We start from the raw sequence: 144,179 nt of genomic DNA, 5'->3' as shown, positions 1-144,179 counted from the left end.
TTCACTGAGAAGTTTTTTTTTTCGTTTTTAGTGATTTACTTGACTGTGCTGCTTTTTCTACAAAGATGATCACATGGTCTGCAAAAGTACAATGTTTTTTATCTTTAACTCTTACCTTTCTTCTTTCTATCATTGCATATTCATGATATGTATGGTGTGTATTGGGGGTAGCTGCATCCCAGTATGTATATGAAGATCAGGGAGAGCTCTGTGGAGTCCATTCTCCCCTGCTACCCTTGTGTTTCTGACACTGGTGGAGGATGGCTCTGCACACGATCCTCTTCTAGGTGGCATGGCTTTAGAGGCTCTGATGTGTTGCCTTCGCACATTAAGAACATTTTCTGCACTTCTTTCTCAGAATTTCTTCATCATTTGAGGGCATGATGTAACCTTCTTTTCTAATAGTGAGTTGAATTAATTGGTGTAATGATCACATATTGAACCAGCCTTGCTTTCTGAGGTAAATCTTGTTTGATCAGGATTCAGTTATTGTTTTGAAATTTTTAATCTACATCCGTGAGTAAAACTGGCCTGCAATTTTCTTTTCTTATCATGTCCTTATCTGATTTCAGCATCAAGATTACACAGGTCTCATAAAATGAACTCGGTGACTTTGTTTTTCAAGCTCTCCTACACAGCTCAAGCTGGCCTTGAATTCATAATCATTCAGCCTGATCCCTTCAGTGTTGGGATTATAGCATGACCCTCCTCTCTTCTATTATCAGGGAAAACTTGAATAAGAATTAATTATGAAAATATTCTTTTAAAATTTGGTAGACTAAATCAACCAAATTCAAGTCCTTTTAGTTAGATTTTTTATGATTATCTTTTAAATCTCTTCAGTGTTTATCAACTTATTCAAATTTTTACTTGTACTGATTTTATATTTCTTTCCTAGAAAGTTATCCATTTCATTTTGCCAATAAAATGTATTAGGGTAGAGCTACTAATGATCTTATGATTATTTTCTAATCTACTATATCTATATTTTGTTCAATTCAGTATTTCCCCTTTTTTCCTTCATCAATCTTGCAAGCAACATGCAAGTCTTTAAAGAAAATGCCCTAGTCCTGATAAAGCTGAGTGTCTCTGTCCGGCTGCCAGCAGTCAGAAACGCATGGAGATGGATGATGAGCAGGACTCTCTCTGAGAAGTGCATGGTGGCAGAAGGAGCTGCTGATGCCCTGTGAACAGTGGAAGGATTGTGTGTGAAGGCGTAAGTCACAAACAATGCCACACCAGTTTGGAATTATGATTAATAGGGTGGTATTTATTTAAAGGGGAAAAGCTTACAGATCACTGTCCCAGACAACAGCCCTCTGCGCTACCAGGAAGGGTGTATAGTCGCCGGTGGAGCAGGAAGTGAAGAGAGACCACGCCCCAATGGGCTGGTATCTCAGCGGCTATAGGCTGGAGGAGCAGAAGGACCTCCCGCAACACCTCCCCTTTTGTTTAAGTAAGAGAGTTCTAAACCTACTATGAAATTATATACAATAAGTACAAATATCCTATTCTAACTAGCTTAGGTCTTATATAATAAATAACTTGGCCAAGTCATGAGAGAAAAGTAACTATATTTATATAGTCTTAAACCCCATCAAAGATCTGAGAAGGGAAATAATGTTACCTGAGTAATTAGGAAGTTCAGTAAAACAACTTCCAAAACATGCAACAAATCACAGAGACAACTAGCTACCTGGGAAATCACCCAAAGTCACGTTAGCAGCGTTGAAGCAACCAACTTTGGCTAAGGCCTAACATAACTGACATACCATTTTCAAAGGCAAGCAACTTTTCAAAACTATCTTACCCTGTCTTGGCAGGATATGACAGTCCTGTTTTATCCATTGATGTATGCTCTGTATCTCTGTCAGTGGTTGAGGTATGGGCATTTCTTTGCCCAAAGGCCAGTTCTGCCAAAAAGAAAGGCTCCAGGTGGAGTGTCTTTGGTGCTCAACATTCTCTCGGGAATAGAGCGGTGTTGCCAGGAGCAATTGTGTCTCACTACCACAAAACTCTGAGTTAGATTAAAGGCCATTTTCTACAGCTCTTTGAAGAAGTTGAAGATTATCTATCTATACTGAGTATAATCTCTATATATCTAAAGAACCTGATTAGTCTAATTATAAATGACAAACTTAGATGACTATTAATCTATATAATTCTCAATATCTATCTAACTTAAAGACTAAGAAAATAAACGACTGTGAAACAAATGAGGACAATGACTTCCAAATATAAACAATGTACAAATATACATTGCAGTATGGTAAATATATATCAATACACAAACAATATATAAGTATCTTAATCAGAGGTAGAAATGTACACTGCAATATGGTAAATATATACAATATATATATCAATACAATATATGTCAATACATAAAAATATTTTAAACAGAGGTAGAAACATGCATGCATACAATAGTCAATATAATTTAACTTTGTATCAATATACAAGAATCAATACCAATATATTTGTCTAAAAACAGTAACTCACAATTATAAATCTATTATCCCATCATCCCTCTTTTTTTTTCAAAATGATCCCTGAACTTATAAAATTCCTCCCCAACCCTCAATCATATACTAATTATAATCAACCCCTAAATGATGTCCCTAAACCAAAGGGCAAACTTTACTGGGAGAGGGGACGTCGTCCTCTAGAATTACTTCCAGCTGTCATGGGGGCGACGTTCTTTCTGGGGTATCCTGTGAAAGTAAAATGATGGTTAAATTTCAAGATCAATGTCTTTTAAAATTGCCAATAGTCTCTGAGTATTTTGTGCAGGTCTGGCCAAAATGTTGTATAAGATGTGCACCATTTCAGCTAACCAAGTTGGAACTGTCTTGTGCAGCTGGTACCCAAAGCAGGTCTTGTAGTAGCGCTATCAGTATCATGACGTCATATCAACCAGGTGGAGTTGTTGTTATGGGGCCCCATCTTCTTCCTGGAAACTTCAAATGTCACTTCAGGAAAAACTCATTGTTCATTGTGAAAAACTTAAACATTAATCATATAGACATATATATATATATATATATTCACTGAAAGGCATGATAGATATATTCAATGAAAAGTATGATAGATATGAAGAAAAGCAAAGATGTTTTCTAAACTCATATTTCTTTCTGTCCCATATCATGGCTCTTGACATGAGACAGAAACTCCAGAAACTCTGGGTTTTTCTCTTACTAACAGGCTTGGAATTGGAGAGGGACTGAGCCAGAGTCCAACTTCAAAACCAGCTTTATAAATTTAGAAATATGGTTTAATATATTTTACTTACATAAGCCATTCAGTTTTCTTGATATTTCCTATTGGGCAGGTATTTTTCCATCTGTCAGTATCCAAACATCCAGGGTCCCTTGAATTTTTCAAAGATGAGTGTTTTCCTGTGGAGATAAGAACAGAACCCTGCTCCCATTCTATATGTTTTTCTTACCACCTGTATGAATATCATCATTGTAGATGAGTTGTCATTTCTCCTTTCCAAGAGGTTTTTCCTCTTCAAATCGAAACTTTATTAATTTTGATGGTGTCCACAATTTTTCTTCTCCTGTGGAAACAAGAGCAAAACCCTTCCCCAACGTAGCACATCTCCTGGCTTCCATTGAGAGGTCAGCACATCTTTGAAATAAATCGGTTGATTTAGTTCAGCAGACTTTTCCATTATCCAATGTCTTTCTGCTGCTGTCGTTCCTTTCTTATTAGCATTAAGAAAATTCAAGGTTAATAAAGCATTATGTAATCTATTTCTGGGGGTATTTTTGGTCCCTTTCTGTTTGTTCAGCATATCCTTTATAGTACGATTTGATCTTTCTATAACTGCCTGACCTGTAGGATTATTTGGTGTACCTGTAATGTGTTTTATATTATAATAATCAAAAAAGCGTTTCATTTTCTTAGATACATATGCTGGACCATTATCTGTCTTTATTTGTGCAGGTATACCCATGATGGCCATAACTTCCAATAAATGTGTGATTACTGAATCAGCCTTTTCTGAGCTCAGGGCAGTAGCCCATTGAAAACCTGAATACGTGTCTATGGTGTGGTGTACATATTTTAATTTACCAAATTCCATAAAGTGGAACACATCCATCTGCCAGATTTCATTTCTCTTAGTACCCTTTGGGTTACTCCCTGCAGGCAACAGTGTTTGATTATAGAAAGAACAAGTAGGACATCTCTTTATAATGTCCTTAGCTTGTTGCCAAGTAATGGAAAATTCTTTCTTTAGGCCTTTACTATTGACATGATGCTTCTTATAAAATTCTGAGGCCTGCAACACACTTCCAATCAATAATTGATCAATCTCAGCGTTGCCTTGGGCTAGAGGACAAGGCAGACCTGTATGGGACTGGATGTGTGTTATGTACATCAGACAAAGCCTGTTCCTGATTATGTCTTGTACCTGGATAAACAATGAAGTCAACTCTGTGTCATCTGGCATAAATTCAGCAGTTTCAATATGCATAACTCTTTCTGCAGATTCACATCTGTAACTATATTAAGAGGTTCTTTAAAATCCCTTAACACCATAAGAATGGCATATAATTCTGCCTTTTGGACAGAATTACAAGGGCTTTGTTCCACCTTACTCAATTCATCTGACTTGTAACCTGCTTTCCCTGATTTATTTGCATCAGTATAGAACGTACGGCCTCCAGTTATTGGAGCATCACGTACAATTCTAGGAAGAATCCAAGAAGTTCTTTTTATGAGGTTAAGTCTACCACTTTTGGGATAGTTGCTATTAATTTCTCCCAAAAAATTAGCACAAGCTCTTTGCCACGATTCATTGTCTTCCCATAACTTTTTTATTTCTTCAGTAGTAAAAGGCACTATAATTTCTGCTGGGTCTATACCTGCTAGTTGACGAAGTCTCAGCTTACCTTTTATAATTAATTCAGAGACTTTTTAAACATAAGTTTTTAATTTTTTACTTGGTTTATTAGGTATAAATATCCACTCTAAAATAATATCTTTCCTCTGCATTAGAATCCCTGTAGGAGAAATTCTGGAAGGCAATATGACTAGGATGCAGCTAAGATTTGGGTTCACCCTATCCACATGTGCCTCCTGTAATTTTTCCTCAATCATTGTCAGTTCCTTTTCTGCTTCAGCTGTCAGTTTTCTTGGACTATTCAAATCTTTATCACCATCTAAGGTTTTGTTTAAATGAACTATTAGATCAGGTGTTATCCCAACAGCTGGTCGTAGACTGGAAATGTCTCCTAACAATCTTTGGAAGTCATTAAGAATCTTTAACTGGTCTCTCCTAATTTGTGCCTTTTGCGTTTTAATTTTCTCTAACCCTATTCTGTAACCTAGGTAATTAATAGAATTTCCTCTTTGAATCTTTTCAGGGGCAATTTGTAATCCCCACCTAGGCAAGACTTTCTTTTTTTTTTCTTTCTTTTTATTTATTTATTTAATTATTAAAGATTTCTGTCTCTTCCCCGCCACCACCTCCCATTTCCCTCCCCCTCCCCCAATTAAGTCCCCCTCCTCAGCCCGAAAAGCAATCAGGGTTCCCTGTCCTGTGGGAAGTCCAAGGAACCCCCACCTCCATCCAGGTCTAGTAAGTTGAGCACCCAAACTGCCTAGGCTCCCACAAAGCCAGTGCGTGCAGTAGGATCAAAAATCCATTGCCATTGTTCTTGAGTTCTCAGTAGTCCTCATTGTCCGCTATGTTCAGAGAGTCCAGTTTTATCCCATGCTTTTTCAGACCCAGGCCAGCTGGCCTTGGTGAGTTCCCAGTAGAACATCCCCATTGTCTCAGTGTGTGGGTGCACCCCTCGCGGTCCTGAGTTCCTTGCTCATGCTATCTCTCCTTCTGCTCCTGATTTGGACCTTGAGATTTCAGTCTTGTGCTCCAATGTGGGTCTCTGTCTCTGTCTCCTTTCATCGCTTGCTGAAGGTTAATATTCAGGAGGATGCCTATATGTTTTTCTTTGGGTTCTCCTTATTTAGCTTCTCTAGGATCACTAATTATAGGCTCAATGTCCTTGGTTTATGGCTAGAAACCAAATATGAGTGAGTACATCCCATGTTCCTCTTTTTGTGTCTGGCTTACCTCGCTCAGGATAGTGTTTTCTATTTCCATCCATTTGTATGCAAAATTCAAGAAGTCCTTGTTTCTTACTGCTGAGTAGTACTCTAATATGTATATATTCCATACTTTCTTCATCCATTCTTCCATTGAAGGGCATCTAGGTTGTTTGCAGGTTCTGGCTATCACAAACAATGCTGCTATGAACATCGTAGAGCATATACTTTTGTTGTATGATAAGGCTTCACTTGGCTATATTCCCAAGAGTGGTATTGCTGGGTCCAGGGGTAAGTTGCTCCCGAATTTCCTGAGAAACCGCCATACTGCTTTGCAGAGTGGTTGCACAAGTTTGCATTCCCACCAGCAATGGATGAGTGTACCCCTTTCTCCACAACCTCTCCAACAAAGGCTATCATTGGTGTTTTTTATTTTAGCCATTCTGACAGGTGTAAGATGGTATCTTAAAGTTGTCTTGATTTGCATTTCCCTGATCGCTAAGGAAGTTGAGCATGACCTTAAGTGTCTTTTGGCCATTTGAAGTTCTTCTGTTGAGAATTCTCTGTTCAGCTCAATGCCCCATTTTATAATTGGGTTGGTTAGCCTTTTACGGTCTAGTTTCTTGAGATCTTTATATATTTTGGAGATCAGACCTTTGTCAGTTACGGAGTTGGTGAAGATCTTCTCCCAGTTAGTGGGTTGCCTTTGTGTCTTAGTGACAGTGTCCTTTGCTTTACAGAAGCTTCTCAGTCTCAGGAGGTCCCATTTATTCAATGAGGTCCTTAATGTCTGTGCTGCTGGGGTTGTACGTAAGAAGTGGTCTCCTGTGCCCATGTGTTGTAGAGTACTTCCCACTTTCTCTTCTATCAGGTTCAGTGTGTTCAGACTGATATTGAGGTCTTTAATCCATCTGGACTTGAGTTTTGTGCATGGTGATAGATATGGATCTATTTTCATTCTTCTACAGGTTGACATCCAGTTTTGTCAGCACAATTTGTTGAAGATGCTCTCTTTTTTCCATTGTATACTTTTAGCTCCTTTATCGAAAATCAGGTATTCATATGTCTGTGGGTTAAAGTCAGGGTCTTCTATTCGATTCCATTGGTCGACTTCTCTGTTTTTATGCCAATACCAAGCTGTTTTCAATACTGTAGCTCTGTAGTAGAGTTTGAAGTCAGGGATGGTAATGCCTCCAGACGCTCCTTTGTTGTATAAGATTGTTTTGGCTATCCTGGGTTTTTTGTTTTTCCATATAAAGTTGATTATTGTCTTCTCCAGATCTGTGAAGAATTTTGATGGGGTTTTGATGGGGATTGCATTGAATCTATAGATTGCTTTTGGTAGAATTGCCATTTTTACTATGTTGATCCTCCCAATCCAGGAGCAAGGAAGATCTTTCCATTTTCTGGTGTCCTCTTCACTTTCTTTCTTCAAAGACTTAAAGATCTTGTCAAATAGATCTTTCACATCCTTGGTCAGAGTTACCCCAAGATATTTTATGCTATTTGTGGCTATCGTGAAAGGTGATGCTTCTCTAATTTCCCTCTGTTTCCTTATCCTTAGTGTATAGGAAGGCAACTGATTTTTTGGAGTTGATCTTGTATCCTGCCACATTACTAAAGCTGTTTATCAGCTGTAGGAGTTCTTTGGTAGAGTTTTTGGGGTCGCTTATGTATACTATCATATCATCTGCAAATAACGAAAGCTTAACTTCTTCTTTTCCGATACGAATCCCCTTGATCCCTTTATGTTGTCTTATTGCTATTGCTAGAACTTCAAGCACTATATTGAAGAGGTATGGAGAGAGTGGACATCCTTGTCGTGTTCCTGATTTTAGTGGGATGGCTTTGAGTTTTTCTCCATTTAATTTAATGTTAGCTGTCGGCTTGCTGTAAATAGCTTTTATTATATTTAGGTATGACCCTTGTATCCCTAATCTCTCCAAGACTTTTATCATAAAGGGGTGTTGAATTTTGTCAAATGCTTTTTCAGCATCTAATGATATGATCATATGGTTTTTTTCTTTCAGTTTATTTATGCTGGATTACATTGATAGATTTGCGTATGTTGAACCAGCCCTGCATCTCTTGGATGAAGCCTACTTGATCATAATGGATAATTTTTCTAATGTGTTCTTGGATTCGGTTTGCCAGCATTTTATTGAGAATTTTTGCGTCGATGTTCATGAGTGAGATAGGTCTGTAATTCTCTTTCTTGGTTGGGTCTTTGTGTGGTTTTGGTATCAGGGTAACTGTAGCTTCATAAAAGGAATTTGGCAATGACTCTTCTGTTTCTATATTGTGAAATACATTAAGGAGTATAGGTATTAGTTCTTCTTGGAAGTTCTGGTAGAATTCTGCATTGAAACCATCTGGTCCTGGGCTTTTTTTGGAAGGTAGATTTTTGATAACGGTTTCTAGTTCTTCACGACTAACAGGTCTATTTAGATCGTTCACCTGGTTTTGGTTTAGCTTTGTTATGTGGCACTTATCTAAAAACATGTCCATTTCTTTTGCATTTTCTAGTTTTGTAGCATACAGGCTTTTGTAGTAAGATCTAATGATTCTCTGAATTTCCTCTGTGTCTGTGGTTATGTCCCCCTTTTCATTTCTGATCTTATTTATTTGCGTGTTCTCTCTCTGTCGTTTAATTAGTTTGGATAGGGGTTTGTCGATCTTGTTTGATTTTCTCCAAGAACCAACTTTTTGTTTCATTGATTCATTGGACTGTTTTCTGCGTTTCTATTTTGTTGATTTCCGCCCTCAGTTTGATTATTTCCAGTCTTCTACTCCTCCAGGGCGTGTCTGCTTCTTTTTTTTCTAAAGCTTTCAGGTGTGCTGTTAAGTCTCCGATGTATGCTTTCTCTTTTTTCTTTCAGTGGGCACTTAGTGCTATGAACTTTCCTCTTAGCACTGCTTTCATAGTGTCCCATAGGTTTGAGTATGTTGTCCCTTTATTTTCATTAAATTCTAGGAAGACTTTAATTTCTTTCTTGATTTCTTCCTTGACCCAGGTGTGGTTCAGTAGTTGACTGTTCAGTTTCCATGAGTTTGTCGGCTTTCTGAAGGTAGGACTGTTGTTGAATTCTAACTTTAATCCGTGGTGATCTGATAAGACACAGGTGGACACTGATATTTTTTTGTATCTGTGGAGGTGTCCTTTGTTTCTGAGTATGTGGTCAATTTTCAGGAAGGTTCCATGGGCTGCAGAGAAGAAGATATATTCTTTCCTATTTTGGTGGAATGTTCTGTAGATGTCTGTTAAGTCCATTTGCTTCATTACCTCCAGTAGTTCTCTTACTTCTCTATTAGGTTTCTGTCTGATTGACCTGTCCATTGCTGAGAGAGGTGTATTGAAGTCTCCTACTACTAACACTGTGTGGTTTGATGTCTGCCTTGAGTTTAGTAATATTTCTTTTACATACGTGGGTGCTTTTATATTAGGGGCGTATATATTCAGGACTGAGACGTCATCCTGACAAATTGTTCCTGTTATGAGTATAAAGTTTCCATCTCAATCTCTTCTGATTGATTTTAGTTTGAAGTCAGTTTTGTTTGAAATTAATATGGCCACACCTGCTTTTTTCTTAGGACCATTTGCTTGAAACACCTTTTCCCAACACTTTACTCTGAGTAGATGCCTGTCTTTGTGGTTGAGATGTGTTTCTTGCAAACAGCAGAATGTTGGATCCTGTTTTCGTATCCAATCTCTTAGCCTGTGCCTTTTTATAGGTGAATTGAGCCCATTAATATTAAGTGATATTAATGACCAGTGGTTGTTCATGCCGGATATTCTTGTTGTTTTTGGAAGTAGAATTTGTGTGTCTCCCTTCTTTGAGTTGTGCTAGTGAAGGGTCGCTAGATGCCTGAGTTATTGTAGGCAGTGTTGGCAATGTTGGATTCCTTGGGTTGCGCTTTTCCTTCTATTACTTTCTGTAGGGCTGGATTTGTGTCTACGTATTGTTTAAATTTGTTCTTATCCTGGAATGCCTTGATTTCTCCATTTATAGTGAACGAAAGCTTGGCTGGGTATAGTAGTCTGGGCTTGCATCCATGGTCTCTTAGCTTCTGCAGTACTTTTATCCAGGACCTTCTGGCTTTCATTGTTTCCATAGAGAAATCAGGTGTAATTCTGATTGGTTTACCTTCATAAGTTACTTGACCTTTTACTTTTGCAGCTCTTAGTATTCTTTCTTGAACCTGTTTATTTTGTGTTTTGATTATTATATGGCGAGGGGATGTTTTCCTTTGATCCAGTCTGTTTGGTGTTCTGTATGCTTCTTGAATATTCAAAGGTATATCTTTCTTTATGTTGGGAAAGTTTTCTTCCATAATTTTGTTAAAAATATTTTCTGGGCCTTTGAGCTGTGACTCTTCTCCTTCTTCTATTCCTATTATTCTTAGATTTGGTCTTTTTATTGTGTCCCATAATTCCTGAATGTGTTGTGATGAGAATTTGTTGGCTTTGCAGTTTTCTTTGATCTGTGCGTTTATTTTCTCTATGGTGTCCTCAGAATCTGAGATTCTTTCTTCTATTTCTTGTATTCTATTGATTATGCTTGTTTCTGTAGGCTGTGCTCGTTGACCTAGATTTTCCATATTCAGCTGGTCCTCAGTTTGTGTTTTCTTCCTTGCTTCCATTTCAGTTTTCAATTCTTGAACTGTTTCCATTACCTGTTTGATAGTTCTTTCTTGGTTTCCCAGGGTATTATGTACATATTTACTCATTTCTTCAAATTTTTGGTTATACTTCTCATCCATTTCTGTAAGGGCATTTTTCACATGTTGTTTAAGGGCCTCTACTGCTTTCAAAAAGTCAATTTTTTCCACTTCTTCTGTGTTAGGGTGTTGAAGACCTTCTGTTGTAAGATCATTGGTTTCTGGTGTTTTCATGCTGATTTTCAGATTATTGGGTGAATTCTTGCCTTGGCGCCTGCCCATCTCCTCCTATCGATGCTATCTACGGGGTCTGTTAAAATTGGTTCAGGTTTCCCTGCTGGGCAGGGGCTCCTCTTACAAAATGCCCTCGCTCTGTTTCCTGATTCCTGCCGGGGGCCAATCTCCCTCTCACCCCTCAGAAGGGTCTTCAGGAATAGGACCCGGCTCCTCCTTTGCCAGGGACCTCCCCAACTGAAGTCCTACCTCTTTGGTTTAATTGTAGTGGGGCGATCTGTTCTCGGTGTTTTGCGCGGTCCCTGCAGTCTGCTTCTGCTGCTGGGATGGTTCCCGCCGCCAGCAGCCTGTGTCCTCTGCTGCCGCTCCCGTCCCAGCCGGTTCCAGCCTGTCCCAGTCGGTCCCCGCTGGCTGTGCTGGGCGTCCTCCGGTGTTCCGGCCGCCTTCCGCCGCCCGGTGTTCCGGCCACCTTCCCTAGGCAAGACTTTATTTACTTCTTCAAACATCCTTTCTAAAGTATCTTTATTTGAATCAGATAACAAGATGTCATCCATGTAATGATAAATTATGGACTTGGGGAATTGTTTACGAATTATTTCCAATGGCTTACTTACAAAATATTGGCACAATGTAGGACTATTGAGCATACCCTGTGGAAGGACAGTCCATTGCTATCTCCTATTAGGCTGAGAATTATTATAAGTAGGCACTGTGAAGGCAAATTTTTCTCTATCCTTTTCTTGTAACGGTATAGTGAAAAAACAATCTTTCAAATCAATAACTATAAGAGGCCATCCTTTTGGTAACAGAGAAGGCAAAGGAATTCCAGATTGTAGTGGGCCCATAGGTTGAATTATCTTGTTGACAGCTCTAAAATCTGTCACCATTCTCCATTTACCAGATTTCTTTTTTACAACAAACAGGAGAATTCCAAGGGCTGGTTGATTCTTTAATATGATGAACATCTAGTTGCTCTTGCACCAGCTGTTCCAATGCCTGTAATTTATCTTCAGCTAGAGGCCACTGTTTGATCCATATTGGCTTCTCAGTTAGCCATTTTAAAGGTAGGGCTGTTGGTACCTCTAAAGGTTTGGTATTTGCTGTATGTTCTTGTAGAGCCTAAATGGCTGGTGACCTTTTTCCATAATACCTCATCATATCCTTCCCAGAATTATGAGTTCCTGGAACTACAGAAATGTTAATCTGATTATTCCATTGCTGTAGCAGGTCAAAGCCCCATAAATTTATGGCAATATTGGCTATATTTGGCCTTAGTCTTCCTATTTGCCCTTCGGGCCCTATGCATTCAACCCATCTTGTGCTTTGTTTTACATGAGATAGGGTTCCAATTCCCAGGAACTGAACATCTACCTCTTGAAGAGGCCAATTCGGATGCCATGATTCTGGGATAATGATACTTACATCTGCACCTGTGTCTAATAAGTCTTCAATAAAAGTGCCATTTATACAGACTCTTAGCTTTGGTCTTTGATCATTAATAGAAGTCTGCCAAAATATACGTTTACTCTGTCCTACTGGTTTTTTTGGCTCATCCTCCACACGTAATTCATCATTTAGACTAGTATTACTTTTTACAGCAGAAATTGGATCTTTTAATTTTCTTGCTGAGGCACATTCTCCACTGTGACTGGGAATGACTGGGCCACTGTTGGCTTGGGGGCCTGCAAGAGGCCCCTCAAGGAGTTTCCCGATGATATCGGATTGCCCTGTCTGTCTGTTGTTGACCTGCATTCGTTGGACCAATGCTGTGCTTTACTGAATCTCCTACATATACCTGAAGGCCGAGGTCTCCTATTTTTGTCATTCCCAGAAGAGATATTATTCCTAGAAATTCTTTGCCTGCAATCCCTTTGCAAATGTCCCAATTTACCACAATTAAAACACCTGGCAGTTTGATGTCTCCTCATTGCTTTGGAAATCGCTTCTCCTACCCAAGATTCATCATTATAGCTAAATGTCTCAACATTCATCGTATGCTGAATCCATTCATCCATAGGTGCTTTTCTAGACTTTAAAGGCCCAATTATCTTTTTGCATTCTATGTTTGCATTCTCAAAAGCTAGAGATTCAAGAAGTATTCGTCTGGCTTCTGGGTCTGTTACCCCTAAGTCCAGAGCCTTAATTAATCTTTGCAAAAAGTCAATAAAGGGTTCTCTTTGTCCCTGCCTAATTCTGGTATATGATTCAACCCTTTTTGCTGGATCTTGTATCCTATTCCAAGCATTTAAAGCTGCTTGGTGACATAGACACAGTACTTCATCCTCATAAAGAGCTTGGACCTGTGGATCAGCATATTCTCCTGCACCAAGAATTTGATCTTGGGAAACCTCAACACTTTTTGCTCTTCCTTGCTGTTCCATATGTTTGGATTCTTCTCTGAAATAAATTCCAAACATCAAGGAAGGTCTATTATCTAAAACTGCAGACACTAACTGATGGAAAACATTGGGGGGTAGCTCTAGCATTAGAAGCCCAAGTCCTTATCATTTCCTTTATATATGCATTGTGCAAGCCAAAATTAACAACAGCTTGCTTAATTTCTTTCAGATCATTCATTGCTATTGGCGTCCACCTAGCTTTTTGACTCTCTTTGAGCCTTTAGAAGTTGATGCTTTGTCATAATTAAATATAGGGTCTGTCACTAGAACCCTGGGTAAGTCAGTTCTAATAGCTGGTGGAGGCATTGTATCCTGTCCTTGTGCCTCCTTACTCTGTTCACCAGCTCTAATAATTTCTCCAATCTTTTCAAATCTTTTTATCATTGTCTCTCTTAAATCCTGAATCTCCTGACCTGTATATGTTTCCAGTGATTTCACTGAGGTATCAATTTTTTGGTCCCCATTCTGCACCTGTGATTCCAAAGCTTTAATTTTTTCCTTCAAAGATAACATGTCCTCCTTAAACTTTTCTTGTATATCATGTAGATTCCCATCTTGGAGGTACATACTGTCTGTTACCTTATCAAAACTTTGTGATAAAGTCTGAAGGTCAAATTCAACAGCCTGAACCCTTTCAAGTAACTTTCTAATACTCTTGGATATGGAGTCAATTTTGTCTGTCATAGTATCCACTTGTGAAGATAACCTCTGATTTTCAATAATTTTAATACTGTCAATTAGTTGTTCATTATTAGTTCGTAAAGATTCTATCGTTTTTAGGGGTGCCATATTCTTCCTTAATGATAGAATATGGAAAAGAAAACTGAAACCTAGTAACAAGCAAATTAAGGTATCCCCATAATCATATAAACCTTGTATGACGTAATCCATTGTATTAGTAAACATAAATTTACTAATCCATTGTATTAGTGAAAACAAAGCAGTAAAATTTGCGTTAGAAACAAAAACTGCCATATTACCTATTATCCAGCAGGTGGTGCTGTTGCCGAGTCACTATGAAAACGGGGTCCTGTTTCAGTGCCTTAGTAGATGTTAAAAACTGGAAAATGCGAGTTTCTCAACAAAGTAAATGTAATTAATTCCAGAGATGGAACCAGAAACCCAGAATCCAGGGGTAGAGAAGAGCAACCTGGAAGCTGCTTATGCCTCCACGTGACAGAGTCACCCTGAGGGGTTGCAGCTTTCAGCAACTGGCAACCGCGTGCTCCGGTTCACGCCACTTAAGAGCTGTGCTTGCAAGGGAGATTTAAAAACGACTCAGAAAAGAGCAAACCACGCGGGCAGAGACTACGCGGGCCTGTGGAATTTAAATCCACGTGGGGAGGCAGACGATAGGGTGCGTGGGGACTGGAAGTCAATCTGAGGTGTCTAAAGGGAAAGTATAAAGAACTGCAGCAAGAAAAGCCAGTGCGTGATGATTTATATTAAACTGCTGGCTCCACGCACAAGACACAGGCCACAAGGCCGCTGCAAGGCACAGACGGTGCTGAGGAAGGGAGGGCTCACGCCAAGCCGAACTTGCGGCCGGCAGCCGAGTGGGGGAAGGAGAGGTCCTAACACCAAACATTGGGCGCCAATTGAAGGTGTAAGTCACAAACAATGCCACACCAGTTTGGAATTATGATTAATAGGGTGATATTTATTTAAAGGGGAAAAAACTTACAGATCACCGTCCCAGACAACAGCCCTCTGCGCAACCAGGAAGGGAGTCTAGTCGCTGGCAGAGCAGGAAGTGAAGAGAATGAGGAGAGGGAAGTGGCCCCTTTTTTAAAGGGAGACAGACCACGCCCCAATGGGCTGGTATCTCAGCAGCTATAGGCTGGAGGAGCAGAAGGACCTCCTGCAACATGTGTGGGCTCAGTCAGTGGCAGGAATGACAAGCAGGGTTTTCCCATGGGACAAGGTGGAAGTCCTGACCCACGGCAAAGTGTGCCTGTTATTGAATCAGGGCCGTTCTTGTTGTAGACCAAGGCAGGTGGAGAGAGGAAGCAGTTTGTTGGCGGCTGCACTGGGACATAGTGAGAGAAGACTATTCTGGGCTGACAGACAGGGCTGTGCCTTGGTGCTTCTGACCCCAAAGAGCTCACACGATCTGAAAGCTTTTCAATCTTTTGAAAGAAGATGATGTCTGCCAATGTGTTCTAAGAAAGCTCTTAAAGAAGGAGAGAAGCCCATGACCAAAGTCCCCAAGATTCTGTGACTCCACTCCAGGTGTCCTGGAACACAAATGCTCTTAAAGAAACACCCTAAGAAAAATGAGGAGGAGGCTGAAGAACATGAAAAAATAAAATAAAGTAAAATAAAGGCCTAAGGAATTTGCTTGAAAATATGAATTTCCTTCTAACTTTTTTTTGTTGTTGTTTTTTTCGAGACAAGGTTTTTCTGCACAGCTCTGGCTGTCCTGTAGAACAGGCTGTCCCGGAGCTCATAGAGATCTACTTCTCTCTGCCTCCCAAGTGCTGGGATTAAAGGCGTGTGTCACCACTGCTGGGCTTAACATTTCTTAAATGATACACTAATTTGGCTTTGTAGCACTTCATTAGTAATTCATCTTAAATATCTTTCAGTTTTCTTTGTAAAACATATTCTTATAACTATTGTTATTGTTTGTGGGTGGCGCTTGTTTGAGTGTGGATGAGGGTGCAAAGGAGGTTTATGTGCAGCTAGAAATCAACTTTTGAGAGCTGGTTCTCTTTTCCGTGATTCATGTATGGAAGTCAGAAAGCAATTTCCAGGGTCCGTTCTTTTCTTCCAACCTCTGGGTCCCTCGGATTCAGACTTAGGAGCAAGTGACTTTTCCAGCTGAGCCATCTTGCCATCTCTAAATAAAATTATTTTAAAATGTTATTTACTCTTCCAATATTGTGTTACACACTTTCATATATTTTTATTTTTAGTTTTTGAATTCATTATTTTATAATTGGAGACAGACTTTGTTGAATTTAATTATTGTCTGAGACAATGATCTTTGTAAATGTCTCACATATTCTTGAAAAGACTGCATTCTTATGTTAGGTGAACATAACATAAAGTTCTGTGTAATGGCATTTCATTTGTATTTCAATAAAGAAAGCTTGCCTGAAGATGAGAAAAGTAAAACAGCCACACTGGCCAGCCTTACAGACCAGGCAGCAATGACACACACCTTTAATCCCAGCAGCCACACTCGCTTTCCATAAAAACCAGGTGGAAACGGTGCACTCCCTTAATCCCAGAACCAGATAGGATTATAAAACAGGAGGAGGCAGCTCTCAGTCTCATCCTGAGATTCCTGGAGGCAGGATCGCCATTTCAGACTGGCTGACTGCTTTGCTTTTCTGACCTTCAGGTTGAACTCAATATCTGTTCCTGGGTTTTTATTAATCGTGCTACATTTGGCACCAAACTTTTGGGGTACAAATTCACAGAAAAAGCCATTTGCCTGAGGCTTTTTAGCCACCAGCACAGGCCAGAGCTGGACCCAAACCTACCACCTGGGGAGAAAAACTAGCGCTCCCAACTCCTGTATGCCCTGGCTGACTTTGTTTTAAATACTGTATGTATTGCATTGTCTTTGAATTGTTTGAATGCTGAGGAAGGAGCAACAGCTGCTAAAAGACATTTGGTTTTAAATGCTGCTGGATTAATTCAACTTACATATTTTGAAAATGCCTTAACTTCAAAGTTTAAGTCAAAAAATACCGAGAAGTTTTGCTTTTATTTCCACAGAAAATGAGAAGCTGTGGATTCATTCTGAGCTAAGAAAAATCAGGTTAGATCAAGTAAGGCCTCCTGAAAAATCTTTTTATTAAATTGATTTTTATTGAGCCCTACATTTTTCTCTGCTCCCCTTCCTGCCTTTCCCCTCCCCTCCTCAATCCTCCACCAAGGTCCCCATGCTCCCAATTTACTCACGAGATCTTGTCTTTTTCTATTTCCCATGTAGATTATATCTATGTAAGTCTTTCTTAGTGTCCTCATTGTTGTCTAAGTTCTCTGAGATTGTGGTTTGTAGGCTGGCTTTCTTTGCTTTATGTTTAAAAACTACCTATGAGTGAGTATGTGTGATAACTGTCTTTCTGTGTCTGGGTTACCTAACTCAAAATAATGTTTCCTAGCTCTATTCATTTTCCTGCAAAACTTAAGCTATCATTATTTTTTTCTGCTGTGTAGTACTACATTGTGTAAATGTACCACATTTTCCTTATCCATTCTTCGGTCGAAGGGCATTTAGGTTGTTTCCAGGTTCTGGCTATGACAAACAAAGATGCTATGAACATAGTTGAGCATATGTCTTTGTGGCATGATTGAGCACCCTTTGGAAATATACCCAAAAGTGGAATTACTGGGTTTTGAGGAAGGAGGTTTCCTAATTTTCTGATAAATTGCCACACTGACATCCAAAGGGGCTGTACCAGCTTGTACTCCCACCAGCAATGCAGGAGTGTTCCCTTTTCCCCACAACCTCTCCAGCATAAGTTGTCATTAGTGTTTTTGATTTTGGCCATTCTTACAGATGTAAGATGGAATCTCAGATTTTTTTTTTTGGATCTGCATTTCTCTGATGACTAAGGATGTTGAACAGTTCCTTAAGTGTCTTTCAGCCATTTTAAGATTCCTCTGTTGAGAGTTCTCTGTTTAGGTCTGTACTCCATTATTTTTATTGGATTATGTATTCTTTTGGTGTCCAATTTCTTGAGTTCTTTGTATATTTTGGAGATCAGACCTCTGTCTGATGTGGGTTTAGTGAAGATCTCTTCCCATTCTGTAGGCTGCCGTTTTGTCTTGTTGACAGTGTAAAGCTTTGCTTTACAGAGCTTTTCAGTTTAAGGAGGTCCCCTTTATTAATTGTTTCTCTCAGTGTCTGTGCTACTGGGGTTCTGTTTAGGAAGTGGTTCCCTGTGCCAATGCGTTCAAGTGTACTTCTCACTTTCTCTTCTCTAAGGTTCAGTGTGGCTGGCTTTATGTTGATGTCTTTGATCCATTTGGACTTGAGTTTTGTGCATGGTGATAGATATGGGTCTATTTTCATTGTTCTACATGTTTATATCCAGTTATGCCAGCACCACTTGTTAAATATGCTTTCCTTTTTCTATTTGATATTTTTTGTTTCTTTATCAAAGATCAGGTGTTCAAAGATGTGTGGATTAATATCCAGGGCTTCTATTCAGTTTCATTGGTCCTCCTGTCTGTTTTTATGCTATACCAGTCTGTTTTCAGTACTGTAGCTCTGAAATTCTGAGTTTGAAGTCAGGGATAGTGATGCCTCCAGAAGTTCTTTTATTGTACAGAATTGTTTTGGCTATCCTGGGTTTTTTTGCTTTTCCAAATGAAGTTGAGTAGCATTCTTTCGAGGTCTTTGAAGAATTTTGCTGGGATTTTTATGGGCACTGAAAAATCTTGCTTCTTCTGTGGCTGGGTCACAACTGCAGACCAAACTTTCCTCTTCCCAGAATTCTCTTGTTCTTTGTTTTGTTTTGTTTTTTTGTTTGTTTTTTGAGACAGGGTTTTTCTACAACTTTGAAGCCTGTCCTGGAACTCACTCTGTAGACCAGGTTGGCCTCAAACTCACAGAGATCTTCCTTTCCCTGCCTCCCCAGTGCTGGGATAAAAGGCATGTGCTACCTAACCAAATACCCAGCAAACTAGTTCTTATAACTTAAATTAATCTGTATTTTTATTGATCTGCATTCTACCATGGGGCTTTTAGCTGTGTGTCCTACTCATTCTGTATCTAGCTGGCTTTTCCCTCTGACTAACAACTCTGCCCTTCTGCTCAGCATTCTATTTGCCCCCCGAAATCCTGCTGTTTAGCTTTTTATTAAACCAGTCATAGTTACACATCTTTGCATAGTGTAAAAGAATATTCCACAACAGATGCTGATCCTTATGATAAATAAGTAAATAATGACAAATTGGGAAAATGTTAAAAATTGGTAATCCACAAAGGCTATATTAGTGGCAAATTGTGTATGTTTTTAAAGCACACATGCACATACACACATACCACATGTGTGTATATATAGTTCATCCTCATTTGTTGCCAAGAAATCAAAATAAATATAAAACATTATATCTGGAGCCCTCATCTCCAGAATGACTGAGACCAACAATCAAACCTGCTGATGTCAGGACTTTGAATTTTCTTAACACTAATGAGAAAGGGACAACAGCAGCAGAGAGACATTGGATAATAGAAAATTCTTCTAAATTAAATCAACCAATTTATTTCAAGGATGTGCTCACAATAGAAACCAGGAGATATGCTACGTTGGGGAAAGGACTTTGCTCTTGTTTCCACAGGAGAAGAAAAATTATAGATACCACCAATATTAATAAAGATTCATTTTGAAAAAGTGAAACCTATTGAAACAGAGAAATGACAGTTCATCCACAACAGTGACAACCATACAGGTGGTAAGGAAACTGTTGGGGCAGGGTTCTGTTCTTGTCTTTGCAGGTAAATACTCATCTTCAAAAATTCAAGAGACCCTGGATATTTGGAAGCTGACAGAAGGAAAATTAACTAGGCACTAAGGATCATTGAGAAAAAGAAATCCAATTTATGAGATCAGGTATCTGATATAGCTATATCTATATATATCTGTTTGGCACACACACACACACTCTGTGTGTGATGTATATATGTGTGTGTGTATTTATGAATATATAGAGCTGGTTTTGGAGTTGGACAATGGCTCTGTCCTTCTCTAAATCCAAGCATGTTGTTAAAAGAAAAATTCAGAAGGAGGGAGAACATGAGCAAAGAAGTCGGGACCACAGGGGGTGCACCCACCCACGGAGACAGTGGGGCTGATCTATTGGGAGCTCACCAAGGCCAGCTGGACTGTGACTGAAAAAAACATGGGATAAAACCGGACTCTCTGAATATGGCGGACAATGAGGGCTGATGAGAAGCCAAGGACGATGGCATGGAGTTTTGATCCTACTTAATGTGCTGGTTTTGTGGGAGCCTAGCCAGTTTGGATGTTCACCTTCCTAGATATGGATGGAGGGGTGAGGACCTTGGACTTTCCACAGGGCAGGGAACCCTGACTGCTCTTTGGACTCGAGAGGGAGGGGGAGAGGAGTAGGGGGAGGGGGAGAAGGGTGGGAGGAAGGGGAGAAGGGTGGGAGGAGAGGGAGGGAAATGGGAGGCTGGGAGGAGGCGGAAACTTGTTTTTTTTTTCCTTTTCTCAATAAAAAAATGTAAAAAAAGAGAAAAAATTCAGAGTTTCTGTTTCATGTCAAGAGCCATATGATATGGGATAGAAAGAAAAAAAAGTTAAAAAATATTTTCTTCATATCTATTTTTGTCTCTATCATACCTTTCATTGACTATATACGTCTGTATATGTCTATATAAATAATGTTTAAGTTTTCTATGATGAACAATAGATTTTCCTACAGATTCTTTTCCTGTAGTAATCTTCGAAGTTTCCAGGAAGAAGATGGGGCTCCACAGCAATCACTCCACCTAACTGAGATGACATCGTGATGTAGACACCCTACTATAAGACAGCTGCTGAAACAGTGCACTTTCTCATATTCTGGCCAGTACTCCAAATGAGAACTTTGAAAAACAAACAAACAAAACAAAAACCTCTTGACTGCTCAGAAATTTTTGCAACTATACTAGATAGTATTTTTGGAACTTAAACTCCACTTAATTTTTGCAGGATCCCATTAAGAAAACCTCACTCCGATGATAGTGGAAGCAATTCTAGAAGACGACACTCCCTATTCTCAAAAAAGTTTGTCCATAGGGTTGGGAACACTGCTTAGGGGTTGTTATACTAGATAGAGGCTTTTGGTGAAAACTATGCTTGTTCAAAAAAAAGGATGAAATAGTAATAGTGGGTAATAGAGTGGATACTTGTGAGCTATTATTTATGGATAATTTACATTGGTATAGTTTTGAATATTGATACAAGTTCAAATTATATTTGTTACTTTTGTTTACATTATACATATATACAAAGTTATTTTGTCAGATTGTATATATGTATGTTTCAACCTCAGTTTAGGACATTTTGTATATTGATACAACTTTTAGGGTATATTTTATATTATTATAAGTCAGTAGTTGTTCATGTTTGTTGTACATACAGTTAGATCAATTAGGTTCATTAGATACATAGAGGTTGTATTCTGTCTAGATAGGTTTTCTTCAACCACTTCAAGGATCTGTGGAACATGGTATTTAAATAATTTAGGGTTCTGTTGACATGAGACATGATTGCTTCTGACAGCACCAATCTATTCCCGAGAGAATGTTGAGCATTCTCCACTTGGAGCTTGTTTTCTTCTTGGCAAAACTGGCCTTTGGGCAAGGAACTGACAATGCCTCAACCACTGACAAGTTACATAGTATCCGGAAATGCATAGCAGACTGTCAAATATTGCCAAGACAAGGTAAAATGGTCTTGAAAAATTTTCTGACTCTGAAAATGGTCTTTCAGTTACACTAAGCCTTAACCAAAGTTGGTTGCTTCAACGTTGCAAAATGAGACTTTGAGTGTTTGCTCAGGTAACTAATTGTCTCCATCATATATTGCTCACTTTGGAAGCTGCTTGATTGTACTTCCTGCCTGCTCATGTAATATTATCTCCCTTCTCACGACTTTGATGGAGTTGAAGATTAGATAGTCGTAGTTACTGTACTCTTATGATCTAGCCAAGCCATTTCCTATATAAGGATAGAATGTTTATTAGAACATTTAGCATATGCTCCTTGCTTAATATTGTTTATGCTAATTGTAATGCTAATTTTTTTATTTTTTATTTTATTTATTTATTTATTAAAGATTTCTGTCTCTTCCCAGCCACCAACTCCCATTTCCCTCCTCCTCCCCCAATCAAGTTCCACTCCCTCGTCAGCACAAATATCAATAAGGGTCCCTGCCCTGTGGGAAGTCCAAAGGCCACCCACCTCCATCCAGGTCTAGAAAGGTGAGCATCCAAACTGCCTAGGCTCCCACAAAGCCACTACGTGCAGTAGGATAAAAACCCATTGCCATAGTTCTTGAGTTCTCAGTAGTCCTCATTGTCCACTATGTTCAGTGAGTCTGGTTTTATCCCAGGCTTTTTCAGACCCAGGCCAACTGGCCTTGGTCAGTTCCCGATAGAACATCCCCATTGTCTCAGTGTGTGGGTGCACCCCTCGCGGTCCTGAGTTCCTTGTTGGTGCTCTCTCTCCTTCTGCTCCTGATTTGGACCTTGAGATTTCTGTCCGGTGTTCCAATGTGGGTCTCTGTCTCTGTCTCCTTTCATCGCCTGATGAAGGTTAATATTCAGGAGGATGCCTATATGTTTGTCTTTGGATTCACCTTCTTATTTAGCTTCTCTAGGATCGCGAATTATAAGCTCAATGTCCTTTATTTATGGCTAGAAACCAAATATGAGTGAGTACATCCCATGTTCCTCTTTTTGTGTCTGGCTTACCTCGCTCAGGATGGTGTTTTCTATTTCCATCCATTTGCATGCAAAATACAATATGTAATTGTTTTTTACTGCTGAGTAGTACTCTAATATGTATATATTCCATACTTTCTTCATCCATTCTTCCATTGAAGGGCATCTAGGTGGTTTCCAGGTCCTGGCTATTACAAACAATGCTGCTATGAACATAGTTGAGCATATACTTTTGCTGTATGATAAGGCCTCTCTTGGGTATATTCCCAAGAGTGATATTGCTGGGTCCAAGGGTAGGTTGATCCCGAATTTCCTGAGAAACCGCCATACTGCTTTCCAAAGTGGTTGCACAAGTTTGCATTCCCACCAGCAATGGATGAGTGTACCCCTTTCTCCACAACCTCTCGATCATTGGTGTTTTTTATTTTAGCCATTCTGACAGGTGTAAGATGGTATCTTAAAGTTGTCTTGATTTGCAATTCCCTAATCGCTAAGGAAGTTGAGCTTGACCTTAAGTGTCTTTTGGCCATTTGAAGTTCTGTTGAGAATTCTCTGTTCAGCTCAATGCCCCATTTTATAATTGGATTGGTTAGCCTTTTATGGTCTAGTTTCTTGAGAACTTTATATATGTTGGAGATCAGACCTTTGTCAGTTGCGGGGTTGGTGAAGATCTTCTCCAAGTAAGTGGGTTGCCTTTTTGTCTTAGTGACAGTGTCCTTTGCTTTACAGAAGCTTCTCAGTCTCAGGAGGTCCCATTTGTTCAATGAGGCCCTTAATGTCTGTGCTGCTGGGGTTATACGTAGGAAGTGGTCTCCTGTGCCCATGTGTTGTAGAGTACTTCCCACTTTCTCTTCTATCAGGTTCAGTGTGTTCAGACTGATATTGAGGTCTTTAATCCATTTGGACTTGAGTTTTGTGCACGGTGATGGATATGGATCTATTTTCATTCTTCTACAGGTTGACATCCAGTTTTGCCAGCACAATTTGTGGAAGAATCTCTCTTTTTTCCATTGTATACTTTTAGCTCCTTTATCGAAAATCAGGTATTCATAGGTTTGTGGGTTAAAGTCAGGGTCTTCTATTCGATTCCATTGATCGACTTCTCAGTTTTATGTCAATACCAAGCTGTTTTCAATATTGTAGCTCTGTAATAGAGTTTGAAGTCAGGGATGGTAATGCCTCCAGACGATCCTTTATTGTATAAGATTGTTTTGGCTATCCTGGGTTTTTTGTTTTTCCATATAAAGTTGATTATTGTCTTCTCCAGATCTGTGAAGAATTTTGATGGGATTTTGATGGGGATTGCATTGAATCTATAGATTGCTTTTGGTAGAATTGCCATTTTTACTATGTTGATTCTCCCAATCCAAAAGCAAGGGAGGTCCTTCCATTTTCTGGTGTCTTCTTCAATTTCTTTCTTCAAAGACTTAAAGATCTTGTCAAATAGATCTTTCACTTCCTTGGTCAGAGTTACCCCAAGATATTTTATGGTATTTGTGGCTATCGTGAAAGGTGATGCTTCTCTGATTTCCCTCTCTGCTTCCTTATCCTTAGTGTATAGGAAGGCAACTGATTTTTTTTGGAGTTGATCTTTTATCCTGCCACATTACTAAAGGAGTTTATCAGCTGTAGGAGTTCTTTGGTAGAGTTTTTGGGGTCGCTTATGTATACTATCATATCATCTGCAAATAACGAAATCTTAACTTCTTCCTTTCCAATATGAATCCCCTTAATCCCCTTATGTTGTCTTTTTGCTATTGCTAGAACTTCAAGCACTATATTGAAGAGGTATGGAGAGAGTGGACATCCTTGTCATGTTTCTGATTTTAGTGGGATGGCTTTGAGTTTTTCTCCATTTAATTTAATGTTAGCTGTCAGCTTGCTGTAAATAGCTTTTATTATATTTAGGTATGACTCTTGTATCGTTAATCTCTCCAAGACCTTTATCATAAAGGTTTCTTGTTCTTCGTGACTAACAGGTCTATTTAGATCGTTCACCTGGTCTTGGTTTAGCTTTGGTATATGGTACTTATTTAAAAAAATGTCCATTTCTTTTGTATTTTCCAGTTTTGTGGCATACAGGCTTTTGTAGTAAGATCTAATGATTCTCTGAGTTTCCTCTGTGTCTGTGGTTATGTCCCCCTTTTCATTTCTGATCTTATTTATTTGTGTGTTCTCTCTCTGTCGTTTAATTAGTTTGGATAGGGGTTTGTCGATCTTGTTGATTTTCTCTAGGAACCAACTTTTTCTTTCATTGATTCTTTGGCCTGTTTTCTGCGTTTCTATTTTGTTGATTTCCGCCCTCAGTTGGATTATTTCCAGTCTTCTACTCCTCCTGTGCATGTCTGCTTCATTTTTTTTCTAGAGCTTTCAGGTGTACTGTTAAGTCCCCAATGTATGCATTCTCTGTTTTTTTTAAGTGGACACTTAGTGCTATGAACTTTCCTCTTAGGACTGCTTTCATAGTGTCCCATAGGTTTGAGTATGTTGTCTCTTTATTTTCATTAATTTCTAGGAAGACTTTAATTTCTTTCTTGATTTCTTCCTTGACCCAGGTGTGGTCCAGTAGTTGACTGTTCAGTTTCCATGAGTTTGTCAGCTTTCTGGTAGTAGCTTTGTTGTTGCCTTCTAACTTTAATCCGTGGTGATCTGATAAGACACAGGTGGACACTGATATTTTTTTGTATCTGTGGAGGTGTCCTTTGTTTCCGAGTAGGTGGTCAATTTTTGAGAAGGTTCCATGAGCTGCAGAGAAGAAAATATATTCTTTCCTATTTGGGTGGAATGTTCTGTAGATGTCTGTTAAGTCCATTTGCTTCATTACCCCCAATAATTCTCTTAATTCTCTATTAGGTTTCTGTCTGATTGACCTGTCCCTTGGAGAGAGAGGTGTGTTGAAGTCTCCTACTACTAGTGTGTGTGGTTTGATGTCTGCCTTGAGTTCTAGTAATATTTCTTTTACATAAGTGGGTGCTTTTATATTAGGGGCATAGATATCCAGGATTGAGACGTCATCCTGACAAATTGTTCCTGTTATGAGTATAAAGTGTCCATCTCAATCTCTTCTGATTGATTTTAGTTTGAAGTCAGTTTTGTTAGAAATTAGTACGGCCACACCTGCTTTTTTCTTAGGACCATTTTCTTGAAACACCTTTTCCCAACCCTTTACTCTGAGTAGGTGCCTGTCTTTGTGGTTGAGATGTGTTTCTTGCAAACAGCAGAATGTTGGATCCTGTTTTCGTATCCAATCTCTTAGCCTGTGCCTTTTATAGGTGAATTGAGACCATTAATATTAAGTGATATTAATGACCAGTGGTTGTTTACTCTGGTTATTCTTCTTGTATTGGGTAGTAGAGTTTGTGTGTCTCCCTTCTTTGAGATGTGCTGGTGAAGGGTTGCTCGATGCCTGAGTTATTGTAGGCAGTGTTGGCAATGTTGGATTCCTTGGGTTGCAATTTTTCTTCTATTACTTTCTGTAGGGCTGGATTTGTGTCTACGTATTGTTTAAATTTGTTCTTATCCTGTAATGTCTTGTTTTCTCCATTGATAAGGAACAATAGCTTGGCTGGGTATAGTAATCTGGGCTTGCATCCATGGTCTTTTAGTTTTTGCAGTACCTCTATCCAGGACCTTCTGGCTTTCATGGTTTCCATAAAGAAGTCAGGTGTAAGTCTGATCAGTTTACTTTATAATTTACTTGGACTTTTTCCTTTGCAGCTCTTAATATTCTTTCTTTAACCTGTATATTTTTTTGTTTTGATTATTATATGGCGAGGGCATGTTTTTCTTTGATCCAGTCTGTTTGGTGTTCTGTATGCTTCTTGAATATTCAAAGGAATATCTTTTTTTATGTTGGGAAAGTTTTCTTCCAAAATTTTGTTTAAAATATTTTCTGGGCCTTTGAGCTGTGACTCTTCTCCTTCTTCTATTCCTATTATTCTTAGGTTTGGTCTTTTTATTGTTTCCCATATTTCCTGAATGTTTTGTGTTGAGAATTTGTTGGCTTTGCTGTTTTCTTTGATCAGTGCGTTTATTTTCTCTATGGTGTCCTCAGAATCTGAGATTCTTTCTTCTATTTCTTGTATTCTATTGATTATGCTTGTTTCTGCAGACTCTGCTCATTGACCTAGATTTTCCATATTCAGCTGGTCCTCAGTTTGTGTTTTCTTCCTTGCTTCCATTTCAGTTTTCAATTCTTGAACCGTTTCCATTGCCTGTTTGATTGTTTTTTCTTGGTTTCCCAGGGTATCATGTAGGTATTTACTCATTTCTTCAAACTTTTTGTTATACTTTTCATCCATTTCTATAAGGGCGTTTTTTACATCTTGTTTAAGGGACTCTATTGCTTTCACAAAGTCAATTTTCCACTTCTTCTGTATTAGGGTGTTCATGTCCTTTTGTTGTATGATCATTGGGTTCTGGTGTTTTCACATTCTTTTTCAGATTATTGGGTGTGTTCTTGCCTTGGCGCCTGCCTATCTCCTCCTATCAATGCTATCTAATGGGTCTTTTAAAACCAGATCAGGTTTCCCTGCTGTCCAGGGGCTTCTCTTACAAAATGCCCTTGCTCTGTTTCCTGGCTTCTGTCCTGGGCCAAGATCCCTCTCACCCCTCAGAAGGGTTTTCAGGAACAGCACTAGGTGCCCTGATTGCCAGGGACCTCGCCAACAAAAGGCCTACCTCTTTGCTTTAATTGTAGTGGTGTGATCTGCTCTCGGTGTTGCGTGCTGGTCCCCGCCACCTGCATTCTCCACCGTGCCGGTCCCTGCTGGTCCCCGCTGGTCCCTGCTGGTCCCCGCTGCCTGCATGTAATTCTAATAGTATACTTGACATCTGTTCCTAGTGTATATTGTTTTGTATCGGGTTTGGAACTCTCTTACTTAAACAAAAGGGGGTGGTGCTGTGGGAGCTCTTTCTGCTCCTTCAGCCAATAGCCTTGAAGAGACTAGCCCACTGGGGCATGGTCTCTTATACTTTTAAAAGGCAGCAGGAACCAGGCACTCTCTCTTTTGGCTTCTGGTTCCTGTTGGGCTGCTAGACTCTCTGTTTGCAACAACAGGACTGTTGTTTGGGATGGTGATCTGTAAATTTTCCCCTCAAATAAATAACCCTTTTTATTATCCATTCTTCTGGACTGGTGTGGGATTGTTTTATGGCTTCATAATTCTAGTCACAAAAGAACAGAATTGAGTGCTTCTTGGTAGTCACATTTTTCCCCAGATGGGCTCTGTTTGCTGGTGGCAAGCAGGGGCACCATGGCTTCTTTAAGAGAGGTCTTCCTGACTCAGCATTGGCAATGAAGACTGCATGGCTTCTTTAGGGGAGGGCTTCCTGGTTCATGCTTTTTGAAAGAACAGCTCTGGCCAAGCACTTAAATGGGGTCTTTGAGCAACGTGTTACAAATTGCTTAATGGTGTCGTGTCATAGACCCACTGTGATGGTGGAGTTGGGGCCATGTGCATGGCTCTCAGAGGTAGTGAACATGTATGCCTCTGCCATGTGGGATGGGGTGGAGCTAACAGACAGGGCAGTTGAGTTGGTCCTAGCCATGCCCACTTTGCATTTAAAAAAAATGCTCCTGGTCAGAAAATGATTACAGATACTCAACGAAGATAGATTCAGATGAAAAAGACCTCTGAATGGGTCACAATGAGTCACATCAATGGGTACATTGGATAAATGTACATAGGCTTGGGAGAGAGAGGAAAAAGAGTATAGATAGTTATAATATAAAAGAGTATAGCCAGTCATAGATTAAAGGAGTAAAATAATAAAATAAATATTAAACTTTTAGAAAAAGTAATAAAGTAAGAAATCCAAGCCACATAAGGATGGAAAATATACAGAAAGTCTGGATTACATATATTATTGTGTTTTCTTTGAAATTTTTTGACTGTGAATGAGTTAAGTACAGAAAGACATTTCATTGTACAGGCTGCTAAGCTAAATCATTATATATATATATATATATATATATATATATATATATATATATATATTTTAAAGGTATCTTGATTTCATAATTTGTGTCTAAGAATTTGATGCTTTGGAAAAGAGATTCTGCTTTTGTTTCTACAGAGGATAGAAAGCTGTGGATTCTTTACTGGCTAATATGGTTTGATCAAACAAGAGCCCCTGAAGCAGTGGCCCAGATGGTTCAACATCCATGACAGCTTCAGGACTGCTGGCTGAGATGGACCTGCCACAAGGAGACCCCATGAAAGACCTGATTAACAGCACCCCCAATCAACAGAAAGTAGTCTAAAGAACAATACCCAAATTCCCTAAATTGTTGTTTATAAATGTTTGTTTATATTTAAAGGGGGGATATTCTATAAGATGAATACTTCAGCCTACAGGCCCATAGTATCTGGCAAACTTTTCCATAAAGCAGGAAATTTGAAAGACTGTTTTGCCTGTATCGGCAGTTTGTCAGTCACTTTCTTCTGTATCCTGCAGAATGTCTGGCAGACATTTTTTATGAAGTAGGAACACTGAAGGACTGTGTCACCTTTATATAAGTTCAGTAATCATTTTTTTTTGTGGATCTTGCATGTCTAGTTCATGCAGCATACCATCAAGCAGTCCAGGCAAGAGCAGTTTCTTGCCCAAATGGCTAACAAATTCCACAAGGAACTTCTTCAATGCCCATCATCTTCTTGAAGTAAATTGGTGCTGCCAAGAGCAGATGTGTCTCATTGTTAAGAAAAGTCTAAGCTCTTAAAACATTTAAATACCATATTCTGTAAGCCTTTGAATGGTTTGAAGATGGATGCCCCAATGTTACAGAAGAACCTTAGGTGACTATCAATTCTAGAGTTTTGAAAGTTGCTTAAAATGCACTTCCTATTTACTTAGGTAATATTGTATCCTTCTGGGGTCTTTGAAGAGTTGAAGAAAGATAGTTACAGTTTTCCTTAGTTATAATAAAGGATAAATTAGATATAAAACTTTAGACTCCCGAAGATAGAATAGATGATAGAGTATTTTCCTTAATTTGTCAAATGTAAGTGGACTAAATATTGTAATTATAATTATTGCTTGATAACTGTTTTTTATTCGTAATTTTACTATATTAAAGTTAAAACCTTTTAATTAGACAGAAAAGGGGAATAGTGTGGGAAGTCCTGCTGTGTATGTTGCTTTTATTGGTTAATGAATAAAGAAGCTACTTAAGCCTATGGCATCACAGAATAGAGCAAGGTGGGAATTCTGAGCAGAAATAGAGAAGGAGAGAAGGTGGAGTCAGAGAGATGCCATGTAACTGTTGAAGGAGACAGATGCTGGAACTTTACCTGGTAAGTCACAGCCTTGTGGTGACACACAGAATAACAGAAATGGGTTAATTTAAGATGTAAGAGTTAGTTAATAAGACACCTAAGCTAATACGGCAAGCAGTGTTTTAATTAGTATATTTCTGTGTGAGTTGGCTGGGAATGAACAAGCAGCCTTTACCTACATAGGCCCATCTATGCATCAGTATATACAAAACCATCTAATTTGTTGTAACAAAATTTTGTTTCAAAGATTACATCTCTCAAAATTATACTTCTAATATCTGGAAATTTATTGGGTTCAATAAACCAATAAAGTAATTATTGGAGACTACTAGAGAAAAGAGTTGCTGAACTTATGCCGTGTGTGTGTGTGTGTGTGTGTGTGTGCGTGTGGTGTGCATGTATATATGTGATTGTGTGTGAATGTTCTCGGGTGTGTGTGTTGAAGTTCCTTTTAGTCTCCTCTAAAGGAGATTTTGGCAATGGCTTTAAGTGATGGAGGCATATGATAGATGAAGGTAATTTAAAGATACAGTTCTATTGATTGACTTTTTGATAGCAAAAAGTTTAGGTGTCATTGATATAGAAATACTTGAATATTTCTTTTTTGTTAGTGGTATATACTGTATGTGGTGTTGCTTTTCATAAAGATGATTTAAAATGGATCATATAGTCTGACCTTATCTCTAGATTGTCCCCTTCCTCCCTTCTCTCCATCCTTCACTGATCTCTTTTCTGCTTTTTTATCACAGACACAGAGACAGACAGAGAGAACTATTTTATATATCCATATAAAATTCAGAGTATATATCCAAAAGTCCAGTATACACAGGAATGTAGGAAATATACCCAGAAATGGTGTTCAATTTTTAGTCTTACTAAAATTTTAGTCTTACTGTTCAAATTTTAGTCTTACTGTTGCTGAGCATAGTGACTTATTAGATCAACACTATATTGATTTGCCCCACTGACAAGACAGAGGAACATTCTCTCTTTAGAAAAACATTTATTAATCTCTCTCTTTCTCTCTCTCTCTCTCTCTCTCTCTCTCTCTCTCTCTCTCTCTCAGTAATTAGAGCGGCTGGGCTGCGTCCCCGGCACCCGGCTGCCTGGCTAGCTTATACCCTGAAATAATTACACGGACACTGTATTCTTTTAAACACTGCTTGGCCCATTATATCGAGCCTCTTCTCGGCTAACTCTCGTACCTGGACTAGCCCATTTCCAATCATGTGTGTAGCATCCCAAGGTGCACTTACCGGGAAGATTCTAGCCTACGTCCATCCTGGGTCTGAGCTTCATGCGTCTGCTTCAGAGAGCAGAGCTATTGCCTCTGTCCGGGAGAGGGGAGCATGGCGTCTCTGAGCTCACTTCCTCTTCCTCTCAGCATTCTGTTCTGTTTACTCCTCCCACCTATGTTTTAACCTATCAGGGCCAAGCAGTTTCTTTATTGCTTAACCAATGAAATCAACAGATTGATATATGACACTCCCACCTCTCTCTCTCTCTTTCTCTCTCTCTCTCTCTCTCTCGCCCAGAGACAGGGTTTCTTTGTGTAGCAGCCCTAGCTGTCCTGGAACTCACTCTGTAGACCAGGCTGGCCTCACTGAGATGTGCCTGCCTTTGCCTCTCAAGTGCTGGGATTAAAGGTGTGCACCACCACCGACCAGCAGTCTTGCAGTTTCTTATAAAGTAACACTTGTGTTTAACAGGCAACCCAGCCGTCACTCATCTAAGTGGTCACCCAAGTGAAATAAAAGCTTATCTTCACATGATAAACTTGTATAAGAATGTTTATGATAGCTTGATTCATGATTAGCCCAAGCTGGAAATGACTCAGATGTCCCTAAATCTGGTCAATGGTTATCCAAACTGTGGTATATTCAATCTGAGGAACTCCCCGAGCAATAAAAGGGATGAGCTTCTGACACCTGCAGGAAAAAAAATGAATGAACCTCAGATGCTTTATGATAGATGAAAAAAGTCAATCTCTAGAAGCTTCATGGGGTCAGGAGACCAAGCTCAGCAGGTAAGGACACTTACCACCAAACAAGAGGACTGAATGGATCCATGAGAACCACTCCTCTGATGTCCACATGCATGTCATAGCACATGGGAGTATACACACACACACATGCATGTCATAGCACATGGGAGTACACACACGCACACATGTCATAGCTCATGGAAGTACACACACGCACACACGCACACATGTCATAGCACATGGGAGTACACACATGCACTCCTGTGTTAGCACATTCAAACTCACACGCACATGCACACACACAGCTGTGATTCCATTGAGTCAGCTGGTTTGAAACTAGACAAAAGAGTCACTTTCTCAAGATGATCCCTGGGAAATGCAAAGGGGAGGGGTTGGCTTGGAAACAGCAAGGGTCTTGACCCTAGAATATTTTGACAAGCTGAATTCAGGAAAAATAAATGAATGTGTGCTGCAGGGTCAGCTGAGAAGCTGAGGAAGTATCGCCAGCCTTGGTGGCAGGAAGGGAGAGCGCTTGCAGACAACCAAGGCCTTGAGCCTCCAGGAAACCCTGCGGCTTGGCCTCTGCCCAATCCCCTCAGTGGTGGTATTAAATTGGGGGTGATGGTGGGGTGGGGGTTGGGAGGAGGCCCTTCTGCATCTGGTCTGTGCTGGAGGGCCCAGCATAGAAACCACGGGTCTATTTCGATGCAGAAAGAATGCTACTGTAAAACTGAACTCAGACTCATTCCGGAAAACTCTAAAACTCAACGCAGACACGAAGCTCTAATATCATACTTGATTGGAGAAAGAAGATTAAAGGCCAGGTTAATAATTATCATTTGAGTATTGGCCCTCGTCTCTTTTAATCTTGATAGAGGAAGGCCCGGAGACCATGAATGAGTGTAGAGCCAGCACTTGGCTGCTTTAGTTTGCTCATTTGGTCTAGAGTTCTAACACTGCACGGATTCACACCTGTCAAGAAGGGAAAGCTGCTAGATCTAAATTTAAGTTACCCCAGGGAACTTTCTATGCCCCGGCAGGCTCAGGCAGCTGTAGGCTAATCATACTGTAACCTAATGTTGACAGTAAAGCCAGGACGAGTTCTGTCAGCAGTGAGGTCTGTGGTCTGGGTCTTCAGTTGAGACCAGGCCACAAAGGAGAAAGGAAACGCAGTGGGAGGGGGGCCTGAATTCGGTCCCTCTGAGGAATTGCCTGCTGACCTTCAGAAAAGACCTTATATTTGACAAGGAAGTGCGGTCTTCATGCTAACCTTGTGAAACTAAAAAAAAAAAATGATGCCCAACTAATTTTCAATTCCAATTTAGTCAGCGAGTCATTGGCTAACGTAACACACTCTCATGGAAGGTAGGTTCAGTGACTACAAGCTGAGTTGGTAACAGGGCTTAGTGTCTCAAGCCTGGAATCCCAGCACATAGGAGTGACAGTTGCCAAGAGTCTAGGCCAGCCTGGGCTACACATCAATAAACAAACCAGCAAATAAATATTCCTGCATATTCTCTAAGACTCAGTGGATAAACTTGGCAGGTTTTCTCTACACATCTGTGAGTCTCTCTTTCCCAGCTGCATCACCATTTGATACTGATTCAATCCTCAGCGGTACACAAACAATCTAACAAACAGACAAGCTACACATTGTGGCTCATGACTGCAATTGTAGTACTCGGGAGGCTGAGGCTGGAGAATCATGAGCTTGAGACAGCCCGGACTACAATTTAAGTTCTAGTCCACATGTCAAGAAGATATTTGACTATAAATAAAAAAGCAAAAGAAACCTAACAGAAAGAGCCCTAAGACTCAGTAACTCAGAAATCATTCCCCTAAGTAGCAGAGCTAGAATCCCAGCCCCAGGGTGCCATCATTGGTACACAAATAGCTTGTCTCACATCCTCTCAGAAAAAAAGGAGCAAAGAGATAGGGAGGGACAGAAGGGGGGAGTAGGGAGGGACAGAAGGGGGGAGTAGGGAGGGACAGAAGGTGGAGTAGGGAGGGAAAGAAGGGGGGAGTAGGGAGGGACAGAAGGTGGGGTAGGGAGGGAGAGAAGGTGGGGTAGGGAGGTACAGAAGGTGGAGCTGGAGAGGGACAGAAGGTGGGGTAGGGAGGGACAGAAGGTGGGATAGGGAGGGACAGAAGGTGGGATAGGGAGGGACAGAAGGTGGAGCTGGAGAGGGACAGAAGGTGGGGTAGGGAGGGACAGAAGGTGGGATAGGGAGGGACAGAAGGTGGAGGTAGAGAGGAACAAAAAGGGGGTTGGTGATACCCAAAGGATGCCATCCACAGCATTAACTTTTCCAAAAGTATCTGAAAAAGAAAAAGTACAGAATTTTTTTCTAGTTAGCTTTTCTATTCTTTTTCCTCTGAATCCTGACCCCTTGTGTCCCATTGTGCCTTATGAAATACCTTGCCAACATTTCTTGGAAACGTCTATCAAGTGGCTATCTGTGGCAGAACCCTCCAGGTCTTGGGAATGGCTGACTGCTTCCAGAAGGCTTTGGAAGGTAAGGCTGTCTGGTACTGGGGGAAGTTTTGGAGAGTAGAGGAGCCTTGGTGGGAAGTGTTTTCATTTTCAAGTTGCTTTTGCAACAGGCCATCAGGTTGCCTAGAGTCTGAAAAGGTAAAATGAAAAGGCAGGTTTGGTGGCACATCGCTGTGACCCCAACAGGCACTTACTCAGGAGACAGAAGAATTAAGAGTTCAAGGTTACTATGAACTACATAGTGAGTCTGAGGCTGGTCTGGGTTACATAAGACCCCGTGTGAAAAAATATATAAATAAATACAACGAAGACAGCAGGCTCACCTGGACCAGCACGTTGTGATCCAAGTAGCAGATTGCTCCAGGGGTTCAGCAGCTCCCTCTCCTTATATTTAACTTCACGCACTTTTTGTCGTCATCTACAGGCGGCACAGTAAAAACACTGCTTTGATACTCCGAGTGCCTAAGGGCTTTCATCAGAGTGGTGCTGAAGCCTGGGAAGAAGGCAGCAGCTTCAGAAGACAGGGAAGGCATTGGGTCAAAGTCAGAGACCAAGAAGAGTAACAGGGTGCGAAGAGAAACCAGAGAAAGGCTGCAGGAGTGGGCCTTGTCCTGTACAAGGACAGACCAGTCAGAAAGCCTCACTGAGCAGCCAATCTGCCACACGCAAGATATGCTCCTAGAAGGTAGATAGGTTTCGAGCCTGGGTCAAGAGGAAAAGTTTAGATTGGGGGAAGGAAGAAGCAGCATATCCTGTACCTCCTTGAGACTCCATGCTGTGAGAACAAACTCCCGGCTGAACCGCAAGACCAGTGGGTACCGCTCCACTCGTCCGAGAAGCTGTGGCGGTGTGGCTCTGTTTTCCAGCCAGCGCCCACTCACAGCCTCCTACGGCATTAGTGAGGAAGAGCATGACAAGAAGGCAGGAGATTGTGACTGAGTTTGACTTCTTTGTCGTGGTAACTGACAATGTCCCCGGTGCAGACGGATCTGATACGACTGGAATACTGCTGCCAGTGTTGGCATGAAGCCTTTCCCAAGTTTCTGAAGGACTCGAGTTCCTGTAAGCCACATGTGCTGTGTGGGGATCTCATTGTGGCTCATGAAGAAATTGGCCTTTAAGACTTTGGAAAACTGCTTCAGAATTTACCACTGGTTGGCAGCTTCCGGCATCTCTACTCCAATACTACCTATGCTTATACTTTTGTACTTACATGATGAATGTTTGTCCAAGAATGTTGATTGGTGCTATGATAATTTTTGGTTGTCACACTCTCTTTTACTTGAATTGTGTGACAGCAAGATCTGTTCCAAAACTTTGGTAGTAACCACTGTTCCGTCACCCTTTACCTGGCACTGGGACCCCCTCCTGAAGTACCTTTATGGTGTCTTCTTATCTCATTTTTAGGTATCCTTTAGGCCCAAGGCTTTTTTAAAAATTGTTTTTATTGAGCTATACATTTTTGTTTACTCCCCTCTCTTCCTCCTCTCTCCCTTTCTATCCTCTACTGTGATCCCCACACTCCCAATTTACTCAGAGATCTTGTCTTTTTCTACTTCCCGTGTAGATTAGATCCATGTTGTCTCTCTTAGGGTTCTTTTTGTTGTCTAGGTTCTCTGGGATTGTGGACTGTACATTGGTTTTTCTTTGCTTTATGTCTAAAAGCCACTTATGAGTGAGTACATATGATATTTGTCTTTCTGGGTCTTAGTTACCTCACTCAATATGTTGTTTTCTAGATTCATCCATTCGACTGCAAATTTCAAGATGTTACTATTTTTTACTCCATTGTGTAAATGTACCACATCTTCTTTATCCATTCTTCAGTTGAGGGGCTTCTCGCTGGTTTCCAGATTCTGGCTATTATGAATAATGCTGCTATGAACATAGTTGAGCACATATCCTTGTAGTATGATTGAACATCCTTTGGGTATATACCCAAAAGTGGTATTGCTGGGACTTGAGGTAGGTTGTTTCCTAATTTTCTGAGAAATCACTATACTGATATCCAAAGGGGCTGTACCAGTTTGTACTTCCACCAGCAATACAGGAGTGTTCCCTTTACCCCACAACCTCTCCAGCATAAGTTGTCATCAGTGTTTTTGATCTTGGCCATTCTGACAAGTATAAGATGGTATCTCAAAGCTGTTTTGATTTTCATTTCTCTGATGGCTAGGGATGTCAAGTATTTCCTTAAGTGTTGTCATTTTAGATTCCTCTGTTGAGAATTCTCTGTTTAAGTCTGTACCCCATTTTTTAAAAAAATTGGATTATTTGTTCTTTTGATATCTACTTTCTTGTGTTCTTTGTATATTTTGGAGATCAGTCATCTGTCCGATGTAGGGTTGGTGAAGATCTTTTTCCATTCTGTAGGCTGTCATTTTGTCTTGCTGACTGTGTCCTTTGCTTTTCAGGAGGTCACATTTATTAATTGCTGCTCTCAGTATCTGTACTACTGGGGTTCTATTTAGGAAGTGGTTTCCTGTGCCAATGGGTTCAAGTGTACTTCCCACTTTCTCTTCTATAAAGTTCATTGTGGTTGGCTTTATGTTGAGGTCTTTGACTCATTTGGACTTGAGTTTTGTGCATGGTGATAGATATGGGTCTATTTTCATTCTTCTACATGTTGATATCTAGTTATGGCAGCACCACTTGTTAAATATGCTTTCTTTTTTCCATTTGATACTTTTTGCTTCTTTGTCAAAAATCAGCTGTTTGTAGGGTGTGGATTAATATCTGGGTCTCCAATTTGATTCCATTGGTCATCCTGTCTGTTCTTATGCCAATACCAGTCTGTTTTCATTACTGTAGCTCTGTAGTAGAGTTTGAAGCCAGGGATGGTGATGCCTCCAGAAGTTCTTTTATTGTACAGGATTGTTTTGGCTATTTTGGGTTTTTTGCTTTTTCATATGAAGTTGAGTATTGTTCTTTCGAAGTCTGTGAAGAATTTTGCTGGGATTTTGATTGGCATTGCATTGAATTTGTAGATTGCTTTTGGTAAGATTGCCATTTTTACTATGTTAATTCTACCTACCCAAGAGCATGGGAGGTCTTTTCATTTTCTGGTGTCTTCTTTTATTTATTTCTTCAAAGATTTAAAGTTCTTGTCATACTTGTTTCACTTGTTTGGGTGGAGTTGCCCCCAGATATTTTATGTTATTATGAAGGGTATTGATTCTTTGATTTCTTCCCCAGCCCTTTTATCATCTGTGTACAGGAGGGCTACTGATTTTTTGAGTTAATCTTGTATCCTGTTACGTTATTGAAAGTGTTTATGAGTTGTAGGAGTTCTCTGGTAGAATTTTTTGGGGGTCACTTATGTAAACTATCATACCATCAGCAAATAGTAAGAGTTTGATTTCTTCTTTTCCAATTTGTGTCTCCTTGATCTCTTTTTGTTGTTATTGCTCTAGCTATGACCTCAATTACTATATTGAATAGATATGGAGAGAGTGGACAACCTAGTCTCATTCCTGATTTAAGTGAACTTTGAACTTCTCTCCATTTAGTTTATGTTTGATGTTGGCTGTTGGCTTGTTTTATATTGCCTTTATTATGTTTAGGTATATTCCTTGTTATCCCTGCTCTCTGCAAGACTTTTTATCATAAAGTGGTGTTGAACCATCCCTGCATCTCTGGGATGAAGCCTACTTGGTCATGATGGATGATTTTTTTGATGTGTTCTTAAATTCGGTTTGCCAGTATTTTTGAGTATTTTTACATCAACGTTCATGAGTGAGATTGGCCTGTAATTCTCTTGCTTAGTAGTGTCTTTGTGTGGTTTGGATATCAGGGTAATTGTAGCCTCATAAAAAGGGTTTGGCAATGTTACTTCTGTTTTTATCGTGAGGAACAATTTGAGGAGTATTGGTATTAATTCTTCTTTGAAAATCTTGTAGAATTCTGCACCGTAACCATCTGGTCCCCGGCTTTTTTGGTTGGGACACTTTTGATGACTGTTTCTATTTCCTTAGAGGTTATAGGTCTATTTAATTTGCTTATCTAGTTTTGATTTAATTTTGGTAAGTGATATCCAGAAAATTGTCCATTCCCTTTAAGTTTTCCAATTTTGTGGAATACAGTTTCTTGAAGTATGACCTGAAGATTCTCTGGATTTCCTCCGTGTCTGTTGTTATGTTCCCCTTTTCATTTCTGATTTTGTTAATTTTGATATTTTCTCTTTTTGCCTTTTGGTTAGTTTTGATAAAGGTTGTCTATTTTGTTGGTTTTGTCCAAAAACCAACTCTTTGTCTCATTGATTTTTTTGTATTGTTTCTCTTTGTTTCTATTTTGTTGATTTTTCTTCTCAATTTGATTATTTCCTGCCATCTAGACTTCCTGGGTGAGTTCACTTCTTTTTGTTCTAGAGTTTTTAGGTGTTCTGTTAACTCACTAGTGTGGGATTTTTTCCCCCAGCATTTCTATGTAGGCATTTAATGCTATGAACTTTCTCTTAACACACTTTCATTGTGTCCCATAAGTATGGGTATGTTGTGTGGTCATGAATTTTAGGAAGTCTTTAATTTCTTCCTTTATTTCTTCTTTGACCTATTGGCTATTCAGGTGAGCGTTGTTCAATGGACGTGTGTTTGTGCATTTTCTGAAATTAGTGTTGTTGTAGAATTCCAACTTTAAAACAAGGAGACCTGATAAGATATATGGGGTTATTCCAAATTTTTTCTATCTGTTGAGGTTTGCTTTGTTACCAAGCATTTGGACAATTTTTGAGAAGGTTACATGAGGTGCTGACAAGAAGGTATATTCTCTTATGTTTGGATGGAATGTCCTAGAGATGTCTGATAAGTCTATTCGAGATATAACATGTTAGTTCCCTTATTTCTTTATTAACTTTTTCTCTGGAAGACCTGTCCAATGATGAGAGTGGGGTGTTGAAGTCTCCCACTATTAGTGTGTGGGGTTAATGTGTGATTTAATAAGCTTTAGAAGTGTTTCTTTTACATATGAGGGTGGCCTTGTATTTGGGGCATAGACATTCAGAATTGAGATTTCCTCTTGCTGGATTTTTCCTGTGACAAATATGAAATGTCCTTCTTTGTCTATTTGGATTGATTTTAGTTTGAAGTCTATTTTGTTGGATATTGGGACAACTACACCAGCTTATTTCTTAGGTCCATTTGATTAGAAAATGTTTTCCCAACCCTTTATTCTGTGGTGATGTCTGTCTTTGAGGTTGAGGTGTGTTTCTTGTATTCAGCAGAAGAATGGATTGTGTTTTCATATACAATCTGTTGGCCTGTGTCTTTTTACAGGTGAGTTGAGTACATTTATATTAAGGGATATTTATGACCAGTGATTGCTAGTTCCTGTTATCTTAGTTTTCATTGTTGGTGATGTTATTGTGTGTGTGCTGCCCTTATTTAGGATTTCCTGCTATGAGATCATGTATTGTCTGGGTTTGTGTGTGTGTGTAGCTAACTTTTTGGGTTGGAGTTTTTCTTCTAGTACTTTGTATAGGGCTAGGTTTCTGGCTAGGTATTGTTTAAATGATTCAGTCATGGACTATCTTGCTTTGACCATCTATGGTGATTGAAAGTTTTGCTGGGTATTGTAGTCTGGGATGGCATCCATGGTCTCTTAATGTCTGCATAATCCTTGATCAAGAAATTTTGGCATTCATTGTTTCCATTGAGAAGTCAGTTGTAATTCTGATAGGTCTGCCTTTATATGTTCCTTGGTGTTTTTCCTTTGCTGCTCTTAATATTTTTTCTTTATTCTGTATGTTTAGTGTATTCATTATTATGTGGTGAGGGGACCTTTTTTTTCCAATCCAGTCTATTTGGTGTTCTGTAAGCTTCTTGTGTTTTCATAGGCATGTCCTTTTTCAGGTTGGGGAAGTTTTCTTCTATGATTTTGTTGAATATATTTTCTGTACCTTTGAGTTGGAGTTTTCCCTCTTCTATCCCTATTATTTTGAGGTTTGGTCTTTTCATGGTGTACCATATTTCCTGGATATTTTGTGTTAAGCTTTTGTTAGATTTAATATTTTCTTTGACTGATGAATCTATTTTCTCTATCATATCCTCAATGCCTGAGATTCTCTCTTTCATCTCTTGTATTCTGCTGTTTATGGTTTCATTTTTGGTTCCTGATCATTTATCCATATTTTCCATTTCCAGAGTTCCCTCTGTGTATGTTTTCTTTATTCTATTTTAGTTTTCAAGTCTTGAATCATTTCTTTTACCTGTTTGATTGCCTTGTCTTGGTTGTCTTTAAGTGATTTGTTGATTTCTTCCATTTTTTGTTTTTCTTTTCCTCTATTTCTTTTTTTTTAATTTATTTATTTATTAAGGATTTCTGCCTCGTCCCCACAACCGCTTCCCATTTCCCTCCCCCTCCCCCGATCAAGTCCCCCCCCCCATCTGCTCGAAGAGCAATCAGGGTTCCCTGACCTGTGGGAAGCCCAAGGACTGCCCACCTCTATCCAGGTCTCATAAGGTGAGCATTCAAACTGCCTAGGCTCCCACAAAGCCAGTACGTGCAGTAGGATCAAAAACCCACTGCAATTGTTCTTGAATTCTCAGTATTCCTCATTGTCCGCTATGTTCAGCTAGTCCGGATTTATCCCATGTTTTTTCAGACCTAGGCCAGCTGGCCTTGGTGAGATCCCAATAGAACATCCCCATTGTCTTAGTGTGTGGGTGCACCCCTCATGGTCCTGAGTTCCTTGCTCGTGCTCCGTCTCCTTCTGCTCCTGATTTGGACCTTGAGATTTCTGTCCGGTGCTCCCGTGTGGGTCTCTGTCTCTGTCTCCTTTCATCGCCTGATGAAGGTTAATATTCCTGAGGATGCCTATGTGTTTGTCTTTGGATTCACCTTATTTAGCTTCTCTAGGAACATGAATTATAGGCTCAATGTCCTTTATTTATGGCTAGAAACCAAATATGAGTGAGTACATCCCATGTTCCTCTTTTTGGGTCTGGCTTACCTCACTCAGGATAGTGTTTTCTATTTCCATCCATTTGTATGCAAAATTCAAGAAGTCCTTGTTTTTTACTGCTGAGTAATACTCTAATATGTATATATTCCATACTTTCTTCATCCATTCTTCCGTTGAAGGGCATCTGGGTTGTTTCCAGGTTCTGGCTATTACAAACAATGCTGCCATGAACATAGTTGAGCATATACTTTTGTTGTATGCTAGGGCCTCTCTTGGGTATATTCCCAAGAGTGGTATTGCTGGATCCAGGGGTAGGTTGATCCCGAATTTCCTGAGAAACCGAAACACTGCTTTCCAGAGTGGCTGCACAAGTTTGCATTCCCACCAGCAATGGGTGAGTGTACCCCTTTCTCCACAACCTCTCCAGCAAAGGCTATCATTGGTGTTTTTTATTTTAGCCATTCTGACAGGTGTAAGGTAGTATCTTAAAGTTGTCTTGATTTGCATTTCCCTGATCGCTAAGGAAGTTGAGCATGACCTTAAGTGTCTTTTGGCCATTTGAAGTTCTTCTGTTGAGAATTCTCTGTTCAGATCAGTTCCCCATTTTATAATTGGGTTGATTAGCCTTTTACGGTCTAGTTTCTTGAGTTCTTTATATATTTTGGAGATCAAACCTTTGTCAGTTGCAGGGTTGGTGAAGATCTTCTCCCAGTCAGTGGGTTGTCTTTTTGTCTTAGTGACAGTGTCCTTTGCTTTACAGAAGCTTCTCAGCCTCAGGAAGTCCCATTTATTCAATGATGCCCTTAGTGTCTGTGCTGCTGGGGTTATACATAGGAAGTGGTCTCCTGTGCCCATGTGCTGTAGAGTACTTCCCACTTTCTCTTCTATCAGGTTCAGTGTGTTCGGACTGATATTGAGGTCTTTAATCCATTTGGATTTGAGTTTTGTGCATGGTGATAGATATGGATCTATTTTCATTCTTCTACAGATTGACATCCAGTTTTGCCAGCACCATTTGTTGAAGATGCTCTCTTTTTTCCATTGTATACTTTTAGCTCCTTTATCGAAGATCAGGTGTTCATAGGTTTGTGGGTTAATGTCAGGGTCTTCTATTTGATTCCATTGGTCGACTTCTCTGTTTTTATGCCAATACCAAGCTGTTTTCAATACTGTAGCTCTGTAATAGAGTTTGAAGTCAGGGATGGTAATGCCTCCAGACAAACCTTTATTGTATAAGATTGTTTTGGCTATCCTGGGTTTTTTGTTTTTCCATATAAAGTTGATTATTGTCTTCTCCAGATCTGTGAAGAATTTTGATGGGATTTTGATGGGGATTGCATTGAATCTATAGATTGCTTTTGGTAGAATTGCCATTTTTACTATGTTGGTCCTCCCAATCCAAGAGCAAGGGAGGTCTTTCCATTTTCTGGTGTCTTCTTCAATTTCTTTCTTCAAAGACTTATAGTTCTTGTCAAGTAGATCTTTCACTTCCTTGGTCAGGGTTACCCCAAGGTATTTTATGCTATTTGTGGCTATCGTGAAAGGTGATGCTTCTCTGATTTCCCTCTCTGCTTCCTTATCCTTGGTGTATAGGAAGGCAACTGATTTTTTGGAGTTGATCTTGTATCCTGCCACGTTACTAAAGCTGTTTATCAGCTGTAGGAGTTCTTTGGTAGAATTTTTGGGGTCGCTTATGTACACTATCATATCATCTGCAAATAACGAAAGCTTAACTTCTTCCTTTCCAATACGAATCCCCTTGATCTCCTTATGTTGTCTTATTGCTATTGCTAGAAATTCAAGCACTATATTGAAGAGGTATGGCGAGAGTGGACATCCTTGTCGTGTTCCTGATTTTAGTGGGATGGCTTTGAGTTTTTCTCCGTTTAATTTAATGTTAGCTGTTGGCTTGCTGTAAATAGCTTTTATTATATTTAGGTAGGACCCTTGTATCCCTATTCTCTCCAAGACCTTTATCATAAAGGGGTGTTGAATTTTGTCGAATGCTTTTTCCGCATCTAGTGAAATGATCATATGGTTTTTTTCTTTCAGTTTATTTATATGCTGGATTACATTGATAGATTTGCGTATGTTGAACCAGCCCTGCATCTCTGGGATGAAGCCTACTTGATCATAATGGATAATTTTTCTTATGTGTTCTTGGATTCAGTTTGCCAGTATTTTATTGAAGATTTTTGCGTCGATGTTCATGAGTGAGATCGGTCTGTAATTCTCTTTCTTGGTTGGGTCTTTTTGTGGTTTTGGTATCAGGGTAACTGTAGCTTCATAAAAGGAATTTGGCAATGACTCTTCTGATTCTATATTGTGAAATACCTTAAGGAGAATAGGTATTAATTCTTCTTGGAAGTTCTGGTAGAATTCTGCATTGAAACCATCTGGTCCTGGGCTTTTTTTCGAAGGGAGATTTTTGATAACCATTTCTAATTCTTCGCGAGAAACCGGTCTATTTAGATCATTCACCTGGTCTTGGTTTAGCTTTGGTATATGATACTTATTTAAAAAAATGTCCATTTCTTTTGTATTTTCCAGTTTTGTGGCATACAGGCTTTTGTAGTAAGATCTAATGATTCTCTGAATTTCCTCTGTGTCTGTGGTTATGTCCCCCTTTTCATTTCTGATCTTATTTATTTGCGTGTTCTCTCTCTGTCGTTTAGTTAGTTTGGATAGGGGTTTGTCGATCTTGTTGATTTTCTCCAAGAACCAGCTTTTTGTTTCATTCATTCTTTGGACTGTTTTCTGTGTTTCTATTTTGTTGATTTCAGCCCTCAGTTTTATTATTTCCAGTCTTCTACTTCTCCTGGGCGCGTCTGCTTCTTTTTTTTCTAGAGCTTTCAGGTGTGTTTTTAAGTCCCCAATGTATGCATTCTCCGTTTTCTTTAAGTGGGCACTTAGTGCTATGAACTTTCCTCTTAGCACTGCTTTCATTGTGTCCCATAGGTTTGAGTATGTTGTCCCTTTATTTTCATTAAATTCAAGGAAGACTTTAATTTCTTTCTTGATTTCTTCCTTGACCCAGGTGTGGTTCAGTAGTTGACTGTTCAGTTTCCATGAGTTTGTCGGTTTTTTGGGGGCAGCGTGGTTGTTGCCTTCTAACTTTAATCCGTGATGATCTGATAAGACACAGGTGGACACTGATATTTTTTTGTATCTGTGGAGGTTTCCTTTGTTTCCGAGTATGTGGTCAATTTTTGAGAAGGTTCCATGAGCTGCAGAGAAGAAGGTATATTCTTTCCTATTTGGGTGGAATGTTCTATAGATGTCTGTTAAGTCCATTTGCTTCATTACCTCCAATAATTCTCTTAATTCTCTATTAGGTTTCTGTCTGATTGACCTGTCCCTTGGAGAGAGAGGTGTGTTGAAGTCTCCTACTACTAGTGTGTGTGGTTTGATGTCTGCCTTGAGTTCTAGTAATATTTCTTTTACAAAAGTAGGTGCTTTTATATTGGGGGCGTATATATTCAGGATTGAGACGTCCTCCTGATGAATTGTTCCTGTTATGAGTATAAAGTGACCGTCTCGGTCTCTTCTGATTGATTTTAGTTTGAAGTCAGTTTTGTTAGAAATTAGTATGGCCACACCTGCTTTTTTCTTAGGACCATTTGCTTGAAACACCTTTTCCCAACCCTTTACTCTGAGTAGGTGCCTGTCTTTGTGGTTGAGATGTGTTTCTTGCAAACAGCAGAATGTTGGATCCTGTTTTCGTATCCAATCTTTTAGCCTGTGCCTTTTTATAGGTGAATTAAGCCCATTAATATTAAGTGATATTAATGACCAGTGGTTGCTTACTCCGGTTATTCTTATTGCTTTTGGTAGTAGAGATTGTGTGTCTCCTTTCTTTGAGATGTGCTCGTGAAGGGTCATTAGATGCCTGGGTTATTGTAGGCAGTGTTTGCAGTGTTGGATTCCTTGGGTTGCGATTTTCCTTCTATTACTTTCTGTAGGGCTGGATTTGTGGCAACGTATTGTTTAAATTTGTTCTTATCCTGGAATGTCTTGTTTTCTCCGTTGATAGTGAACGATAGCTTGGCTGGGTATAGTAGTTTGGGTTTGCATCCATGGTCTCTTAGCTTCTGCAGAACCTCTATCCAGGACCTTCTGGCTTTCATAGTTTCCATCGAGAAGTCAGGTGTAAGTCTGATCGGTTTACCTTTATAAGTTACTTGCCCTTTTTCTTTTGCAGCTCTTAATATTCTTTCTTTAACCTGTATATTTTGTGTTTTGATTATTATATGGCGAGGAGATGTTTTTCTTTGATCCAGTCTGTTTGGTGTTCTGTATGCTTCTTGAATATTTAAATGAATATCTTTCTTTAAGTTGGGAAAGTTTTCTTCCATAATTTTGTTGAAAATATTTTCTGAGCCTTTGAGCTGTGACTCTTCTCCTTCTTCTATTCCTATTATTCTTAGGTTTGGTTTTTTTATTGTGTCCCATAGTTCCTGAATGTTTTGTGTTGAGAATTTGTTGGCTTTGCTGTTTTCTTTGATCTGTTCGTTTATTTTCTCTATGGTGTCCTCAGCATCTGAGAGTCTTTCTTCTAGCTCTTGTATTCTATTGATTATGCTTGTTTCTGTAGACTCTGCTCGTTGGCCTAGATTTTCCATATCCAGCTGGTCCTCAGTTTGTATTTTCTTCTTTGCCTTCATTTCAGTTTTCAATTCTTGAACTGTTTCCATTACCTGTTTGATGGTTTTTTCTTGGTTTCCCAGGGTATCATGTACGTATTTACTCATTTCTTCAAACTTTTTGTTATACTTCTCATCCATTTCTATAAGGGCATTTTTTACATGTTGTTTAAGGGACTCTATTATCTTCATAAAGTCGATTTTTTCCACTTCTTCTGTGTTAGGTTGTTCAAATACTTCTGTTGTAAGATCATTGGGTTCTGATGTTTTCATGTTGTTTTTCGGATTATTGGGTGAGTTCTTGCCTTGGCGCCTGCCCATCTCCTCCTATTGATCTTATCCAATGGATCCTTTAGAAACCGGATCAGGTTTCCCTGCTGGCCAAGGGCTCCGCTTACAAAATGCCTTCACTCCCTTTCGTGGTTCCTGCTGCAGGCCAAGAACCCTCTCACCCCTCCGAAGGATCTTCAGGACAGGACCAGGCTCCCCTTGTGCCAGTGACCTGGCCAACCAAAGGCCTACCTCTTTGATTCAATTGTAGTAGGGCGATCTGCTCTCCTTATTGCATGCCTGTCCCAGCCGCTTGGGTCTGGCCGCTGCTCAGCCGCGTCTGGTGCTGCCGCCGTGCTGCCGCCGCCGCTGCTGCACCTCTGTGCGTCTGGCGCCGCCGCCGCTGCGCCTCTGTGCGTCTGGCGCCGCCGCCGCTGCGCCTCTGTGCGTCTGGCGCCGCCGCCGCTGCGCCTCTGTGCGTCTGGCGCCGCCGCCGCTGCGCCTCTGTGCGTCTGGCGCCGCCGCCGCTGCGCCTCTGTGCGTCTGGCGCCGCCGCCGCTGCGCCTCTGTGCGTCTGGCGCCGCCGCCGCTGCGCCTCTGTGCATCTGGCGCCGCCTCCGCTGTGCCTCTTATTAGTTCACCAGTGTGCTGCTCCGTGGCAGTCGTTTCTCCGCGATTAGACAGTTCTACTGCTGTTAAACCCTTAGCAGGGAAAGAAGTGCCTTGTCATCAAGAATGTGACCCAATTTGGCCAACCTCTACTAAGCGCATCCCAGTAAAAAGGAAGTCTCCTCTATTTCTTTAAGGGAATTTTTTATTTCCTTTTTAACGGCCTCAATTATTTTCCTAAAGTTATTTTTAAGGTCTTTTTCTTCTGCTTCATCTATATTGGAGTGTTCAAGTCTTGATGTTGTAGAGTCACTAGTTTCTGGTGGTGTTGCGTTGCTCTTTGTGCCGTTGAGTGTGTTCTTACCTTATTGTTACCCATATTTCCCTCCAATTGGTGTAGTAGGGGCTGTGTGTCCAGTGATCATTCTCTCATGTGCCAGTGTGTTCAAGACTCATCTGGCTGCTTCTTATGAGTCAGGCCACAGTTCCAGACACTCTGTGCTCCCAGAGGTAGCTTGGCACTCCCAGGTGTCTTAGGCCTGCCTGATACTCTGGAAGGTTGGCTTTTATTTTTGTAAGTCTTCCTGCTCAGCTTTATACGTTAAAGCAAACATCTGATTTCTTTTGAACAATTCAAGTAAAAATAGAAGTCCTACTTTTTAAAAAAAGAAAGAGGAAAGAAAAAAGAAAAGATCGATCTGGTACCTTTTTTTCCTGCAGGTGGTAGGCAAGGCTAGAAAGCAATTCAGCCTCTCTAAGGAAAGAACCACAAAATACATCACAGGTGGAAGAAAACTGTGAATGTATGTGAGAACACAGAAGCTTTTATCAGGACCCCAGTTTTTGGTTCTAGTCAGTGCCCAGAGCAACCAGTGAGGCAAAACTTTACAGCTAACTGTGCAAGGAGCAGGCCTGCTTGTTTGTCCCAGCCCTCCCTACCCTGCACTACCTCAGCCCCTGAAATAACCAAACAGAAACTGTATTAATTAAAATACTACTTGGCCATTAGCTCTAACTTCTTATTGGCTAACTCTTACATATTAGTTTAACCCATCTCCATTAATCTGTGTATCACCACGTGACAGTGGCTGACTGGAGATTCTAACCCATGTCCATCTCAGGTGGAGGATCCATGGCTTCTCCCTTGCTCTGCTTTCATCCTCCCAGCATTCAGTTCTGTCTTCTCCGCCTACCTAAGTTCTGCCCTATCAACTAGGGTAAGGCAGTTTCTTTATTCATTAACAAATGAAAGCAACACACAAACAGAAGGACCTCCCACATCAGCTAACAACTAAAGGGGTTTATTTATTTATTTACTTACATATGCCAGGCTGGCCTGTCTAGCCAAGTTTGGTTGGCCTTGGTCTCTCCATCTTCTTGCTCCCAGTTCCCAAGTGCTGAGGTTACAGATGTGCCTCATAAACTCTTTTTCCTCTTTTTGAAACATCACTGTTTTCCTGACAGAGTCATTTTTTTAATCTTTTTTTTAAATTGTAGTTTTGTTCTCTACCTCTTGAGTGCTGGGATTAAAGGCAATATCACGCCCAGGTTTGACCTTGAATCAGGGTTTGTGCGTATGAGGCGAGCACTGACTGAGCTACATCTCTAGCTCTAAGACACTTTTATTTATTTATTTATTTATTTGATTTTTTTTGAGACAGGGTTTCTCTGAAGTTTTTGGTGCCTGTCCTGGAACTAGCTCTTGTAAACCAGGCTGGTCTCGAACTCACAGAGATCCGCCTGCCTCTGCCTCCCGAGTGCTGGGATAAAAGGCGTGCGCCACCACCGCCCGGCTTTCTAAGACACTTTTAATCTCAACCCTGGGGAGGTAAAGGAAGAAAGATCTCTGCGAGTTTGAAGTTAACCTGGTCTATATATCAAGTTCTAGGTCAGCCATGTCCATACAGTGAGACCCAGTCTCAAAAGACCAAACCCAAACAACCAAAGAAGCCACAATGAAAGGAAGCAGCATTCATGCCAACGTTGAGCTGCTTGGCAGACAGGTACATGTGATCTCTAACCTGAAAGCATGACTTTTGATGCTTAAGGAGCAGGGGCACTTATACCTGGACAAATAGGAGACAGCCAAAATTCCTCTCTGAATAGAAGAAAGTGAGGAGGAGAGATACAAGGAACGTAACCAGATCTGCCTGGAACTGTAGCTGATGAAGATCCACAATAACAGATCCTTGAGTGAGTTTTGGAGTTTACACTGATGCAGCCCAGATCATCTGAGCTTGTTAGTGCAAAAAAATGGCCTTGGTGATGATCATATGCTGAGGGAACCTAGTAGGAGCAAATTCTGGAGAGAGACCATGAATGCAGGCTATACAGACTTTACACAACCCCAAATCAGACAGACAGACACACGCGCACGTGCGAACGCACACATGCATCTGCCCGCACAATGATTGTGGGGGATGTCACGGCGCAGAAACATGAAGATTCCATGACTTGAGATGCTGAGGTGACTGGACCTGGCTGCAGCTGGACCAGCTGGTTTTATTGGTACAAAGATAAAGCCTGCTTAAGGGTGAGGGGTTTAAGACTAGCAGGAGGTGCGAGTTCCCTTCAGTCGTTAGTGACTGTTAAAACTGAAACACCCCCGGTGTTGAGGCACCTGGTGAAGGACTTTATGTCAGCATCAAGGGTTGTCTCAGACTGTTTTGAGAGCAGACTTTCCGGAATGTCTGGCGAGGGATAGCATATGTAAGACAGGAGACAAAAGATGAGATGTGGTATCTGCTGAGATGCCTGGAGAAGGATAGCTTACCTTAGAGCCCAAACTGGAGGAAAACGTGGGGATCTTTTTTATTTCATCCACAGTGTGTGCACTGTGTCCTGCAGAACAGGAAAGCCCTCTGTGGGGTCTTAGAGAAGCCGGTACGGCAGAACTATTTGTTTAGTACAGTTATGCGTTTTGTCTACTTGCATGTCTGTGCAACACATGTGTGCCTGGTGCCCAGTGAGACCAGAAGAGGGCATCAGATCCTCTGGAACTGCTGTGTAAGTGCTGGGAACCAAAGGTTGGTCCTCTGAAAGAGCAGGGCTTGGCCACTGTTCTGGTTCTGTGAAGTGTCTCGTCAGCTGGCTGCCAGTGCTCTGAACCACCTCTTCAGCCCCATCACTTACATTTTCAGAGTGGTTTTGGGAGCCAGATCCACATGGTGGCACACACCTGTAATCCTGGTACTTGAGAAATGGAGACGTAGAAGGATGAGGAGCCCAAGATCATTCTCAGCTACACAATGAGTCTGAGGCTTGCTGATCTCCAAGAATAACAGCATACACACTCGCATACACACCATACAACAAAAACAACAACAACAACAAACAGAACCCCAAGAGTTTGGATTGAGAAAAAGGCACCATTCTTCGTATGTTCCCCATTTCCCCGGGCCACACAACCCTCGTCCCTACCACACTGATCTGTCACAGCTGATGTGTTCGAGGATATTCATTATTTGTTTACTTTTACAACCAAGCTCATGTGTCCAGGCTGGTCTGAAGCTCACTTCAGAGATGATCTCAAGCTTCTAATCCTCCTGCCTCTACCTCCCAAATGCTAGGTTACAGCTGTGCACCAACAGACACACTTCTGGGAATTGGGTTTTAATTTCTTTTCTTTTCTCTTCTTAAAAAAAATTATTTATGTATGCAGTGTTCTGCCTGCATATATGCCTGCACGCCAGAAGAGGGCGCCAGATCTCATTGTAGATGAAGGTGAGCAACCATGTGGTTGCTGGAAATTGAACTCAGGACCTCTGGAAGAGCAGCCAGTGCTCATAACCTCTGAGCCATCTCTCCAGTCCCCTCTATTCCTTCTTTTGAGACATGGTTTCTCTGTGTAACCCTAGCTGACCTGGAATTCACACTGTAGACCAGGCTGGCCTGCCTCTGCCTCCTGAGCGTGGGGAGGCACGCACAACTGTGCCAAGCCTGGACAGTTTTTGTTCTGTTTTGAAGTACTGAAGATCAGACTGGAGGTATTGTACACATTAGGTAACCTATAACCGGTAGCCAAGATTTCTAATTTTTATATTATTTTTGTTCCATGCTAAAAGTTAAGCCCAAGGCTTTGTACCTGCTAGACAAAAACCCTACCACTGAGCCATATATAGACCCAGGTCTAATCAAGTCCTAAAGTTTCTTTTGGCCTGGCACGGTGGTAGTGAGTGCCCGTAATTCCAGCACTCATTCTCGTATACTTGAGAGTTTCAGGCTAGTCTGGGCTGTCTGAGACTCTGAATCAGGCACAAAACAAAGCAAGTGGTGCAGCCTTTAGTCCTAGCACTCGGAAGGCAGAGAGGCAGATCATGGAGTCTGAGGCTAGCTTAGTCTGTAGAGCAAGTCCGGGGACAGCCAGGGCTACATGGAGAAACCCTCTCTGGGGCAGGGGGGAAGGAGGGGACATTTTATTTATTTATTTATTTATTCATTTATTGTGTGTGTGTGTGTGTGTGTGTGTGTGTGTGTGTGTGTGTGTGGTGTACGAGTGTGCAAGTGAGAGGGCCTATGAATACACATGAGGCTTCTTGCTTGAGAGAGGGTCTCTTCCTGAGCCTGAAGTTTGCTGGTGGGTAAACTTTTGGGATCTGTCTTTGGTGGAGTTACAGGAATACATGAAGCCATGCCCAGATTTTTAGGTGGACTTGGGAGATTCAATTTCAGGTCCTTCTGCTTGCAAAGCAAGGGTGCCTACCCTGTGAACCATCTCTCCAGGCCCCACCATTTTATTTTAAAATCAAAGGTATACCAAACATTCTCAGGCAAAAATATCCCAGGTGAGAGGGCTGGGAAAGTCCAGACGCCCCTGTACAGAACCTGTGCTTAAAGGAAAGTGAGGAGCCCTGCTCAGTCCCCAGGGTCACCTTGAAGAAGTCATCTTGTGTTTCTCAGAGTCACACAACCGATGCAAAGTATAAAGGCGAGCTTCATGCTTCTGAAGACCTGGCAGCAGCCGCAGGGCAGACTGGCATCAAACGAAGACCATTTCACAAAAGCGCAGAGATTTGCGTTAGAAATCGCAGGTGAAAAATATTGCTATTCTTTGGCGGAACCGTCTTTTCTCCCTGGACAGGGCTTTTATCTCTACGCCTCGGCCAGGGAAGGGCAAAGAGTTTCAATCTGTGCAGAAGGAAAATGAGGGCGGATTTGCACGCGGTCCAGCTCCAGAAGTGCTCCGAATTTTGCTTTGTTTAGGTCCTTGGCACGGGTGGTAAAATGAACAGCGAGTGTGGGGGAAGTGGGCCCCCAGAGCTGCGTCGAAACTGCTAGAAGATGCAAATTGATAAATAAACATTAAAACAATGAGGTAATCCTTTCACAAAGGACAAATTGCTAATCTAACCTCAACGCCAGGAAGACTGCCTCCGTGGAACAAAGGCAGCTTTCAGAGCCTCCGTTTTATTTGTAAACTGGCAGCAGCCGGTCAGTTAAATGGATTTAGTCTCACCTGCCTCCAAGGGAGAAAGCGGGCGGCAGGTAAACCTCTCTTGCTTCAAACGTCTCAGGAAATCGGTCACCTGATCTGACCAGGAAAGGCCTTGGAAACTGGGCCAGATTTTAGCCACTTTAGGGAAACAGCCAACCTGTTCCTCAACAATAGGTCCAGTGTGTGAGGGGAAGGGGCTGGGAGGGGCAAGCCTTCCCCGCTTAGACTAAAGAGAGGCCTGGGGTTCGGGCTTCAGGATCTGAAAGGGCCTTCTCTTGGAAAAGGGGTTGAAGGCAACTCCTCCAGCGACTCCCCAAGGACAAGGTGTCTGTCACCCGGGTTCCTTGCTGTGGGGACGCTAGGCCTTCCCTGTATGCTCTTGTTGTTCCCTGACTCCTCACCTCCTCACCAGGGCTGTCACCCCTCTCAAGGTGTGAGAGGAAGGGACAGAGAGACTGGCAAGGAGGTGACACTCACACAGCTGGCCTTGTCAAAAAGTTAATCACCTCAGCCACCAGATAAGTCCCAGGCTCTGTGACCTTTGGCCTCCTTTACTCTGTGACTGGCCACCCATCACCCTACTTCCTCCAAGTGAAAAATCAAGGTGTTTTGGTGGGGTGAAGGGCAAGGCGGCTCCACAAGGGTTGTCCAGGGCTGTATTTCTGTGTAGTAACCAGCCCTCTTCAGTCGAACCCTGCTGGGGTTCAAATGCAGTTACAGTTTGGGTCTCTGGAAGGTGTAAGAACCCAAAGCTGGGCCCAGAGAGGTGGCTTAGCTGGCAAAGGTGCTCGCTGCTGACCTGGGTTCAAGTCTCTGGGACCCACATAGTGGAAGAAGAGAATTGACTCCTGAAAGTTGTTTGTTGTCCTCTCTTCTCTGTGCACATGTGTGTGTACACACACACACACACACACACACACACACACACACACACAGAAAGCAATGTCGTTTTCTGTACCCTTGTCTGTACCTATGCCTCAGGACACAAACTCTCAGTCCCTAACTATCTGACTGACAAGCTAGAAATCTCCAAGACAACTCCAAGGTCTCCCAGGGTGAGTAGCTGAGCTGGTGTTTGCCTTGCCTGGTTTGGTCCTGTTCCCTCTGAGAGGGGCACTCACTCTCCTTGCTCCTGACGACTTGGGGGAAGCGTCTCTGTGCTCCCTTGTGCCACCTTGGATAACTTCTCTGACAATATCAGCAGCCCTGTGTTGTCCCACGTATTCTTGAAACTGCTTCTCATCCTGGACCTCGGTGTGCGTGCAGCCACACGCTTGTCTCCATCTTAGTGACCTCCTGTCTTGGATCCAGTCTCTCCCTGGCTTGTCCAATCCTTCACTCTGTGAGCTCTTCTCAAGCCCCTTCTGCTGGGTCCTGTGTGGGAAGTTCCTCTCAGGTGGCTCCTAGGTGTCCTTCAGAACCTCCTATAACTTGCTCAGGGGTATTGCCTCTGCATCAGCCTCTGGGCCAAATACACCACCCCTCATTGTCTCCTTCATTCCACTCCTCTATACTCTCTAAAGCCTCAACTTTTATGCTTTTATCCACTCACTGCATGTGTGTACAGTTTGCATTTTCTCTGCCACTCCCTACCTTACTTTAGGGGTCACAGGTGCACATGGACATGCCCAGCTTCTACATGGGAGCAGGGGATTTGAACTCGGCTCTTTTGACTTTCACAGTTACTGAGTCATCTTCCTAGCTTCTTCTTATTGATTGATTGATTTCAGACCTATTTATTCACATAGCCCGGGGTTGGCCTTGAACTTGCTTCATAGCTGAGGATGACTCTACATGTCTGTCTCTCCTGTCTTCATCTTCAGAGTGCTGGGATTGCAGGCACACACCAATATGCCTGACTTATGGATCCCAGGGTTTCGTGCGTGTTAATGCGTGCTAACTGAGTTATAGCCCCAGCCTGAAAGTTTTGATTAACTTTTACCTGTATAGACTTACCGATCTTCCTTTCAGTTTTAACCCCATGATAGAGATCATGTCTACACTGTTTGGAAGCCGCACTTTGCCTGGCACACAGTAGATGCTGTCAATATTTTTTTAAAAAGTGAAACATAGCAGCCATTTTATAGAGGAGGAGATGGGGCTTAGTAAGGCCAAGAAAATTCCTTAAGGTCACAGTTGGTGTCCTTTGGGAGATTAGAACTCAAATCTCTCTGACCTCAAGCCTGGACCCCCGCATCCCTCCAGCATTGTTCCCACTATCAGTTTCGTACTCAAGCCTGTGGGAGCTTCCCATTGTGCGTTGTGCCTGCTCTGAAATCTTGTCTGATTTTCAGGACTAGAATCCGACGTCCCTCAGGTGTCTGTTACTCTTTACCACAGAATTTAAGATTTAGATAGGCAGTGCAGGCCAGACTGAGTCCTGAACGCTTCCATTGTCTCCGAGCTTGCTCAGCAGCAAGGGGTGCTTGCTCTGGATCCTCATCCTGGATTCGAATTCTACTCTCACCAGGCCCTGGTGCCCTCCCTCTTTTGTCTTCATTTAAACCTGAGGAGCTCCCCAAACTTTAGCCCAATTAACAGACTCATGCAAAAATGTGCCGGATTTTAGAATGTGATGCAAATGTTAGACTCAAGGCAGGGATAACAGGTAATTTCTGAATCTCTTGTCTTGACTCTGTTGCAGAGGCTAATATCACTCTTTTAATTGCCATGGGATCACTTGGAATTGAAAATCAAAACCAAAGTCAATGTCACTGTATACCTACTAGGATGCTCATGACGACAGCGGAAACATGGATAGAGAACAACGGACTGGGGAGGGTGTAGATGAATCAGAACCCTTGAAGTTGCTAGTGGGAGTATAAAGTGGGCAGTCACTGTGAAAACCAGTATGACCACTTTTCAAACAATTGAAACACAAAACTAGCATTTGTTCTAGCAGTCTGTGTATATACTCAGAATAGTTTTTTTTTTAAAGAAAGAGAAAGCATGTTTAAAAGGGGATCACTTCCAATAGCTGAAAGGTGGAAGCAACCCGAATTCATCCACAGATGAATGAACTAAGAGGTGTACGTGTGTGCTTGTGATGGAGTATTACTAAGTACTGCAAAGGAATAAAACATTGGTACATAGATAAAGCCTCTAACATGTTAACTGAAACAGCCACAAAGTAACTGCTGTTCTGAGTTGACTCCAGAGATCCCGAGACTCGGCAAATTCAGAGACAGAAAGTAAACCTAAAGCTTCCCAGGAGCTTGGGGGAAATTATTGCTTAATGGCTACTTAGTTTCAGTTTGATATGATGAAGAATTCTGGAGACGATGACAGTTGTCACCAATGATGAAGAGCATGCGCAATGCAACTGCTACTGAGGCCACTGGTTTGTATCAGAAACTGGTGAATTTCGTGTTCAACAAATACATTTCAAATGAAAAAGATTTAATTTATTATTTATTTTATAGACATGTGTCTGTGTCTGTTTGTATGTGCATCAAGTCCATGCAGGTCCCTGAGGAGGCCAGAAGAGGGCATCAAATTCCCTAGAGCTGGAATTACCCCACATGGTTGAGAATTGCCCCACATGGGTGCTGGGAACTGAATCTGGGTCCTCTGCTCTGAACCGCTGAGCAGCCCATGTTCAGTAGAGTTTACTACAATAAAAAAGGGAGCCATGTACACATGCGTGCGTGCGCGCGCGCGCGCACACACACACACACACACACACACACACACAAAGTAGGGTCTCATATAGCCGAGGCAAGCCTCAAACTCGCTATACAGCTGAGGATGACCTTGAATGTCTATTCTCCTGACTCCCAGGTTTGATAAGTCCAAGCCTGCACCACAACACCTTGTTTTAAGTGTTTCTGGGATGGCAGCCAGGGCTCTGTGTGTGCTGGCCAAGCGCTTACCAATGAGCTACATCCCAGCCCCAGACACAATATTTTGCACATTATTCCATACCTCTAATAATAGAAATGTCCGTGCAATCTGAGGACAAATACTGTTGGGATATACTTGTCTGTAGCACCCCGTGCTGCTTAGACTTGACTTGAAGACACTATGTAGCCAACTTAATCTGCAGACATTTCCTTGCCTCAGCCTCAGTGCAGGGATTACAGGGATGCACCACCACATGAGGCTTACTTACGAGTTTCCCAAGACTTTTCTTGTTGGGTGCGGTGGTGCAGGCCTTTAATCCCATCACTCAAGAAGTAGAGAGAGGCTGATCTCTGTGAGTTCCAGGCCGGCCAAAACTACATATTGAGAGACATTGTCTCCATCCTAACGTTTTTTTCTTTGCTCTCAAAAAGCATTTCCTTTCTCCTGCCTTGTAAAAAGTGTTACGAATAGGAGAATGTCATGAATCAAACATGCTGTTACCTTCTGATTAAGCTGTTTGGTCATGTGCTGTGATCTTCCAAACAACTGATTTAGGAGATGTCACACGGAATTGACTCAGTCTGCACTGGATGCCTGACCTTGAACCAATCACTACACCCAAGGGGATGAAACAATTGAATGCCTTGGATCACAAATTGATCTGAAAGTGGAAAAATCCACCCCAAATTTCGTGCCTAGAAGTGAGTGTTATTAAGATCAGCTGGGTTGTGTGGAGCATGCCTTCAATCCCAGCACTCAGTAGGAGGAGACAGGAGGATCTCTGTGAGTTCAAGGCCAGCCTAGTCTACAGATTGAGTTCCAGGACAGCCAGAGCTTCACAGGGACACCCTATCTCAAAAAACAAAATGAGAGAGAGAGAGAGGAGAAGGAGAGAGAGAGAGAGAGAGAGAGGAGAAGGGGAGAGAGAGAGAGAGAGAGAGAGGAGTGAGAGAGAGAGAGAGAGTCACCAATGTGCATCAGCAGGGACTAGATGGAAAACCATCTTCTTTTGAGGCCCAGGCTGGATTTGAACCTCCTATGTAGGAGAGGCAGCACATCATATGATGTTTCACGGTACTGGGGACCAAACCCAGGGCTTCACACATGCTAGGCAGGCACTCAACCACTGGCTATGTCCCCAGCTGTGGTTGTTTGAATGAGGAACATCCTCATCGTTTTGGGCATTTGAGTATTTGCTCCCATTGGTGGAGCTATTTGAAGAGAGTTAGGTGAAGCCTTGCTGGAGGAAGTGTGTCACTAGAGGTGACTTTAAGAGAGAAAAATCCTCCTCTGACTTCCGGTTCAAGATGTGAGCTCTCAGCTTCCTGCTCCTGCCACCGCGCCTGCCACCTGCTGCCCTGCTGTCCCCTGTAAGATCGTGGTGTTTCATCAACAGGAAAAGTAGCTAATACACCCACCTTCATTATTATTCTTGTTTCTAAAGGATTATTTATTTCACTTTATGTATATGAATATTTGCATGAACATATGTCTGTGTGCCACGTGTGTGCCTGTGCCTGTAGGGACCCCAGAACTGCAGCTACCCAGGGTTGTGAGTCACCACATGAGTGGAAGGAGTTGAACTGGGTTCTCTGTAAGAGCAGCCAGTGCTCTTAACCACTGAGCTATTCCTACCACCCCTACTATTCTTAATAATAAGAGAATCCTACTTTCTAGGGGAAAGTCTCCTACAGCCTGTGCTCTCTCATCTCTGCTGTGATCTGAATGCTGGCATTCTCCCAATTTTGTGTGTTAGAACTATTTCCCCTGAGACAGTGTGGGACAGAGTCGCCCAGAGAATCCTCAGGCAGGAACTGGACCAGGAGAATTCACCCTCATGAGGGTGTAGTTCTCTGCAAGAGAGGCCAGGTGAACTCCCTTGACCATTTCTGCCTTGTTAGAACACAAAGCAGGTCAGAGTTAAAGTTAAATTTCTAAAATTTATATTTGAGACAATGTCTCAGTATGTAGCTCAGTCTATGCTGGATCTTGATAAGTAATCCAGCCTGGCCTTCAATTCCTGGTTTTCCTGCCTCAGCTAGCATTATAAGTGTATGCCACCCCTAGGAAGGTAATTTCCATGGCAACCTAAAGGGATTAAGAAACCTCTTTTAGGAACAGGGAGCTGCCACGGTGTGGTGAAGCGTGGCTGTGCAATCACCAGGATCTGAGTTTTACTCTCCAGAACCCATGTAGAGTTGAGGACACGTCGGCTGTGATGCCAGCACCCAGGGAGATGGTAGGAGACAGACATGGGGGAATCTCCAGAAGGGAGACATCCAGCCAACCTGGCACACGCATGGTGAAGAAGAGACCCCAGCTCAAGGGAAAGGTTAAAAGCCAACACTGTCTTCTTACTACAGTGAATGCACTGTGGAGCTTGTGCACCTATGCTTGCTCACAGAAGTGCGAACACACACTCAAAGATTCATATGTGCATGCATGTGTGAGAAACCCCATTTAAAGGGCAGCTATTGCCTGAAATCGTCCCTGGTTCTGTTTAGCGCTGGCCCTAGCCATAGATCCACATTCTTCAACTGTTTGTGCAGTGAGTTATAGGTGAAGGTTTAGGTCATGGCTGGCCTGGAGCCAACGCTCTCTTCTCCATGAAGGTGGTGATGGGAACAGTGCTCCCGTTCATCTGATATCAGCTGAGCTGGAAAGCATGCACGGGCGTCAGTCGGACCCGCCACCAGGACTTCCATGGGTCTTCCACCCCTGAGCCCCAACTCCATGAAGTGATCTTGCACACATCAGCAGAGGGAAGAGGACACGTGTGAGGGACAGCCAGCAGATGAATAGGTATTGCCAGTTTCAGCTGAGCTCTGGGGACCAGATCAGGAGGGAAGCGGAAGGGGGGACCATTTTTAAACCTCCCATCCACAGGTGGTAACATGACTGGAGGGAATAAAAATGGAGACACTTGATGATTTCCCTCACTTTTACAGGGTATTCCAAGCCTGTCTGTCATGTGCAAGTACCCAAGATCCCAGGATCACATCACCTCTGAAGATGGGCATCCTACTGTTACTATTTCTTTTTATTTTATGTTTTGTAGGGAACATTGTCTCATTCTGTAGTTCAGGTTGGCTTGGAACTTACTGTGTAGACCAGTCTAGTCTCCCTCAAATTCACAGTAATTCTCCTGCCTCATCTTTGCATGTGCTGCGATGACAGCTGTGAGCCATGTTGCCTATCATCACCCCGGAAATGGGTATGAGAAAGACGTGGCATTCCTTTACCACTGAAATCTCTCACGCTCAGGACACAAGGCTGCTTTACACTCTGTGGTTCATATTCCCTGTCACACAAGACTCAGCTGTGTGTCCTGAGAGGACAGCACCAACGAGGAGGCTGGTGGATGGATTGCACCATGTTCTAGAGCACTGGTTCTCAATCTGTGGGTTGCGACCCCTTTGAGGGTCAAATAACCCTTTTACAGGGGTTGTATATCAGATATCCTACATATTAGATACTTACGTTATGATTCATAACAGTAGCAGAATTACAGTTTTGAAGTAGCAATGAAAATAATTGTATGGTTGGAGTCACAGTTTGAAGGGTCACAGAATTAGGAAGGCTGAGAGCCACTGCTCTAACAGGAGAAGTACATTTGTGTTTGTATTAGTTTCTTGTTGCTGCTGTAACAAATTGGAAGTCACAAACTCAGTTGCTGAGAACATGGCTTCCTCAGCTTCCCCACCTGTAGAAGGTACCTGCATCCCTGGGCTCCTAGTATCCGCTGAGGTCAGCATCGTCAGGCCTCTTTCTGTCTCCGTGGCTTTGTTTTGGATTTGGGATCTCTGTTCTCCATCATCATTTCTCCTTTTCTGAATGACATGGGCGTGATTTCTTTCTAATCTGTTGCTTTTATTGGTTAATTAATAAAGAAACTGCCCAGGCCCATTTGATAGGCCAACCCTTAGGTGGGTGGAGTGAACAGAACAGAATGCTGGGAGAAAGAAGCTGAGTCAGGGAGTCGCCATGATTCTCCCACTCCAGACAGATGCAGGTTAAGATCTTTCCTGGTAAGCCAGCTCGTGGAGCTACACAGAATATTAGAAATGGGTTAGAACGATATGTAAGAGCTAGCCAATAAGAAACTGGAACTAATGGGCCAGGCAGTGTTTAAAAGAATACAGTTTCCGTGTAATTATTTCGGGTAAAGCTAGCTGTGCGGGCGGCCGGGTGCCGGGGATGCAACCCACCACTCCCTATTACAACATCTGATTTTGCCCTTTGGACTCATCCTGCAGAGATCGCTTGTGAGTCCATCGGTCCCAGGTGATCTAGGATGTTTCCAGTTAGGGTCATTTGCCAAGTGCCTTTGTATTCACTGAGTTCAGAAACTAGACTGTCCAGGTCATCAGGGGGTTCTACCACAGCCATTTCCTCTTTTAACTAATCATTATTTTTGTTCCTTTAAAATTTACTTAGGAGCTGGGGAGATGGATCAGCACTTAAGGGCACCGACTGCTCTTCCAGAGGACCAGGGTCTGGTTCCCAGCACATACAGAACCTTACAACTTCAGCTCCAGGAGGCCAACATTTTCTTTTGGCGTCCACAGGCACCAGGCACACAGGGGGTACTCATACACACATGCAGACAAAACAGTCATATATACATAAAATAAGAAACAAACTTTTTTGGAAAAAAAATAAGTTGTTTAGTCAGACATAAGACTCATGCCAGTATTCCAGCCTTTGAGAGGGGCGACAGGAAGATGGCTCTAAGCACAGGAGTAGGAGGCGACCTGGGCTACAAAATGAGTTCCAGGCCAGCCTAAGTTACAATGAGACCTTGCCTCAAAAAACCCAAATCAATGAACACAGTAAATAATTAGCTTCTTATTTTACTTCTAAGAGAACATATTCAGAGGGTTGGCAAATACCAACAAAAGCTAAACTGCACAGAGGCCAAGGCAGCCCGTTAGAAGGTCTTAAACATCATTAGTTGTCAGGGAAGTGTAAATCAGGACCACAGTGAGTGTAGCAGTTTAATGGTCCCCCACAGAGTGCTCCTGGGAATCCTAACCCTGAGCACTGGTGGTAAAGGGCAAAGCCTTTATGAGTGGGCTCCCAGGGCCCTGAGATCACAGACGGATTAATGCTGTGACCACCAGGGTACGCTCATCACCTCCTAAGAGGGTTCCGTAGAAAAAGCACATGTTCAGCTGCTCTTCATCCTTCTCCCCAACCTTGACTGTGTGTGTGTCCGTCTCTGTCACCTTCCCTGATTCCCATCTTTAATGGTTGATACATCAAAATGACCCTTGATAAATGAAAACACCTTGATCCTGGGCTTCTTCTGCCTCTAGAACTATGAACATTACATTTTTTCTCATTATAAATTACATAGTCTCAGGTGCTCTGCACACAGAAGATTAAATACAGACAGTAATGAATTTAGATTACAATATGCTTACTTTTGCCATAGAATCACTATGTATCCATTTACACAGAAGTATGTTTCATAAGTTAAGTATTTGGATATGTTTCTGTTATCATTTTTTAGTCCGACTTTATGATAATCAGAGAAAATACTTTGTATGGATTTAATTATTCTCTCTTTTCTTTCTTCCTTGTGTTTAGAAATCTTTTTAAAAATTAATCTTGAGATAGTTATAGATTTGCATGCAGTTGTATGAAATAGCTCATAAAGATTCTATGTGCCTATTCTTAGTGTGAATTATGTCCCTCCCAAACACATATTTAAATCTTAATGCCCATTATCTTTGGATGGAAAGATGGCCTTTAGAGCCTAAACCTTCCTTGATTAAAGTTACATGTGTCCTTAAAAAATGGGAAACTTGGGGCTGCTGAAAGGCTCAGCAGGTAAAGGAACTTGCCACAAAAATGATGATCTGAGTTCAGTCTCTGAACCCACAGGTGGCAGGAGAAAACCAACTCCCAAGGGTTGTCCCTTGGTGGCCACACATGTGTGCCAAGGCACAAGCATGCCTTCACTCACATTCACACACAATACAACAAATAAATCAATATTAAGAATGGGCAGCTTGGCCACAGAGGCAGGAATAGGGCAGCAGTGATGAGAACAGATGCAGAATGATGGTCAAGGAGTGAGCTTTCCTCATGGCCCGAAGAATTAGTCAGCTCCAGACTGTGAGAGCCAACTGCTGTTATCTACGTCACTTGGTGGCTGTGTAATTTGTTATGGTAGCCCTGGAAACCTTGCACAAAAGCCTTCAAGCAGCTCCTCTTGATGGAGACACCCTGCATCATTAGAGTGCAATGGCAGTCAGGGAGCTGACATGGTCTCAGTCTATTGACCTTACTAGTATCTCATTAACTTCACTTGCATTGTGTGTGTTTCTGTCTTCATGGTGAGATCTTCCTAATGTGTGCCCATGAACGTTACTATAGGAAAGATCGCTATACTCCTTTACAGATGCAGCCTCTGCCTTTCTCTCCCGATCCTTTAACCCTGACTACTAGTCATCTAAGTGAATAGAGTCTGATGGTATGGCTGGCTCTATTCACTCAGCAGGACTTCCTTTTCGTGTTCTAAGGTACAGTTGGCTAAGGACATTTGGGCTGTTTCCATTCGGAGCTGTCATGAATACTGCGCTCTAAACATTCATGCCCAGGTTTTACATCTATTATGGTTTTCTTTTGCTTATTTATTTAATTATTATTGATTGATTGGTGTAGCATTGTGTTGTGCTGTAGATGTGTGGTATATGTGTGCCATCATGTGTGCATGCCTATATGGGTATGCCTGTATGTGTGTGTTCTTCCCTGTATTAGGTGTCTTCCCTGATGGGTCTCCAGAATTTTGTTTTTCTTTTTGAGACAGGCTCTCTCTCTACGCCTGAAGCTCCTCCACTGGGTGAGCTTGGCTGTCATTGAGCTCTCAGGGGCTTCTGTCTCCTCCCACTTTGTGTTGGAATTACATGCCTAGTTAAAAAATTACTTTAGATTTATTTGTTTATTTTGTGCATATGTACGTATGTGAACTAGATGGGTGTCTGGTGCTCAAGGGGATAAGAGAGGGCATTAGAACTCCCATGACTGAAGTTGTGAGCCCCATGTTGGGGCTGGGAACCACACCCAAGTTCTTGGTAAAAGCAGCAAGTACTCTTAACTACTGAGTCATCTTTCCAGTCCCATGCCTGGCTCTTATGTGGGCTCTGGGGATCTGAACTCACATTCTCATGCTTTTGCCAACTGAAACATCTCCCTAGCCCACTGTTGTGGTTTTAAAAACTTTATTTCCTTGCAGACTATTATTAGAGATTGTCTTAAACATTACAAAACACATCTTTCTGTCCCATAAGAATTTATGAAGCCTGGAGGATGTAGAAACCTCACTGTGGTTCAGGGCCCTCCCTGTCCTGTTCACTGTGTTCTTGTCTTGTATTGATACCTCAGACATGGTACTAGACAAGCTTACTAGTTTCCAGCCATCCGATTTGTCTTCCTTCCAGTCCCTATGGCTTCTGATAAGATATTTAGTCATGTGAGCTGCTGTGCCTCCTTCACGTTGTTTTAAGGAAGGTGTCATGTCTTTTTTTAATAAAGATTTACTTATTTAGTATGTATACAACATTCCTTCCATGTATGTTTGCATGCCAGAAGAGGGCACCAGATCTCATTATAGATGGCTGTGAGCCACCATGTGGTTGCTGGGAATTGAACTCATGACCTCTGGAAGAGCAGTCAGTGCTCTCAACCTCTGAGCCATCTCTCCAGTCCAGGTGTCATGTCTTTAGTCTTAAGTATTTTGGTTATAATTTCTAATTGTTTTCTCTAAAATAATTTAATGTTGTTTGGGGCTTGCTGAATTTCTAGTGTGTTTCACTAGAACCAGAGAGTTTTCTGTCATTGTTTTCTGTTTGTTGGTTTTCCCTTGACCTTTCACAATGCTGCCATCTGTGAACCCCTTCTCAGAGACTCACAGGCAACCCTATCAGTCACTTTTCCAAATCCTCCTCGTAATGTCCCAATTGCTTTCTGGCTCCTGGGTCCCAGTGCTCCAGCCAGAAGAGTTGTAAAGAAAGCGAGAGATTTCTCCCATCTCCCTGAGCCTCAGGAGACCTCTTTCTTAGAGCCCTGTCTTTTCCTGCAACCTCATACCTTCACCAAGAAACCTGGAAGCTGAAAAATGTAATCAACCCACCAGAGGGTTTGGGTGACTTTGATTCAATGTCTCCTTCCCAAATCACAAGCTACTGTATACTTAAAAGTGTGCACACAGCATGCCATGAAGTGTGGATGGAAGCCAGAGGCTAGAGTGCGGGAGTTGGTTCTCATCTTCCACAGTACCTCCCTCCTCTTACACAGACACACACAGACACAGACACACACACAGAGACACACACACACACACAGACACACACACTTTTGTGATGGGGATTGAATCCCTGGGTCTTTCTAAGCACTTGCTCTACCAGTGAACCATTCCTCCAGCCCGTTATACATACCAGCAGCTCTCACATCTCTGCCCCCTGCATTCTGTCCATTTAATGCAATGGCACTGTGAGGCAGTGACTCCTACCTCCCCTACACTTTGGACAGAGTTCTGAGTCACATACTTAATCTAATACAAATGCTATTTATCTACACTTGGGCAATTCTTCGAGTCTTTTAAAGCTGCTGTTTCCAGTGCTGCCCCATCCCCTGAGAGCAGTGGCTCTCAACTTGACTTCTCATGCTGTTTTTATGTGAAGCCAGTGTCATATTTAGTGGTCTCATCTATGTAGTGGGCAGCTACCACGGAGGAGTGTTCTGAGGTCTGAGCAAGTGATTTCATAGGCTAGCATTAGGGCCCATATTTAAGAGCCTCTTAAATAGTATCCTGCTATTTTCCGGTGTCTTAGGGAGTCAGTGGACAGAGTACATGGAGAGAAGGTTTAGACACTTAAGTGTCTTTATGGTCTCCTGTTCCTTAGAGGACAATGTCTTTGGCTCTAAGTCCTGAGGTCCAGTGATGGCTGCCAGGCCAGCGTCCTCCCTGTGCTCTAAGCTGAGGAGGCATCTGCACCCTCACTCTGTAGGAGGTTTCTCACTTTCCACCTCAGTGTCCTTGACTCCTAAAAGAAGAGGGGAAGGTTTCAGTATGTTGTATGGGGACAGACCTAGTCACCAAGGACATCCTAAAAGTCAAATTTAGGGTATTAAAAAAGAAGAAATTTGGAGATTGACACCTGCCTTTAGCCCGAGCACTTGGGAGGCAGATGTAAGTGGATTTCTGTGAGTGTGGAGGCAGCAAGGGCTACGCAGTGAGGCCCTGTCTACTACCTTCAAACAAAATGAAACAACAACAAAAACTAAGAAAAATGCCCACAGATTCTAGAGATACATCTTCTGGGTTATGTTGGCAGAAATCCCCTGGCCTTGAGATGGCCACTCAACCACAAAGATGACCAGCTTATATTTTTGGTATACATCAGTGACAATATTACGTACATCATTCTCTCTGTTACTTTTCATAAATAAATCTTTAGTCACTAGCTGTAAGCATGTCCCCTGAACTGATCAGGACTCCACAGAAAGCCCGGGATGAAGTCCCTGAGAGGGTCACAAGTCCTGCTCTCAGTGGACGCTCTGCCCTGAGTCTCACACAGAAAGTGTCTCTGCAGTCCCGTGGGATGGCTCATGGGTAAAGGGGTTTGCAACACACACCTGACCACTTGAGTTCCATCTCTAGAACTCACATGACAAGCTGGACGCAGCTGCACACACCTGTAATCCCAACACTCTTGAAACATTGAGATGGAAGAATCACCTAGGAGCTCACAGACCAGCTAACCTGGGTCGTGTCACAAAGGGCAGGAACAAGAGAAACGCTTCTAAAGTAGAAGGCTGAACCAACTCTCAAAATCTGTCCTCTGACCTCCACATGTATGCATGGCATGCCCAGGTCCACAATCACATGCTCCCCAAGCACACTTAAAATACTAAATTTTGGAAATCAAAATAAATAAAAATCTATTTGCCTCAATAGGAGAGAAAGAAAAGAGAAGAAAATCAGAATTAATTGATCTTATCTGTAATAAGGAGGTCATTTTCTATATATTCTTATTCAGTCCTTGGCAAAAGCTCATCAAGGAAGCCTCACCGTTTTCACTCTCACAGGCAAGCAAGTGTAACTCATGAAGAATGACTTGCCAGGATCTCAGCCTAATGGGAGGTAAAATTGATTGACATCTAACCCAGCCAATTTGAAGAGCAGCCCTGACGTAGCAAGAGCTTGCTGCAGAAACATTCAGTCTTTCATTTTCACACTCTTTCGCTTGTCTGTCTCCATCTCTTCCTCATTCCCACCTTCTCCACCCCTTTCCTTCCTACACACTTCTCTTCTTCCCTTTCCGGCTTGGTAATTCCCTAACTACCAGCCAGCAGTGTGACCTCAGGGATTCAAGAGGCACAAAGTGCACCATCATGGTGCACACCTAGTCCCTGAACGCAGGACACAGAAGCAAAAGGGCTGTGGATTTAAGGCCAGCCTGGACCGCACACTGAGACCCTGGCTAGTGTCTGTCAGCTCCACTTTAATGCATATCTGAATGCGTGCTCATGGAGGGGACTTGGGGGGAGGCACACAGCTGTATTTCAAGTTAGCAGATCAGTCACGAGTTCCATCTCCCTCCGTGCCAGGGACATTATGACACATAGATAAAGAAGGCACGGATGAATTGGATATGGCCTTGCTATAATGCAAAGCTGGCCTGTGTCATGGGTGAGACATTCCTGTAGCATATGGTAACGTGGAGAGAGAAAGGCGCAGCAGGGCATGTGGGTTGCCTTCAGCTATGCCAAGAACGCGATGCTAGAAACACATGCCACTCCCCAGCTGGTCTCTGCCTTTTCTGTCTGTTCTCCAGGACCATTTTAGGATTGGCTTCAACGCTTTGCGGGGAGGGAGTGTTCTATCCACAGGGGCACTGAGAATTACAATGATGTGTTTGGAGGTCTTATTCTAAACTGAACAGCGGTGTACCAGAGACCTGTATCATCTTCCCAAGAAGCCTGTCTGAGAGGGGAAGAGCTGGATGTAAATGGCTCACATCTGAAACCCCACCATTTGGGGGGCTGAGGCAGATGGCTTGCCATGAGTTCTAGGTCAGCCTGGGCTTCATAGTGAGTTTCAGGCCAGACTGAACTATTGAGAGGGATTCTGTCTCAATCAAACCAAACCAACCAACCAATCAACCAACAAAAAAACCCACAAAAATTTCCACTAGTCAAATTGTAAAAATAAAAAGTAATGAGCAAAATCAATTTTTTGTTTTATTTTATTTTGTTTTGTTTTTAAGACAGTGTTTCTCTGTGTAGCCCTGGCTGTCCTAGAACTCACTCTGTAGACCAGGATGGTCTTGAACTCACAGAGATCTGCCTGCCTCTGCCTCCTGAGTGCTGGAATGAAAGGTGTGCACTACCACTGCCCAGCAAAGAAAACCAACTTTAATAATGTAAACTATTTTATCTTCCCCACTGTATCGAGGGTATTATTTTGACATGTAGGTAATATAAAAATTATCAAGGCATGTTGCACTCTGTTTTTAATATTTTTTGCTTTTTTACAAACTTAAAATGTTTCTGAAATCCAACAAGAATTTTGTTTTAAGTATATTTCTCTCTATTGAACTATTATGTTTTAAGTACATTTAATCGCCCTTGGAGCTGACAATGACCTCTCTGGGCGGTACAGGTCTGTTTATTTGGGTGGGGCGTAGGGGTAGGTGTCCATGCCTAAGGCACCTTCTAAGGAAGGATGTTTGATGAGAGCAGAACCCTTACCTCAGTTGCACGCAGTGTTGGCAGATCTCACTGTTGGTCACCGCTCGGCTGTAGCATGCCCTATCCAGCCCTCACTGAACAGTTCCTTTGGGGTCTCAGACGTGGCTGTTTTTGCCAGGAAGAATGATCTCCCTACAGAGCATGACATCACTGCTGAGTGATTTGACAGTCTCTTTGGAAAAGTCCTTATTCATCTTGCCGGCCTCTGGACCTTGTTGAATCAAAGGCATTTTAAGCTGGGCATGGTGGTACACACTTGTAATCTCAGCACTCAAGAGGTTGAGGTGTGGGAATTGTGAGAGTAAGGCCAGCCTGGGCTACATGGGGAGCTCAAGGTCAGCCCGTCTGGAAGAAAGTAGGGAGGAAGGGGATATATTTGGGACTAGAGGGATGGCTCAGCAGTAAAGAGCACCCCCTGCTCTTTCAGGGAACCTGAGATCAGGTCCCAGCATTCATGTTGGGTGAGTCATAGCCACTTGTAAATCCAGCTCCAAGGAATCCAATGCTGTCTTCTAGCCTCTGGGGCCCCCATACACAAAAGACACCCCTTGACACTCACACAGTACCAACTTATATGTGAGACAGACTCACACTCATATACATAAATATAAATAAATAAATACATCTTTTTAAAAAATGGTTAAAGCAGGAGACGTGACCTAGTGGCTAAGAGCACTTGAGACTTCGATCACAACCACCTATAACTTAAGTTCTAGGGGATCCATTGCCCTCTTCTGGCTCCTCAGCACCAGACAGGCATGTGGTGCACAATAATGCAGCAAGACACTCATATGCACACAAAAGGGTTAGTAAAGGGCTAATTGATTAATGTTAAAATATGAAAAGTGAATATATTGAATGTAGTTATTAAAATCTGGTTACCTAGCCTATAAGCCAGAAGCTACAGATTCCCAGTCATTGGGTTCCATTTCAGACGGTAACACAAGAAGATCTCATAACTTGTGTAAATGCCCTTTCTGGCCCTTGCTTACTGTCTGGTGCCCCATGCCTTAGATCACAGATGTGTAGCTAGAATTCCTGAGAAAACTCATTGTATGATGTGGAAACAGTATGGCCAGACAAAGGAAACATACAGTGTAAATATACCTTGTGCTGGTAAACTAATTCTTAAGTTTGTTCTGGAATGTTCTACATGCACAAAGCACATGTAGTATAAAGTTCCAATAACGGCTTTTATATGATAAAATGCTCTCCAACAAACCACATCTCAGTTTCTATGCAAAACACACTTGTTTTAGAAAATGAAATTAGGTCAAGTCTGGAATCTCAGATGCTAGGTCAGCCTGGACAGGCTGCAGAAATGGAAGTTCAGGGTGGATTTGAAAACCCTTGATGGTGTTGTTGAACATGGGGGATAAAAGAAGGCAGTGAGGCAGTTGCTCCGTGGTTATCTAACTAAACTCATAATCTTGTGACCAGCTGTGATGGGATACACTCTTTCTCCAGGGCTGCAAGGTCTCAGCTGGGGGAGACAGAAGGTGGGAAGCTTGTGTGTGTGCGTGTGTGTGTGTGTGGTGTGCGCATGCGTGCGTGTGCATGCGCACAAGGTATCACTATGTAGCTCTGGCTAGTGTTCACTCCCATTCTTCTGTCCCTGACTCCTGAGCACTGGAATTTCAGGCATGAGTCACCATGTGGGAGAGAATAAGACCATTACCACAATTTTTAAGCCAAATTTGAAGCAAACTTTATTAACTATTGTCTAGGGCGAAGGACACTGGCCAGGTCCACACTCAGGATTCCCAGAGAATGGCTGTGAATTACGTTAGCCAGAGCCTATGAAGACAAAACCCACGAGGCTACACTAGCTCTCATCTTCATGCAAACAGGGACAGGCACACATCCTGACACACTTCCTGCCTGCTTCCCTTGCACGTATGAGCATTTCAGTTTCAGGAGATCCCATTTATTAATTGTTTCTCTTAGTGTCTGTGCTGTTGGGGTTATATTTAGGGAGTGGTCTCTTGTGCCACTGCATTTAAGTGTACTTCCCACTTTCACTCTGTGAGGTTCAGTGTGGCTGGCTTTATGTTGAGGTCTTTGATTCATTTGGACTTGAGTTTTGTGCATGGTGATAGATATGGATCTATTTTCATTCTTCTACATGCTGATATCCAGTTATGCCAGCATCATTTGTTGAAGATGCTTTCTTTTTTACATTTGATATTTTTTGCTTCTTTGTCAAAAATCAGGTGTTTGTAGGTGTGTAGATTAATATCCGGGTCTTTGATTTGGTTCCATTGGTCCTCCTGTCTGTTTTTATGCCAATACCAGTCTGTTTTCATTACTGTAGCTCTGTAGTAGAGTTTGAAGTCAGGAATTGTGATTCCTCCAGAAGTCCCTTTATTGTACAGGATTGTTTTGGCTCTCTTGGGTGTTTTGCTTTTCCATATGAAATTGAGTATCATTCTTTTGAAGTCTGTGAAGAATTTTGCTGGGAGTTTAATGGGCATTGCATTGACTCTGTAGATTGCTTTTGGTAAGATTGCCATTTTTACTATGTTAATTCTACCTTACCCAAGAGCATGAGGGATCTTTCCACTTTCTGGTGTCTTCTTTAATTTCTTTCTTCAGAGACTTAAAGTTCTTGTCATACAAGTCTTCCACTTGTTTGGTTATAATTACTCAAAGATATTTTATGCTACTTGTGGCTATTGTGAAGGCTGATGCTTTTCTGACTGATCTCCTTAATGGGATGCTTCTGCTCTGTTGTGTTTTGATTGTTTATTTTTGGTGTTGGGGAGCAGGGGATTTGGAAGCTTGTGCACTTAGGCAAGTGCTTGGACCCTGAGCTATATGTTCCTCTTGCTTTGCCAGCTTCCAGAGACGCACGAGGCAATTTGTATGTGCACTGTGGAAATTGAAATGTTGAAAAATATTACTGACCTGGAGAGACAGCTTAATGGGTAAAAGTGCTTGCCACCTAAGTCTGATGACACCTGAGTTCAATCCTTAGAGACCATGTCGAAGGGGAGAGCCTCCAGAGCTCAGGAGGCAGAGACAGGTGTATCTCTGTGAGTTCAAGGCCAACCTACTCTTCATAGCAAATACCTAGCCAGCCAAGGATACATAGTGCTACCCTGTCTCAAGCTCCTCCCCATAAAATGAGAGGACTGACTTGCCAATGCTGTTCTCCTAATCTTCATGTGCATGCACGAGTGCACGTGTGTGCGCACCCCCCCACCTGCGCACACCCCCCCCCCGCACACCCACCCGCGCACACCCACCCGCGCACACCCACCCACACCCCCCCCCCCGAAGAGACGATACTTGAGATGGTTGAGATGGGCAATCCCAGAGCTTGGGAGGTGTAGGATGGGGACTTCCAGGTTGGCCTTGGCTCAGAACACAGTTGAAGGTCATCCTGGACAGTGTAAGATCTTAAAAAACCAAAAATACCACCACCACTATCACAACACAATCCCTTACACAAACAAAATCCAGATTCATATATTTTCATACCCATAAAATAAATTTTAAGATAACCAAAAGGAGAAAACAATGTAAATATATGTCCCCAGGCAGATGGACAGATCTGAAAGTTTATACACTCGGTAGACTACTATTTAACCTTAAGAGGGGATACGATTTCCATATAACATGAGTGATTCTGAAAACATCTTTTTGCTAAGCAAAACAACTAGATGCAGATGGTAGCTGCTGTGCAGTCTTCTGTAAAACAGACTGCACATCCAGCTGAGACAGAAAGCAGGGCAGTACTTGACAGGAGTGGAAGGAAACAGGGGTGGGGTTGTTTAAGAGGTCAGAGTTTCAGTTGAGGAGGATGAGAATGTTCCAGATTAGTGTAGTGGAGATGGCTGCACCACACTGTGATGCACAAGGAGCCACTGAAAGAAAGCACAGTCAATGTGACGAAAAAGGCATGTCATCTGCTGCATGCTTGACCTCTGTAGCAAATGCACACGTGTTCATGATGGTACCGCACTAGACAAAGCATATTCTCTGTAGGAAACACACACCTGCTCATGACCGTACTGCACTAGACAAATCATGTTCTTTGCAGAAAACACACACATGCTCATGACCATACTGCACTAGACAAAGCATTTTGTTATGGTTTCCATTTCAAATTTGGAAAGCACCAAGACTGCCTCATTAAAATGAACTTCATTCTCCCTTCTCTAGATGGCTACTGGCCTTCTGGGCTTTGCCCAGGGACGGAGTCAACACAGATTCATTGGCTTGTAGGATAGGCTGCTGAACAGGGCAGGCTAGGCACGGGGTCCTCAAGATTGGCATGAGAAAGACCTATAAGGTCAAAAGAAGAAAGAAATTAATACAATTGAGCAGTTTTTGTTTTGTTTTAACAGGGTCTCATGTGGCCCAAGATGACCTCAAACTTGGCACATAGCTGAGGATGACCTTGACCTGATCCTCCTGCCTCCACCTCCCAAGGTTAGGGACTGCAGGCATGTGCTGCTGTGTCCACTGTGACAGGCCCTCTAGGGAAAGGAAAGTTGCCATTCATTCACATTTGGGTAGACCACTCTTCATGGGCAGTCCTGGGTGTCCCCGCAGAAACGTTCAGCGTGGTTAAAGTGCCACAAAGATTGGTTTTGGAGCAGAGCGGGTAGGAGGCATTTGAATTTAAATGTATTTTTTAAGCCCCCATGTATGAATAGGAAAATTTGCACCTGTGTTTGTTATTTTTCCCTCATGACTCAGAATCCTCTAGAAAGTCAGTGTTTCCCAATGGCTGGGGCCAGAGTTCTCCCGCTGGCAGCCAAATCACTTGGGTAGTAATCTGGACCTGTTGTTGTCTCATCAGAAGCAACACCACACAGATCTGGGAGCTGAAGGCTGCTGGCAATGTCTATGGAACGCTCAGGGAAGTACCTGGCACAGGTCCCAGGATGGGGGACAGGAGTGGGGAAGACCGCGGCAGAGCTGGGCCTCCTCCAGCCAGCAGCCCCACTTGGTGGCTGACAGGACTAAGCAGGAGAGCTGTTTGTTGGGCTCCTGCCATCCAAGCCGACCTTGTCTGAAGACTGAATACCCCTGGTCCTGATTCCTGGCCCTCGGAAATGAATTCATCTAAAAACGTTCCCTGAGCAGCCAATGTGGTGGCTCAGACCTGTGGCTTCAGCGCTTGGGAGGCTGAAGCATGGAAACTGCTGTACGTTCTAGACTAGCTTGGGAGTCACAGCTGGTTCAGGCCTGCTGGAGCTACGGCAAGACTTCCAAGAATGAATGAACAAATGAATAATTAAAAATCAAAAGAAAGGTGATTGGTATTATTTCCTGAAAGAGAAATCTATAGACCTTATGGCTGAGCAAGTCAACCCAGAGAGGCCGATCCACAAATATGGACAAGTAGATATCCACACATACTTACATATGTACAAGGCTTCCTGACATTTCCAGTGGCACCTACTTTTATATATTGGTGGCAGGTCTACAAACAGGTGTAACCATTTTGTAAGCAATTTGGTAGTATGTGTACTTTTAGAATGGGCTGAACTTTCTTCCCGTGACTCTTCCCATAGATTTATTCTACTCCCTTTGATGTCTGTACAGAGGTATCTGTGATATTATTTATTTGACAACTCTTTTAGTGGTGAACATTTAGCTTGCTTTGTGTTTTTCTTTTATAAAAAAAAAGTTGTTACCATACATTAAAATGCTCCCAGGAATATTTTCTATGGGAAAAAAATTATATTGTTATAGTACACATTGGAAAGATTGTTAAGTCACAGGAACCACATGTTTGCAGTCAAGCATGGTGGTTCACACCTCTAATCCTAATACTCAGAAGATGGAAGAGATGGTTGTAAGTTCAAGACCAGCCTACAATGTATAATAACGTGACATGGATTTTTAAAAAAGTGATGTATTTACACAATGGAGTAAAAAACAATAATATCTTGAAATTTGCTAGCAAATGGATGAAACTAGAAAAAAAAACTCATATTGAGTGAGGTAACCCAGACCCAGAAAGACAAATACAATATGTACTCACTCATAAGTGACTTTTGGATAGAAAGCAAAGAAAAGCCAGCCTCTACACAACAATCCCAGAGAAACTAAACAAAGAGGCCCTAAGAGAAACGTACATGAATCTATATGGGAGGGAGAAAAAGACAAAATCTCCTGAATAAATTAGGAGTGTGGGACCACAGGAGAGGGTAGAAGAGGAGAAAGGAGGAAGGGAGGGGAGTGAGAAAAATATATAGCTCAATAAAAACAATTAAAAAATAAAACCCTTACTCAGAACAGAAAGAAAGATAAACCAGAAATGTATTTATAATTTGTAAGTTGCTACCGGATTGCCTAAAAAAAAGCCTATTTGTAGGCTCCCATCATCATTTCCGTGTGTCCCACAGGCAATACCAGGAAACCATCTTTATGTTCTTTTGCTTTCCCCAGGTTGTTTGAGCATGGGGAATGGCTCCTGAACCAAGGACCAACAGAGAGGCAATAGTCACCTTCTGACCTTTGACCTTCCTTCTTGAGTTCTATTCACTAAGGGGTAGAGGTCAGGTGCTTTGGCTTGGGTACTAGCAGGGCCCTTTGTCTTGTTTCTGCTTGTCCCAGAATGCAACAATTGCTGGGACATGTGTGAGACTTCTTACCCACTTTCAGGGACATGACTTAGGGCTCAGGAAAATGGTACAAACTGCTGTAAGAAAGCACGACTCTGAACAACGCACTGGGTCCATGCCAAAATAATGCCAGTGTCTGTCAACAAGAGCCTTGCCATCACTCGTTCAGAACATAGACATTTCTCCTTTTGGATTCTTATCTCCCAAAGTTTGGCTCCCAGCTGTCCATGTTGTACTCACATGCGTGTGTTCATCCAGACAGCAGGCCAAGAAGGGAAGGTTCTACTTCCCTGTCTGGGGCAAGGACACCAAGGGGCGTTGATGTGTTCAGTCCAGGTAGGCCTGTACCTGGGGTAATGCTGAATGAGATGTGGAGCCCAAGAGGGCTCAACAGGAAACGGTGCTTGAGGCCAATCAGGAGGCAGATCTCAGGCATGGTCGAGGGAGAAAACTGACTCCCACAAGCTGACCTTTGATCTCCACACACAGTGACAAGGCATGAGTGCCCCATCCTGAAAATAAATAAATATAATTAAAGTGCTTCAAACAAAAGGAGACACGGCATTTGTTCAGTAAGGGAGCACTGATCCGTATCCCTACCACGATAACTTGAGTGACTCTGAGAGCCAAGGTGATGTGGCCAGGGGCCAGGTCGGAGGACTGCTAGAAGCTTAAGGCCAGCCTGAGCCACAAGAGGCTGTCTCAACAAAACAAAAGGCAAAGGAAAAATAATGAGATGGTTTCTGTTTTTAAGCAATACCACACAAAAAGATGTTGAACCAAGTTGTTTTATTGTAGCAAACTCTTTCCTGATTCCTGTCCTGGATGATGTTCCACACTGCGTGTGAATGGTGTTTAGAGCTCTCCAGAACTGCCCTTCTAGAACTTAGCTGCCATGTGCAGCAGTTCACTTCCCAGCTCAGAAAATGGAGATCTAACACATTTACGGTTATTGAGAAGATTAAAGAGAATCTGGTTCTAAAAAGACAAAAACCAGACTGAAGAGATGGCTCAGTGGTTAGAACACCTGCTGCTCTTGCAAAGGATCAGGATTTGGTTCCCAGCACCCACAAAGTCACTTGTGACTCCAACTTCAGGGTACCCAATGCCCCCTCTGTCCATCATTGGTACTACATGAACACACACACACACACACAAAGTCATTGAGAGAGAGAGAGAGAGAAACAACCAGAGTCAAACTTGTAACTTCTTAGTAGAAGCTGAATGAGAAGAGCATCAGGTCTCTCTTAATTTGTGCCTTTTGTGTTATAATTTTCTGTAAGCCTATTTTATAACCTAGGCAATTGACAGAATCTCATCTTGGTATTATTTCAGAAGCGATTCATAATCCCCATTTAGGCAAAAGTTTCTTTACTTCTTCAAACATTCTTTCAAAAGTATCTACATTTGAATCAGATAGCAAAATGCCATCCATGTAGTGGCTAATTATAGACTTGGGAAACTGCCTATGTATCATTTCCAATGGCTGACTTACAAAGTATTGGCACAGGATGAGACTATTGAGCATTCCCTGTGGGAGGATAGTCCACTGATGTCTCCTAGTAGGCTAAGAATTATTATAAGTAGGCACTGTGAAGGCACATTTTTCTCTGTTCTTGTAAGGGTATAGTGAAGAAACAATCTTTTAAACCAATAAGTGTAAGAGGCCATCCTTAGGCAATAAGGAAGGCAGAGGAATTCCAGACTGTAGAGAGCTCATAGGTTGGATAACTTTGTTGACAGCTCATACATCTGTCACCATTCTCCATTTACCAAATTTCTTTTTAACAACAAATATAGGAGAATTACAGGGCTGGTAGATTCTTTAATATAGTGAGCATCTAGTTGCTCCTGTACCAGCTATTCTAAAGCCTGCAGCTTCTCTTCTATTAAAGACCATTGTTTAACCCATATTGGGTTCTCAGTTAACCATTTTAAAGGTAGGGCCATTGGCACCTTTGAAGGTTTGCTAGTTGCTTTGTGTTCTTGTACAGCCTGAATGACTGACTGGTGACCTTTGTGTATAATACCTTATAATATTCTTCCCAGAAACAGGAGTTTCTGGGACTGCAGGAATGTTAATCTGGGTATTCAATTGCTGCAGCAGGTAATTACTCCATAAATTCACTGTAATATTAGCCACATATGGCCTCAGCCTTCCTCTTTGTCCTTCCGGCTCTATGCATTCAAGGCATCTCATGCTTGGTTTCACTTGAGATATGGTTCCAATTCCTAGGAATTAAACATCTGTGTCTTGAAGAGACCAATTTGGATACCAAGATTCTGGAGTAATGATAGTCACATTCACACCTGTATCCAGTAATTTTTCAATTACAGTGTTATTTATACATGCTCTTAGCTTTGGTCTTTGATCATTTATAGAAATCTGCCAAATATGCACTTCCTATTTCCTATTGGAATTTTTTATTCATCCTCCATATCTAATCTTTCATCATCTAGAACAGTATGGTTTTTTTTTTTTTACAGCAGGCAATGTATTTTTTAATTTTCCTGGTAAGACATGTCCTCCACAGTGACTGGGAATGACTGGACCACATTTGACTTGGGGGCCTGCAAGAGGTCCCTCAAGGAGTTTCCTGATGGTATCAGGTTGCCTTGTCTATCTTTTGTTGACCTACATTTGTTGGTTCAATGTCAGCCTTTGCCACATTTTCTACATAATCCAGAAGATTGAGACCTCCTATTTTTGCCATTCCCCAGAAGAAACATTATTTCTAGAAATGCCTTCTCTACAATCTCTTCTCATGTCCTATTCTACCATAATTAAAAAATTTGGCGTTTTGGTGTCTCCTCATACCTTTGGAAATTACTTCTTCTTTCCAAGCCTTAGTATTATAGTCAAATGTCTCAATGTCATTGTACGCAGGATCCATTCATTCTTTGGTGCTGATCTAACCTTTAAAGGCCCAAGTATCTTTTTGCATTCTAAGCTGGCATTTTCAAAGCCAGAGATCCCATAAGTACTCATCCAGCTTTTGGGTTTGTTACATCTATTTGTATAGCCTTAGTTAATCTTTGTAAAAAGTCACTAAAGGGTTCTTTTTGGCCCTGTTTTACCCTAATATGTAATTCAATGCTTTTTCTTAGTTCTTGAATCCTGTCCCAAGCATTTAAGGCTGCTGTGTGGCATAGGGACAACATATGTTCACCGTAAAGAGCTTGATCCTGTGGGTCAACATAAGTGCCCTCACCAAGAATTTTATCTGGGAAGCCTCAAATCCTTTTTCTTTTCCCTGTTATTCTAAAATGTTTTGCCTCTTCTCACTAATAGCATTTCCAGAGTAGTTGAGACCCATCTTTGAGGACTGCTGAAACTAATGGATGCCAATCATGTGGGGTAACCTTCCTGCTTCCTGCTGGAAGCCCATCCCATGTCTTTACCATCTCCCTAACAAAAGGTGAATGCAGTCCATAGGATACTGCTGCTTGTGTGGGGACCTTGGGAGAGAGTTGAAGGGGAGAGAAGAGGTGGGGAGGGGAGAGAAAAATGTAGAGCTCAAAAAAATCAGTAAAATAAAAAAAGACAAAAAAAAGATGTCACCACTTGCTTGCTTTCTTTTAGATCACTTCCATTTACATTTTTTTGGATCCTTTGGGACATTTAGAACTCGATGCTTTTTCAGAGGTGAGTACAGGGTAGGAAGCTAAAACCCCGGGTAAGTCATCTCTGACTCTGACATGTACTGGTGATGTTAAATCCTGTCTTTGTTATTATCCTTTTTTTATCCTTGCTCATCAGCTCTGATAATTTCCTCACTCACTTCAAATTTTTTTACTACTGTCCTTTTTAAAACCTGAATCTCCTGGCCTATACATATTTCTAGTGATCTCATTGATGCACCTAGCCTCTGGTCCTCATTCTGCACATGTGATTCCAAAGTATGAAGTTTTTTCCTTAAAGGTAACAACTCATCCTCGGACATTATTAGGATAGCATACAGATTGCCTTCCCAGGGAGATACTCTATCTGCTAACCTATCATAACTTTTTAAACAGATTTTGATTGTCAAATTCAACAGTATTAGTTCTTTCAGATAATTTCTCAGTACCCTTTGACATGGATTGAATTTTGTCTGTCAAATTAATGTTATCCTTTTCAATGGCATTAATTTTTTCAGCTAACTTGATTTTTGATGGTATAAATCCTGTCAGCTAGCTGTTCATTATTAGTCTGCAAAGACTGTATCGTTTCTAAAAGTGCCTCATTCTTGGCTCTGTTATCAAACCATTTTCTTAAGGATACAATATAAAAAAATAAAGCTAAGTCCTAATATCCAATAAATTGATCTATCAGAAAAATCATATATGCCTTGAAGAATACCATCCATACTATAAACAAAAAGGTTATTAAATTCCTGGATGATAATATTGTCTGCCATTGCATAACTTTCAAATTTATTGATTTACTTACCTCTGTTAGATTTCAATAAATTGTTGTTGTTACAGCTGCTGCCGCATGGCAGAGAGACACAACCAGCAACTGCGCGAACGGTTCCTTACTACTTTGGTTCTTGCCTCATTAAATACTGAGAAATATACTTTGCTTGACAAATTTAGAGCAACTAATCAATTATGTATATGGAGAGAGATTTTTGATGGTCAGAATATAGAGGAGCTTGCAAGCAGGGAAGCTGTGCAAGTCATGTGGCAGGGAAAGTGTTGGGAGTGGGAGTAGTGTAGGCAAGCTGGGGAAATTGCCATGTTGTCACGTGGTAGCAAAAAACTGCTTAGTAGGTGAAATCAAGCCAGGTGGGTGGGAGTGGGAAACCTTCTGAGCCGTGGACCTTTTGGGCCTATCCCAGTAGGTGTGGAGTTGGGATTTTCATGGGTGTCAGATGAAGATGGATGCTGTAACATGATCCCACACTAGCTCAGAATTGAGTATAACAAAGGGTTATTTATTTAGGGGTAAACTCACAGATCACTGTCCTCTATACAAACAGGGAACAGGATCTGAATCCAGCAGCCAGGAGAGAGAGTGTGCACAAGGTTTATGGCTGCATTTATTGTATAAGAGACCACTCCCAAGTGGGCTGGTATCTTAAAGGCTATTCCTGAAGGTGTTCCCATGGCACTCAGGATGTAGCACATACCTGTGCTAGCGGCTCAGTTTTATCCTTTTGCATGAACTGTTACCCTACTCCTAGCTCAGCTCCTAATTTGGGGACAATTGGTCCCTTGCCTAGTGAAGCCTCCTTGGCTCTCACCACCTTTCTTTGCATCCCCAAGGTCTATGGTTAATGTAGGTATTTCATGCATCCTTCCTAAAGGGTTACAATCCAATTTTGGTTCCTCAAAACCTTGGGGCACCACTCAATTGCTATTATCTGAAGGAAAGAGGGACAGAATTGCATGCATGCTAATTCTTTTGATGACAAGGGCAGAGAGGAACAAAGTTTCTTCTTTTTATTGTTGTTATTTAATGGATAGATAGTGACAGGAAGCACAAGTGCCCCCTCCCTCTTTGGGCAGCCTCTCAAGGTCATTTCCCTAATCTGGGCCAGTCTACAAAGGAGCCATGATAAGGAAAGCACAGTCCTTATTAAACCTTGGGCCTTGGGAGAAATCTGAAGTGTAAACATGAGCACCCAGGCACATGAATTTTCTTGCTCTAATACCTTATGCTTTCTTTTTGTTTTTTTAAATTTTTAAAATTATATTTTTCAAATTTTTTGAAATTATAATATAGTGGCATAATTTCTTCCCTTTACTTTCCTTCCTCTAAACCTTCCATGCAACCTCAACCCTTTGCTCTCTCTCAATTCATGGCCTCTTTTTCTTTGTTGTTTCACATAAACTTTGAAGAGGTGGAAAGAGAAATTGCCCATCCTCTAGTGCTTTGAGGGCTTTGAGGTGTCTGAGCTCATCTGGGAAGTATGGTATCTGTTAGCAGAGCAGAAAGAGAGATGGCTGACTAAGTCCCAGCCAGTCTGTGGAAGCAGCCTTTCTGGGAGATGTTGGGGTGGAGCATACCAGCACTGGAGAAGCCACTTTAGGGGAGCAGTTTGAGGTGGTGGAAACAAGTCCTATTCTTGGATCTTTTGGTGCTCATTTTTAGCTCAAATTCCCATAGTGTTCCCATTCTTCCCACTTTCTGCCTCTGAGAATGGAGTGGAATTGAGCGGGGGAGGGATACTAAGACCCTAGCTTATCCTTGCCAGAGTTCACTTTTCAACTTTTGTCAAAGCTGTGTGAGTTTGGCCGGCCTCACCCTAGTGCATCCTATCCCCCGTAACTTCAAGGCACCACAGCGTCGCTGTGTTTGATGTGTCTTAACTTTAACATAAAGCACGCCAGGGCTGGTTAATGATCATGAACTGTCATGGCAGCCACTCCGCAAAGGTGACATTGATGGATGGACCTGCCGCTTGTAGGGAGGCAGTGGGTACATCAGCAGAAGGTTTATTTAAGTCAAAGCTGATAATGGGGGGCCTTGGGAGTCACTGACAAGCAGAACCTTAATAGGATAGAGGAGGAGAGCCTCTCTCGTGCCTGTTTCAGCAAGGCCCTCTCCAGGAGTGCCTCTCCTGCTCCTCTTGTCTATCTAAGGCACATCAAATCTGTTTGGAAGCAGAAAAGGGCCTGTACTCATAACCAACTCTCATCTTAATTTGGCCTGGTTTGTAAGTTCATATTTGTCTTCCTCAGCCATTTGAAAAAAAAAGCATCTTTAAAGCAATTGCTGGGCCTGGAGAATAAACTCAAGTTTTTGAATAGTCCTGATCTCTTTAGAACAGCCTCTGAAACAGACTAGAAGTACAAGTTGGTTACTTAAGAGATGACATCTGAAAAAGTAAAATCAACTTTAAAAAATAAAGTCCTTGTCACTCTGCTCTAGGCTCATTTCATTTAACGCACTCTCAGAAGTCCCCCCCCCCATGTGCCCTATAACAACCATGTATATTTCACAATACCTAGACCATAGAACTTCCAGTATTCTCATCACAAGAAAATAGATATTTGAGTTGATGGATATGCTAACTATACAGACTAAACATTGTTGGTGCCGGGGATTGAACCCATGGCCTCACACATACAGGGATGTGCTCTGCCACTGAGCCACCATAGCATCAGTAAACTCCTGAATCTTATTTCATTTTGAGAATATGCTCCATCCAGCAAATGTCTTTCTTCCCTGTCACTATACACAACACCGTTGTCATTTGTAAACTTTTGCCTGTGGTGTGTTGGACAACCCACTTTGCAAAGTGACTTACCCTTTAGTTAGAAGCTAACACTTCCTTTCTGCCTCAATTGTAGTTGTGTTGTTTGCATTAAAATGAGCTCTTGAGAAGTGACCAGGCAGACTCCTCTTTTGTATGGAGATGGAGATGTCAAATTCAAATTGACAGGGAGCCTTTAATCTCTGAGGACCCAGGCAGAGAGGTGCTCTATGGGGTCCACTGATAATCCTGTGGGGTGACAGCTAGTGCCTGCTGGAGACGGCTGGTTGGCTCCTCGCTTACTAAATTCAGCACCGATGGGCCCAGCTCACTGCTGGACAGCATAAACATCAGGTTTTGGTAAATAAACCCTGGCTGTCATGTAGCCGTCCACCATGCACTTAGGGGAGACTGACAGCTCACTCTGAAGGACTTAGGGTCCGGGGCTGGAGCTCTTGGGTACAGAGGCTCCGAGGTTCCAAGATAAACAAACCTGTTGGTGAGAGTGACCAGAGGGTTAGGTCAGCCCAGGGGTCACTTGCAGGTCACCCTGCTGGGAGCACAGTCTCTGCTCTGTGTTTATTCTGGAGAGGAAGGCAGCAGGGCTCATAAAGAGGGTTGGATCCTGGTGGGAAAGCCACAGTGGCCTGCTCACCAGAGCCTTTGCATCGGATGGACACCAACTGTGCTCTCAGCTCCAGTCAAGGGTATGGGTGCAGTTCCTGCTCTTTGGAGGAGTATTTCCAATTACTTTGGAGATACAGAGTATGGGATGTATGGACCAAGAGCACGTGTCGGCTGCACAACCTGGGAGGGAACCTCCAAGGCTTAGAGCGGTTTACTAGATGAGCGGTGGGGACTTGTACTCAGCACTGGCAACGACAATGAACAGAACGGGAAGTCCTTACCTTTCTTCTTTAACCATTGGTTTCTAGAATTTTCTCTTCATTATGTTCCTTACTAACGAGACTTTTGGAGACTGACACTAATGCCCCCTCTGCCTGGCTTAAGATGACAGAGAGGCAAGTGTGGGTTCTGTGTTATGGCCCTCCTTTGTGACACAGTAAAGACTGTCACCTCTCAGGACGCCTCTCCATCATCTCCCACTTCTTTCTCCTTTGGAAGTCTGGGGCTAGAAGATGGCCTGCCATTAGAGACAGAGCTGTGGAGGGTGGTGACGCTCACCTTTAATCCCAGCACTCGGAAGGCAGAGGCAGGTATCCCTGGGAGTTGGAGGCCAGCCTGGGCTACATGAATGAGAACTCGCCCATCCTTCCCTCTGGGAAAGGAAGAGTCAATGGCATTCGTTGCTGTTCTTTCAAGTTTGTGAATGAAAAGAGACTTTTCACCCAGTATTCAGCAGCTATCTCTGAAAATACAGGGTCCAAAGGGATAGATTACCTTTCTAAAAATATTTTTAAAAAAATTTATTTGTAAATGGGGGGTGGGGTGTATGTGTGATGCCTATGGATGGCCGTGAGCGCCAGAAGGTGGCACTGGCTCTGGAGCTGGAGTTACAAGCTGTCCAACAGGGGCGCTGGGAACCAAACTCAGGCCCTCTGGGAGAGCAGAATGTGATCTTAACTGCTAAACCATCTCTCCTGCCCCATTGTGTAGATCGCTTTTAAAGTAAACTCAGTTTACAAAATAAATGCTACATTAATGATGCATTTAAAAATGTTTGCAAAATCGTATTTAATGAGATGGTGTAGTGACAAATCCCTGTGGTATCAGAGCTCACAGGCTGAGGGGAGAGTTTGGAGTTGGTACAAGACTCTGTCTTAAAGACTATCCGTCTAACAACATTAGTAGAGATACGCTTGAAAATATGATTAAAAGAACTGAAGCCATACCAGTGTGTGTAGCCACGATGGAAACAAAGTAGGAGCCCATATGAGAAGGGTGATAGTGACTTTCCGACCATTTAGAAACTAGATATAATGCTGAAGACTGGGACCAGCGAGATGGTTCAGTAAAGTGCTTGCAAAGAGACTTTGATCCCCCAGATCCACGTAAAGGCAGAGGGAGGAGGCTGAAGAGATGGCTTAGCAGCTAAGGCATGGCTACTATCGCAAGGGACCCAAGTTCAGTTCCCAGCACTTACATCAAGTGGCTCACAACCGCCTGTACTTCTAGGGGGGCCTGATACTTCCGTCTTCCTTGGGTACCTGCAATTATGTGTATAAACACACACACACATGCACACATGCACACACGTTAGAAATAATAAAAATAAATCTTTTTTAAAAAGATGGAATGTGGAGTATAAACTCTACAAAGTTATTCTCTGACCGCTACATGTATACTGTAGAACACAATCTTCCATCGCACTGTACACACACACAGACACACAGAGAAACACACAGACACAGACACACACAGAGACATGCAGACACACATAGACACACACAAAGACAGACACACAGATACACATAGAGACACACACAGACACAGACACTCACACATACAGACACACACAGAGACACAGATACACAGAGACACACAGGCACACATAGACACATGCACAGAGACACACACATAGACACACACAAAGATACACACAAAGACACACAGATACACATAGAGACACACACAGACACATACACTCACACATACAGACACACACAGAGACACATATACACAGAAACACACAGGCACACAGACATATGCACAGACACACACACACACATACAGACACACAAAGACACACAGACACATAGGCACACACAGACACAGACACACACAGACATATGCAAACACACACAGAGACACACAGACACACATATACACAAATAAACACAAAAATTTTAAAAAAGATGAGAAAAGCAGAAAAGTCCAACACAAATTTTGTTATTAAAAACTTTATAAAGTTGAGGGACTAAAACGGTTAAAACCATTTTGAAAACCAAGACTAGAGTGTGAAGACTCCTTTGCTTGTGGTACTGGAAAGGATGTAGGATGGAGGTCCATGGCAGAGGGCATCAGGAATAGTCTCCAATGAACCCAATGATGTTCAAAATATGCACAGAAGCATTCAGTGGAGGAGATATCTTTTATAATGGGTGCTTGAGCAGTTGGGTACCCATAGACGAACAGTCAACAAACACTTGAATTAGACCTCATATCTTGCCTAAAAATTAACTCAAATTTTAGCATAAACTCAAAATATAAATATTTTAGGGAAAAACATAATAGAAAAACCTTTGAGACCTTGAGGTAGAGAAGGATTTCATAATTTTGATACCAAAAGCAGCATCTATTGAAGAAAAACTCGCAAGTTTGAAAGCAGACATGATGATGTGTCCATAATCCTAGCATTGAGGAGGAAGCTGAAGAAAGAAAAAGACTTGAGCATGGTGGTGCATGCCGGGCACAGCGGTGCATGCTGGACATGGCAGCGCATGCAAGGCATGGTGGTGGTGCATGCCTGGAGTCCTGGCACTTGGGAGGAGGTAGACTGTTTAGAAATTCAAGACCAGGTTTGGCTGCATAGAGAATTCAAGGGTGGCCTAGGCAACGTGAATCCTTGTCTTGTTTTTTGTTAATGAAGTCAGCATTTTATTTACACCTAATGGTGTAATCTGAGCATTTGGGAGGCAGAGGCAGGCATTCTCAGTAGGTTTGAGGCCAGTGTGGTCAAAGAGTGAGTTCCAGGACAGCCAGAGCTACATAGTGAGATCCAGTCTCTAAATAAAACAAAACAAATAAAAAAAATAATAACTGCATTAAATTAAATAAAAATCTTTTACTTTATGAAAGACTAGTAAAGAAGATATAAAGCAAGCTGTATACTGAGATAACATATTTGTAAACTGTATATAAAAAAGGAGTAGCATCCACAATATATAGAGAATCTTCAAGGGACTGGAGAGATGTCACAGGGACTGGAGAGATGTCACAGGGACTGGAGAGATGTCACAGGGGCTGGAGAGATGTCACAGGGACTGGAGAGATGGCACAGGGATGGAGAGATGTCACAGGGACTGGAGAGATGTCACAGGGACTGGAGAGATGGCACAGGGACTGGAGAGATGGCACAGGGGCTGGAGAGATGGCACAGGGGCTGGAGAGATGTCACAGGGACTGGAGAGATGTCACAGGGACTGGAGAGATGTCACAGGGCTGGAGAGATGTCACAGGGCAGAAGAGATAGCACAGGGCAGGAGAGATGGCACAGGGCAGGAGAGATGGCACAGGGCAGGAGAGATGGCACAGGGCAAGAGAGATGTCACAGGGGCTGGAGAGATGTCACAGTGCTGGAGAGATGTCACAGGGCAGAAGAGATAGCACAGGGCAGGAGAGATGGCACAGGGCAGGAGAGATGTCACAGGGACTGGAGAGATGGCACAGGGGCTAGAGAGATGTCACAGGGGCTAGAGAGATGTCACAGGGACTGGAGAGATGTCACAGGGCTGGAGAGATGGCACAGGGGCTGGAGAGATGTCACAGGGACTGGAGAGATGTCACAGGGCAGGAGAGATGTCACAGGGGCTGGAGAGATGTCACAGGGCAGGAGAGATGTCACAGGGCTGGAGAGATGGCACAGGGGCTGGAGAGATGTCACAGGGGCTAGAGAGATGTCACAGGGACTGGAGAGATGTCACAGGGCTGGAGAGATGGCACAGGGGCTGGAGAGATGTCACAGGGCAGGAGAGATGTCACAGGGACTGGAGAGATGTCACAGGGCTGGAGAGATGGCACAGGGCAGGAGAGATGTCACAGGGGCTGGAGAGATGGCACAGGGCAGGAGAGATGTCACAGGGCAGGAGAGATGTCACAGGGGCTGGAGAGATGTCACAGGGCAGGAGAGATGGCACAGGGCAGGAGAGATGTCACAGGGGCTGGAGAGATGGCACAGGGCAGGAGAGATGTCACAGGGCAGGAGAGATGGCACAGGGGCTGGAAAGATGTCACAGGGGCTGGAGAGATGGCACAGGGATGGAGAGATGTCACAGGGGCTGGAGAGATGTCACAGGGGCTAGAGAGATGTCACAGGGGCTGGAGAGATGTCACAGGGGCTGGAGAGATGTCACAGGGCTGGAGAGATGGCACAGGGCAGGAGAGATGGCACAGGACAGGAGAGATGGCACAGGGCAGGAGAGATGTCACAGGGCAGGAGAGATGTCACAGGGGCTGGAGAGATGGCACAGTGATTAAGAGCATTAGCTGTTCTTGCAGAGGACCCAGGTTCAGTCCCCAGAACCTCCGGGACAGTTCACAGCCATCTTCATCTTCAGTTCCAAGGAGTCTGACACCCTCATCTGGTCTCTGAGGGCAATAGACATGGATGTGATACACACACATACATGCAGGCAAATATTCATATGTGCATAATAAAAAGAAATAAAACTTTTTTTAAAAAAGATAGGAATGAGGCCTGGTGTGATGGTATAAAATCCCGGGAGACTGAAGCAGGACAATAGTGAATTTGTGGCTAGCCAGGGCTACAAAGAATCTTTTTAAGTCTCTGATCCATAGCTTGTGAGAATGTCTATTTAAGTGTTATAGGATCCGGAGGTAGGGATATAGCTCAGTTAGCAGGATGCTTGCCTAACACACATGAAGCCTTGGCTTAGATCTCCAACACTGCATACAAACAGGTTAGATCGTATATGCTTGAATCTAGCTCTTTGGAAGTGGAGGCAGGAAGTTCAGAAAGTCAGTCATCTTTTGCTACATTTTAAGTTCGAGGCCAGCCTGGGCTACACAAGCAATGTAACAAACAAACAGTAAACAAAAGAAAGGGAAAGAAAAGACAAGAAATAAGAAACACAAAGTGTCCAATACCTAGTATGGGTCTCCTTCTGCCCCACAGATCTCAATGCTGCTAGGGTTGACTTGGAAACCTGAAGCTCGCTCTCTCTCTCTCTCTCTCTCTCTCTCTCTCTCTCTCTCTTTCTCTCTCTCTCTCTCTCTCTCCCACTCACTCAGAAGCCATCTCATCTCTGAACTCCCAGTATCTTTGTCTCTTCTTAAGATGCTTGCCACTTTCTTTCATATGTGTGAGTCTATACTTCACCATGCTCAACCTCTGGATTGTATTGACATTTACCTAAGTAGAAAATCTATAAATATTTGTTGGGTGAGTCATAGTACCCAAACACTCTGTTGTTGGGTTCTCATAGGTTTGGCAACTGCTCATGCAGAAAGATGTCTGGAGAGATCTGGAGCTGCGGCAGGCTTCTTCATGTCAATAGGAAATTAATGTAGGGAGCATTGATGAGGTGAGCGCGCACTGGGGGTGGGGAAAGTACCTTTGTCACTCACTGATCTGCTCAGCCATCAGATGTCCCAGCTGTATCATCTGGGAAATGCTGAACTCCCCGCTGTTCTTCTAAGGAAGGGTGGCAGCCGAGACATCTTTAAAGACGACTTCTGCTAGGGAATTTGTGAGACCTCGCACAACACCGACTCCAGCCCCTATGCTGCATTCTTGGCTTTTGAAGAGAAGGCAGCCCCCTTCTTATCTGGGACTGCCTACTCAAACAAGCTCTGTGGTGTGGAGGTGTTGTCCTTTGGAACCTTGGCCTGAGACGCTTTACCAAGTGTCTGCAAACATTTAGACACAGAAAACTGCCCACTGCTAACTCATAGCCCCATTGTCTCTGATGGGGCCACTCTTCTCTGGAAGTGACTGGCAGTGTGATGGTGGGGGGAGGTGGGGGGGGAGGGTTGAGGTGGTTGGGGTGGAGGTGATGAGAGCTGCCCACAGAGAACCCCTCAGCTGGGGATCTGGGCTGGGGAATTGTGCTGCTGTTTGTTTAAACAACCTGAGTGTAATTGGGATTGTTTGAGATGCCCAAGATGTTTGGAAAAGTGGGGGAAGGGAAGCTGCTTGCTGTGGCACAGAGTTGGGGCAGCTGCTGGGTAGCTGTCCATGAGAAGGCTGAGAAGGCTGAGAAGGCTGAGAAGGCTGAGAAGGCTGGCCTTTCAAGCTAGGTGGTGGGCACATCCGGATCCAGATCAATAGGTCTGTGATAGAATCTATAAAACATTAAAGCTAGCTCTTGAAGGATGCACCTGGCTATGAATGTTTAACTTAAAACCTATGGTTCCATCAAGGCACAAGTGTGCACATCTGTAAGCCCAGTTCTCCGTAGGCAATGACTGGAAGACCATGAGTTGAAGGCACCTTGGGCTATGATGTCTAGGTCAGTCTAGACTACAATCGTTATACTCTACCTTAATCCTCAACTCACATACATAGATACACAGACACACACACACAGTTGTAGTTATGTTATTCCACAAATAGTATAAACACAAATACTTTTTTGTTTGTTTGCTTGCTTTTCATACCATGTTTTATTTTAGTAAAATCTCAAAAAAAAAAAAATAGCTGCTAGTTGTAAGGCAAGACTGGTGAGATTGCTGAGGAAGAATGCTCCAGGAGGGCTTACATCACACCTGGGGACTACAGAGACCACCAGAAAATACTCACAGAGCTGCAGGAAAAGCGTGGGTCTGTGTTGCATTGTAGAGATCATACAGTTTAATCTGACCAGGAGGAAAGATGGAGGGTTAAAAAAAAAAAGGAAGAATTTGGGAAGAATAGAAGGAATCTTGGCAATGCTGGCTGGGCCTGGCCAACTCCACCTTTTGTGATCAGTCCCCAAGAAAACCAAGGCCACTCCTTAAAGAGGTGTGATTATTTACCAGAGATTTGTATCACTGAGAAAGGATTCAAAAGAATACAAGGTTCCTCTTTGTAGAAAAATATCCTAATTCAGTAGTGACGTGAATGTTATCAGACCTCCAAGAATGAAACATTGAATCCCTCCATAAAAGGGATAAGAAAGAGAAAAGAAACAAGCAACAGAAAGGCAGAATAATGACTAAGCAATGTAAAGAACAAATTGTGTGGTTTTGTTTTGACCATAACATATTGCACAGAGGCCTTCAACCCAGCAAGATAAACAAGCCGTTAAGGAAGAAGAATGTCATATTAGTGAGGGTATAGAATCTTCAGGATTTCTCATTTTGATATTTTCTTTCTTTTTAAAAAATTATTTTTATTGAGCTATATATTTTTCTCCACTCTCCCCACTTCCTCCCCCATCCCTTTCTACCCTCTCCCATGATCCCCAGGCTCCCAATTTACTCAAGAGATCTTGTCTTTTCTACTTCCCATGTAGATTAGATCCATGTATGTCTCTCTTAGGGTCCTTTCTGTTGTCTAGGTTCTCTGGAATTGTGGATTGTAGGCTGGTTTTTTTTTTTTTTGCTTTATGTCTAAAAGCCACTTATGAGTGAGTACATATTTTATTTGCCTTTCTGAGTCTGGGTTACATAACTTAATATGATGCTTTCTAGATCCATCCATTTGTCTGCAAGTCTTAAGATGTCATTTTTTTCTGCTGTGTATAGTACTCCATTGTGTAAATGTACCACATCTTCTTTATCCATTTTTTGGTTGAGGGGCATTTAGGTTGTTTCCAGGTTCTGGCTATGACAAACAATGCTGCTATGAACATAGCTGAGCACATGTCCTTGTGGCACGATTGAGCATCCTTTGGATATATACCCAAAAGAAGTATTTCTGGGTCTTGAGAAAGGTTGTTTCCTAACTTTCTGAGAAATGACCATACTGATATTCAAAAGGGCTGTACCAGTTTGCACTCCCACCAGCAATGAAGGAGTGTTCCTTTTACCCCACAACCTCTTCAGCATAAGTTGTCATCAGTATTTTTGATCTCAGCCATTCTTACAGGTATAAGATGGAATCTCAGAGTTGTTTTGATTTGCATTTCTGTGACGGCTAAGGATGTTGAGCATTTCCTTAAGTGTCTTTCAGCCATTATAGCTTTCACTGTTGAGAGTTCTCTGTTTAGGACTGTACCCCATTATTTTTTTATTGGATTTTTTTTGATGACCCATTTCTTGAGTTCTTTGTATATTATGGAAATCAGCCCTCTGTCTGATGTGGGGTTGGTGAAGATCTTTTCCCATTCTGTAGGCTGCCGTTTTTGTTTTGTTGATCATGTTGTTTGATTAACAGAAGCTTCTCAGTTTCAGGAGGTCCCATTTATTAATTGTTGCTCTCAGTATCTATGCTACTGGGATTCTATTTAGGAAGTGGTTTCCTGTGCCAATGTGTTCAAGTGTACCTCTTACTTTCTTTTCTATGAAGTTCAGTGTGGTTGGTTTTGTGTTAAGGTCTTTGATCCATTTGGACTTGAGTTTTATGCATGGTGATGACATGGATCTGTTCTTCTATATGTTGATATCCAGTAATGCCAGCACCATTTGTTGAATACGCTTTCTTTTTTCCATTTGATTTTTTTGCTTCTTTGTCAAAAATCAGGTATTTGTAGGTGTGTGGATTGATATCTGGGTCTTCGATTTGATTCCATTGGTCCTTCTTTCTGTATTTATATCAATACCAGGCTGTTTTTAGTACTGTAGCTCTATAGTAGAGTTTGAAGCCAGGGATGGTGATGCCTCCAGAAGTCACTTTATTGTACAGGATTGTTTTGGCTATCCTGGGTTTTTTGCTTTTCCATATGAAGTTGAGTGCCGTTCTTTTGAAGTCTGTGAAGAATTTTGCTGGGATTTTGATGAACATTTCATTGAATCTGTAGATTGCTTTTTGGCAAGATTGCCATTTTTACTATGTTAATTCTACCTTACCCAAGAGCATGAGGGATCTTTCCACTTTCTGGTGTCTTCTTTAATTTCTTTCTTCAAAGATTTAAAGTTCTTGTCATACTTGTTTCACTTGTTTGGTTAGAGTTTCCCCCAGATATTTTATGCTATTTATGGCTATTGTGAAGGGTGATATTTTTCCGATTTCTTTCTCAGCCCATTTATCATTTGTGTAAAGGAGGGCTACTGATTTTTTTTTTTTTAGTTAATCTTGCATCCTGCTACATTCCTGAAGGTGTTTATAAGATGTTCCTTGGTAGAATTTTTGGGGTCTCTTTTGTAAACTTATCATCAACAAAGAGTAGAGAGTTTGACTTCTTCTTTTCTGATTTGTATTCTCTTGATCTCCTTTTGTTGTTTTATTGCTCTAGCTAGAATCTCAAGAACTATATTGAATAGATGTGGAGAGAATGGACAACCTTGTCTTATTTCTGATTTCAGTGGGATCGCTGTGAGTTTCTCTCCATTTAGTTTGATGCTGGCTGTTGGCTTGCTGTATATTGCCTTTATTATGCCTAGGTATGTTCCTTGTATCCCTGCTCACTCCAAGACCTTTATCATGAAGTGATGTTGTATTTTGTTGAATGCTTTTTCAGCATCTAATGAGGTGATCATGTGGTTTTTTTTTTTTCAGTTTGTTTATGTGGTGGGTTACATTGACAGATGTTTGTATGTTGAACCATCTGTGCATCTTTGGGATGAAGTCAACTTGATCATGGTGGATGATTTTTCTGAGGTGTTCTTGGATTTGGTTGGCCAGTATTTTATTTAGTATTTTTTGCATCAATGTTCATGAGTGAGATTGGTTTGTAATTATTTTTCTTAGTAATGGCTTTATGTGGTTTGAGTATCAGGGTGATTGTAGTTTCATAAAAAGAATTTTGCACCTGAAATGGCCTTATCCTATAGCCATACTGATGAATATCTTGCATATCACCATAGAAACTTAATCTGGCAATGGATGAAGCTAGAGACAGAGACCCACATTGGAACACTGGACTGAACTTAAGGTCCAAATGAGGAGCAGAAGGAGGGAGAACATGAGCAAGGAAGTTAGGACCGCGAGGGGCACGCCCACTCCCTGAGATGGTGGGGCTGATCTAATGGGAGCTCACCAAGGCCAGCTGGATGATGGAGCATGTGATCAAACCTGACTCTCTGAACGTGGCTGACAAGGAGGGCTGACCCAGAAGCCAAGGTCAATGGCCCTGGGTTTTGATCCTACTGCATGTAATGACTTTGTGGGAGCCTAGTCTGTTTGGATGCTCACCTTCCTAGTCCTGGATGGAGGGGGGAGGACCTTTTACTTCCCACAGGGCAGGGAACCCCGACTGCTCTTTGGACTGGAGAGGGAGGGAAAGGGGGATGGGGGGAGCAGGAGGGAAATGGGAGGAGGTGGAAATTTTTAATTAAATAATAAAAATTAATTAATTAATTAATCAAAAAAAGAATTTTGCATTGTTCTTTCTGTTTCTATTGTGAGGAACAATTTGAGGAGTGTTGGTATCAGCTCTTCTTTGAAAGTATTGTAGAATTCTGCTCTGAAACCATCTGGTCCTGGGCTTTTTCTGGTTGGGAGACTTTTGATGACTTTTTCTATTTCTTGAGCAGTTATGATTCTATTTAATTTGTTTATCTGGTCTTGATTTAATTTTGGTAAGTGATAGTTATCCAGAAAATTGTCCATTTCTTTTAAGTTTTCCAATTTTGTGGACTATAGGTTTTTAAAATATGACCTGATGATCCTCTGTATTCCTCCGTGTCTGTTGTTATGTCCCACTTTTCATTTCTGATTTTGTTAATTTGGATATTCTCTCTCTCTGCCTTTTGGTTAGTTTGGATAAAGGTTTGTCTATTTTGTTGATTTTCTCAAAGAACCGACTCTTTGTCTTATTGATTCTTTGTATTGTTTTCTTTATTTCTATTTTGTTAATTTTAGTTCTCAATTTGATTGTTTCCTGTCATCCAGTCATCCTGGGTGAGTTTGTTTTGTTTTGTTCTAGAATTTTCAGGTGTTCTTGTAACTCACTAGTGTGGCAGAGGTCATTGGCTTGGTTGGGCCTGGTCCCATGAAGGGTGGTGGCTCATGCCTGCTCCCTTGGAGGTCGCTCCTTCATACCTGTTCCTGCAGAGGTTGCTGGCTCTGACATTTCCTTTCTGACAGATAGCCTTGCTATGTAGCTCAGGCTAGCCTTAGATGCACTATGTAGCCCAGACTGGTCTTGAACTTATGATTCTGCTGCCTGAGTTCTGGGATTATAGGTATGAACTGCCATTCCTGGCTTTGCTTGTCACCTTGAAGACCACAATTTAAATTAGTAGGCAGGGCCTGGGGAGATGGCCCAGTCAGTAAAGTCCTTGTTGTGTAGGCAGGAGATCAGGAGTTGGACCTCAGCACCCACATGAAAGCCAGATGAGGTAGTACATGTCTGTAATTCTACTCCTAGCACTAGAGAGGCAGAGACATGGGCTCCTGGGGTGGGTTGAAGAGGCAGAGGTGCGGGAACTTGCTAGTCAGTTGGTCTAAGTAAACCAGCAAGCTCCAGGTATAGAGAGAGACTGTGCCTCAAAAAGGTTGAGAAAGACACCCAGTGTCAATCTCTGACCTCCGCTCAAACCTACGCATGTGCCCACCCACACGTGAACACTCCCCCAAGCACACACTAACGCAGAACTAGCAGTCAAGCACCTCGTGCTAGAATCAGCAGAGGGACACCTCATGGGATGCATTAGCTCTTTCAATCTTTTGTTTTCAGTTTTTGAAGCAATGTTTTCTCTAGCCCAGGCTTTGAACTCACTATCTCTATGAGGATAACTTTGAATTCCTTATTCTTTTACCTACACTTTCTGCGTGCTAGGACTGCAACAGTGCACCATTACTCCCGTTTATTCTGTGTTGGGTACTGAACTTCTCCTATGCCAGGCAAGCCACATCCCTGACTCTCAGCAATGTGTTGATGAACTCTGTAAGACATTGCTTTTGGAACGGAGAGGGGAGGAGAGGAAAGAAAAGGGGAGGAGAAGGGAGAAGAGAGGAATATTTTCTATGCTTCCTGGCCAGTGTGGTTTTGTGCAAGCTGAGTGTAGTAGCTCTGAGCTGGTGGGTTTCATTTCATCGACACAGTGAACCAGAGGGAATAGTGGTACTGCAGGCAACACAGAGCTGTGACTTTTGTGTCATATGGCATCTCAGGTAATGAGGAGTTCTTACGGTTACAGCCAAAGGACTTTTCAGGATCAGGCCCTTGAGTTCTGGTGGGAGACACTGGAAGGCAGCTGAGCTCCAGGCATTTCTAGAAGAAATATCTCTGCCTAAGAGTGAACGTGGCCAGCTACTGCTGCAGCTCGGGAAGGCAGAGCAGGGTCTTCTCATCCTTTGTATCAGGTGCAGAAGATGAGTTCTGGGGTCACCAGAGGGGCTTCCGTGCTGCAGAGCTCTGGGGAAGCACCACCATGCCACTAGGATCATGTGGACTGCGAGGTACTTGCCCATTGGCTGTGCGGGGAGTCTGAACCAACAAGGGGCAAATCCATTGATTTGCCTTTCCTCTCAGGAAAAGTTCATGGTGGACATTTTAATAATAATAAATAATAAAAACAAAATTGGCCCCTGTTTTACTACCATATCCAGGATTGTTCCCATTAGAAGAAAGTCCTTTTTGTGCTCCTGAAGACCTCCTCTTCTGTCCCCTACTCCAAACTCTGTGCTCTGAGCACATAAAAGACTTAAACATCATTGGTTTTCATGATGGCCATTTACAATTAACAAATACATTGGTAATGAGTTTATTTTCCTGCAAGTTTGTTTAGAAGACAATGTGGCTAGTCATAAAAGTTTCTATTTATTTTAGGTTGGGCAGCTCATGAGTTCTGAGAGGGGACACCGCTTGTCAGCAAAGTGAGATTTAGCATGACCTGTGTAAACACACTCTGTGGTTAGAGACCCCCTGGAGACCTATGTCTTCAGCTCTGAAAAATGATCACCTTGTTAATGAACGGAAGTTATTTTGAATAGAATAATCACCTGTAGTTAGGTGTAGTGGCACACCTTTAATCCTAGCACTCTAGAGGCAGAGGCAGATGGATATCTGTGAGTTTGAGGCCAGCCTGGTCTATACACTAAGTTCCAGGATAGCTGAGACTATATAGTGAGACTCTGTTTCAAATACAAGCAAACCAGCAAGCAAACTATAACACAAAATAAACCAATAATTGTTGGTCAGTTTAGCTTAAGCGAGTCTGCCTCTTTTTTGATTAGCAATATGTGAAATCATCTTAATTAAAATGACTCACAGCTATTCAGTGAGAGTTACTGGGTTTATTTGTTTGCTAATGCACCATGGACAGACCCTGGGGCAGGCTGATTTGTCTCATGTTTCCAAGATGATCAAGACAGAAAGAGTTGGTTGGGTGTAATGAGTTTGGACAGCAGAGGGCACGGGGCAGGAGCTACATTAGAATCAAGTATAAATGACTCGTGAATACGAAGCTGCAGGATGGAAACACGTTACTTTGTGTGGTAACAAAAATTTAGCACACGTCAAGTGTGGTGGCTCGCACTTTAACCCCAACACAAGGAAGACAGAAGCAGGTGGATCTCTGTGAATTCGAGGCCAGTGAATATTGGGCCAGACAGGACTACATAATGAAACCCTGTCACTAGCAAACAAGCAAACAAACCTATCACAACCACATGCTCCAGAGTTCCATCATGGGTCCTAGCGCCTACCATCATGGGTTCTAGCGCCTACCATCATGGGTTCTAACGTCTACCATCATGGGTTCTAGCATCTACCATCATGGGTTCTAGCACCTACCATCATGGGTTCTAGCACCTACCATCATGGGTTCTAACGCCTACCATCATGGGTTCCAGTGCCTACCATCATGGGTTCTAGCTCTTTTCTTCTCTCAGTAGCTCCCCTTCAGGGACTTGCTGAGCAGCAGCAGCTGACCCCATGTCCCCTCAGCTAGCTCTTGGATCAGCAGATGAATCACCAAACTATAAATGACTAGGGAGTCACGGCTGAGTGGGGGCCACCCACTCAACATTTCGCTCCTCAGTATCACAAGCACCCCCTCACCAAGTTCTTTAAAAATAGTGTATGTGTCATTGGGTATAGTGGCACACGCCTCTACTCCTAGCACTCAGGAGGCAGAGGGAAACGGATCTCTGTGAGTTCGAGGCCAGCCTGGTCTACAGAATGAGTTCCAGGACAGACAGAGCTACACATAGAAACCCTGTCTCAAAAAATTAATAATAATGAATTGTGTGTGTGCGTATATACACATTAATCTCAATTAGGGCCTGCAGGGGAAAATGCTTTGAGAAGAAGCTCTAGGCATGTTCAGAGAACTGCTGAAAGAATGTAATGTTTGTGGCCTATTCCACTTTGTACCTATGTTTCTCTATGTGTGGCTAGCCTGTGTACTATTCTCTATGTGTGGGTGTGGCTAGCCTGTGTACTATTCTCCACGTGTGGCTAGCCTGTGTGCTGTTCTCTACCTGTGGCTAGCCTGTGTACATTTCTCCGCGTGTGGCTAGCCTGTGTACATTTCTCCGCGTGTGGCTAGCCTGTGTACTGTTCTCTACATGTGGCTAGCCTGTGTACTATTCTCTACATGTGGCTAGCCTGTGTACTATTCTCTACGTGGGGCTAGCCTGTGTACTATTCTCTACATGTGGCTAGTCTGTGTGCTGTTCTCTGCGTGTGGCTAGCCTGTGTGCTGTTCTCTGCGTGTGGCTAGCCTGTGTGCTGTTCTCTGCGTGTGGCTAGCCTGTGTGCTGTTCTCTGCGTGTGGCTAGCCTGTGTGCTGTTCTCTGTGTGTGGCAAGCCTGTGTGCTGTTCTCCGCGTGTGGCTAGCCTGTGTGCTGTTCTCTACGTGTGGCTAGCCTGTGTGCTGTTCTCTACGTGTGGCTAGCCTGTGTGCTGTTCTCTACGTGTGGCTAGCCTGTGTACTATTCTCTACTTGTGGCTAGCCTGTGTGCTGTTCTCCACGTGTGGCTAGCCTGTGTGCTGTTCTCCGCGTGTGGCTAGCCTGTGTGCTGTTCTCTACGTGTGGCTAGCCTGTGTGCTGTTCTCTGCGTGTGGCTAGCCTGTGTGCTGTTCTCTGCGTGTGGCTAGCCTGTGTACTGTTCTCTACGTGTGGCTAGCCTGTGTGCTGTTCTCTACGTGTGGCTAGCCTGTGTGCTGTTCTCTACGTGTGGCTAGCCTGTGTACTATTCTCTACTTGTGGCTAGCCTGTGTGCTGTTCTCCACGTGTGGCTAGCCTGTGTGCTGTTCTCCGCGTGTGGCTAGCCTGTGTGCTGTTCTCTACGTGTGGCTAGCCTGTGTGCTGTTCTCTGCGTGTGGCTAGCCTGTGTGCTGTTCTCTGCGTGTGGCTAGCCTGTGTACTGTTCTCTACGTGTGGCTAGCCTGTGTGCTGTTCTCTACGTGTGGCTAGCCTGTGTACTATTCTCTACTTGTGGCTAGCCTGTGTGCTGTTCTCTACGTGTGGCTAGCCTGTGTACTGTTCTCTATGTGTGGCTAGTCTGTGTACTGTTCTCTACGTGTGGCTAGCCTGTGTGCTGTTCTCTGCGTGTGGCTAGCCTGTGTACTATTCTCTATGTGTGGCTAGCCTGTGTACTATTCTCTACGTGTGGCTAGCCTGTGTACTGTTCTCTACGTGTGGCTAGCCTGTGTGCTGTTCTCTGCGTGTGGCTAGCCTGTGTGCTGTTCTCTGCGTGTGGCTAGCCTGTGTGCAGTTCTCTACGTGTGGCTAGCCTGTGTACTGTTCTCTGCTTGTCTTGTCACCTTCCTCATGTCATTCTGCTACTCTTTTCGGCATGATTTGCCAAGGAACCATGGGTTCTCAGCCCCCTGTTCTGCAGGTGTCTGTCTAGATTTCTCTGTTCTTGTGTGTAACCAGCTTGATGCATTCCAAGAATACCCTGGGTCACTTTCCCTCCCCCAGGCTGGGTGGTACTTGCTTTCTCTCTGGACCACCATTGTCTCCAAATCTCTCTTCGTTCAAATGCTGGCTTCCTCTCCTAATTTGCCCTTCAGCTCCTAGGATCCTCTCCTTTTGGTTCTATGGTTTCCACTTTCCTCTTACAGGACCTCCCCTCATTAATAATTAATTATCTGTATAGGAGTACAAGGGAGGGTGGGCAGCCTGGTGCGAGAGTGTGTGTTTAGCATGTCCAAAGCCCAAACTCTAGCCCTAGGACCCCAAAGGCCATTCAAATCAGCTGCCACTCAAGCACATGTGTTTTCTGTTTTTGTCTTTCTGTGCTTCCTCTCACCACTTCACACACATCTTCCAACCAGGTCCTAAAGGCTGCAGTAGAAGCTTTCTATGTCCTTGGAGGAGCCAAGACCACACCCCTTTATCATTGACTTGACGTCCTGTCTCTCTATGTGAGGTGGCAATGAATCACCACGAATGAGCCCCCCTTCAAATTGATTATTAAAGGCTTTTCTGTGAGGTCCTCTGGGGGTGGATTGTTGGATAGAAAAAAAGTATTGGTGTCGATGCTTGAATCACCACAGAGTTGAGCAGGGAGTCCCTGGGTAAACCTAAGGAGAGGTCTCTGGTTATGAGAAGGCCTGCCATACACAAACCTCTTAAATATTCCGATACACATGGACCCGAGTCTAGGTTTATGGTGTGTTAACAACATGCAGGCCCAAACGTACTATTGAAATAAGGTGAAACATGAAATCTCTTTGATATTGAATACATGCATGTGTACCTGTATGTGCATGTGTATGCATGTATACCTGCATGTGTGCACATGTATGCACGTATATCTGTGTGTGCACACATGTATGTGTGTATGTACATATATCTATGTGTGTGTGCTTGTATGCACATATACCTGTGTGTGTGGATATATGCATATTTACCTGTGTACATGCATGCGTATGCACATATACCTGTGTATATGCACATGTGTGCATATGTACCTGTGTACATGCATGTGTGTGCACGTGTATGCAGACATGTTTGAGTCCTTTCACTTCCCTTTTCTTTCCATTTTCTGAATAGAGTTGGAAGGCTATAGAAAGGCTCACAATCCAGGTTGTCACACACTGGCTGTGGGACCCTGGTCTCTATTTCTCTAATATTAAGAGACTTCTGCTAGGCAGTGGTGGTACACGCCTTTAATTCCAGCACTCGGGAGGCAGAAGCAAGTGGATCTCAAGTGGATCTCAGAGTTCAAGGCCAGCCTGGTCTCCTGAGTTAGTTTTGGGATAGCCATGGCTACACAAATAAATTTTGTCTCAAAAAACAAAAGCAACAGCAAAACAAAAACAAAACAAACAAACACAAAAACAACAAAAAAGAAAAGAAAAAAGCTGGGTAGTGGTGGTACACACCTTTGATCCCTGCACTTGGGAGGCAGAGGCAGGCAGATCTTTGTGAGTTTGAGGCCAGTCCAATCTACAAAGGTGGTTCCAGAACAGCCAGGGCTACACAGTGAAACCCTGTCTCAAAAACCAAACAAACAAACAAAACAAGAAAGAAAAGAAAAGAAAAATAGTTTTCCTTGAAAGGTGTTGAAAGACATGCTGAGATAATACGTAGGTGCCCTTGGGACTAAGGATTCTCAGGCCCCACTAGAGCCCTGGGATCCAAATCTACTCAACAAGGTTGACAGGGACTTTGTCAGTAGTTAGGAAATTCTGCCCTCACCACTATTTCCAGTAACCCGGTGAGGGAGCATCATAGGTGAACAATGGGTTTAGAAGGCACAGGCTTGGCATGGCAGCACACAACTGTAGTTCCGGCACTTGGAGCATTGAAATAGGAGGGTCTCGAGTTTGAGGACAGCTGGACTACCTAGGAGGAGTGTGCCTCAGATAAGGGGAGGGGCATATTAGACAATGGGTATTGTTCTGTATAAAGAAGGGAATCATGTTGTTTTCAGGGAAACATGAAGATGAATAAACCAGAAAGATAGACAAAAGTCTCAGATTTGCTCCCAATTGTGGAATTTAGATTTACAAAGAAGACGTGAAAAGAGGGGCTGGAGAGATGGCTCAGTGGTTAAGAGAACTGACTGCCTTTTCAGAGGACCCAGGTTTGATTCAGTGAACCCACATGGTGCTTCACAGCTGTCTGAGACTCCAGTTCCGGGTTCCACTGCTCTCTTCTGACCTGGTGCACCAGGTATGCAAGCGATGCACACAGATACAGGCAGGCAAAACACCAGTGTGCATAAAACACTAAATAAACAAGAATTGAAAATGTAAAGAGTCCCTGGCCTCCAGGTAATGGGTGTATTCTTATCAAGGGGGAGTGGTGGAAGAGACACACATTTGTAGAATTCTTTTTGTTTCTCTATTCTGAGGTGAGAAGCGGCTCGCTGTAGTCCTGTCTGATCCAGAGCTCATCACAATCCGTTGGCCTCAGTGTCCTGAGTGCTGGGATTACAGGAGTGAGCCACAATGCCCAACATTTTTGTAGAGTTCTTCTGCTCTCTTTGGAAATTTTAAAGGTGCTCAGCACTATGCCTGGCTAACTTTTATTCTTATTTTCAGCAGTGCGTGTGTGTGTGTGTGTGTCTGCGTGTGCGTGTGTGTGATCATATCCCCAGGAACTGGAGCTGCAGGTGGCTTTGAACCACTTGACAAGGGTTCTGGAAATCAAATGTACGTCCTCTGGAACAGCAGTATGTGTGCTTAGCTGCGGAGCCATTTCTCCAGCCCTCATTTATAGAATTCTCCTGAGGATTTTTGGAATGAGTTTGAGTTTTGGGTGGTGTTGCTGGTTGAACGATCTGGTTGTTTAGAGCAAGGCCATTAGGAATGGATGTTGGAACAGAGAAGCTGAGGTCATGGATTCTGTCGGCAGAAGGGAGATGGTATGAAGACAGAGAGCAAGTAAGAAAGTCTCATGTGTGGAGTTTTCTGAAGGTGTTAGAGACATGAAAGGGAAGGACACATTGAGAAATTAGCCTGCATATTCAGAACTGGCAGAGCAATGCCTTTCATAAAAGTCACTATAGACCCAGCTATTGTATTTTCAGTTTTCACTTCCACCCATTGGGGCTGAGGACCAAAACCAGGACCAGGCACTCACTAGGCAAATGCTCTATTACTGAGCTAAACCCCCATCTCCATCCATTGTATTGAACTCAATATCTCTTCAGACATACAGTAGATGGTAAGAACACAGATGAGGATCCATGTCTGTTGTGAATGATTGCTCTCAGTGTTGAAGGGACTCCTTGTTACACTGTTACCAGTGCTAACACCACTGTTGCTAAAGATGACGAGCGCAGGCATGGTGAAGTAAGGTAGCTGGTGGACTGCTTGTCTAGAACACAGAAGGCCTTGTTTTTGATCCCCAGCACATTTGGGAAGTGGAGGATCAGATGTTGAAGGTTATCTTTGTCTACCTAGTATGTTTGAGGCAGCTTAGGCTGCATGGGACTCTGTCTAAAAAGAAAGAAAGAAAAAAAAAGACAATAAACTTGAGATTCAAGGAATTGAATAGATTTCCTGGATAACCGTGGTAACAAGAGAACAATAACAAACAATAGCCATAGTAATGTTATCGCTATGGTAACACTAGTCATGGCTAACACTTTGTTTGCTTGCTGGGGTCATCTTTGTGATTTTCATGCATACGTGATGTTCACAGCTCAAGTCGTCTATGGAAGAAGAAACTGAGGCCTAAGAAGATAAAGCCATTGGTCAGAGGTCTAGGCTTGTAATTGGAGCTGGAATTTGACTCCAGACTGATTAGTTCCATGAGTTTTTCTTAACCTTTGCATGAGCATCCATGCTTAAAAAAAAAACACAAAAAAAACAAAAAAAACAAAAAGAGCAAAGTGGTCTCTGCACTGCCAGCCACACACTTCCTATTTATTTGTTGCTTTCTGGCCTGATTCTCTTAAGACTTTTCAGGAAAATGCATCACTACAGGAGAAAGTACCATGTGAAAACCCAGGAAAGCAGAGGATGGTCATGCAGGTCCCCGTGTGCCGGGCCAGTGATATCCGGTATGGAAGTAGCCATCCTGCAAGGTAACATGCCTGTGGCTGTAACCTTAACACTCCCACTGGACACAAGCAAGACTCCAAGGCTGAATCACATGTGAGTCGGCAAACCAACCAGAGACAGAAAGCCCACGCTTACTCAGAAAAGACCTGGGTTTGTGGCTTGTATTCTTGCTCTCTTCTCCCTTCTTCCTTCCTTTCCTCCCTTCCTGACTCCCTTCGCCACCACTGTCTCTTTCTCAGTGTCTTTCTCTTTGGTGACAGCGTCTTCCAGTTCAGGCTAACCTCAAAGATGCTATGAAGCTGAAGATAACCTGGAAGTGCTGATTTTTTTAAATGTAAAGTGACCACTTCTCCTAACTCTAATACGAAATACTTTGACCTAAGTAGCCATGAAATCATCAGATAGTAAGCGGAAGGAAATTTGTGCAATTTATGCAAAGTCTCTGCCTTACAAGGCAATGCAGACAGAACCGTAGCCCTCTCATCTGATGCCGCATGGAGCCGAGGCCAAGGCGAACACTCTGCTTCTGGGCCCTCTTCCCAGACTTGTAGGTGTATGCCACCAAGTCTGGCTTGTTGTGTGTGTGTGTGTGCGCGCGTGTGCGAGCAGGGGGCGAGCACTTTGCTTCTGGGCCCTCTTCCCAGACTTGCTTTTCCTAAATTGCATAGCCGAGCTTGACCTCACACTTTAGGCCGGTCTTGAACTCCCCTCAGTGATTGAGATTAAAGGTCAGAGTCGCCAGGCCCAGAATATGTCTGGCTTTGTTATTTGGAGGCAGCATCTCGGGTACCCCATGCTGGCCTTGTCTTTCTCTGGCCTCCCCTTTCCAATGCTGGGATTACAGGCATGTAATGTGGTGGTGCTGCGGATCAGCCCAGGGCTTTCTACCAATGGAACTATCCCCAGTCTGGGGTAGCATTATGAATCAAACTAGAATTTATGTAATTACCAAAAAGATGAAAAACAGAAAAATCTGAGTAACTTCCAGTAGTGTCTCTAAAATTCCTGGGTCACATAAATTACTTAGAAAACTGGGAATAGATCAAGAAATGGGCTGGCCTTCCAACTGAAACTCAGCCCAGTGCCCTCCTCAGAACGAGACCATGGATGCATGAGGACCTGAGGCCTCTTGTGCTGAAGCGACTCCAGTTGATGCCTTTCTCCGTGCTACTCAATTTGTAACATTTCACTAAAATGCCTTTTTGTTATTAATATTCCTCCTTGCATAACATTCCACGAACTGGGATGGGGGTCGGGGGAGTATCTCCATTCTTAGAAAATTGGCGCTCCCAAGTTCAGGGCCAAGGGCCTGTGGGGTTTCTCTCATCTATGGTTATCAGAAAAACCAGGGTGGGACTAAGCCTGCATCACCTGGACCCCTCCTTGTATCAACAGGCCTCACAAACAGAGTAACCCAGCAGTCGCCTTTACACCGCCTGGTACTGTACACGGGGACCAGCTCGTAGGCTCCACAGAAAGGAAAACAAGCGCTGGCCCTGTTCTGATGGCAGTCCGATAACATGGTCCCTCCAGTCAGGGCGCCATTGTTCTCCCTGTGCCCGCCCACGTCCACTCCAGGCCAGGCAGATAAGTCTGCGTGCAGGGCAGGCTACTGTTTGAGTTGGGGTTGCCCAATTCATTGCTCAAAGGGAGGACGTGGGCTTGCTCCGGGAAGGGCGGCCTCTGGTTGTAAGGTCTGGGAGAGAGTAATAACGATTTATGATTATGACTCCAAGGCTGAGTTTGCTCTCCGACTGCACCGTAGAGGTCTGGGCTGTGAATAAACGCGGGGGTGGGGAGGAGGAGGAGGACAGGAGAGAGAGAATCAGTAGAGAAATCACCACGCTGCAGCTCTGGGCTTCGAGTGTCCCTGCATGCTGCCATTCAGCAAGGGCAGGGGTTCTTTGATTTTTTTTCCAAGGACATTGTACCCAAATGGGTATGACTGGCTGAGGTACTGCCAGGAGCTGGTAAGGCAGGTTAAATCATTTGTGACAGCATTTGAATGAGACCAACATTTTGTTTAACTTTTTCTGAAAGTAAAACCTTAGGTTTCTTAAATGAATTTTAACCTGCTAGCAAAGAGCAAACAAGAAATACAGTGTTTTCCTTGTACCAGCTGAGATTAGGGCAATGATGGGTAGGGATGGGCAGTGGTGTGTGAACATGGAAGCTGCCTGGGACTCTGGAATTCTTGCTTGTTTCCATCTGTTTGGTTTCCGTGGAGGGCTTCATGACCAAAGACTTTTTCTCCTAAGTCCGAGGGAAAGTAAAATAAGAGAAGGCCCTTAAAAACTGAAGTGCTGTGTGAAAGAGGGGCCGTGTTACTAGGCACTAGGGCAGCATGTGCTTGGAAGTCTGAGGCAGGAGAATCACGAATATGAGACCAGCTTGAGCGGATCCAAATGAGACCCATTTGAAAAGAGAGAGGTTGGAGGAAGGCGGTGCTGGAATTTACTGTCTAATGTTTTCCACAAGGGCATGAAGGTGGCCCATGTGACGTCATGCAGATGGCAGAACAGGAGCAGGACCCAGCATGCTTCCTGTAGTCCTGTTGGAAGGACCAAGAATGAGCTTAGAAAACAATCTGATTCAAATAATATGATTTTGACTTAAAGGTTCTGTAACTGTTTAAGAAATTAAATGGGATGTTTTATCTTTCAAATGAAAACTTACAAACATGGAGAAGGACGGGAAGGCCACACCTGTATCCCAGCACTCAGGAGGCCGGAAGATTCCTAGCTAAAGGCTAGCTTGGGCTGCGGATCAGACCTGTCTTAAAAACAACAAACATCTCAGCCATGGGAACATCCTGCTGAAGAGAACCAATAGCCATTTTGTCTCTTACTAGAGGCCCTCAGGAAAACAATATTCTCCAAGTGACTATTTTCAACTGTAGCAAGTAGGGTGTGCACATGCATATGTGTGAGCATGCTTACCTTCTTTCTAAGTTCAAGTACTGAAATGGAACTCAGGACCCCCTTTGTCTCGGAACACCCCCAGCAGAGTCCAGCAGGGGCTCAGAGGGTGGCAGTACCTGCAATGCGATGACCTTCGATTGCTCCATGGACGCATGTATATGTGCAGGGAGAGAGCCGACTCTACAGAGTTATCCTCTGGCACTCACTGCAGCACGCACGTGCTCCCAATAATGATGATGATATTAATAACTATGAATTATTTAAAAACAGAATATTATCACAAGTTAATTTGTTGTGATAGTCTTTGTAATTTTATCCCAGGTATAATCCATTTTTATAGTTTAAAAAATCATAATTTGTCAAAAAATTCATATATATATACACATATATATATAATTTCATTAAAAAGTAGCACACCTTTCATCCCAGCAATTGGGAGGCAGGTGGATCTCTCTGTGAGTTTGAGGCCAGCCCGGTCTGTAGAGTGAGTTCCAGGACAGCCAGGGCTCTCTTGAAAAGACAGACATGAATGAAAAGAGAAGCACACAGGCTGATGAGGAAGGCTATTGCATAGACTCTGCAGGCTAGCACAGGAAACTGGTCTTCATTTGTACTACCGTTTCTATTACAGAAGGTATCAGAAGTTCCAAAAGCCAAACTAAACATTTAAGAGCGTTGACCACATGTTGATAGAACTCTGTCATTGGTTAACGGACTGACTAATTAAGTCATTAAATAAGTAAATACATTAAGTAAGTATTTAATTAACTAATATGCCTTCTTAAAGTTTCTCCTGCAGGCAAGGTCATGACCCAACTCAGGTGTAACAGAAAATGTGCACAGAAAGATGAGCAACAGGAACACAGACCAGGACTTAGGAGAGAGCTCAACCTGGAAAAACCCCACTGCCTAAATTCCATCCCTGGAATCCACATGGCAGGAGACAACTGACCTGCAAGTTGATCTCTGATGTCCATATGAGTGCTGTGGCATTTGTGTGCCCACATAATGCATAAATAAACAGATAAATAAATGTAATTTAAAAGAGAGAGCATATCAAATGTGAAAGCAGAGGGAGGATACCAAGTGCTCCGAAGTTCTTGTCCCAATTTATAACAAGTCTCGGCTCAGCCATCCCCTTGCAGCACTGCTCGTGCTGTAGACAGCAGCCCCAAGCAGCCTCTGGACTGTGAGCTCTCCAAAGGTGAAGAAAAGGCTCCCATGTGCTTGACACTCAGAGCCGCGGAAGCGCGGAGGCCACCTTGCCAATGCAGACACGCTGTGACTTCTCCTTCCCTCCACCCTGGCGTGAGCTCTCCTAGTCCTAGCACTGGTTTTGCATCCTGCTAGCCCTGCAGAAACAGCTAGTGGGGATTCCTCTGCCATTCGGAAAGTTCTCATCCTCTGCTGGATAGTTTGAATTAAAACCATGGGGCCAGATGACAGCTGCTCACACTTGACTTGAGTAAGTTAAGAAAGGATTGAATTATTGCTCAGTGAGTTATCTTTAGACCTGGATCCAAGCTTCCAATCCTAATTTTGCCTTCGCCTTTGGATAGCCCCCTTTCCCATCTATTCCTCCTTTCCATTGTTGCTCATGTTTTTATTCTTCCTTATGGGCCAAAAACTCATTAATTAGAACTTAGTCTCTAGGACCCTGTGGGATTTTATTGGACATTGTTCTAGTTGATATATGATAAGGATGGAGGCCAATGGCCCTGAGTTGCAGCCCATGAGACCAGCCTTGGAAGAGGGAGCATGCCTAGTGGCTGGCTCTGCTGAGTGTTCCTGATGCTTTTGTAAATCTGTTGAACCCTGTGAGTAGCCAAGCTCACCGGCTAGCTTAAGCTCAGACCTGGAAAGCAGCCATTCTCAAATACTGATCTGAATGTTCCATGTCGAGACTCAACACTGCCTCCTGCCTGGGTCTGATCTTACTTAGACTCACTTCAATTTCTTCTCACAGTTCTGACATTGTAGGGTCTCTTTAGTGTGACTCCGACTGATTTGCCTTGCTCTAATGCTTACTTTTAAAACTTGCATGTGCGCGTGCGCATGTGTGTGCACGCATGTACTTGTGTGAGGGTGCATGTGTGCCCCTGTGTGACTCTGGAGGTCAGAGAACAGTCCTGGATGTCGGTCCCTGCCTTGTTTGAGACACAGTCTCTCTGCTATTTGATATATGAGGCTGGAAGTCCTGTGGGCTCCCAGTTAGAGGGAGGGATTTTCCTGTTTCCAGATTTCATCTCGCTGTAGGATTACCGGGTTATAGCTGTGTACGCTTGTACTGCTAGCGTTTTGCCCATTGAGCCGTCTCACCTGCTGCATTTCCTCCTTTTGTGCTTGTTCTGGCTAAAAGAGACATCACACTTTCTCTTGAGACACTTGTCCTGGCTCAAATTCTTGCCTGTCAATCTAGACACCCCCCCTTATTGAGATGGAATCTCTTTGGCTCAGGCTGGCCCTGAACTTGTACTGACCCTCCTACCTCAGCCTTCTTAGTTTTGGGATTACAGACTGGTATCCCAGAAAAATCTGCTTGAATCCAAACTATGGATTGTCCAGTCACGGCTTTCTATAGCCACAATGAGGTCTTTCCCTCTCAAGAATGATGGGAAAAGGCTCTGTGATCCAGATTTCTGTCTGGTCCTTGAAGGCTCTTGGTTTGTTTAGTACATTTATTTGTTTGTTTTTTAAAACCTATGTATGTATGTATGTGTGTTTGTATGTATGTATGTATGTATGTGTGTGTGTATGTATGTATGTATGTATGTGTGTGTGTATGTATGTATGTATGTATGTGTGTGTATGTATGTATGTATGTATGTATGTATGTGTGTGTGTATGTATGTATGTATGTGTGTGTGTGTGTATGTATGTATGTATGTATCTATCTATCTATCTATCTATCTATCTATCTATCTATCTTAGAGCAGAACCACACATTGCTTTGAGATAGGTTGTTGTTAGTGATTGTGCCCTTGTCTTTTTGTACATTTTGTTTTTTTACTAGTATGCCCTAAGAGTCAGAGCATTTGTTCTGCAATCACCTTTTGAAACAGTGACTCCTAAAATAAGGACATTTTCTCTCTAGATCTTCAGAAGCATGAATGAAGCAAATGTAGCATTTCTAAAACCCTTTGGGAAGAAGGGTGACAGGGCCTTTAAGTAAACATTCAATAATGGAAAAATCAATGAAAATGTTCTTAGGCAAAGAAACTGCCCACCTGACTTTGTGGGTGTTGCCTTTCTTTGCTCACACAGCTTTCCTTCCATCTGATAGTTGCAAGGTGACATTAGGCTGCACCTTGTCAGTCCTGCTTTACATGGGTAGATTTCCCCACTCCGTTGTGTGTGGTGGTTGCATCTAAAGTGTGGAACAAATGTTTGCTAATGAGCATTTTGGGGGAGCAGTCCGAAGGATACTGAATTACTTAATGGTTTCTGTTCACTGGGAAGATTCTCTTACCAGGCCCCTACCGGTCTTAGTTGCTGTAGCCCGTCCTTTTTGGCCAAGGTCAAAGAGAAAAGGTTTAGGTCCACAGAACTTGAGTGGTTGGCAAACAGTGGACACTGGGTACATGAAGCAGCCACTTGCTCGCTGACTGGCGTGATTGTTTCATAGACCAGGCTGGCCTGGAGCTTGCTCTCACTTGCTCGCTGACTGGCGTGATTGTTTCATAGACCAGGCTGGCCTGGAGCTTGCTCTCACTTGCTCGCTGACTGGCGTGATTGTTTCATAGACCAGGCTGGCCTGGAGCTTGCTCTCACTTGCTCGCTGACTGGCGTGATTGTTTCATAGACCAGGCTGGCCTGGAGCTTGCTCCGGACGTTGATTACGAGTGTGCGCTAGGGTACCCTGTACCATCACTTTCTTACTGTAACTGTGGTTCTGGTTGATATCACACCAGGTTTGCACTGAGCAGCAATGTCCCCCACAACTTCCTAGGTTGGATCAAACAGCATCCTTTGAAAATAATCAGGCAAGGGTTCGGTTAAGGATATCTTGGTACATATTTATAATAAAATACCATTCAATTAATAAAGAAAAAAGACATATCTTTACATATTCCCTCATCTCATTGCTTTTTATTTTTATGTTACTTATTTACTACATGTATTGGCTAATTTATGTTGCTATGGTGAAACACCATGACCAAAGCAACTTAAAGAAGGTAATCTACTTGGGCTTATGGTTCCTGAAGGATTAGGATCTGCCGTGGTAAGGAAGGGCAGAAAGCACAGAGGCCCACACAAATGGTGCACCCCTAACTTCTCGAAGCCTGCCTGCATCCAGTGACATGCTTTCTCCAGCTTCTTACAACTCAGTTGGGCACCAAGTATTCAAACGACCAGATTAGGGGGACATTTCTCACTCAAACTATCATATTAAGTTTTCAGGTTAGTACAAAAGTTACCAGGTTTCCCCATGGCATATTCTTGCCTCATGCCAGTACATTCTGTTCCCACTTACACCGTCACCCGCTGTCCTTCCTTGTGCTCCCCAGCAGAGTGTCCTGCGCTTGTCACCCCAGGCAGTACCCTCTTCGCTGTCTCAGCATATAGATCCCATTCTTTTTGCTTTCCTCCCTCCCTAAGATTTCTTCCTTCTGTCTCACAATCTCTTTCCTAGTTTTGTGACATACATACATACATCTACAAACACATAATACTATTTTAAATACAGATGCCACATATAGGAGAAAATACTCAGTCTTTGTCTTTTTGAATTTGATTTATTTTGCTTGACATATGTGTTCCAACTGCATCTACTTTTCGGCAAATGTCATGATTTTGTCTTTCTTTATGGTTGCACAAAATTCCGTTGTGTATATGAACCACATTTTCTGTATTCCTCCTGTGTTGATGGATGTATAGGCTGGCTCCATTTTCTGGCTGTTATGAATAGTGCAACAATGAATTGCATGCACAAATCTCTGTGGGACGCTGGCTTGTTTCTTTGGGTGTGTACCCAGGGGTGGAATTGCTGGGTTATATGATAGCTCTGTTTCAGTTTTTGGAGCAGTCTCTATATTGAGCTCCATGGTGCCTATATGAGTTTACCCTCCCACCAGCAGTGATTAAGTACTCCCCATTACTTTCCCCACATCCTTAGTATCTGAGACATTTTATTTTCTTGATGCTAGCCATTCTAACTTGGATGAGATGAAATCTCAAGGCAGGTTTAATTTTCATTTCCCTGCAGGCTAAGGGTGTCAAAAACTTCTCAAGTGCTTGGACATTTGTGTTCTTTTCTTTTGAGGACTGACTATTCAGCCTTAATGTAGTACAAAGGATCTTTTCTAAAACACAGTGTTTAGTTTAAAGGAGAAAAAAGGAGATACTGATCAGTGGGTATAATATGTGATCTACTTATATGTTTATTTTAAGTATTATATATAGCATATATTACTGTGTGTGCATGTGTGTAGGGTATGGATATGGGCATGCTACTGAACCTTTGTAGAGGTCAAAAAACCCCAAAATTTGAAAGTTGGTTCTGTCCTTATGCCTTGTTTTTGAGGTCTAAGTACAGGATGACTCTCTTGTCTTGCCCATCACACTGCGAGAGGCCTTGGGCTGGTATTATAGAAGTGAGCCTCTCCTCTGGCTAGTTAATGCGTGCCTGGAGCTCTAACTCAGGTTCAGGGTTGTGTGGCAAGGACTCTTACCTGCTGAGCTGTCTTGTAGGTGGTTTTTAGTGTGAATACAAGTACCAGGTGGTTTTAAATTTTGACTTATTTTGCTTAGCATATGCTCTTCAAGTGCGCGTGTGTGTGTTGGATATTTTAGGTAAGAAATACAAGAAATTGATAGCCAAATGGATTGCTGTTCAAGGACAGGGAAATGGAGAGGGTACGGTGCGAGAGAATTTTAACTGGAACCCTCTTACATGAGTTGCAGCTTTGCAGAGTGTTCTTGGCTCGGCTCAACTACATTTCCCAGAATTCCTTATGCTGTGTCTTTCCAGTTAGAGATTACTGGACGAGTTTCAGAAGGTAGAAGCAAAGACATGCTGTAGCTCGCATTGCTGTTGCTCACCTGCTGGCAGCCAGTGCTGTCATAAGGCAGGCAGTGTCTGTGCTCGCACTGGGTCCTCTCTCTTAGATGGAAATTTGATCTTTTCTGACTTCTCCACCAGCTCTGACTTCTCTGCCTCGCTGTGATGAGTGAACCAACCTCTCCTGCAGCACACCGAGGTCACAGCACTGAGAACCAACATTCTTTGGTCCACCCTCCTTGGTTCTCATCAGACATAAGGGTTCCAGCTTGTCCTTGGCATCCCTTACCTTTCTATTCATATCTGCAGATTCTAATATCAGATGCGGAGACAGCGTCACACAGACTGGATTTCCAGCCTCTGCTGTTCCATTACTATGTGTACAAATCCTCTATTGGGTGTGCGCAAAACTCTGATAGTTCTAGGACTGAACTCTAATACAGAATTACTAGATTTTTTAAAAAGCACGTTCATGCATTATCCACTCAAAATTAAACAAATATTTCAAGTGCAGATCTAGAAGCCATGAGTACCCCTTCTCAGATCCCATTGGGGGCTAACGGGGGAGAGCTGCAGGTGGCAGTGGTGTGTTCATCTCTCCCTGCTCCTCAACTTTCAGCCAGTTTTTGAGATTTTTCTCTTTATCTTTTGTTTTCAGCAAGCTGGGCATGGTGTTCCCAACTCTCTGTGGTTGCCCTGCTTAAGTGCTCACAGTGGTAATGGAGAGGGAAGAAAGATTTTTCTTTATCCCACCAAATTTAGGAATGTTTTGTCATTCCATACTCACCCCCCCCATCTTTTTTTTTAACCACTTGTGTTACTTTCATCCCTGTGTGTGTCTCTGTGTGTGGCTACTTACCTGTGAGTGAGCCAGAAGAAGGAATGCAAACTTGTGCAACCACTCTGGAAAGCAGTATGGCGGTTTCTCAGGAAATTCAGGATCAACCTACCCCTGGACCCAGGAATACCACTCTTGGGAATATACCCAAGAGATGCCCTATCATACAACAAAAGTATATGCTCAACTATGTTCATAGCAGCATTGTTTGTAATAGCCAAAACCTGGAAACAACCTAGATGCCCTTCAATGGAAGAATGGATTAAGAAAGTATGGAATGTCTCTTCCTTCCGGTTCCCACAGCCTCTCCAGCCATGAGCAGCAAAGTCTCTCACGACACCCTGTACGAGGCGGTGCGGGAGGTCCTGCACGGGAACCAGCGCAAGCGCCGCAAGTTTCTGGAAACGGTGGAGCTGCAGATCAGCCTGAAGAACTACGACCCCCAGAAGGACAAACGTTTCCCGGGTACCGTCAGGCTCAAGTCCACCCCTCGCCCCAAGTTCTCGGTGTGCGTCCTGGGGGACCAGCAGCACTGCGATGAGGCCAAGGCTATGGATATCCCCCACATGGACATCGAGGCGCTGAAGAAGCTCAATAAGAACAAGAAGTTGGTCAAAAAGCTGGCCAAGAAGTATGACGCCTTTCTGGCCTCTGAGTCTCTGATCAAGCAGATCCCGCGTGTCCTGGGCCTAGGCCTGAACAAGGCTGGCAGGTTCCCTTCCCTGCTGACACACAATGAAAACATGGTGGCCAAAGTGGACGAGGTGAAGTCCACGATCAAGTTCCAAATGAAGAAGGTGCTGTGTCTGGCTGTCGCTGTCGGCCACGTGAAGATGACCGACGACGAGCTGGCCTACAACATCCACTTGGCTGTCAATTTCTTGGTGTCCTTGCTCAAGAAGAACTGGCAAAATGTCTGGGCTTTGTATATCAAGAGCACCATGGGCAAGCCCCAGCGTCTTTACTAGGATGCCCCAATAAACCTTCGTGCTACTCTAAAAAAAAAAAAAAAAAAAAAAAAGTATGGAATATATACATATTAGAGTATTACTCAGCAGTAAAAAACAAGGACCTCTTGAATTTTGCATGCAAATGGATGGAAATAGAAAACACTATCCTGAGTGAGGTAAGCCAGACCCAAAAAGAGGAACATGGGATGTACTCACTCATATTTGGTTTCTAGCCATAAATAAAGGACATTGAGCCTATAATTAGTGATCCGAGAGAAGCTAAATAAGAAGGAGAACCCAAAGAAAAACATATAGGCATCCTTCTGAATGTTAACCTTCATCAGGCGATGAAAGGAGACAGAGACAGAGACCCACATTGGAGCACCGGACAGAAATCTCAAGGTCCAAATCAGGAGCAGGACAGAGAGCACGAACAAGGAACTCAGGACAGAGAGCACGAACAAGGAACTCAGGACCGTGAGGGGTGCACCCACACACTGAGACAATGGGATGTTATATTGGGAACTCACCAAGGCCAGCTGGCCTGGGTCTGAAAAAGCCTGGGATAAAACCGGACTTGCTGAACATAGCAGACAATGAGGACTACTGAGAACTCAAGAACAATGGCAATGGGTTTTTGGTCCAACTGCACGTACTAACTTTGTGGGAGCCTAGGCAGTTTGGATGCTCACCTTACTAGACCTAGATGGAGGTGGGTGGTCCTTGGACTTCCCACAGGGCAGGGAACCCTGATTGCTCTTTGGGCTGACGAGGGAGGGGGACTTGATTGGGAGAGGGGGAGGGAAATGGGAGGCGGTGGCGGGGAAGAGACAGAAATCTTTAATAAATAAATAAATAAATAAGAAAAAAACACACTTGTGTTGCTTTCATCCATGTATGTGTGTCTCTCTGTGTGTGGCTACTTACCTGTGAGTGAGCCAGAAGAGGTACAGGCCATCAGGAGCAGCCTGGCTGATGCTGGGAGCTGAACCCCAGCATTCCTCATTTCTGGCCAGCTCTCCAGTCCCCAACACAACCAGCTTTTTGCGGGTCTCATGCTGTGTGTCTGCACACTGACGGCTAAATCTGGGCCTTTTGATTTAAGATTCCCTTAGTTTGGTAGTAGCCAGTCCTTTAAGGCTGGAGTTTTTTCCAGTGTGACCTCTGTGGAGTCTTAGCCTGGGGTTCTGAGCCTCATGTTTGGGCTAGCTGCTGAGAACTCTGCTTTGTCCTGTTTCAGCATATCCGTTGGGCATACAGGTTTCAGAACTGTTCTCGCAACATATTGCAGAATCTCACTCATGTGTTATAGCTTCATTTACAGTTTCGAGATTCAAGAAGACCCCTATCTGCATGTTTTTAAAATTTTCCCGAGTTGTTTCTGTTTTTTTTTTTATGAAAAGTTTATTTAATTAAACAACAGAATGCTTGACTTGAAGGGAAGACTATTAAAGTTCATTTTGTCCAAAGCATATCCCAGGTTGTTTAGCTATTTTTAAAACTTCTGTCTCCATTTGATATCAATGTAAACATAGTATTGGCCTTTTAGTTTTAAAAACAGAAAGTTCCATATGCTTGTGCCACACACCAATTCCGTCCTGTACAGTAGAAGGACTGGGGAATGGAATGAAAGAACAGAGCGCTGTGCTGTAGTCATCAGGGTGTGGGGAGACCAAGCTAAGGCTTTCTTACAGGGCTTGTGTTCTTGGTCGGTAATAAAATTCGGGAGGAAAATAATGGCTTTTCTTTATAGTAGACACCTGTCTACTGCTGGAACACGTCAGTGGTACCTTCGTCTTCCATTTCAAGCTGTGCAGGTGTGTCTGTTCACTGATTGGCTGCCCGTCAAATTCTAATATGAGCTGCCTCACTGTAAACCCTGTTGTTCTCAATAGGCTTCCATTAGTCTACCATGTGTCTGCCTCTTAGCTGTGGGCACCGCAGAGCCATCTCGCACTGCAACCTTCAAAATAATGTGACCCTTGTTCTTAGCTTTGACTCTTTCTTTGGGTTTTGTGATGGTCATGGTGCATCTCACGGTTACCCCAGCTGCGGCTTCACAGAAGAGGTACTAAGTCACCACTGCAGGAGGACACAAGCAGTGCCCTGGTGTGTTTTGTCTGCCCTCCCTCCTTCCCTCCCTCTTTCCCTCCCTCCCTCTTTCTCTCATCCTTCCTTTCTTTCCTTCTTTTTTGAGACAGGATCTCTCTACACAGTTCTGGCTATCCTGGGACTAGCTCTTGTAGACCAGGCTGGCTTCAAACTCACAGAGATCCTCCTGCTTCTGCCTCCTGAGTGCTGGGATTAAAGGCGGGCATCACTACACCCAGTTCCTTGCATTATTTCTAGAACTATTTTATTCTTTTTATTTTGAAACTTACTTTTGGGGTAGAACTTTCTATATAGAACCTCTTCTGTTTGGCTTCTCCAGAGAACAACTTTGTACAGGATTTGTACTCTGAACAGCTAACTTCCTCTCCTTTACTTTTCCTCAAAAACTCTAGCTGCTGCCTCAGCAACCATGCCCTCCAAGGTGTTTCCGTCCCCCCTGGAGGATGGCTACTGTCTCTGCACCCCCACTTCCTCGTGCCTTGCCTGGGGAAGTGTCACCAGCAGAACAGAGATGACTGTGGTGCTCACCTTGTATACTTCCCTTCTTTCAAGGACTGTATCCATGTGCTATTGTCTGATGCCTAAAATGAGTCACCTCCTACATTTTGTTTATTTTTATAATTATTTTAGGATTCTGGAGTAAGCAATTGTGGCTGAAGTGAAAGTCTGACTTATGTTTCTAGATAGTATTGATGTCCTGGACTCATCTAGTTTAGGCTTCATTGGCTTCGTATCCTAGCTCATTCACGCCCTCTTTCCCTATCTTTATTGTCATTCTGATCACAGTGTTCAGAGTTCTGTTGTTATAAGTGTGCAGATGCAGATGAACTGAACTGTGTTCTCTGATGATGTCCCCTCTGCTTGCTGGAGTGGCTATCTGTTGGCTTGCTTACCTTTTCTTTATGTCCTTGAATGTTTCTGTTTCCCTTCACCCATCTTACAAGCCATACTTGTACTTGTGGCTGCACACTCAACTGGTGTGGCAGTGTTTTCTGCCGGAGACTCGGTTCTGTGTTAATCCGATGTGGTTGCTCCTGATGTGTGGTTTTCTAGCTGATGTCAGGCACTATCCCATCCCTCCTATCCTGGGGATTTCCTTTCTTCTCTGCTGACTCTTTTTCTGGGGCCACAGTTTGTTTTGTTTTGGTTTATTTTCTTCTACACACCAGGACAACTTGCAGAAGTCCGTTCTCTCATTCCATCATGTGGGTCCAGGGGTTGAACTCAGGTTCTCAGACTTGGTGGTAATGCACAATGCATCTAAAATATATCTCTATTTTAGTCTTTAAAACAAGAAACACGTTTAAATTTTTATATGCATGAATGTTTTGCCTGCATGTATGTCTGTGTACTACAAGCAGGTCTGGTGCCAGTGGAGACCAGAAGAGGGCATCAGATTTCTGGAACTGGAGTTATAGATGGTTGTGCAGGGCACCTGGGTGCCGAGAATTGGACCTGGGTCTTCCAAAAGAATAGCCAGTGCTCTTAATTTCTGAGCCATCACTCCAGTCCCATATTTTATTCTCTTGTTAGCTGGATATAACATTCTTGATGTAAAAACGTAAGTTCAGAGTCTTGAATAAATTACTTCATTACCTTCTAGCATTCAAAAATGTTACTGAAAGCCAAGCAGTGATGACACACACCTTTAATCCTAGCACTTATGAGGTAGGGACAGGTGAATCTCTGTGAGTTGGAGGCTAGCCTGGTCTACAGAATGAGTTCCAGGACAGCCACAACTACACAAGGAAACCTTGTCTAGAAAAACAAACAACGAAACAAAGAAAGTGCTCCTGAAAATGTTTGCTTCACTCTTTTACGTAGAACTTTAAATATTAACTGTGTTTCTTCTCTAGAAGTTAAAAAGAATCTCTTGCTCTTTCAGTTGAAAGAAGCAATATTTCTTGATATGAGTCTCATCGTTTGTGCCTGAGACTTAACTTAAACCTCATGTCCTTCAAATTCTTCTTGTATTATTTCATGACTAATTCTCTTCCATTTCTTTTTCTATTTTTACATATTTCTGGGATTCTTATAGATTATTTTTCTCAACCAAGCTCCTGATATGTGACTTATCTGGTGTTTTGTAACCTGGACATATGGGGTAGGACAATCAAGTTGGTGAATGTTTGCCTGATGGCAGTGACCTGGTGGCTTCTTTTTCAACCAAACAGCCTTGCTCTTAGTACTATGTCTTACACCTGTCTTCTTCATGGATTACTGATTCTGCTAGCTGAGCATTTTTGGAATTTTACCAAGTAAATGGGTCACTTTCTGTCCACACACCATACTCTACAAATACTCGGATTTGTCCTTCCTCTTTGTGTCCCGTCATTGCCATTATCCATTGGCTTTTGTTTTCTTTTTTCTTGTTTGGGCTTTAGAATCTTTCACTTTCATTGAATTTTCTGATTTATGCTAATTTCTTGTTTTTGTTTATTTGGGGATTGTACAGCCTGGTTTGTGTGTCAACTTGACACAAACTGGAGTCATACGATGAAGAAGTCTCATTTGAGGAAATGCCTCCATGAGATCCAGCTGTAAGACATTTCTCAGTTAGTGATCAATGGGGGAGGGGCCCAGCCCATGGGAGGTGGTGCCATCCCTCGGCTGGTGGTCCTGGGTTCTATAAGAAGGTGGGTTGAGCAAATCATGTGGAGCAAGTCAGTAAGCAGCACCGCTCCATGGCCTCTGCATTAGATCCTGCCTCCAGGATCCTACTCTGCTTGAGTAACTGCCCTGACTTCCTTCAGTGATGAACAACAATGCTCAAGTGTAAGCCAAATAAACCCTTTCCTCCCCAACTTGCCTTTTGGTCATGGTGTTTTGATGCAGGAATAGAAACCATAACTAAGACAGGGATTTTACCTATTTACATTTTTTTGGAAAAAAATGAATGAGAGTGTCTTTATTCTGAAACCTTAAAATGAAAATTATAGAAAGGTTTATCTTTTGTATATGTGTGTGCTATGTGTATGAGCATATGCCATATATGTGCAGTTTCCTATAGAGGCCAGAAGAGGGCACTGGATCTCCTGGAGCTGGAGTTACAGGTCATTGACAGGGGCACTGGAAACTGTACTCAGGTACTATGGAAGAACAGGAAGCATTCTTAGCTTTAGGTGCATTTTCCTGTCCCACCAGCCAGCTCCCAAATAACCAAACAGAAACTTCTTATTCATTATGAAAACTCTGCCAATATCTTAGGCTTGTAGCTACCTCTTATAACTTAAATTAACCCGTATTTTTTATTAATCTACATTTTACCACATTGCTTTTACCTTTATCCCATTTTGTGTGTCCAACTTGTTCTGCATCTGCCCAGCTTCTCTGCCCTTTTTCTTTACATTCTCTCTGCCCTGAAAATTGTGCAAGCTATTGGCTGTTTAGCTTTTTATTAAACCAATCACAGTGAGATATCGTCATACATTGTAAAGGAATATTCCACAATACTTTACCATGGAGTCATTTCTCCAATGCAATAATAATGATAATAAATGATAATAATATCAATAGCCATTATTATTATTGAATGATCCATGGATTTCTTTCTTTCCCTTCTTTTCTCTTGGATCTCAAGTCCTAGAGATCAAATCATTCCTTCTATTCTTCATTGTTCATGATGAGCAGTTCTCCAGTTACTGAGAGGCTGTACTCCTACTGGCTAAGCATGGTAGCATAGAACAACAAGAGCTTGTGCTCTGTAACTGGAGCTTTCTGTTCTGCCCAACTGTTCTCAGATACCTGATAATCACTTCCAAATATTGACTCAGAGTTTTAATATTACTTATAAATGTTCAACCAATAGCTCAGGCTTATTACTAACTAGTTCTTACATTTTAAGCTAACACATATTCTTTATTTATACTCTGCTGCATGGCAGTGCCTTTATCAGCATGGCACAGTCGTCTCCTGCTCCCTCTATGAGCATGGGCTCAGCCATACGTATCTGCAGTCCCAGCCACCTTGGAGACCAGGGCAGGGAAGTTGAGTTCAGGACTGGTCTGGGCAGCACAGTAAGAGCATTTCCATGAAACAAAACAGTCAAATAAACACCATAGAGTGGATGAGTGTGGTGTAGTGAAAGAGAATAAAAGTAAAGAGGCCAAAGAAGACCTCACTGCTGAAATGCCATTGACTGGGAAGGAATTGTCCCTTTGAATATGGGGAAGTGTTTGATTTGCTGATGGGAAGGTAGCCATGCTGGAGTCTAGCAGATGAAGAGGAGCCTGGTTCTGGAGGTGACTGGAGTGGACTGTGGTGCCTGGGCATATGGTATCTTCTAATCCAGCTAAGGACTGGAGATTTTATCTGAGTCATACTGAGAAGCCACTGGCAATGTAGTGGTGTGGCAGTGGGTGGGGCTAAGGGGGAGTATGATGTCATTTTGCCTTCCTATTTTAAGCTGTGTTGCAGATGCAGCATGTAAAACGCTGGAGATGGAAGCAGGACAGAGCTGCAGTGAGGGAGACTGCCCCTCTTGCAGCAGATCAGGGGCAGTGCTGGAGTCTTTGAGGGGGAAGTTGCAGGCAAGAGGACAGGCAAGGCTTACCTCGAGATGAACTGGTCAGGGTTTGTGAAGCCTGTGAGGGATGGAGTCACACTTGCCCCCACTAACAGCTGAGAGGCTAGGTGTGAGAACCACACTCAGAAATGATCACCTAGGGATAAATCCTCACACACCTGAACAAAAGGAATCGGGATCCTCTGAAGCTCTCAGACCGGAAATGGGACTTTGAAAAGTGGCCTGAATTTGTTTCCCAGCATTGCTCTTAGGCCATGGGAGAAGGATGACAATAAAATGACAACGTGCGACCTTCCTTGGGCCTGCATGGAAGCCTGGAACAAGAATCCCTCTGAGAGGTCAAATATTTTGTCTTAAATGGCACAGACCATAAGGAAGATAAGGAGACATTGAAGCTCAATCAGTATTTGACAAAAAGCTTGTTCTCTCTCTCTCTCTCTCTCTCTCTCTCTCACTCTCTCTCCTTCCCTCCCCCCCTTTTTCCTCCCCCACTCTTCAGGATCCTGCCATGTAGATGTGGGTGGCCTGACTCTCATTATGTATCCCTGGCTGATCTTGAAGGAAAGGCAATCCTCCTGCCTCATCCTCTAGTGTGCTGGGATTACAGGCTGCTACACTGGTTAGGACATTAAAACCCAGATTAAAAGCAAAAACTGCCATCAATGTCAAGAATAATAAAAACCTATTGGAACAGAAAAGGACCTTCCCTGGACAGCCTAAAATTGAGGGACCCTGCCAAAGGCCAGAGGGTGTCAGGGATCTTCCTGAGCTAGGCTGGCTACTTACCTCATCATGGGTGACTTTAGCTCAGGCTCCTTCTGCCTGGGACGGGGATGAGTCAGCTTCTGAGCCGCTCTGCTGGGAGCTAATAATTAACTGTCCCCATTTCTGCCCTGCCTGGGACTCAGTTGCCTCCTATCTCAGACCAGGGACAGTCCGGGGCACCAGCAACCTTGGAGATGGCAAGGCTGTGCGTTTTTGATCACAAGGCACACTCTTATCTCTGGTTGGTCTTTTCTCCATTAATTCACACCTCTTATCTTTCCCATCTTAGGTCTCCTTGCAATGAGCTGTCTTCTGCCCAGTGAGCCTGCGCTCTGTGCGGGTGCCCTGTCCCTGGACTGACCCCTCTGAGGGTCTCATTTGTCTCCCTGTGGCCCCCATCATGCCTGACCCCGTCCAAGCTCTCTTTGATCTGTCCTTTGTCTCTGCTTTCACCTAGAATTCTTCCTTCTCTTTCGAGACTGTTTCCTATCCCATTCCAGGCATTCTCCCGACTCTAAGGGGGTGATGTTTCTTAGAGTTAGACCCTTTGTCCTCCAGAAGGACAGGAAGGTAAGGAGTGGAAGCGGCCACTTGTGTTGTTAGAGGAATGGGCCTTGAGCACACAGAGTGAGTCTCCTGCATTCTCCATCAAAAGAGATGGAGAGTTGGGTGGAGAAACAGGAAGTGAAGGGCCTGTTGGCAGCTGTACCTCATTTCTGCAAGCAGTTAGGAATGAGGCGCCTACTCTGTGCACCATGGTGTGGGGCAGAGCCAGGATCTAAAACTACATATCTGTGTTAATGATGATCAGGGCCCCCTGAGCCTGGGACCCTGAAAAGTGAGGACACAGGAGAAGGAGACAGCCGGGAGCTGTCTGGACCAGATGTGAGCCATGACATGTAGAGCCCCCAGCTGTGAAGGGGACGGAACCAGAGACCTGGTTCTGGTCACAATAAGTGATCACTTCCCCTGGCTTTGGGTCCAAGCTGGCCTCACACTTTCTTTGGTGTCTCTTAAGGCTGGAGTTGCCCTGAATGCCAACACTGGTCTGGCTCTGGGCATTCTGCCACCTATAGCAAACAGAACAGGAGAGTGTGTCCTTACTGTCGCCATCCGTGTTTGCCGAGACAGAGGGGTGGTGGCAGGGAGGAGCAGAAACACCTGCTGGAGGGAGGGAGGATGTTTGGTACTCAGACATGACTGGGTAGCCTGGAGAGACCCTTTCCTGGTGTGTGAGGAAGGCCAGGCACTGCTGCAACTTTGAAATACCCAATTTTAATTTTTTTTTTTAAAAAAAAACCAACTTAAGATAGAAAAGCAAAACTCCAAAGTGCCCGACTGCCGTCTGTTTGTACTCTGTCGGAGGCTAGTGTGTCTGGAGAACAGGGGTGACGAGATGCATGCTTGGGAAAAGACCTGGAGTTTGTGCTGTGTGAGCTGCAAGGGTCTGTGTAAAGAAAAAAATGGTCTGAGTTATGTTTAAAAACAAAGCAAAATACTGTTCCAACCACCAATAAATACACAAATGGAAGGAGGCAAGGAAAAGGGGAAGGAGGGGGAGAAAGGAGGGAAGATGGACACATCATGGTCACCACGTTGCTAGAGGGCAGACTGGGGGAGTGTGGGTGGGGTAGGATCTCACTGTTAGCACATAGGAGGTGCTGGGATGGGCTTGGTGGATTCAATGGGAGTGCCGGGAAGGAGCCAGACTCTGAGTGTAGCTTGAAGATAGACAAGAGGCTTTCCTGGTCATTGGAAACGACACCAGAAAGACAACAGCACAAAGGGCTTGAACAACTGGATCATGGAGTTGTCGTTTAGTAAGAAGCCAAAGATTGCAATGTTACCTTCTTAACCTGGTCTGTGGTGTCGCCTTGACTCTAGAATGGAAACAAGACCACCCTTGGCACCTGTCATTGGGCCTTTCATACTGTCAAGAGGCACTGTGGATATCATGGGGAAAAAAAAGCCTGAGGTGCTTAGACAGATCTTGGGCTTCTGCGGGCCAATTGTTCTCTGCAGTTTGAGACACTGGGCCTAGGAAATCCCGGAGTTAATTGAGCCTCTAAAACACTGGGGGTTCTGTGGATCTTCTTCTTGGTAGTTGGTTCCCCAGCTGCATGTAAAAAGCTGTAAGCCAGGAGCTGGAGAGATGGCCGAGCAGTTTAGAACACTGGCTTTTCTTCCCAACAACCACTTGATGGCTCATGGCCCTCTAACTGTAGTCCCATGGGATCCAGTGTCCTCTTCTGCACATGCAGACAAAACATCCTTATGCATAAAAATACACACGAAAAATCTGTCTTAGAAGCTGCGAAGCAGTCCTGCATGTTGTTGAGCTGGTGTGAAGGCAATAATGCCTGCTGTGTTTCTGAGCACACCCTAAAGACAGGAGCCATTTGAGTGTGACACTCTGGGGAAAGAGGCCCTTGGTCAACTTCACATTTACCACAGCAGTAGACATCTGAGATCTCTGCTTGAAGACTTGACGGCTGGACAAGTTTCCCAGGTTATCTTTTGAAGTGAAGGGGCTCTTGGCTATTTATTACTTACCATAAGCTGGGCTTTGTGGCACACCTCTGTAATCCCAAAACTAGGGAGTTGAAGAGATGGGGATCGGTGTGAATTCAAGGCCCAGCTAGGCTCCACCTTGAGTTCAAGGCCAGATAAGGACACAGAGTGAAACTCTGTCTCTTTTGAGCATAAAGTCTACTGATACTATTGTTACTGCCAATAGCAGCAGCAGCAGCAGGAGGGAAGGCACTGTAAATGGAGTCTTGGGAGCAATGCTTGCTTGTGTTTATGTAGCTCTGGCTAGACTGACAGTCACTGTGTAGAACAACAGGCTGGACTCGAACTCACAGAACTCTGTCTGCCTCCACCTCCCGAGTGCTGGGATTAAAGTGTGCCACTGTGCCTGGCTGCTGGAAGCAAGAGGAAAAGTAAATAAGTGAATGACTTAATGAAATGTAAACCATAAAAATCTTTACAAAGGGAGGTGGGAGTGGGAGAAGGGGTATGAGGGGAACTATGTATGTAAAATGAATAAAAATTAAAAAAATAAATGTACTGAAAAAAGGTATCCAGTCCGTTACAGTCAGTGTCAGTGTAAAGGAGAACATGGATGGACGTGGGTGACATGAAGTGGAGCACCGGTGATGTCAGCGCCTGTACAAAGACTTCTGCACATGCACCTTAAGTAGCAGGAAGGCCGGCTCCTGCTTCAATCTTCAATACTTGTGTGGCATCAATTGCAAACGGATGTTATTGAAAAAACTATTTACTTATAGGATATGATCGTTCGCAAAAAACTACACCCAGAATAGTCCTAATCTGCTGATGCAAAAGTCAATGAAATTTACTTATATTTTAGCTTAGTCTTTTTTTTTTTTTTGAGACAGGGTCTCACGTAGCCCAGGCTAGCATGAGACTCTCTATGGACTTCTTGTCCTCCAGCTTCCACTTCCCAAGTGCTGGCATTATAGATATGTGCAAACATGCCCAACGGACTTGTCTCATGCTTTAGTTTTTAAAAATTTAAATTATGTCATATGTGTGGTGGGGAGGAATGTGTACATAAGTGCAGGTGCCCACTAAGGCAAAAGGGGTATCAGATGCCCAGAGGGGAGTTGCTGGCACTCTGAACCCTCTGATGTGGGTACTGAGAATCACACTGCGTCCTCTTACAAAAACAGTAAGAGCTCTTAATCACCGGGCCATCTTGCTAGCCACATTTCTCATGCTTTAAATGGGCCCAGAACCCTCTACATCTTCAGAAATCCATAACAGGTTCTCCAGAAGGAGAACAGCAAGAGTGTGGTGTTGAGCTCTCAGGGTAGGGGGCAGGGCTGGCTAGCAGGGCCTCACACACACCAGGCGAGTGTGGTCACTGCGCTCCACCCAGCATCTTTGTTTTGAGACAGATTTTGCTATATGACAGGCCTCAGACTTGTGGGCTTAAGTGATTCAAGGTAGAACTTTTCAAAGTTAAAACACATATGCAGCCATGGATGGAGTGTTCCTTGAGAAAATAATTTCCAAACTTAAAATTAGCCTGGTGGTGAACACCTTGTACTCCCGGTGCTTGGGAGGTTGAGGCAGGAGGATTGCTAATATCAGGCTAGCCTGGGCTACACAGTAAATTCCAAATCAGCCAGAACTATTTATATATAAAAAGAAAGAAAGAAAGAAAGAAAGAAAGAAGAAGAAAAGAAGAAGAAGAAGAAGAAGAAGAATTAGAAGAAGAAGAAGAAGAAGAAGAAGAAGAAGAAGAAGAAGAAGAAGAAGAAGAAGAAGAATTAGAAGAAGAAGGGGGGGGGGAGCTGGAGAGATCATTCAGCAACCAACAGCACTTGTGGTTTTTCTTTTCCGAGAGAGGGTTTCTCTATGTAACAGTCCTAGCTGTCCTGGAACTCGCTTTGTAGAGCAGGCCGGCCTCGAACTTACAGACATCTGCCTGCCACTACCTCCCGAGTTCTAGGACTAGAAGTGCGCACCAGCTCTGCCCAGCGGCACTGCTGCTTTGGCAGAGGATCTAGGTTTGGTTCCCAGCATCCACATGGCTTGAAACCAAGTGTAACTCCAGTTCCAGGGTGTAGTAATCTCTCTGCTGGCATTGGGACCACCAGGCATACTACTAGAAAGAAAAAGGGGCTGGGGCATAGTTTAGTTGGCACCATGCTCGCACACACAAAAATCCAAGTCTGATCCTCAGCCTAGACATGGTGTCACATGCCTGTGATTCCCTTGAAGCACAGAGGCAGGGGGATCAGAAATTTAAGGTCATTCTCAGCTACACAGTGTATTTAAGGTCTGTGAAAGCTACCCAAGACTCCATTGAAAGGGAGGGAAGGAAGGAAGGACGGACAGATGGAAGGAAGGAAGGAAGGAAGGAAGGAAGGAAGGAAGGAAGGACGGAAGGAAGGAAGGAAGAAAGAAAGGACGGACGGTTAGCGTAGATTGCTTGAGAAGTGACCTGAGGTGGTAAGAATGACATAAGGAAGATCTAGAGCTGGGGCTCCCCAGGCCCCTCTAATTCTCAGCAGACCTCTGAGCTTCTGGAGGCAAATGGTCCCTATAGTTTTGGACCTGGGTTTTGTTTCTTGATCTTCATTTTTTCCCAGTAGCTCCCTTGTGGTTTCCAGGCTCTATTAGCTAAACTAACTACAAACAAGCTTGTTCTTTGGTAAGAATGGGTCTCCTTTCAGTGCCCCAGCCCCTAACACAGACGTGGCTTTCTAGCTGGGTAACTATCTATTGGACGGGACGGAATTGGTGTGAGAATTCCAAGAGCCTGCTGAGTTGCTGAACCACCTGGGTTACTAACTCCTGCAGGGCCTCAGCCCGGACCGCAAAGTTGGCCCTGCATCCCGTCTTATCTTTCATCATTGCAGGTGCCAGTCTGGTCTGACTGCTCTCCCCAAGGGATGCTCTGGCTGGGTTTGGCAAGCATGCAGCAGGGCCTTGCTTGAAGGCCGCAGACCCATGAAGCACACGCAGATTGCCCTGAAGCAGCATTTTCCCAAGGTTTGGCTGTACTAAATGTTCCTCCCCCAGACCCTGCAAACCTTGGACTAGAAACTGAAGTCAAGGGAGGGTTTGAGGAAGGGCAGAGGGGACGGAAAAGCGTTAGTAGGCAGAGCAAGGTCACCCATCTGCCGCTGCTTTCCACACTCTCTTATCTGTGACGCCACCAGCCCCCAAGGTCCTCTCTTTTCTTTAAAACACTTGAATCACTGAAAATGATAAAAAAGTAACTCAGTTCTGGCCTTCTGTCTCAGACATAACAGAGCTTGCCTTGATATTGAGACTGTGCTGATGGCGTGAGCATGCTCCTGTGGCCCAGAGCATTGCAGGAGCTCTCTTGCTGGCAGAGAGGTCACTGGAACAAACTGCCACCAAGGCTGTCACCCATGCAGACTGAACTTGTGAGCAGTAGACCAACTGGTGACTATTCTTTAACAGGGCTGTGGATGGTATCTTGTTGTTCTAGGCCTCTGCAGGGGACACAGCATGAGCAGGTCAGGAGCAGCTGGCTTCAGAGCTTATACCACCTCAGTGGCAGTACTCTGTGTCACCATATGGCCCATGAAAAGATGGTGGGAAATGGGTGGCAGTCCTGCCTTGTTGGAGGTACCAGGTGGGTGCAGCGAGAGGGTGTGGTGCCCAGAGTGTACAATCTCCTGCAAACCAGAGCCTCAAATTCAGTGGCAGTGAAGTACGGATTTAAAGCACAGAGCCAAGTTCGGATGGGAATGGCTCATTGGCTTGGGTTTCAGCACTTGCTCGACATTCAGTTGAAGCTCTAATTATGTTTGTCAATCTTCGCCCAAAACAAACCCGCTACATAAATATTCATGCAACCACTAAAGCCACAGCCAGGAAACCAAAGCCAAACAGAGGAAGCCAGGGCAAGGCTGACCTGTAAGTTCTTTCAGCATGTGTTAGAAACACGGATTGGAGCCCAACAGATGCATTAGGTACGTTCTGCTTTCTGACTACTGGTCTCTTGTGGAAATTACTTCACGTCAGTACCTTTACGTGTGCCCCGTTCTTCCAAGAACTGATGGTGAGAGTAGATGTGCATGCGTGTAGTCACAGCACTGAGGAGGTGGAGGCAGGAGGATCAGAGAAAAGGAGGGCAAGCTGGAGAGACGGATGTTCTTCCAGAGGATTTGGGTTTGAATCCCAGCACCCACATTGGCTACATAGTGAGTCTGAGGCCATCTAGGGCTATATGACCCTGTCTCGATCAATCATCGAGTCAATCAATCACTTAATCAAACAATCAAACAAGATTATAGGAGAGTCTATCGTACGTACAATTGACACATGTATAAACTTTTGCTACATTAACGCTATGCCCCATGAACATCCTGTATGTACTTCTTAGGGCACACTTGTCATTCATCTAAATCACACCATCCAATACTTTAAGCAATCATATGGTCAATAAAACACAGGGGGGGGGGGCACAGTTTAACTTGTGTTGACAAAGAGAGTTCATAAAATCAGAGGGATAATTCCATGTCTGACTGTGTGAGATTATGTGAGATTATCTCTCATATGGTCTCATATACACAAATATTTATCACATATATACTAAATTCTAGAAACCATTTCAAGTACTCAGGTATTTTATCATAGAGCAAAGCCAACTAAGATGACTCCTGGAAGATAGATAATGAACTCGGCAGAGAAGGAAAGTTCTAGCATGTTGGAGAAAACAGAGAGTGATGGAGCAGAACGTGGGGCACTTGGGTCGTGTGGTAGCTGAGGAAAGACTCAAGGATCACCCGGTTGGCTAGAGTTGTGACCTTGAAACTCTCTCTAGCTGATAGGTTTGCAGCCCCCCCACTCTCTTGGTCATCTTCCCTTGAGAAAATGCCAGCGTGCCGGTATCTACTTTCCATGTGTCACTCACATAGTAGAGTGAGGCAGAGGCCATTTGTGCGGACGGTGATGTCATGCAGCTGTCCCATATTGGATTTACGGTTGTCGCAGCCCCTGGGGTGGCTGGGTTGCTCCCTTTTATTTTTCGGGAAGAGCCATTAAGCCAAGTTATCCTTATTTGGTTTCGCTTAAGCTTTTAGTTTTCAACCTTAATGCGGAACATTTGTGAATCTTTCCCCGAAGAGTTTCTCTTTTAGATTTTATTTCATGTTTCTTCTTTGTGGAGCTGCTAGGTCTTGACTCTGGGTAAGTAGCATTATTGGATCTCTCTTTCATGTATGTATGTATATATGAATATATTCAGCCAAACTAGGAAATCCAACCTTTATTCTGGGGACAATGGAGAGCCACCAGGGAGTAGCAAGAAGAGAATTGCCCTGCAGAAACAAGTGAAGATTCATCAGAGAGAAGCAGGAGAGCAAGGAGGGGTTCAAACCGCGCTGGGGAGAGTGCGTGGGCCACAGCAGTGTCAAGAAGGGAGGTGGGATGGCCCTCGAAGGTCACCCGACTGAGGCCCTTTTCCAAAGTGAGGACAATGGGGAGGAAGCACTTTAGGATGAGGCTGAGTGAGATGGTGATGTAGGTCCTGAGTTCCAAACAGTGATGTCCATGGGGCCTGGAGATGGTCTAGCCTATAAACGAAGAAAAGGGAGCTAAAAGATCACCTGCGTATAAAAAGGATTCCAGAGCAACTCTGTCCCATGGAATAGGATTCTGAAGTCTCTGTGAGGTGGGGCAGGCAAAGCTGGGATAGAGGGCAGAGGATGTAGAGATGTGGTTTCCAGGGTGATAACAGCTCTTCTGCAGGGCTTTTGCAATCCAATCCAATCCAGAAACTGGCAGCAATTGCATTGTGTGGGCAAGATCTTCTACTGAGTGGTCAGAGAAGGAAGGGTGGTCTTCCCTCTTGAGGAGCTTGAAATCACACAGTGAGTTTCAGAGCAAAATGAGCTCTGACTGGACTCATGCTAATGGGGAGACATCAAGATCAGCAGGAAGTAGAGTAAGAATAGTGAGAGGATGCGCATTTGTATTCAAAGGGTACCCTGGGAAGCTAGGGCTGGAGGACCTTGAGTTCTCCATCAGCCTGGGCTGTATACAAAGTTCCAAGCCAGCATGAACTCCATGGTGAGGCCCCATCTCCAAGACACCAACCACCACCCAAGTCCTCGCAAAATAACAAAGACAACAAAAGGTGATTTTGTCGGGATGGGTGATGGAGAGGTGATTCCCCCAGGTCCTTAGGAATTGGGGGTGGGCACAGCAAGAAACCTGTTTATACTTTCTCTGCTTTGCTGCTAGTGTTTGCAGCTTTGTCTGACACCGAGTCAGTGCCCCGTGGATACTGGTTACATGAGGGAAGTACTGAACAACTCACGGCCAGTGTGTGAACGCAGAGGACGAGCTGCACTGTGGATGGGTTGCCCAAGTATGGAAACTCTAGGTTGGACACTGAACTTTGAATCAATAGAGTTGTGGGATGACCTTATTTGTTCCCCAAAGCCCTTGTGTCAAAAACTTAGGCACCAACCCATGGTGCTATTGAACAGTGATGGAGTCTGCAGAAAGTGGGACCTGCTGAAAAGAAGGTAGGTTCCTGGGAGGAAATATCGGGAGCCCAGCTTCTTCTTGTCTCTCTCCTCACTTCTTTGCTCAAGCATACTCTCTGCTCGCGATGTTCTCCCCGCAGGTCTCATAGCAGCAGAGTCATGTGGCCTCGAAGAAAACCCTGTGAAACTGAATCAAAACCATGTCCCCTTCAAATTTGATTGCCTCCGGTATTTTTGTCTTAGTGACAGAAAACTGACTAAAGGCAGAGGTAGCCTTGCTACCCTAGAGAGACAAAATGAAAACTTTACAGTTTAAGTGGAAACGTTGATTCAAGAAAAACTGAATTAGATGTCCTTCGGCCCTGGAATGACCAACACATTTGAATTTCTGTTTCTGTCATACATTTCTTGCAACCACCAGCTTTTGACTGAAAAGGTTTTCTTTTTTAAAAATATTTATTTATGTATTTATTATGTATACAATATTCTGTCTGTGTGTATGCCTGCAGGCCAGAAGAGGGCACCAGATATCATTACAGATGGTTGTGAGCCACCATGTGGTTGCTGGGAATTGAACTCAGGACCTTTGGAAGAGCAGGCAATGCTCCTAACCTCTGAGCCATCTCTCCAGCCCCCTCAAAAGGTTTTCTAAAGGCCTGTGTGCTTTGACCCTCTGCTAAGTTTTGTGGGGTCCAGTGTAGCAGTGTAACAGCAGTGTGTAGTCCCTCCTTGCAGGAGCCCTCATCACCCTTCCCCTCCCATGCCCAGAAAGACTGGTCAAATGTCAACCTTTAATATTGCCTGTTAAAGGAACAGATCAATGAATGGACATATGGTTTTGTGGGGAGACAAAGCCAACGTGAGATAAAAGGACTTTATTATCTCACAAAGCAATAAATTGAGTGTAAATGATTATTGGGGTTCAGAAGAATAGGATGAACTTTGAAGCCATACCTTCAGAGGCAACAGTGCTCACAGGCATGCCTTTGAAAGCAGACAGCCTGGTTTAAAGCATATTCTTACTGAGGCTGGCTGTATGACCTTGGCCTTGAGTCGGCTCCCCTGAAGAGCAGGACTAAAATGGTGCAGCTCACACAGGAACCTAGGCAAAGTCTCCCCAGTCCCCAGAACACAGGTCCTGAACCCCCAGTCCCCAGCACACAGACCCTGACTCCCCAGTCTTCAGCACACAGGCCCTGGCCCCCCTAAGTCCAGCATACAGGCCCTGACTGCTTTTACAGCTGGGCCTGGATAACTTTAAATACTGATTCCAGGCTGGATTTAGACAATTCTTTTTTCTTTCTCTTTTCCTTTTGTTTTTCTTTTTTATGGAGCTGGGATCAAACCTAGGTCAGCAGGAAGCTCATTACACTGAGATACATCCTTGGCCTAGACAATTTTCAGAATCTTTGTGACTTTTAATTGTTTCAAAGATTAGTTTTTCTTCTCATTAGTGTATGTCCCTGCATGCCCTTGAGCACTCGTGTGGTTATGGGGTCCTTCAGAGGGTGTCAGTCTCCTGGAGCAGCTGGGAACCCAGCTTAGATCCTCTGAAAGAGCACCAAGCACTCAAACCACAGAGCTGAGCCATCACTCCGGTTCTCCTGTCCCTTTGAGCCAGGGTCTCATTCTGTAGCTCAGACTACCTTCAAACTTTCGTGTTTTTTCTGTCTTAGAGCTTGGAGGACAAGCATGTGACAACATATCCAGCATTCCTTTATGGGGCAAGAATCTTCCCTTGTAAGACTGACGTGGAATTGAAAGGAGACCTCTTGTTTCTATGTGTGTCCCATAGGATGTACCAGGCAAGTGTGCAGTGGATGAGAGACACACTTGAGTCACTGATAGTGAATTTGCTGAGAGAGACCTTCCAGGAATGGAAGGCAGGGCATGATGGGGAGACCGGGATGGGAGTGTGTGCTGAGAGAGAAAGGTCCCAGTCAGACTTTGAAAGACAAGGTGTCAGGAAGGAGAGACCAGACATTCTGGGTAGATGAAATAACTTGGGAAAATCTCCAAGGAAAGGGTATTTAGTTGCCAGCGGGAGAATAAAAAACAGACTTGATGAGATGGGAGGCCAGTTTTCTCAATACAGAAGGTCAGAATTCTTTGTAGTTAGATTCCCCAGTGAACGCTTCTGGGGCTGGGATTTGTCTCCTGTCCTGGGCAATTAGATTATGGCGCACATCTATCCCCAGCACATGCCATTTCATATTAGGAAGGTGGACCTTGACTGCCTAGGGTCAGCTGGATATTGCTTCCTAGAGCACAGGCAGGACTTCAGGGGAGAAGGAAAGCCACCCGGCACAAGCAGTCCTGTGGCCTGTAGCTTAGTGGTGGACCAGCATCCAGCCTGTGAGAGGCCTCCCATCTGCAGTACCACAGCAAACACTGTAAGGAGAAATGGAGGGTCAGGCTCATAACCCAGCAGTGGAGAAACAGAGGCACGGAAGCTGGGATTTTGAGCACGACCTAAGCTTTATAGAGAGTGAGCTCTGGGCCAGCACAGGCTGCAGAGTGAGCCCCTGTCTAAAAAACAAACCAACAAGCAAACAAAACCAGCAACAAAAACCACTAAGGAAGAGAGGCGGGAGGGAAGAAAACAACTTAAAATTGTGGGTCGTGGATCACGGACGAACTCCTTGCGGTTCTGAGAAGGTGTTTTCCACATATGTCAGAATTCCATGCGAAATATCAAATCCACTGTAAGCAATAAGACTTGTTCCAACAGTAGAGCTGCCAGCTGAGTCTGGAACACGCCGCACACACACACACCCATACACACACACACACACACACACACACACACATGCACACAAAGAAAAAAGAAAAAAACTTCCCTGTCTTTCATTATGAACACAGGCACTTTGTCCAAAGGTCAGGCCTGGGCACCGCGGAGCCAGCTCTGGAGGCTGCCTGTGGAAGGAGGTAACGTGAGAAAGCTTGGTCAGAAAAATGGAAGAAACAGCCTCAAATACACAATAGAACAGTCTTATCCCTTCAGCTCCTGCTAGAATGTATCTCTCTAGCCACTATTCCTATAATTTCTGCCCCCATGGGTGATATGGGACCCCATTCCAAGCAGATCTCTAGGCACATGTACCCCCATTTGCTGGTGGCGCTTTATAGTTCCCCACTCTCTGACCTCGGTTAAATGCTCATGAAAAACCAGAAATTACAGCAAATGCCTGCCACCCCGGCACCCAAGAGGTGGAAGCAGGAAGTCATGAGTTTGAGACTAGTCTTTGTCTTGAGAAACTAAAAGAAGGGGCTGACAGCATAGTTGAGCAGATGAAGGTGCCGACAGTCAAACCTGATGACCTGAGTGTGATCCCTGGAATCCACATAGAAGGAGAGAACAGACTCCTGTGGAATGTTTTGACTTCCGAGTGTGTCATGACACATGGTCCTGTCACCACCACCCTCCATTAAAAACAAACAAATAAATAAATAAACCCTCATCTTTGTGACAACTGCATCCTACATCTCCTCCCACAGTGCCGCCTCATGGTTGACGTCTTTGTACAGTGGGCTGATTCCCTGGCTGAAGACAGAAGGAACCAGGTCTTCAATTGTTTTGAACCCTGAACCACTGGCACTCAAATAAGTCCTGCTTCCGGAGGACCAGCTACTGTGATGATAATCCAGGAAGGACAATGCCCTTTGAAAAGCAAGGAAGAAAGCAATCAACTGAGGATTTAATTCTATTTAATGCTCCGGGACTTCTGTTTCCAGTTTTGAAGAGTTCCTGGCAAGGGTGTTTTGAAGTCATTAATCCCAGGGTGATCTGAAGGGCTTGCAGGCTGCTGGTCCTGGAACCCGGCACACTGTATTTACAGCCTGTGTTTGTTCCAGAAAGGCTGGATGTGAGCCTGGCGGTGGTGGTGCATGCCTTTAATCCCAGCACTCGGGAGGCAGAGGCAGGCAGATCTCTGTGAGTTCGAGACCAGCCTGGTCTACAAGAGCTAGTTCCAGGACAGGCTCCAAAACCACAGAGAAACACTGTCTCGAAAAACCAAAAAAATAAAAGAGAGAGAGAGAGAGAGAGAGAGAGAGAGAGAGAGAGAGAGGCTGGATGTGGCCTAGTGGCAGCAAAGAAAATCGAGGAGCTTAATTTGGAATCTGTTTTACAAACTTTGGTCACAAATGAGATCTCTAGGAAGAACTGGTTTGGTTCTCTGGTGCTGGACTCTGCAGCTGGGCATGGACACGCTGGCTGTGGCTCCTGTCCTCCTCCAGCTCCTGTCCACAGCTATCTGTTGAGTCACCTCAACTCTGACCTAATCCAGGCATCTGGCTCCAACGCTATATCTATCATTAGCATTATTATTATCTTTGCCATATTCAAGAAATTGTTATTCGTGAAAAAAACCCAGAAATTTCAACTAAACAAAATTAAAAAGAATTTAGAATGATCCTCCCTGTAGGATTAATTATTGTCAGGTGTGGTTGAGCAAACCTGGAATGCCAACACTGGGTAGTGGAGGCAAGAGGCCAGCCTGGCTATATAGTAAGTTTACTCAGTGTCGGGCTGAACTACACAGTGAATGAAGTCCCATCTCAAAATGCCAATGGCTGAGCTGGGACTAGCGTGTGATTTTTAAATTCCAGCACTCAGGAGACGGAGGCAGGCAGATCTCCATAAATTCAAGGCCACCCTGCTCGATCCACAAAGGAAGTTCTGGGCAAGTCAGAGCTACCTAGTGACAACCTTTCTAAAAACAAGCAAACAAAATCCAGTGATCCAGCAGGATGTGGTGGCCCCTGCCACAGTACTGAGCATTTGGGAGGCTGAGATGGGAGGATTGCTCTGATTTCAAACCCACTTTGAGCTAGAGTTCCAGGCCAGCCTGGGCTTATGGAGTGAGCTATTGTGCTAACAAACAAACAAACAAACAAAAACCTCGAAAAAAAATAAATGAGCACTGGAAATGTAGCTGGGAGACACAGAAGGCCCCGGGTCCACCCTGATGTCCAGAACCATAAGAAAGCAAGACAAACAAAAGGGAAATCATGACCCCACCTCCTGTTTATACACATGTAAACGAAACAGTAGCTTTCTGTGTGTATTATTTAATAGCCTGTTTTTTGTTAAGTTGTATCCCTGGTTATTGGGAATCTGCGGCCATTGATGTAATAAGTCAATCAAATAATAATTAATAAATCCAGGTTTATTCTGAGAAAATCATTCTTGGGTGGCACCAGGGGGAGTTGAGAAGACCATGAGGGGAATCCAGGAGGTGGGGGGAGCTTTTTAATACCTCAGGAGGTGGAGCAGTGGAGGCGGGCTTTCTCAGGGGCAGAGTCTGGATTGAGGCAACTCCAGGGGATGGGACTTGGGGTTCCTCCTGAACATTTTTCACTTCAATAATATTTTATTATAGATCAGTAAACAAATATGGAGCACAATTTTTAAATACTTAGAGCATTTTATTGTATGACTACATTCAAATATATTTTACAGGGTCTATGTGATAGCCTGGATGGCTTAGTAGCTGAGTTGATGTACTAGGACTACTATAACAAAATACAAGCAGACTGGATACTTATATCAAAATCTTTAGTTCCTTCCAGGCCAGAAGTCCAGAATCGAAAGGTTGATAGATTTGAGTTCCTCTGAAGCTTCTCTCTTTAACCTGTTGCATCTTTTCCTCATGTGACCTCCCCTCTGTGTGATGTGTCTGTTGTAGGAGGGCCTGCTTGTTCATCCTGGCTGCCCAGCTAGCTTAGCCCTCAAAATAATCCCACAGAAACTGTATAAATTAAAACACTGCTTCACCCATTAGCTCTAGCGTCTTATTGGCTAACTCTCACATCGTGATCTAACCCATGTCTGTCAATCTGTAGAGGTCGTAACCTACCAGAAAAGTCTCAACACATCTACCTCCCGCCTCACATCCATGGTGTCCCTCCAACTCTGCTCTCTTCCTCCCAGAACTCAGTCTGTCTTCTCTGCTACCTAAGTTCTGCCCTTAATAGGCCAAGGCAGTTTCTTTATTCATTAATGGTAATCACAGCACACAGAGGGCACTCCCACATCACCTCCCCTTTTCTATTTAAATAAAAGGAAGGTTTTAACTTTAACATAGTAAAATTACATATAACAGCTATCAAACAAGAATTACAGTTACAATATTTATATCTACTTTATCTTTTATCATAACTAAGGAAAACTATAATAATAACTATAAATTCTTCAACACCTTCAAAGACTCCAGAAGGATATAATGTTACCTAAGTAAACAGGAAGTGCATTGTAAGCAACTTCCACAACTCTAGAAATGACAGAAACATCTCACTACCTGGACAGTCACCCAAAGTTCTTCTGTACTGTTGGGGCATCCATCTTTAGCCTACAGGCCCATAGTATCCAGGAGACTTTTCCATGAAGCAGGAAATTTCAAAGACAGCTCAGTCACTTTCTTCTGTATCCTGCAGAATGTCTCGCAGACTCTTTCATGAAGCAGGAACCCTGAAGGATCATCTCACCTTTAGGCTAGTTCAGCAGTGATTTCTATGCGGGCCTTGCATGTTCAGTGAAGCAGTCCAGGCAAGAGGAGTTTTTTGCCCAAATGGCTAAGGAGCCTCTTCGATGCCCATCTTCCTCTCAAAGTAATTGGTGCTGCCAGGAGCAGACATGTTTCATTGTCATGAAAAGTCCTAAGCCTGAGCTAATGGGATGATCAGTTTTATAACTAATGTAGATCTCTGTGTGATTTCTTTGGGACTTAACGGCTGGGGGACCTGGTGGGACAGAAACTCCAACAGCATGTGGGTGACAGTTATGTGATTTGATCTGTTGTATTGAGGGGTGCCCTCACCAGGACCTATCCTGGGTGTGCAAACTGGGTTTTTTGAGCCCATTCCCTCTGATGGGACACCTTGCTCGGCCTTGATACAGGAAAAGGGGCTTCGTCCTGTCTCAAGTTGATATCCTAGACCTTGTTGACTTACCAAGGAAGGAAGGCCTTACCCTCTCTGAGGAGTAGATGGGGTTTGGGAAGAAAGGAGGTGAGGATGGGTGAAAGGGAGGGAGGGGGAACCGAGGTTGGTGTGTAAAATTAAAAGTAAATTTTTAAACAAAAAACATGAAAAATGTTAGTTATGTGTACATGTATGTCTCTCTGTGTGGTTATGTGTGCATGTGTGTGCATGCCCAGAGGCTGAGAATCTCTCTGGAGTTGTGAGCCACCTATGTAGGTTCTGGGAACTAACTTCAGTTCTTCTGGAAGAAAAGCATGTTCTCTTAACTGTTAGCTCACACTACAATTTTTGTTTGTTTTCTTGCTTGTTTGTTTTGTTTTTTTGAGACAGGGTTTCTATGTAGCTTTGGAGCCTGTCCTGGAACTCATTCTCTAGACCAGGCTGGCCTCAAACTCACAGAGATCCTCCTGCCTCTGCCTTGTGAGTGCTGGAATTAAAGGTGTGCGCCACCACAGCCCAGCTTACTACAGTGTTTTAAGTCATTCACCAGTTGAATAGATTGGTGGTCAGTTTTGATTTTATTGCTTTGAATGAAGAAGCAACTAATATTCTTGTACATATTTTTGTGTGAAAATTAACATTAACTTCAATGTATATTCCCCAGAAGTAGAATTTCTAGGGCAATTGAATGAGCATGTACTTTATAAGAAAGTGACAAAGCAAGGAATTGTTTTCCAAAGTTGCTGGACCATTTTGTTCTCTCTCTCTCTCTCTCTCTCTCTCTCTCTCTCTCTCTCTCTCTCTCTGTCTCCTTGAGTCAGCCACTAGAATAGGCATCTCCCTGTGATTTCTATTTGCATTTCTCTGCTGACTGTGGATGCTTAATATCTTTTACTATATTCATTATTCATTTTTTTTTACTTTCTTTGATAAAATATCTGTTTAAATATTTGTTCATTTATTAAAGATTTGTTCTTTCATTATTTTTAAATGGTTTATTTTTGTTTTATGTGTATTAATGTCTGCATATATGTCTGTGAAGGGTGTTGCCTCACCTGGAAATGTGGCTATTGACAGTTGTGAGCTGCCATGTGGGTGCTAGAAATTGACTCAAGTCCTCTGGAAGATCAGCCTTGTCTCTTAACCACTGAGCCATCACTCCAGTCCCTCTTTTATTATTTTTAATTATGTGTATATGTGTGGTCTTTGTGTGCATTTGTGCAAGTGAGTGCAGGGGCCCAAACAGTCGAATCCCTCTAAGCTGGAGTTACAGGTATTTGTGAGCCACCCAACAAGGGTACTGGGAATCAGACTCTGCATGAGCAGAGACTCTCACTCTCTGAGCCGACTCTCCACTACTCAGGTCTTAATGGTTGTACTGTGAGATTTCTTTATGTATTTTGAATATGATTTCTTTATCAGATCCTTTTGGCAGATGTTTTTCCCACTCTGTGAGTTCCCTCATTATTCTCTTAACTACATCTTTGAAAGAGCATAGTTTAAATTGTAATGAACTTCAGTCTGCAAAAAGTTTGCAGTTGTAGCCTGTAGCTTCAGCTTTGTGATCCTTGCAAGTTAAATTATTTTGTTGTTGTTTTATTTTTTGCTTCTTGAGACAAGGTCTCACCATGTAGCTCTAGTTGTCCTGAAATTGCTCTGTAGACCAGGCTGGCCTTAAACTCACAGAGATCCCCCTACCTCTGCCTCAGGAGTGCTGGGATTAAAGGTGTACACCATCATGCCTGGCTCAAGTTAAATTTGTGTATGGTACATTGGTTAAGCCTTGCTTTATTTTTTAGCTTGTGACTATTTAATTTTTCCAGAAATTCCACTCATTTCCCAGTCCTTCCATGTCTACCCTTGTAGCCTCCCTCCAACAGAAGAAATGTTCTTTAAAAAGTAAAAATAATTCAAAATTTTCCAGGTCACCATCACATATTCATTTTTTAGAATGGCTTACGGAGCTGTTGCATGTCATTGTATACCCCTTTGCTCAAACAGCTTTCTGTGCAAAAGCTCAGCGTGATGAGTTGCTGGTCTGATACAAGGCTCCACCATCAACACTGGACTCTCATTAAAATGTCTCTCAAGTATCCTGCTGTTGCCACACGTCAGGGAGATCCTGCAGCTGTGGTTCGGCGGGACTGGTCCTTCCTTTCCTGTGCTCCAGCAGATAGTAGATGGGGTGGATGCTGGGGTGGGCCAACTCAGAGTCCTGGATGTGGGCTTGGGCTTCTACCAGAACTGACCCACTGAGGTGAGGGGTGGGGTCATCTCTCCCAGGTGCAGGCAGTTCTCCCAGGAAGAACACCAATGCCCCGAACCAGTTCTAGAAGGGCGGGGGGGGGGGGGGGTCAAGTTCTTCTGAGGTGCCTGGTAAGGGGCAGGACCAGCTCTCTGATGGCTCAGCCCACAAGGGTTAGCTCTCCCATGGTCCCTGGTGGTAACATGGGTGGCAAACATCAACACAGACATTGGCTGTGGTAGGACCATGGACCCAGACATGGCCCTTGGCAGCTTGAGCCTGGATGTCATGATAGCCTGGAATGCCAATACAGGCCATCCAAATCAAAATGGCCCAGACAACAGCATGGCCCTGGAATACCAACATGGCCCCAGGTCTAGCTCTGCTAGTTAAACATAAAGCCATTTACAGCTTCTAGTTCTTAGTAAATCGATTAGTAAAATGATTTCTGCTGGAGTTGGTGGCAAGGAGTCTGCAGTTGACTGCAGAAAGATTTTACTTCACCAAAGTCATCTAGTATGCAGCGGGCAGCGACATTTCTCATTGCTAAATGGGGACCAGTGAAGGAAAAAGGGGAGTCTTACAGAAGGATCAGGGGGTTAGGGTTTGGATCATTAAGGATAGTGCCTGGGTAGGGAGACAAGCTGGAGTCTTTAGAAGTTAGCAAGAGATCCAGGGTTGCTGTCAGGACTGAGGGTAAACTACTCTGGCATCCTTGGGATACATTGTCTTCAGGCTTACTCTAGAGGCCCAGAGTAAACCTTTGCAGCTCCTTCTGGGAAGATGCCGGGAAAGTCCTCCTTGTAACCACCTAGGAGGGAACTTCAGTGAGTCTGAGACACATGCATTCTTTCTGTCTCATTCAGTAGGCAGCACAGGCACCCCTTCCTCATCCGCAGACAGACCTCTGCAATTTACATGAAGATTGAAGCTTGGAGAAGCTGAGATATCTGGTCAAGGGCACACAGCAAATTAGTAATCTAGGCTACCCAAAGCAAAATTAGGGTCACCCCAACACACTCCTTTCTTGCACCTCCAGGATCTGATCAGTTTCTGAGGTCATGGATCTCTCTGCAAACACCACTTGAACCTCTGCTTTGTTTCTGTCCTATCCTGATGCTCCCCTGTTTCATAGAGCCAGCAACTGTTACACAGTTCTCCCAGCTGGCTCACCTCGTCCCCAGTCATCTTTAGCTAAGCTAATATCTGCACAGCTGCCACAATGACCTTTCCAGAACTTGGTCTTTGTAATGTCAAGTTTCAACTCCACAGTGGTTCCGAGTTGTCTTCCAGATAAAGATCAGAGTGCTCAGCTTGATACCCTGTTTCTTTTTTGGTTTAAGTCTTGTGTCCCGTTGTCTTTTGTACTTTAGTTATTAAGAGTCCTTCCTGTGTGGTTGGAGAGATGGCTCAGCCATTAAGAGCACTCCATGCTTAATGTGGGAGGTTCTTCTGTTTATGCGTTTGTTTTATTGGTTAACGAATAAATCTGTTTTGGCCAGTGGCTTAGTATAATAGAGCTAGGTGGGAAAACTAAACTGAATACTGGGAGAAAGAAGGCAGAGTCAAGAGAAGCCATAGTGTCACCAGAGGGGAAAGATGTGAGCTGCCATCTGGAACCTTGATGATCGGCCATGAGCCTCATGGTAAAATACAAAATAATAAAAATGGGTTAACCAAAGATATAAGAGCTAGCTAGCAACACGCTTAAGTGATTAGCCAAGCAGTGATTCAAAAAATATAGTTTCCGTATAATTATTTCAGGTCTAAGTGGCCAGGAATGAACAAACAGTTTCTCCCAACAAATTGACACACGAAGGTGGGTAACTACATCCACATAAAAACCTGAGAGAGCTGGAAAAGAAATTCTAGACACAAAAAAGTTCAATGAAGCTCAGTTTGCTATAAGCAAGCAGAGGCATGATTCCTTTAAGAGAGGTCTTCCTGATTCAGAGGTAACAAAAAAAGCATGGTTTTGAAACAGTGGCTTCCTGGGCCATGCTGGTAGCAGAAGCTCTGACTCTTTCGAGAGGTCAGGCTATAAAGCATTTAAATGGGGTTTGTGAGCAGGGTGCTACTACTTGCTTAATGGCAACACAGACCTGCTGCAACCTGACCCTGGACCTGGGGCAGAGAGAATGGCTCTCAGAGGCAGTGAACAGACCTAAACCATGTTGGACTGGGTGGTGCCAAAAGGCAAAGCAGTCTTAGTTCTAGTGAGGCTGCTTAACATCTTAAGAAGTGCTCACAGACAGAAAAGGATTTCAGATACCTGATAGGACATATTCAGATATAAAAGACCTCTAAATGAGACACAGCATGTTTTAAAATGTATATAAACTTGGGAGAAAGAAGAAAAAGAGTATAGAGAGTTATAAAAAGAAGTAAATCATTTTTTAAAAAAGTCTTTAAAGAGACAGAATACAGTCAGTCATAGATTAAAAGGAGTAAAGAAAAATAAGGCACGTAAATATGGAATATACACAGAGAGTCTGGATTATGAATGTTATTGTGTTTTCTTTTAATATTTTTGACTGTGAAGGAGCTAAGTACACAGAGAGATTTTATTGTATGGGCTGCTAAGCTAAACCAACATATATATTTTAAAGGCATCATGACTTCAAAATTTGGATCTAAAGATCTGTTGCTTTTGAAAAGAGGTTCTTCTTTTGTTTCCACAGAGGATGAGAACCTGTGGAATACTTCCAGACTAATGTAGTTTGATGGACAAGGCTCCCCAAAAGGTTACTGTGAATACCCCCCAAAATTACTTTGCCCAACAAAAATCAGGAAGCAGTTCGGAGAGAACTACGCACAAATTCGAAAATATTGATTATAAATGTTGTTTGCATTTAAAGGGGGATACACTATAGATATGAATAATTTGCATTAGTATGGATTTTGCTCTACTGATACAAATTTAAGGTCAATTTTGTTATATGTATATTTCTGCTTTTGATTAAGGTATTGTGTTTGTACAGCTCATTTAAAAATGTAATGTAAAATTAAGAAATACAGGTTAATAGATAATCATATATAATAGTCAAGCTTGCAGTCATGTTAGGTTTTCTAGATATATAGTTATATATTTCAGTTAGATAATCTTCAAACCTTTCAGAGACCTATGGAATATGGCATTAAAAATGTTTTAAGAACTTAGGACTTTTCATGACAATGAGAAACATGGGCTCCTGGCAGCACCAATTACTTAAGAGAATGATGGGCATCTAAGAGGCTACTCATGAAGTGTGTTAGCTTGATGTTATGCTGTATGAACTGGAGTGCAGGACCCACAGAAAAATGACTGCTGAACTTGCCTAAAGGTGACACCATCCTTCGGGGTTTCTGCTTCATGAAAGAGACTGCCAGACATTTTGCAGGACACAGAAGGAAGCAACTGATTAACTTTGCCGGTATAAGGCATAAGAGATTTTCAAATTTCCTGCTTCATGGAAAAGTCTGCTGGATACTATAGGCCTGTAGACTGAAGATGGGTGTCCCAATGTTACAGAAGAACTTTGGGTGTCCAGACAGTGAACTGTCTCTATCAATTCTAGTGTTTTGGAAGTTGCTTATAATGCACTTCCTGTTTACTTAGGTATATCCTTCTGGAGTCTTTGATGAAGTTGAAGAATAGATAGTTATAATTATAGTTTTCCTTAGTTATGGCAAGATAAGTTATAAGTTAACTTAGTTATAAGTTAAGATAAAGTAGATATAAATATTTTAACTGTAATTCTTGCTTGTTATCTGTCTTGTTATATGTAATTTTACTTTGTTAAAGTTAAAACCTTCCTTTCTATTTAAACAAAAAAGGGGAAATGATGTGGGAGGTTCTTCCTTCTATGTTTGCTTTTATTGGTTAATAAATAGAGAAGCTACTTTCAGCCAATGGCTAAGCAGGATATAGCCAGACTGGAAGAGATATGAAAAGAGAAAAAGTGGGCTGAGTCAAGAAGAAGCCATGTTGCCCCGCCAGAAACAGATGCTGGAACCTGCTGAAACTTTGCCAGTAGGCTATGACCTTATGGTATTGCACAGATTAATAGAAATAGGTTGATTTCAGATATAAGAGTAAGCCAGTGTTGTATGAAAGGAGAGAAGGTTAGCACTCTCCTTGACAAGGATGGAAGAGGCCCTTGGGCCTAACAACATGCATACGGTTAAGGCATTGCCACCTACTTCGTGGCATCTAACCACTGTTTTGCCGGGCGGTGGTGGAGCATGCCTTTAATCCCAGCACTTGGGAGGCAGAGGCAGGCGGATCTCTGTGAGTTCGAGACCAGCCTGGTCTACAAGAGCTAGTTCCAGGACAGGCTCCAAAACCACAGAGAAACCCTGTCTCGAAAAACCAAAAAAAAAAAAAAAAGAGTAAGCCACAAACAGTATTGCAAATAATATAGCTTCTGTGTGTTTATTGTGAAACTGGGCAAGATGGAACCCTCCACCACCTAACAAATGCTCTTGCAGAGGACTTGACTTGGGTTTGGTCCCCAGTACTCACATGGCTGCTCCCAACCTTCCAAATTCCAGTTCCAGGGGATCTGATGCCCTCTTCTGACATCTGCATGAACCAGGCATGTACATGATATGAGCAAGACACTTAATACACGTAATAAAACAAAGCAAACAACAACGAGCTCCTCTGAACAAGTCTGGCTTTTCTCCTGCAGGGTAACAGTCACACCTTTACCCTGTGCACATACCTAAAGCTGTTTTTAGACAACAGTGGCAGGCAATGGGTGTCGCTTGTCACATTTCACAGACCCGGTTCCAAATCATTGCAGCTACTCACTTGATGAATGCTTGTTAGATGCCTACTGGTGTGTGTCAGGTTCTTCACGTGGATCAAAATACCTTGTCAGGGCTGTGGATGCAGCTGAGCTGCATTGTATCCATAGGTAATGCATGCATGTAATCCCAGCTCCCAGGACTGAAGGCAGGGCAATCAGAAGTTCAAGATTATTTGGTGCTTCACAGTAACTTAGAGGCTAGCCTGGGCTACATAAGACCCTGTTCTTCCCCCCAGAAGTTGTGGTAAGTTGAGCATGGTGGTGCTTGTCTGTAGTTCCAGTTATTAGGAAGGTTGAGGCAGGGGATTGTCTGGAAACAAAACTTTAAGATCCTATAAAAAACAAAATAAAACACCCTGTCACCATTTTAGAATCTGTTCATTTATTATTATTTCTGTTGTTATTATTGTTGGTATTACTAAGTGCTGTACTGGGGATCAAACCCAGAGCTCCACAAGTGCTGAGAGACTTCATTCTATTGCTACATACTTTGCCCCTTGTTACTTTATTTCATTTTAAAACAAAGTTTAATAATCTTAATATAGTTTTTAGTTGTTTTTTGTTATTTTTGGGTTTTGTTTGGTTGGGGTTTTTTTTGTTGTTGTTTGTTTCTTAAGACAAGGTATCTTTACGTAGCTCTGACTATCCTGGAAGATGCTCTGTAGACCAGGCTGGCCTCAAACGCAGAGATCTGTCTGCCTCTGCTTCCTGAGTG

At 43.2% G+C, this 144,179-nt stretch overlaps 1 protein-coding gene, 1 non-coding gene and 2 pseudogenes across 2 annotated transcripts; 3 read left to right on the top strand and 1 right to left on the bottom strand.

Annotated features, from left to right (window-relative positions):
• Window positions 1-32,042: 32,042 nt before the first annotated feature.
• On the top strand, window positions 32,043-103,907 carry LOC121453198 (annotated as a pseudogene).
• Window positions 103,908-112,433: 8,526 nt separating this feature from the next.
• LOC121453678 (60S ribosomal protein L10a-like) lies at window positions 112,434-113,169 on the top strand. Its single transcript, XM_041660605.1, has one exon. It carries the CDS (start codon window positions 112,463-112,465, stop codon window positions 113,114-113,116), a length of 654 nt encoding a protein of 217 aa, XP_041516539.1. The 5' UTR covers window positions 112,434-112,462; the 3' UTR covers window positions 113,117-113,169.
• Window positions 113,170-114,775: 1,606 nt separating this feature from the next.
• LOC121453197 lies at window positions 114,776-115,124 on the bottom strand (annotated as a pseudogene).
• Window positions 115,125-142,753: 27,629 nt separating this feature from the next.
• On the top strand, window positions 142,754-142,879 carry LOC121453748. The gene has a single exon (XR_005975066.1). It is a non-coding gene; the product is annotated as a U6atac minor spliceosomal RNA (small nuclear RNA).
• The last annotated feature ends 1,300 nt before the right edge of the window (window positions 142,880-144,179 follow it).

The sequence above is a fragment of the Microtus oregoni genome, unplaced genomic scaffold, assembly GCF_018167655.1.
Source record: "Microtus oregoni isolate MIOR12 unplaced genomic scaffold, Mior012 000011F_ref0000422, whole genome shotgun sequence".
Lineage (NCBI taxonomy): Eukaryota > Metazoa > Chordata > Mammalia > Rodentia > Cricetidae > Microtus > Microtus oregoni.
The sequence above is the reverse complement of the archived record's forward strand: the minus strand, read 5'-3'. Positions and strand labels throughout refer to the sequence as shown.

What these genes read in the sequence shown, in the direction of transcription:
- LOC121453678 (XM_041660605.1), top strand. Translation starts at nt 112,463, where the DNA reads ATGAGCAGCAAAGTCTCTCACGACACCCTGTACGAGGCGGTGCGGGAG.